The 144,179-nt window shown below is 43.7% G+C and overlaps 2 protein-coding genes and 1 long non-coding RNA gene across 8 annotated transcripts; 2 read left to right on the top strand and 1 right to left on the bottom strand.

Annotated features, from left to right (window-relative positions):
• The first annotated feature begins 18,814 nt into the window (after nt 1–18,814).
• On the top strand, nt 18,815–35,354 carry TNFRSF14 (TNF receptor superfamily member 14). Of its 2 annotated transcripts, XM_029578171.1 has the most exons (10): nt 18,815–19,747; nt 23,699–23,788; nt 27,565–27,664; nt 28,429–28,554; nt 29,260–29,415; nt 30,780–30,870; nt 31,687–31,877; nt 33,450–33,463; nt 34,225–34,423; nt 35,193–35,354. In XM_029578171.1, exons 3-10 carry the CDS (start codon nt 27,583–27,585, stop codon nt 35,327–35,329), a joined length of 996 nt encoding a protein of 331 aa, XP_029434031.1. In that variant the 5' UTR covers nt 18,815–19,747; nt 23,699–23,788; nt 27,565–27,582; the 3' UTR covers nt 35,330–35,354. The 2 variants fall into 2 exon arrangements, with proteins under 2 accessions (XP_029434031.1, XP_029434030.1); XM_029578170.1 differs by lacking the exon at nt 23,699–23,788 and having other exon boundaries at nt 18,817–19,747.
• A 26,772-nt stretch (nt 35,355–62,126) lies between these two features.
• LOC115076545 (membrane metallo-endopeptidase-like 1) lies at nt 62,127–143,759 on the bottom strand. Of its 5 annotated transcripts, none has more exons than XM_029578111.1 (23): nt 143,596–143,759; nt 120,541–120,704; nt 100,168–100,227; nt 97,483–97,644; nt 96,524–96,604; nt 95,833–95,928; nt 94,901–95,019; nt 90,642–90,707; nt 89,240–89,374; nt 88,266–88,355; nt 87,023–87,159; nt 85,476–85,569; nt 82,076–82,204; nt 79,000–79,098; nt 78,628–78,711; nt 71,813–71,916; nt 70,788–70,846; nt 67,750–67,869; nt 67,157–67,290; nt 66,906–66,971; nt 65,624–65,719; nt 63,536–63,612; nt 62,127–63,226 (listed from the first exon to the last, which is right to left on the bottom strand). In XM_029578111.1, exons 2-23 carry the CDS (start codon nt 120,692–120,694, stop codon nt 63,127–63,129), a joined length of 2,262 nt encoding a protein of 753 aa, XP_029433971.1. In that variant the 5' UTR covers nt 120,695–120,704; nt 143,596–143,759; the 3' UTR covers nt 62,127–63,126. The 5 variants fall into 5 exon arrangements, with proteins under 5 accessions (XP_029433971.1, XP_029433972.1, XP_029433970.1 ...); XM_029578112.1 differs by lacking the exon at nt 143,596–143,759 and adding an exon at nt 122,464–122,627; XM_029578110.1 differs by lacking the exon at nt 143,596–143,759 and adding an exon at nt 120,905–121,445.
• Nucleotides 98,952–116,625, top strand: LOC115076546. The gene is made up of 4 exons (XR_003852792.1): nt 98,952–99,097; nt 99,541–99,636; nt 113,051–113,113; nt 114,659–116,625. It is a non-coding gene; the product is annotated as an uncharacterized LOC115076546 (long non-coding RNA).
• Nucleotides 143,760–144,179: the final 420 nt, after the last annotated feature.

Below are 144,179 nucleotides of genomic sequence, written 5' to 3'. Positions count from 1 at the left end.
CAGAGGCCTTTTGAAAACTTTTTATTTAAATTAGCTTATTTGTAATTTTATTTACCTTTATTGCATTTTATTTATTTCTGTTTTAATGTATGTCATGTTGTCATATTTTATGCACATATTATTCTACATCACCTAGACCTGTTCCAGTGTTAGGTGATTAACAAACTTTAATAAATGTAAATGTAAAGTTGCTTTGTTTTGGTTGTAAACATTATTACCCTAAACATAAGGCTTGGGGGTAACCACGGAGCGGCAATTACTACCAAAAGAAACTTGCTGGGCAGAGTGGCTGGACCACTTGGTCTTTTTCTGCCGTCATTACTATGTTACATTAGGAATGCATTAATTACACTCTGCTGATTATATACTGCTTGTATATAAAACGTTTTACCACCAGGTGGCTCCCGTGGCTCTCAGAACAATGGCCCTATTTCGAAAACTCACAGGAAAAATTCGTTTTCAGGCCATCACAAATCTTTACCACTCCTCAGAGGGGTGAGGTACAATCTCACTAAGATTTTAATTTGCATGGACATTGAATTTGAAGAAACAGAACACACAACATCATTTTTACAGACTTTATGGCTGTAAAAATGCTTTTTGCTCTTTTTTTTTTTTTTTTACTGTCAGTACTGTCAGTACATTTTTTTTTTTTACTGTCAGTACATTTACTGACGGTTGGCACTTGGATGCGTAGAAATAAAGGTCAGCAAACAAGGTGATACCCTTTGTCTAGACTAACTTAATACTCTGGCGACTGACTTTCCGAAGTTCTGCTCCTGAGGAACATTTTGAAAAAGATGCATTGCCAATATAATGGGAAACATTCCAGACGCCTGATGCTGTAAGAGAAGGTGGGCTGGATCACATTTTTTTTCCCCTTATTCACGGTATTTATCATCAGACTTATGCATTGCAATTCTGAAACCCCCCTCTAGTGGTAAAACTAAAAGCCGGCCTATAGATAAGTGAAGATCCGGTCACAAGCTTAGGTAGCCAGAGAAAAGAGCAACTCCTCTCACACAAGGCGTTGTACCTGGACGCCTGGTTACAGGAGGTAGCGCAACGTGGCAGTTCCACTGAAAACCACAAAGCTTCTAACCAGAAGAGAGAAAGGGGCAAGAATCATGTTTAATAAGAAGAAAAGCCATCAGGCTATGCTGTGTGCCAAGTGCTTTCCTGCGCTGTGCAGAGCATCTACAGCTTGTAGTGCTGCTTTTTTTTTTTTTTTTTTTTAACGGTCGTGGCAGTTTCGAGGCCCTTAGTAATGGTGCTATTAACTTACTGTGATTTAGCTTCTGAGTTTTAACGTGCAGATTGAAATAGCAATGTTATTATTAGGCTTCTCTATAAAGCTGGCAGTTACAGGGTGAAGAGCTGAGTGCATCTAGCGGCCTGGTCTTGGGTCATTCAGACTTAGGATGAAACTTCAAAGTGAAAAGGTAGCAGAGGATGGAAACCACTTTTCAGTTTACTCTCCTGATGCACTTCCTCTCTTTGAGGCCGATAGGCTAGTAAAGGCCTGCTCTTCTAAGAAATGGGAAGGAAAAACTTCAGAAGGAAAAGCTGTTGCAAAAGAAGACTGCTGCGGTAAGGAGCGCTGTGCTCCTGAGAGAGAGTGAGTCGCTAACAGGAGGTTTATTACCTTGCAAGCTCTGCTGGAAATGCTACTGCCTAAGGATGCAAGCTGAGGGAAATGGCAAAGAAAATCACCCCTATAGACCTCTCAACGTGGCCGCCGCTCCTCCTGCTCTCTCTGCGAGGCCACTCCTGTTGTTGGCCTCTTCCTATGTCTCACACACACGCCTCCCCTTGTCCTTCAAGATGGTGGGGTGTCCCTAGGTAAATATTGGGGGCAACAACAGTAACTCCGTCCCCTTCTCCTGGTGAGCGTGGAGACCGTGAGCCAGCACTCGTTCATAGTCCCGTGGCGACCCCAACTCACACTCTTTCCATGATTCATGTTCACTGACTAGGTTAGATTTGTTTCAGGCAAAATGGCACAAGGAACCCAAGATTTAGTCTGCTGATGGAGTTTAGATGCCCAAAGATTTAATTTCCTGAAATACTGGGAAAGGGAAAAAAAATATCCACAAAAAAAAAAAAAAGTGTGCATGCAACAACTTTTGCAAGAAAAGCACCTGTAAAACTTTCACCCGAGTTCTTAAATGTCACGTTTGACCAAAACGTCCCCAGCGGGTTTTGCAGAACTGCAAGCATTGGGAGCTCTCTGACTTGCAGACGCTGTAGTAATGATAAACAGCGCAGCTGAGAGTGGTAACTTTGTATGAGCCTGAAACTGTAGGTGTGTTTTTCCGCTCCCTTGGTGCCTGCACACCCTGCAAAGGAAAGTTTACTTTTCTTTGTACGCCTTCACGGTAACCCAAACCTTTGCAGCGCTGCGTCTGATGTGGCTTCCTGAAGCAGTCTCCTGGCTGAGAAAGGTTGAGGAGGCTGCACAGGCAGCAGGGAGAGAGCAAAAGAGAAGAAAAACAAGCCCATGACTTCTTAGAGGCTGCAAGAAACATCACTTACTGGCTTCTCGGTGGTGTTGCTGCTTTTTTGAGAGGAGGGGGCCAGGAAAGAGTCATTCGCTTATCTCATTTTTTTTTCTTCTAGTGTATTTGATTTCCTGTAGTTATCGATGTGGTTTCATTTTTGGAAAGAATGCATGGGAACCCAAACTAACCCTGCTTCCCCCTCCTGCCCTCACATGTTTTAGGGCTCGGTGCATCTTCCTCACTGGTGGTCGGACAAATACAAAATCACCAAGCACAGTAATCCATGCATGTTCCAAAGGACCTACGCTGAGTTGGTTACGGTGGGATTTGAATTGTCTTAGCAATTAGGTTCTGTGCCATCCACTCACGTCACTTACAAAGATGCTTTTGTGTCATAAGTCGCCCAATTAAGTTTCTTTCGCTCAGTGGCAATTGCTATGTGCTACCACGTGGAAGAGCTGCGGGAAGCTTGTAGTGCGTTATTACTGACCCCTACAGCACAGGTTCCTGGTTTTGACCTCCCTCAAATACGGTGAGCAGCCCTCTTCAGAGACTGCATGGCATGGAGCGTGCAGGCACCTGCTCTACCGAGAGGAAGATGAGAGAGGACTCAGGGTGTGATTGCGGCCATGAGTCAAGACCGAGAGACTGTCAGCAACTGTGCCATAGGTGAGATCCTCGCCATTCACTTGGGCAGGAAGAGCACTATTTAACTGGCTACTTGCCAGGTTCTTGTGGCCTGGATTGGCCACTGTTGGAAACAGGATGCTGGGCTTGATGGACCTTTGGTCTGACCCAGCATGGCATGTTCTTATGCTCTTATCTAGTAATTAACAGCAATAACATGGAGCCTGCCAGAACAAAGACTAACATGCTGAATGGGACTACACTAATAACAGAAACAAAGAAACAAAAGAAAAGAGAGAAAAATTACAAGAATACATTTAAAAAAAGCTTGCTAGAGAAACAATGTTGATCGGGGCGGTTTACAATATAACATTCACAATGTTAGATAATAAAACTACTTAGGACAATTAAAACAATAATAAAATCATCAAACAATATAACAACTTAAAATATACAATGAAAAATTCACAGAAAAAAACCCCCCAACATTTACTTCCAGACATGACTCAGTGTATTAATCTATATTGACAGAAACCTTTTCATCCTGTGTCACCAAAAGCTTTTGTTTAAAGAGGTGTGTTTTAAACTTTTTAAAACTCTTTAATACTAGACATTAAGAGGAGAAAATCAGGCAAGCATTCCAGGCAGTGGGCCCAGCACTAGAAAAAGCACGGTTTCTAGTGAGATCAAGTCTAGCTATCTTACAGGCCGATACAGTAAGGACGCGGTAGAAAAAGTGCGGCAGTGCCGGGTGCCCGCTCGTTTGCCGCGCGCACAGTTCGGATCACATACCGCTCGATACAGTATTTAAATGGCATGCAAATGCAAGCCGCGTCCAAAGCGCGTCCAAGAAGCGCAATCCATTTTACTGTATAGAGCACTCTGCAGCGCCTATACAGTATCCTGGGTGCGCTGCTACCTGTCATTTCAAATGTCATTTCAATGGACGTTCGAGGTCACGGCATGGACGTCCGAGGTCACGGCGTGCGCTCATGCGCCTTCGCTGCTTGAGCGCCCAAATTGGACGTGCGTTCATGCACCTTCGCTGGCAGGGCTGCTGGAAGCTTGCAGTAAGTTTACTTTTGTTACAATTTCGATTTGCTTTAATAACATGTTGAGTTGATTTTCGCCCTGTGCCTTGTTTCGGGAGGGGGGGAGAGAGGACTGGCAATCCCCGATGCCCGAGCGTAGGAGAACCAGGCCACACCATGTTACTCGCTTGCTCCAACCCACCCACTTATTTGACCGGAGCCTGCCTATTGCTGTCACATCCCTCTAATGCCAGGGTCAGGGTAGGCAGTAAATTAGCGGATTAAAGACGCGGCAAAACAGTTGGTTAAAAAGGCAATAATTGGGCCGCACATTACTGTATGGTAGGGAATAGCTAATCCGATCGTTTACATCTCATATACATGCCGCGGGCGGAAAGGGTTACCCGTTGATTTCAAGAAGCGGTAAGGATGGGTTAAAAGGGATAGTGAATCGCGGGTTGCACTTACGCGGCCAAATTGCGGGTACAAAGCGGGTTAGAAGCAGGGTAACCGCGGCCGCGCTTTACTGTATCGGCCTGTGCGTATAGGAATGTCTGGAAGGTCCACCAGGTTTGTAGACATGTAAGGTTGTACATAGCCAGATAGAAGAGTTATTGTATATTAAACTGTGAATGATTGTGAGAATTTTGAACTGTATACGAAAGGATATAGGTAACCAATGCAAGGATCGAAGGATGGGTGTGATATATTCATGGCCGGTAGAAATTGCTAATATGCAAGCAGCTGCTTTCCGAGTTACTTGAAGTGGTTGGATGGAATTAGCTGGAAGACCTATGCAGAGGGTAAGAACAAGATTGTGAGGATGGGTAAAAGATATTGGTAGGGAGAGGGTTTGGTTTAAGAATGTTTAACCAGGGTGGCAAAGAACCGATGAGAAGGTAACAAAAATGACCTAGACAAGGAGCAGTGTCCTGGACGCAGTGAAGCTGGCAAGGTGGACAGCTGGGAGATATTCTTGGCACAATGGGCAGGGGTAAGGACAAGGAAGGGTGATGGCCACAGCTAGAGCAGGGTAGGCTGGGGAACCACCGTGCGGTCTCAGTAAAGCAATGTGTCCTCATCTTAGAGTAAATCACTAGCTCGGCTATGGAAACATCTGCAGGTCTAAGGGGTTCTTCAGTTGCAGGCACACAGAGTAAAGCAGGTAACTCCTCAAACTGAATGTTCTGCTATGACGCTGGCTCCATGCTGCTTTCTCTTCCTCGAGGCACAGACAGAACAGATCAGGAAAGGCTGAATTTGATCTGGATTTACGGACTTTAAATGAAAACCATCCACTAAGCAGGGACTAACCCCACAGTACCACAACAATCTGGGCATATTTTGTCTGAAACATTTCCAGTCCTTTACTTCCCATGCATCTGGTTTTGCCTGGTTTAAGTCATTTAAAACGGGAGATAATTAAATTCAAGTCCATTTAGGCAAGACAGTAATGAAACATGAGACCAGGCATGTGCAGGGGATCAAAGTGGAAAAGGGGGTTAGCAGCTCAGTCATCGCCATCTGCAAATTAGTTAGAGCTTATAGTCGTCACCGAGCTGAGCAAATACCACTTATGAAATATAACGGAAACCACGGGAGTGGACACTCGGAGTATGGCAGGAAAACAGCAGCAAAACACGTTTCTCTACAGTTCAGTTTCTTGCCAAAACAAAACCTTTCAGATCCCCTCTCTCTTTACGATTTCTATCTATTTTCTGCCGTGGTGGTGGTGGCTGAGAAATTTAAAGAAGCAGATAAAGTTATGGGGGTCAGCTACCTTGCATGTGACACTGAGTGTGCTCTTCAGCTCTGAACATGTGACAGTGCACTGGGGCAGGAGTGAGAGCTGTGATTGTGAATCACACTCAGCAAGCACGTGCTCCCTACTGAGTCTCAGCTGAGTGACCCCTGCCTACTGTCAGATGTTTCTCAGTACTCAAAGGGGCATTCCCCCATCCTAATTCCTTCAGCCCAGAGGGTTAAGAGCGTATTTTTTCATTGCTATGCACTGAATACTCTGATTGTGGGCCTTGTGGCTTCAGGATTTTATAAGTCAGCATAGGCTAAAATTCCATACAAATGCATAGGAACTGAAAAACAATTGGGGAAATTGGTATGATAATGCTAAATCATCAGTTTGGGAGTATTTCTGAGGCAAGTCAATAAGAAGGTTTCGATCTGCTTGCCTTCTGTCTACAAACCTCTTGGCATTCAAAGTGACTCCAATGTCAGCTTATTATATTTTATTTATTTATTAACTTTTTTTATACTGACATTCGTGGGAACATCACGCCGGTTTACAATATAACTGAAAAGGATGCTTCAGCTAAATTATTCAAAGCTGCAGCAAGAATCTGCCTCTGATCTCTGCTGGCCTTATGACTCTCATGGGTCATGGGATATCTGACCATGTATCGTTTCTATGTATCGCCTCTCAGTCTGGAAATCATTTAGGGCCATTTTTGTACATGGATACGGGCATTTCACTCAGAATGGCAAGGAGATTTCCCAGAGTACAGGAGAAGCTTTTAGTTAGACGTCCTTCTAGCTTGGGCTCTGAAATACATTCCAAGTCACTGGAGAGCTCAAGAAGCCTGCATGGTCTTCAAGGCATACCCTGGGTTAGGAGGACTTAGCTGGCAAACTTCAGCACACACGAGACAGGCCAAACGTTGACTGCCTAGATGTAAGCCAGCCACGGCAGGAGCTCAGCCCAGGCTGAAATACAGCCTTTTCCTTGGATGTGACCAAGCAGACATGAGATTATGACCACACATGCTTTCTCTCCTCCAACCCAGATCTCTTCCGTGCTGTCCACATGATGGGGCAGTAGGGCAGGAGCGAGGGCTGTGATTTTGAATCACACTGAGCAAGATCTCACCCTGTGGTCTACACTAAATCTCATCTATGTATCCCCTAGGCATTATCAGGAAATGCTGCACGAGCGGGGCTTGACAAAGAAAGGGCAAATGTAATGGGCAGATGACGGCCCATCCAGGCTGCCCATTCCTGATGCAGAAACACAGAGCCTACAGTTCGTGTCTTTACCCTCTTACAAGCCGTTGCAATACCTTGCGCTTAGGCTAGTACACAGGTTAACTTGCGGTTGGACGCGCATCCATCACCCCAGATACAATACGGGGATCAGTGCGTCCAAACCAGCAGGTAGCTAATACGGTAGCGCTCATCAAGTGTAAATACCAGGTTGTTGAGGCTATTAATAGTATCCCCGATGTAAAAAGAAAAATAACCGTGCACCCGATGCGCACATTTTAACCCTCAAAAATTAATGCCAGCCCCAGATGAGGCGCCCCAAAACCTGAACAGAAAAGCAGAAAATACTGCTTTTCTGTAATTCCTCCAATATTAAGTCAGAGAAACCACAGAAAGGAGTAACAAAAAAATAAAAAAAAGATCTCGACAGCAGTCAAGTTAGGAAACGAACGCTCGATTTACAAGCATCCGTCTTCCTAACCCGCGCATAGCCACTTCTCCCGGGCGCCCGCTGTCGAGGCTGCACCAGGGACGAGCAATTTCCCCCTAGCACCTCCTTTTTGACGCCACAGCTCATTAGCCTACTGCACTGAGCGCCCGGGTAAGGTGGATGGGCGTGCATTAGGAAAGCAGGCGCTCAACAATCATACGCTGATATTGCATCTGTGGATCCTCTGTGCTTATCCCAATTCTTTTGAAGTTTTGGCCTCCAGCAGCTCTACTGGTCAGCCATTCCATGCATCCAGCACTTCTTCTGTAAAGAAATATCTCCTCTTACTTCCGTCGACCCTCGTTAAGCCTCAAACAGATCTCCTGTTCCACAGCTTCCTTTCCACTGAAAAGTATTTGCTTCTTGTGCATTATCGTTGCCAGCATTCTTGTGCATTATCGTTGCCTTCTTGTAAATTATCGTTGCCAGCATCTTTGTCTCATGTCGGTGCAAACTTTAACAAACATCAATGTTTGTCCTCGGTTAAGGGAAAGAAAAGTTATGCAATGTTTCTCAGTATCTCTCCGTTCAGGTTCCCCATTGCCAGAAATAAAGGAAGCAGTAGAACATGAGGAAAATCCGTGATGTACCGGAATGTGATCTGAGACCACTCCCTTCAGGAAGAAGTGAGCAAGAGATACCTCAAAATAGGTCTCAGTCAGGGCGCCGAGAGAATCAGAGCATTGAAACCATGCGGCTTGCCCTAAGGGATGGCATCCGGATGGTAGCGGATAGTGGGGAAGACGACCTGCTGATGCGGATGGATCTTTCAGCAGCATCCAGTGCTCGCGCTCATCAGTGGGCAGGACTGGGAATGTGGGGGCAGCCGTGGACGTGGTTTACTTCTTTTCTGGATGTAAGAGTTCAAACCATATACGCCGGGGAGGGGTGTGTGACGAGGAGTATCCAATGTGTGCCGCGGGGGTCAGTTTTGTCAATCTTGCTATTTCACGTGCACTTTGCTCCCTTGACAGATTGTCATGGTTTCCTCTTCCATGATATGTTTTGGGGAATTTATTTCCTTCCAAGAAGTTGCAGGAAGTTAAAATCCTTGACCCTAAGGAATGCCGTACGGAGGTCAGGCCAAAGGTCCATCAAGCCCAGCACCCTGCCTCCGACAGCGGGCAATCCAGGTCACAGGTTCCTGGCAGGATCCCGAAGAACAGATCCAGCCCTCCTTGCTTATTTCAAAACTGCGCAAGCAAACTGACTTGCAGGCTTCTTGTGCTGCTTTTGCCACAGAGTTAAGTGTGGGCCTACATGTTTTACCCGACAGAGGAAGAAGTGGGATTTATCCATTTAAAAATGTACATCCTGCCTATCTACAATACTAGACAGGTTCCCACCTGCATGCGTAATATGCAAATCCTAAAAAATGGTAAACACACATAACAGCTGACTAATAATAAAACACAATGTTAAGGAAGTGCAAAATGGAATATAAAAGCAATGGGTTAGATAAAACATAGCATAACCAGACTAGGTCTGTAAAATAATAAATACAGAAGCATAAACCGTTATACAGAACTAGATGGAAACATGGCAGGAGGACAGATGGCCAATAACCCAAGCTCAGCTATTACATGTCCTTCGGTTTCTTAGCATCGGAGCCCTACATTTCATGAAGAATAGTTGACAGTGCACAGGAGAAGGATGGAAGCCGGAGGCTTAGCCTGGTGCTTAGAGCAGTGGAACCAGGGAAACCAAGGTTCGAATCCTGCTTTCCCCACCCAAGCCTCTTAACCCTCTGCCTCAGATACTAAATGTTTTCCCCATAGACACAAATGGGAGAAAAGCCTTAGTAAATCAGGCTCTCGGACTACACCCCCTCTGAGACAGGGAAGTGCCAACTGCCTCTGTAATGCAACTCGCCTTGAACGCGGCTTTAGAAAGGCGAGTAACCAAGCCAATCCATAGCCGTAGGTCGCAAGCTAAGCATATTGTGGGCTAATAAGCATTTTTATTAGGCGAGGGTGGGGGAATAATGAGAGGTGTTGGGTCTGATTCTGGAAGCCTTACCTCCAAAAAGATATAGACCAGGAGGAGCTGGTCCAGAGCAAAACTACCGAAATGGGGTCTTATACCGAAAGCCCTCCGAGATCTAGATCTGTGCCCACAGGGAACACGGCAGACACTTTCAAATACCTCAAAAGTACAAATAATTTATTTATTATTTATTTATTTTAAGTTTTTCTATACCGGCATTCGCGATAAATATCGCATCATGCCGGTTTACATTTAACAAGTGGATAGGGAACAAAAAGGTAAAAAATAACATTGATCCTAATAATAGTAATAAATAATGATAATAGTAATGATAAAACATTAACACATTAAACAAGAGAAAGGCTAAGGAATGCAGTTACAATAAAACAAGGGAGTAATACAACTTGGAGCATAGAAAAAGAAGCAGGGGATTAAATAGAGAGAGTATATATGTCAGACAATGTGCTTGAAGCATTAATGAATTGCCCTTATGAGGTAGGGATGTTAATTACCATGATTAAGGCAAAGTCTGAGCGACTATTTAATAATGGGATTGCGCTACTATTTAATAATGGGAAAACGCTACTAAATGGGTCGGTGTAGCATCTGTAACCGGCGTTTTTGGCAAAGCTCTGGAAGCTGTATAATGTTAACAAAACAGTCCACAACTGTGTCCATGGAGTCAATCTCCGTTAACTCCTAAAACAAGTAGAGATCTGTGTTTCATCTTTTGTGAAACCTGCAAAGATGGTGAATATGTAAATACAGCTGGTGGTGGTGGATTTTTTTTTACATAATATCCCGCATGTGTTGCGGTCTCGGTCGCCACGCTGGCACCCGAGGCCTTACCTTCCTCCCGAGTCCCGGGGAGCTGCCGCGTTCCGCGGCCTCAGGACCCCGGCCGCTGCTTTCCGGGGAGCTGCCGCGTTCCGCGGGCCTGCAGGGCCTTCGGGCGCCATGCGCCGGCTCTCACGCTGCCGCTGGCGTGCCCTCACGGCCAGTCCCGCCCCCAGGCGCGCGCGACTGTCCTCCACTTTTAAAGGGACCAGCGCGGGAAAACCCGGCTCCTCCCTTCTATGACGTCAGACACGGCAGGGCTATTTAAGCCCTGCAGTCCCTTCCCTTCTTTGCCTTGCAACGAGGTTCACTACTTCCTGTAGTTCTCAGTTGCGTTCCTGGATTGCCTGTTACCTGCCTGACTCCGCTTTGCCTGACTCCGCTTTGCCTGTTACCTGCCTTGACATCGGATTGCCTGACTTCGCCTGCCTGCTGCCTGCCTTGACCACGGATTGCCTGACTCTGCCTGCCTGCTACCTGCCTTGACTCCGGTTCGTTAGGTTCGACCTGCTTGTCTTCAGCCTGCCTTGACCTCGGTCCGTGTTCCCGTCCTCTGCTTGCTCGCTGCCTGCCCAGACTCCAGACCGGACTCCACTCCTGGGTTTCTTCGTTCTCACCTAAGTCCCAGCGGTCCGGGTCCCTACGGGCTTCTCCTGGGGGGATCTCGGACTTCCAGGGCGAAGTCTCCTAAGTCCTAGCAACCCGGGCTCCCACAGCTCCTCTGGAGGAGTCTCGGGTTTCCAGGTGAAGATCCTCTTGCCCAGTGGGAGTTCTGCCTACCGACTGTTCCCTCGGTCCGGTCGGCCCAAGGATCCACATCCGGGTTTTCGCCAGCACAACAGTATGTTCATTTCAGCGTACCAGATGTGCAAAGGATGACGTCACGAATCTACAAAGCAACCCCTCTGCCTGACAGCGGCATTGTCCTATAAAATGAGATGTCTTCTTCTTGGTATTGCTGTTGTCCTGATTGTCACATACAAGGTAACTGCCCAAGAGTGAGAACTGTTTTTATTTAGGGGACACGTTGCTTGGGAGATTGTCAGGGAGTTTTTTCTGAACAGCAAGTCCTCAGTGGCATACAGTAAATACAAAGGGGAAGGCTGCTTTCTGGATAGCAGCGGAGTGTGTACACAGCGGCAAGAACCTTAATGGGATCCTGTCGACAGTGGCAGGAAACAGAATGCTCAGCGGGTTTTTGTTGAATCTTGGCACAAATATATATATATTTTTTTTCCTCTTTAGTATTTTGTATCTCAGTACGTTTGATGGCGCAATCGTAAGAATATCCCCCTTAACAAAATTCCCCTGGAAAATCTGAGCTTAAAACAAGTTGTAAGCAAGCATGCACGGACAACTAAAAATGCCACACCGGGCAAAACTCAGACGTTCACTTCATGAATGGTGAAGCAAAAATTGCTCATAAATTCAGGACCTGGAGCTCCTTCTACTCTTGGGTACCACGGACCCCCAGTGTGACTGCTGATGGCGCTCAGAGCCTGTCCATTCTCCCGGGAAGAGGGGGAGGATTCGCTGCTGACCAGCTTACCAACACACAAAGGGAAGCTGGCGATGGCTTCTCTTACAAAGCTGGGCAGTTTCCTTGTTCTTTTTCTCCATTTGGCGAGAGAGGGACGTGGCTCTCCCGTAATACCTGAAAAGGTGGAGAACTTCGTCCTTCCTCATTGTGTGAGCCTTACTCTTTGTTAGCAAAGTCCAGGATTGCATTATGGACAAAGGAAACACAGAGACTACAAACAAAACTAAAATGAGTCACTTCTAACAACTGAATATTTTATTTTATTTATACACTTCCAGAGAGGAATACATATAAAACATATATAAAGACACAAAGTGAACAGGAAACCCTCACAAAATAAATTGCAGTGTCTGTAATAAGAGCATGACGATACCTAAACAGAGAAACATAGAAATGACAGCAGAAAAAGACCAAACGGTCCATCCAGTCTGCCCAATGTTCTTATGGTCTCATCTGCCATGACGTGCAGGTTACCCCCATGCTTATCAGTAAAAGTCAATGCCCTCGTTGTTTGCTGTCTGCCAGATTACTTAATATGCACTTGCAATAAGGGGCTCAGCATGTCCAAAACGCGCGTCCTAATAGTGCGTAGCTCATAGCGCTCATCACATGTAAATTCATGTTGATGAGGCTGTTAGCTATTACCCCTATGCAAAAAAAAAATGTGCACCCACTGCGCACAGTTTTACTCGGCAAATTAAGGCCTTCCCTGTGCTCTGAGGAATGTTTCAAGCTCAGAGATAACCTTAATAATCCTATCTTTGTTTGTATAAAAGGAGCAAAGAATCATGAATTCCTGAAATTGAAGGGAGGTCAGGTTTTCATTGGCCCATTCATTCTCTCTCTCTCTCCAGGAATTCATGATTATTTGCTCCTATTATACAAACAAAGATAGGGTTATTAAGGTTATCTCATTCCTCAGAGCACAGCTGCCTCCCCAAATCTGCCCGGGCTCTGACTGAGGACAGGAAATCTCTGGGTCAGTTGTACCCAAACCTGTCCCTAGGATCTCCACAATGAATATGCATTCAATGTATTGCCATGTGCTGCCTCCATTATATGCAACTCTCTGTCTCATAAAGACAGGATTGGGAACCTGTGCCTTCTAGTGACTGCTGCAGAGCCAAATTTCTCCTTAATGGGAGGTTACTCCTGAGAGAGGACATTCAACACTACTTCACAGAGTTGTATATTATTTATTCTGTTTATTTTGAGATAACCTGACCAAAAGGTCTTGCTATATATTCCTGTATCATGAATGTCATATTTTGCATACTGTGTGCTTGCAAATCACAGTTGTTGGAGGTGGGGAGGGGGAATTGCGAATCTGCCATCCTCTTTACAGAAATTGCATTATAACTTGAGCGGCAGAGACTCTGCTGGACCTCTTCCACGCTCTGTGGCACGAAGGTCCAGGTATAGAGAGAGAGGGTGTTTAAATCTACACTCAGAACATAAGAAATTGCCATGCTGGGTCAGACCAAGAGTTCATCAAGCCCAGCATCCTGTTTCCAACAGTGGCCAATCCAGGCCATAAGAACCTGGCAAGTACCCAAAAACTAAGAAGATCCCAAGCTACTGATGCAATTGAGAGCTGTGGCTATTCCCTAAGTAAACTTGATTAATAGCTGTAAATGGACTTCTCCTCCAAGAACTTATCCAAACCTTTTTTAAACACAGCTACACTAACTGCACTAACCACATCCTCTGGCAACAAATTCCAGAGTTTAATTGTGCGTTGAGTGAAAAAGAATTTTCTCCGATTAGTCTTAAATGTGCTACTTGCTAACTTCATGGAATGCCCCCTAGTCCTTCTATTATTCGAAAGTGTAAATAACCGATTCACATCTACTCGTTCAAGACCTCTCATGATCTTAAACACCTCTATCATATCCCCCTCAGCCGTCTCTTCTCCAAGCTGAACAGCCCTAACCTCTTCAGCCTTTCCTCATAGGGGAGCTGTTCCACCCTCTTTATCATTTTGTTTGCCCTTCTCTGTACCTTCTCCATCGCAACTATATCTTTTTTGAGATGCGGCGACCAGAATTGTACACAGAATTCAAGGTGTGGTCTCACCATGGAGTGATACAGAGGCATTATGACATTTTCCATTTTATTAACCATTCTCTTCCTAATAATTCCTAACATTCTGTTTGCTTTTTTGACTGCCGCAGCACACTGAGCAGTCGATTTTAAAGTATTATCCACTATGATGCCTAGATCTCTTTCCTGGGTGGAAGCTCCTAATATGGAACCTAACATCGTGTAACTACAGCAAGGGTTATTTTTCCCTATATGCATCACCTTGCACTTATCCACATTAAATTTGATCTGCCATTTGGATGCCCAATCTTCCACAGTCTTGCAAGGTCCTCCTGTAATGTATCACAGTCTGCTTGTGATTTAACTACTCAGAGCACAATCAAGCTATAGAAACTGTTGCTGGAGGCCGGGGTCAAGGCTACTAACACAGGGTTCAAAAGAGGATTGGACAAGTCTGTACAGTTATTAGCCAGGCAGACTTGGAAAAGCCGGCGCTTATCCCTGGGAGTGAGAGATAAGAAACAGATAAACTATCGGGGATCTGATGGTACGTGTGACCCAGACTCTCCACATTTTGAAGATAGGATGCTGGAGTCCATGGGCCTTGCTCAGACCCAGTATGGCTCTTATTACATTCCTAAGTCAGCAAGCAAACTTGGGTTCTGATGTCTTTCACCCCCTTAAGATCTGCGTTACCAAGCGATCTACAAATTGATCTGAACCTTGTGCGAGAGGGGTAGGAACCTGGGAGTGAATGGGTAAGAGAGAGCAAGGGTGAGAGCCGTTTGGAGGGGGGCTGGATGAGGAAGTGTGTGTGTGTGTGTACAGGAGTGCAGGGGAACAGACTGGAGAGAGGTGCAAAAGAGCTGGTGGAAACCGTAAAGAAAAGGCGCCGTGCCGAGCAGACTGGATGGGCTGATTTGCTTTTTCTGCTCTGGTTTACTTTGTTATTTTGTTAAAAAGATTTTCTGCTCGCGGAGGCAAAAGGTCAAAGAGAACCAGCTGTGTCTGGTTTTACTGCTGCCTCCTGTAATTCACAAGGTTTCTGAGAAATCACGTGACTGAGCATTGACCCACCTACAAGCTCCCTCTACCGTTCAGTCCTGCGATTAGTGCCAGAAGCTTTTATCACAAGCGTTTCCCAACCCTCTCCTGGAGGCTCACCCATATCCATAATGAATATGCAGGAGACATTTGCATACCCTGGGTCTCCAATGTATGCAATCTCTCTCTCGTGCATTCACTGCGGCAACCCTGAAACCCTGACTGGTTAGGCGAGCTTCTAGGACAGGGCTGGGAAACAATGCAATAAAGAACAGTTTTCATTCTTTTAATTTTTTTTTTTATCTCCCATTCTGCATTTCATATTGACTTTGCTGGGCTGGAGTCAGAGATTCCCTTTTTCACACTGCCCTAGTTCTACACTCTGGTCCTCCTCTGCACCTGTACGTCCATCCCTAACCTGTTACCTCATCCTTGCTGCCTCGGCCGTTCCCCGCCCTGTCTGGTTATGACATTTGCCGAGGCTTTGCCGCAGTGCCCATCGCCAACTCAAAACAGCAGGGACCGGGTGTCCTCAGCCCTCATCCAGTGCCTTTCTCTGAATGGCCAGCAGGTGTCGCTGAAAGTTGCACTTTGCTCTCCCTTCCAGGGCAGACCATGGGGCACTGCACTGGCCCTTACTGCTCCTGATTTCCCTTAAACTAAAACATTAAAATGCACATTGAGGGAGCTATTTAATAAAGGGTGACAAGCTTCACCTTTCCATCATATTAAAGAAACCGATTGTGCCTTAAACCTGCTGGGACTTTTGTGGTATTCAGTAAAGGCCTAATTTTAAACCACCGGCGTGCGTAAAAACCGGGAGATACGCGCCCCGAGGGGATTATTAGAAGCCCGCAGCCTCGCGCGTATCTCCCGGTACATGCCCCCAAAAAAGGGGGCGGGGCGTCAGGCACTGTCCCGGTGAGGCGCGCGCCGGCAGCTGGCCAGCCAGCACAACTTACTGCTGCTCTGGAGAGCGGGGACGCTGCAAAATAAAAAAAAAATCAGGTTAGGGGGGTTTTAGGGGTCAGGGCGGAGAGGGGGAAAGGGAGGAAGATTAGTTAGGGGGGGTTAGGAGGTTCCCACCCAGTCCGCTCCTTTACTGGAACGGACTGGGAGAGAGCTGGGGAAAGGCCTTGTCAAATCAGCGCCCATTTCTTAAAAAATCCCCTCCCCCCCACGCGTGCGAGTTGGTACCCGCGTGCACACGCCGGGAACAGAGCGCGGCTTTTAAAATTTACCCGTAAGTGTAACACAAGATTATCCCCAAACATCCATGCGGTGGAACAGAACTGGGGAGACCCAGGGACACAAATGCCGGCAGTGGTCCTGCTGCTTTGTGATCGATTCCAACATAACCTCAAGCACAATTATTCAGATTCTTCCGTCCCCTATGTTGTGTCTTCCTGGCCTGTGGTAGGAAGACTGTACTGCTCATGCCTGCTGCCAGATTACCTACTCCAGTATTTTGGATAAAGATACCCCAAAACCAAAGCCTGGAAACATGAGACTGTGACTACAAAGAGCTTTACTTTTGTGCTAAAGGCCAATGAGATCAGTGTGACGGTATTTGGGATCCCTGTCGTCCTGCTATGATGGCATTTAATATACCTGCTATGCTTACTTTTCCTTTCTGATTGATTATACTGCATACATATTGATTACACTGTATACATTACATTATAATTATATCATGCTTTTTACCCAATGATGTAACTCCCTATATTGCTGTAAACTGATTTTTGGGGGTTTTTTGTGTGTATGAAAAATAAAAACTAAATTAAAATAACAGACAGAAGCCCATGGGTACAAGTGGGGACTGCTCAGTGCACCCCCACTCTCTGACACAACCCAAGCTAGGAACTGTAGCATTCATCAGAAGTTGTATAACCACTAAACAATGAGTTTGCTTTTTCTGTGCTATTTAATTACTTAAGCATTAGAAGGGAGTTTCCCATGTCAGCATCACTTGACCATTGGTAATGGAGGACGCTGCAGACTGGAAGCTAGGAAAACCCCTAGGATTATGGAAACTTGGGACGAGCCCCCAGAGCCAAGGCAGGAAGCTACAATTCCCAGATGGCACAGGACTCTGAAGGCCTTTAATATCCCATGTGGGCCATTAGCCAGAGAGGGAGCCCAGGTGGATTTAAATAGGAGAGGTATGATGGAAGAGCAGGGTCGGTGGAAAGGTATCAGGCACCCTAGACGAAACTTACAGCCTGCCGACCCCTCCAGGGCACACCCTCCCCATACACAATTAAAGATTATGCATTCATGATAATTTTACATGAAAAACAACATTTAAAGTACAGTCTTCTGAGGTAAAAATATTTGCAGTGATGCTTGTTTATAGCTAGGGGTGTTACTGTTTGAGTAATGGTAATTAGTTCTGTTTTTGTGTGGGAGGTACCCTCTATTCAAATTGTACTTCTGTTTATTCATGGCTTGCTGAGGGCCAAGCCCACACCCAAAAAAAATATTACAATTCTAAATCTCCTTTTTACCTTTTTTTCTGCAGGATTTTCTGGTTGGCGCCATAGCAGTTCATGTACATATAGTATACATGTTATAAGTGATTATACCAGGCCCTAAAACACCAATATGCTTCCTATAGGAAAATAGAACAAGTCAGGCTGCTATAGACCCCTACATAGAAACTACATACCAGCAGAATACCTCACCTCAATCACACAAGCAGAACACACACCGACCCTCACCAAATACAGAATAAAGACACCGTAAACTATAAATAGAAACGTGCAGACAAAAATTGAACTGTAAACCACAAGAAGCCACACTTTACATGCAGTGCAACCATGGAAAAACAGAAACATCACCATTCCTCATAAAACAAACAAAATCAAGAAATATATATCATCTAGAGAGTAAAACCATACTATTAAAAATATTTCGAAACAGCTGACAAATAGAACATCTGATAAGTTAAAAGTCATACAAATGTTCAAAATTTCTATCACACACACATATGCACCCTGCCTTCTCATACATATACACACAGACATGCCATATGTCATACATACACACATGCTCTTTCATACATACCCACACACATAGTCATGCTCTCTCTCATACCCACACACAGACATGCTCTCTCATACATACATGCACACATAAAGACGTTCTCTCTCATATACACACGCATGCTCTTTCATACATACCCACACACAGTCATGCTCTCTCACACACACAGACATGCTCTCTCATACATACACGCTCTTTCATACATACCCACATAGTCATGCTCTCTCTCATACACACACGCATGCTCTTTCATACATACCCAAACACAGTCATGCTCTCTCTCATACCCACACACAGACATGCTCTCTCATCCATACACGCACACAGAGACGTTCTCTCTCATACACACACACATGCTTTCATACATACCCACATACATAGTCATGCTCTCTCTCATACCCACACACAGACATGCTCTCTCATACATACATGCACACATAGAGACGTTCTCTCACACACACACGCATGCTCTTTCATACATACCCACACTCAGTCATGCTCTCTCCCTCACTGCCCCTCCCCTAGAAGCACAAGACCAACAGCAACAGCCTTCTCCTCTAGGCTCTGCAGCATGTGGTGCTCTTCCTTTTTCTTCAGGCCTGTGTGGTTTTAGCCTTCTGTTCCTAACCCCCGCGGCTTATGCTCTCCTGCTACAGCTGAGCAGAGCCTGGGCCAATGTTACTTCTTCCAGATTGGGCAGGGGCTGCGCTCCTCAGCTGCTGCTGGTTCCGGCTCTTCATTGCTCTTGATTGCTGCAAAGTCCCAGGGTCAGGACTGCTGATCTTCTGCCTCTGCTAGCAAGGGCAGAGCCTCTCCTCCTTCTCACCCGCACGGCCCAGAAGAGAAAGCACCACGGCGCAGTCCTGCACTGGCAAGAAGGAGATGCCATGCCGCTGCCACCCCGACTGGTGGCGCTCCAGGTGACTGCCCAGTTCACCTTAGTGTATCCACCAGCCCCGTGGAAGAGAGAGAAGAAAACTTGCCAGTTTGAGAAGGAAGCCCAGACTGACAGCAGGTAAAGAAAAGGGTAAAAAGTAAAGGTATTAAGTTTCTGCTACAGGTTCCAGAGGGTGGAGCCTGCCCATTTATTCATCTCCGCCCACAAAGCCCCTCCCAGCCTGGATGATGATCGTCTGAGAGGGAAAGCGAAGGAGAGAGGACGCTCACATATGGCCACCAAAATATTCCGATCAGAGGCGAGCCAAAGAGCAAGCTAGGAGGACTCCTTTCTGTGCTGGGGTTGGGTTTCTTCCAGCTTGGAAATTTGTGCACCAGGAACTGATCCTGGGACACCGGAAACCTTTGTAACTTGCCCCAGGGCTCGCTCCTCTCTAGGACACCTCCTCGATCCTGTGCCTTACAGCAAAAACTGCCGCACCCAGAGAATTCTTCAAGAAGGCGCCCGGCTGCAAGGTCTCTAAACATGCACAGAAGCCCCAGGACACTTCCCGGGACAACGATTCTCGGGGTCTAATCTTTCATGTCCTCTGGAAGGAGTCGCCACTTTCTGGCTGGAGTCCAATGCTTGCAGGAGTGAGTAACATGGTTCCCTGCCACTGGGACTATGCACCTCAGTAAGGGGCCTTTCGTCCTCTGGAGTTCGGTGGTAAGTTTCTGTTTCACTAAATGTGAGATACAGGAGCCGTCGTGTTGGAAAGAGAATTTTATATTATAGGAACTATCCTTGCACCATGCAGGTTCAGAGCTACTCATGTTTTATATGTACAGTATATGCATTCATATAGCTACTATATATATATATATATATATATATATATATATATATATATATATATATATATAAATCTCTCTCCTATATTTTAACCAGGTTACATTGTCTGGTTTACAGTCCTCGTTGTTTAAAAGGGAAACAACATCTCTCTTTCCCTTTCACTATGTTGTTATTTTGCAGTCACTACAGCCATCCTGTGGACAAAGACAGAATTTCATTCATAAAATGTCTTAATGATTTTTGTGTAAAGCCCTTTTAACCGAGGGGTCTGTGAAGGCCGCAATCCTGCCTGGTTTTCAGGAGGAGATCCTGTTTGCCTACAAAGGAGGCCGGGTATCCAGATCTCCTGCATCTTCATCGTGGCAATCCTGAAAACCAGACTGGGTCGAGGAGAAAGTTTGGGAGCTCCCTGCACTAAAAACTTCCTTAACTGAAGACGTCAGCCCACAGTAGTTTAGCTTGTGTGGGGTAAAGGACCTTCGTGTGGTTTGAAGATGGCTCTGCACTGCTGGGGAGGGCCTCTCTACATCAGGGATTACTTAAACTCAGGAGCTAAATTCCAGCATTACAAGTGCAGTTTATTTGAGCCGCATCTACCAGAGGTCCCCAAACATCAAACATACATAAAATACATGAAAAACAACATAAAATAACACAAACTGAAGAGCCCTAGCCTGTGCAGCCTCTCATCATAGGGGAATTGTTCCATCCCCTTTGTCGGCCCCTAGTTCCGCTATGACATTTTTGAGATGGAGCAACCTGAGCCGCACACCATACTCAAGGAGCAGTCGTATATAGGGGCAATTCGATATTTTCCTTTTCGGATAATTTCTAACATCCTGTTTACTTTCAGAAGAATTCTTGTTTATTTTCAAATAGCAGAGGAACAGACATTAATGGTTCAGAATGAGAAGTACTTCCATATCCAAGCATTAATGACCTCACTTGTCTGAGAGCGTAGCTTTATAGGCTCAATATTGGGAATTATAAGCTTTGTGCAAAGGTTTGAACTGAATTTCCCTATAAAAGGACAAACTCAGTGAGCTCTTCCAATCGAGACTCCAGGGTTATGGCTTTGTCTAGCTCGGTATTCCATTTACCCAACAATAGTTGATACTGGGCGGGGGATGACAGGTGTCCAGTTTTGTATCGATTTACGAGGCATTGAAATAAAACTTCTCCCTCTTTTTTCTAACTACCAGAAATTTCATTGCTTAATCACAGGAGCCAGAATTGTTTAACATTCCTTCAAACTTGGTCATGCGAGATAGAAGGAAGAAAGGAGAAACAAAAATAGAGTTTACAAAGAGACAGATCTTTCCCTGCTTCTACTAAATCTTTTTGCTAAACCTATAGCTGCACAATTAGAATATTGCAAACTTTAGATTAGGTTTATCAGCTGAGGCCAGACACCCCACCGTTTAGATAAGTACTGGGTGCGCCACATAGAGAGTAGAAGGAATGGGGTCAGCCGCCCCCAGCTTAATCTGCAGGCCTGCCGGGAGGGGGAGGTAAATACTGAATGTGAAATCCAGGGTCTGTAACTATTTTTTTTGCTGTATGTCCTTTTCTGCTACATCGATAACAAATGCCACGAAACTTCTACGTGCAGGCCTTCCGGTTAACGTCCTGTCACGGATGGACGCAGTGACGACATTCTCATTCCCTCTTCTCTTCCGCATCATTTGCTCACCTGTCCGCAGTGGTCTTTATATCACCTTCTTTCTCATTCTCATAATTAGAGGGAGATTTGGGTTGAGGTTGACAGTGTTCCCAAAGAATTTCTAATTCTTCATCTCTATCAAGTAACTGTTTATTTAGACAGGTAATTTCAGACTTTCAAGGATCATTCAGTTTTTAGCTTTTCAATTAAATGAGCCTCATGCTGCTCATAGCATTGTCTATCTTCTGCCAGCCGGGTAGAAGATAACTTCTCCTGCATTAATCTATTACAGTTTTCTTTTTTTAATTTATCTGTCAACTAAAAAATGACATTTCAGAACTATTAGTAAAAATGTGTAACCTATCATTAAATCATCCGATGTACCTGAAGATTGGAAGATGGCCAATGATTCCCAAATATTTAAAAAGGGATCCAGGAGTGATCTGGGAAACTATAGACTGGTGAGCCTGACTTCAGTGCCGGGAAAAATCATGTAAACTTTATCAAATGCCTTCTGAAAACCCAAGTACACTACATCTACCGGTTCACCTTTATCCACATGTTTATTAACTCCTTCAAAAAAGTGAAGCAGATTTGTGAGGCAAGACTTGCCTTGGGTAAAGCCATGCTGACTTTGTTCCATTAAACCATGTCTTTCTATATGTTCTGTGATTCTGATGTTTAGAACACTTTCTAGTATTTTTCCTGGCACTGAAGTCAGGCTAACCGGTCTGTAGTTTCCCGGATCGCCTCTGGAGCCGTTTTTAAATATTGGGGTTACATTAGCTATCCTCCAGTCTTTGGGTATAATGAATTATGTTAATGATAGGTTACAAATTTTTACTAATAGGTTTGAAATTTCATTTTTTAGTTCCTTCAGGACTCTGGGGTGTATACCATCCGGTCCAAGTGATTTACTACTCTTCAGTTTGTCAGTCAGGCCTACCACAACTTCTAGGTTCACCGTGATTTGGTTCAGTCCATCTGAATCATTACCCATGAAAACCTTCTCCAGTATGGGTACCTCCCCAACATCCTCCTCAGTAAACATGGAAGCAAAGAAATCATTTAATCTTTCCGCGATTGCCTTATCTTTTCTAAGTGCCCCTTTAACCCCTTGATCTTCTAATGGTCCAACTGACTCCCTCACAGGCTTTCTACTTCGGATAGAGTGTGCTGCGGCAGTGTGCGGTTCAGTGTGCTGCGGCAGTCAAAAAAGCAAATAGAATGTTGGGAATTATTAGAAAAGGAATGATGAATAAAACGGAAAATGTCATAATGCTTCTGTATCGCTCCATGGTGAGACCGCACCTTGAATACTGTGTACAATTCTGGTCGCCGCATCTCAAAAAAGATATAATTGCGATGGAGAAGGTACAGAGAAGGGCTACCAAAATGATAAGGGGAATGGAACAACTCCCCTATGAGGAAAGACTAAAGAGGTTAGGACTTTTCAGCTTGGAGAAGAGACGACTGAGGGGGGATATGATAGAGGTGTTTAAAATCATGAGAGGTCTAGAACGGGTAGATGTGAATCGGTTATTTACTCTTTCGGATAGTAGAAAGACTAGGGGGCACTCCATGAAGTTAGCATGGGGCACATTTAAAACTAATCGGAGAAAGTTCTTTTTTACTCAACGCACAATTAAACTCTGGAATTTGTTGCCAGAGAATGTGGTTCGTGCAGTTAGTATAGCTGTGTTTAAAAAAGGATTGGATAAGTTCTTGGAGGAGAAGTCCATTACCTGCTATTAAGTTCACTTAGAGAATAGCCACTGCCATTAGCAATGGTTACATGGTATAGACTTAGTTTTTGGGTACTTGCCAGGTTCTTATGGCCTGGATTGGCCACTGTTGGAAACAGGATGCTGGGCTTGATGGACCCTTGGTCTGACCCAGTATGGCATTTTCTTATGTTCTTATGTTCTTATATATTTTAGAAAGTTTTTACTGTGAGTTTTTGCCTCTACGGCCAACTTCTTTTCAAATTCTCTTAGCCTGTCTTATAAATGTCTTACATTCAACTTGCCAACGCTTATGCATTATCCTATTTTCTTCTGTTGGATCCTTCTTCCAGTTTTTGAATGAAGATCTTTTGGCTAAAATAGCTTCATTCTCCTCCCCTTTTAACCATGCCGGTAATCATTTTGCCTTCTTTCCAGTTAGTCAGCCAGAGTGACTCACTGCTCTCTTGATTAACAAAGGTTGGTACCTAATCAAACCAAATCACACTACCTCAACACCTTTCCAAGGTGAGTAACTGAACTTAACTTTTCAATCTTTTTACTTAGGTATATGCTGCTCCTAGCTTATTTCTGGCTACTTTTTTCTTTTTTTTGTTTTTAATATACAAACACTAACTTCTGCTTACTAGCTTCCTTACAGACTATTAAAAATAAACACACTAACTACTGCTTACTAGCTGCCTTACTAACTGACTATTTAAAAATACAAACATTCTAACTTCTGTTTATTCGCTGTCTTACTGACTATTAAAAGCACAAACACACTAAATAATATTCCCAAATAGTTAACTTTGCCCCAATACTTTTAAAAAAGTCAATGTCCCAAGCAAAAACTTACTGATTCCTTTCAGCCACCAGCAAGGTGATCCTCTCCTCTCAGTGCTCCCACTGGATTGTAGTGTACATCATACACTACAAATGCTGGTGGAAGCAGCAATGTTCCCTTTGAGTTCTTATCAAATTTCAGACACAGCTGTGTGGCCTTCATTTTCTCTCTCAGGCTTTAGTATAAGTTAATTGCCAGTTTTCTCATCATAGACTTAGTGGAATAACTAAATAAACAGACTCTTGCCTGTTCGTAAACATTTCACAGTGCAAGACAGTAAATAGTTCACTGAGAGTTTGGCCTGTGGCCTTCAAACTAGTCTGTGTCTGGGTGAAAACTCTGAATCCCTACAACCTATCCTCTATGTACATCCTCAGCAAAAGTAACAAAAAATGACTCCAACACCTTGGAAGCTACAGCAGGAGAAGATTAGTAGTCAGATGTCATAGCAAATATACATCATGTACAAATGAAATCTTAACCTGCACCCATAGCCATATTCCCAGCTGATCAAACCAACCAGGAATTTAATAAAAGATCAATAAGACTGTGCAGCTGCAACAACCAAAAAAAGTCCTGTTCAGTACAAGGTCCAGGGTAACTTTCAAACAGGCACACGGGTGCACATTTGCACACATACATAGGCCTGCACCCAGGGATGCGGCTATCTTATAACCTGCGTCATATGTGCATACATGTTATAAAATAGTCTGGCCATGTGCACATGTACGCCAAATTTTAAGTGGAAGCTCAAATTCCACTTCTACCGCGCAAGTCAGGTGATTTTTAAAACGGAGCGTGCCCACGCCTCCACTGATGAATTAAGCCATGTGACCGTACCTTGGTGAATTACCTGCAGTTTGGAGGGGCATAGCAATGTGCATTGGACATTTAGTTATATAGCTTAGTGCAAACTGGGGCAAATTCTCGACACAGGGCAGCGACCTTGATGGACTAAACCTGATAAACCAGGATTCTCTTGTTATCATAAGCGAGCTGTTGGCCCCAACAAAAGGCTTGTAAGATGTCTGTTTTGTATTTTTTACCTGAACTTTACAAACCACCTAATGTTATTTATTGTTGTGGCTTGTTTCTCTTCTGACTCAGCCTCCCTCATCAGTGTGAGAAAAGTAGTTCAGGAGTCTAAAGATGAAAGGATATGTAAGGTGTCATGTTTTGCAATGGATGTGGAGAGTGAGCCATGTGGTCCCCAATACAATGGAAAATGCAGGACGTATATCAGGCCAAATCATAGAACAACTGAGTGTTCTCAAAGTAACTTCGCTTAGTGAAAGTGTTTCCAAAACTAGGAATTTGAAAGAGAACGCCACTTCAGTCAAACTCTCACATGGTTAGATGCAGAACCTGCATGGTCAGGAACATTCAAGTATTGATGAGATCTTGAGTGTGCTGCTGTATCACTACTACTACTTAACATTTCTGTAACGCTTCACAATATATGAAATGCTGTACAAACATACAAAAAAAAGACAGTCCCTGCTCAATAGAGCTTACAATCTAATAAGACAAACATACAGGTCCACGAGACTTGGTTAAAAGAAAGTTAGTCAAGACTAAAAGCAGACAATCAGGCATAAGATTTAAAAGCAGTTTCAAAAAGATGGGTCTTTAGATAGGATTTAAACATGGCAAGAGAGGAAGCATGATGCACCAATTCAGGAAGACTATTCCAAGCACACAGTGCAGCCAGGTGGAAAGCAAAGAGTCTGGAATTGGCAGTAGTGGAGAAGAGCACAGATCGGAGTGACTTATCCAAGAGCGGAGTGCATGAGCAAGGAGGTAGAGAGAGATAAGGTGAGAGATAGTGAGGTGCTGCAGAGTGAAGGCATTTGTAGGTGAGAAAGAGGAGTTTGAACTGTATGCAGGAGCGGAAAGGGAGCCAATGCAGCGACTTCAGAAGAGGAGTTATATGAGCATAGCAACTTTGGCAAAAGATAAGTTGCACACTGAATTTAGGAAAGATTGCAGTGGAGAGAGATGACTTGCTGGGAAACCTGTGAGGAGCAGGCTGCAATAGTCTACGTGGGAAGAGATAAGAGAGTAGATAAGGGTTCTGGTAGTGTGTTCAGAAAGGAAGGGACAGATTTCGACAAGGTTATAAAGAAAGAAACAACGTATTTTAGCAGTGTTTTGGATATGCGTAGAAAAAGAGAGAGACGAGTTGAAGAGAACTCCAAGGTTATGAGCTGATGGGACAGAGATGACGACCGTGCTATCCTCAGAAACAGAAAAAGGAAGATGAGGGGAGGTGGGGGGGGGGGGGGGGGGAAAGATAAGGAGCTTCATCTTGGCCATGTTGTGTTTAAGGTGGTGGTGGGACATCCAGGCAGCAATGTCAGACAGGCAGGCAGAGATTCGGGATTGGATTTCAGGTGAAATGGATTTCAGCATAAAAATGGTATTAAAAGCCATGAAAGGAAATCAGAGCACCAAGGGAATTAGTATATAGTGAGAAGAGAAGAGGGCCTAGGACAAAGCCCTGAGGCATACCAATTGATAGTGGAATGGCAGTAAAGAAGGAACCACCAGATGAAACGCTAAAAGTGCGATGGGAGAGGTAAGACGAGAACCAAGACAGGACAGAGTCCCGAAATCCAAGCAAGGACAGAGTATCAAGGAGTAGGTAGTGATCAACAGTGTCAAACGCAGCAGACAGGTCAAAGAGGATAAGGACAGAGTAAAGACCTTTGGCTTTAGCCATGAATAGGTCATTGGAAACTTTGGCAAGGGCGGTTACAGTTGAATGTAGAGGGCGAAAACCAGATTGGAATGGATCAAGAATGGCTTGAGATGTAAGAAAGTCAAGACAATGGCGGTGAACAATAGTTGGAGGCAAAAGGGAGAAGGGATATGGAATGATAGTTGCAGGACAGGTAGGATCCAGTGAGGGTTTTTTAAGAAGCACATTTGAAGGCAACGGGAACAGTAGCAGTGAAGAGTGAGATATTGAGGATGTGACAGATGGAAGGGATGACTGCAGTGGAGATGAAGCTGAGGAATTCGGTGGGGACAAGGTCAGAGGAACAAGTAGTGAATTTGATGGAAGAGAGAAGACAGGCAGTTTCCTCCACTGTGACTTCAGGAAAGGAGGAGAGAGTGGCGGAGGCCAGGGGAAGGATAGAGGAAAGAAGTGGGGGAGAGGCAGGTAAAGGTGAAATAGTTGAGAACTGAAGACTAATTTTGTACCAAGATTTGGACCCCAGCCTGAACCCCGCCACTGGGCTTGAGGTCGCTTGTTCTGGTGCTGGATGAAGTAAGTAGTCAACATGTAGTTGAAAGGATCCCCTGCATCAGTTTCTCTCTGAAGTCCAGGTCCAGAGATGCCGGGAACAATCCTGGAAGATGGTTTCTGAATTTGGAGATTCCAGGTTATTGCAATTATTTGCTTTCCTGCTAAAGTTAAATAAATTGTATTCAATTTTTCTCTTTTATAAAGATCTTGCTAAGCCAGAAAATGGTAATTTTGATGGGAGCTGAGATATGCTTTCAAGGAGAATATTCAACAGGCACTGGGTGCTGTCCTATGTGCCAGGCAGGTATGTGAAAATAAATAACAGTAGCACTAATTTCAAAGGCGTCCTGTTATGCTAAATAAAGAACCATGAGAACGTGACCTGCGTGTGGCTGTTCAGCACACTATGATTTGCACATGACTGCATGGCCTACAGCTCAGAGCTCCAAAACCCACTTGTACATCCTCTTGTTGGACGTGTGATGCCCTCGGAGTGGGGAGGTGGCATAGCTTAGTGGCTGGAGCAATGACTGTGATTCTGGAGAAGTCCTGAGATAAATTCAACACTCACTGCTGCCACTGCCTTTCCTTGTGTACCCTTCCACTGGTCAAGACACTTTACCTAACGTTTTGTGAGGCACCCTGTATGGATCCTGTGTGAGCCTTTAGTGGTACCTCACTTAATAGTTATCATTAATTTTTATCCTACCCAATGAACATTTAAGTAGAATTATGTAAAGATTTGATACTTAAGTCCTCTATCCACACCTGGAGTCATAAAATCTGGCCACATGGTTCCATGATAAACTCCAACACCACTGGCTCCCAGGACAATGATCACCATACTATTGTTTTCGTTTTTACAGGATGGTGTTTTCTGACCTACAGTTGTCTTAAAAGCAAGGCACAAAATGAACACACTCAGCTTTCACTTTGTAAAACAGACGTGCAGTTCAATAAATTATCAAAATGTAACTGGAGAGAGCCAGGATGCAGTAACCACAGACAATTGGTGAAAATCTTTGGTGGTTCTTGACATAAACCCAATTTTTCTTGTGCATATTTCAGGTACCAGGGTACGTAACCACTGCAAGGAGACTTCAGGAACAAACTGCATTCCCTGCATGGCAGGGACATATATGGATCATCCTAGTGGCCTTACAGATTGCTTCAAATGCAAAATTTGTGATACAGGTAAGACTAGCAATTCCAGTGATGCGTTAAATTCTAATTAAGGGGGCGACTTTCAGTTGTAAAGCATGAAGCTTGTCTTTAGCACACATGCAGGGAGTCAGAGCTTGAAAATGTATAAAGTGTGCGCATTATAAGTGCCACATGCTTTGCACCCACTGTTGAGCACGATGCAGAGAGAGAGTACATGCACTCATGAAAATGTGATATATGCACACCCATCTCTGCTCCATTTTTTGGCTTCCAATTCCAACAGAAACTGCCCCTACTGGGGACGGTACCACGAACCCCTTATGTGCGGCCAGCTGTGGGTTTTCCTTCCCCTCCCCTCCTGCCAGCCAGCCGTAGCAGTCCCAGTCTTCTGGCGGCATGGATTCAGGTTCCTTCTGAAACCCAGCGCAGAGTCCGCGCTTATCAATGGCTGGGACCAGAAGCACTGCCTTGCGCAGCATCCCCTGGCGAGGCTGAGGAGAAGACTTCAAATTGGCAGTGAAAGCCAGGTAATCCCGCATGGCAGTGTGTGGTACTGCCATCAAGCTGACCCCAGCTGGCTCCGATTGTTCATGGAGAGCCTGCTCCAGCCATCGCTATGTACCGTTGCGTGCGTGGCCATCTAGCGCTGCTTTTCTTAGGAGAAAATGTAACTGTAGAGTAAAAATAGGACTGGATCAGTAGGTTGAGCCATGAACATCTGGGTAATCCTTGCAGGAATGGGACTGACTGAGAAACAGAAGTGCACTTACGTGAAGAACACCGTATGTGACTGTGAAAGTGGGTTTTACTGCGCAGAACCACAAGAGGAGGACTGTGAACTGTGCCAGAGGTGGACGAGTTGTGAGCCTGGTTATTACGTGGGGAAGCCTGGTAAGGGCAATGCACTATTTCATAACTTCGCAATCTGCACGAAATATTATGCATTTATAAAGTAAGCAGGAGTGCAGTCTGCAGTTTAGTAATGCATTACTGTGTCCCAGCTTTAAACATGAAACTCTGACGTCTCAAGTCAAAGCCCTGGTGCAGCACAGGCTTGGCCAGATTTAAATTCAGAGTAAAAAGTTGCAACAGATCTAGGAGTCAAATTACCTGCACATTTCAGAAAAGCACATCTTTTACTAAAGGACTGAATTTCCTGCAGCTTCCTGAAGGGCAACTCTTTTCACTCAATCTGGAAAGACATGTGTACAAAATGCTGTGAGATTTTTATCCGATTCTTAAATTTTCTTCTGGGTTGGCCTGGTGGCTCCGCGACAGTGCTGTGTGTTGCCACGTGGAAGGTCTCCAGTTCGATCCCTAGGTAAGCCAAGCCTGTGGATACTGCAAAGGCAACGTTCACAGCACCTGTGGGGTGGAGAGAGAGACATGGTCATCACCCAAGGGTGACACCTGGTGGCAAGATTCATTCTAAGGTTCTGGAGGGAGCTCTGGTGACCCTGGCTGGGGACACCAGAGGAGGTTGTGAATGAAGGCTCATGGCACTGGATCCCAGCCCCGATTCCAACTGAGATACAAAGGAGCAGATGGAAAAAAAAAAAGTGTTACTTTTGGACAAAAGATGTGCTCTTTCAGATGTGTGTGGCCAAAGTGACTTGCGGACATTTTTGTATTTTGTTTCCACCCTGTTTTTGCTGAAATGCAAATCTGGACCCAATGGACCAAACCCTCATAGCCCAAGAACCCTGCAAGCCCTGGGGACGACGCGGCGCGCACAGATCAAGCTGTAGGAGCAATGATTACTCCACAGTGAAGATCGGTTCCTGTTTTAACAACAAACCTGCCAGTTTCGCTCGGGTTTCTCATGTATACTGACTCTGAATTTAGTCCAATGTCAATGGCTGAGTTTGTCATGACTTCTACATTGTAGGTGGAATTGAAATTACAGTTGCTTGGCTGTGTCTTCCATTACACTACACACACATTTCTCTATATCTGGAATTGAGCATATTCTGTTAGTGCAGAGTGGAAGTCCAAGAGCTTGTTTCATGAATCATAAAATGTCACATCACACAATGTTCTCCCTAAAATGAGATGACATTTATCTTAAAAAAAAAAAAATCATGCAAATTCCCAGGAAAATTCCCTAATACGGCAAACATACAAAAAGTTGCTCTTGATTTCTCGGTGAAATCTCACTGTATTTCCAGTGGGAAAGTGTTCAGGTGAAATAGAAGCAGTTTTGGCATTTTGATGTGTCTAGCCCAGTGAGTCAAGAACGTGTTTCTTTATTGCAGGCACAGAAACAAAGGACACGGTTTGTGAAAGATGTCCTGATGGCACATTCTCAATGAAATATATGTCAGAAAAATGTGAGCCATGGACCAGGTGTGTGAATCGTGTCTGTTGTTCTTAGGAGAAACGGGACTCTGCTGGGGAATACAAGGAAAATATAGCTAGTGATACGGCAGCACTATAGCTTTTGGGTAAATTTTCTACTTTATCTTAAACCCTACTTCTAAATGAAGAGAGTGCTTCCTTCCAGACCCATCATAGGGAAGTAATCATAAGAACATAAGAAAATGCCATACTGGGTCAGACCAAGGGTCGATCAAGCCCAGCATCCTGTTTCCAACAGTGGCCAATCCAGGCCATAAGAATCTGGCAAGTACCCAAAAACTAAGTCTATCCCATGTAACCATTGCTAATGGCAGTGGCTATTCTCTAAGTGAACTTAATAGCAGGTAATGGACTTCTCCTCCAAGAACTTATCCAGCATACAGTTCCTATAACATGCTGCTTATTTAGGGATCAGATGTTGCTATTTGCAGGATTAAAATACTGGGCAGGCATCTGAGCCGTACTGACAAGAAATGAACCAATACGATTGACCTAGTATGGTGTTTGTTACAAATGCCTCCAGTCTGAATAAATGGTGAGAATCAGCCCATTCATAGTTTGAATAAAGTGTACATTAGGACACCTTACCCAAGTCTACATCAGGTCCGTGCAGAAGAGAGCAGAGCCGTTCAGGACTAGTCACAAACGTATTAGCGTAGTCCACTGAGAAAGTCTCACCTACAGCTTGTCCATCAGCGTTAGCCAAGCGGAGTAAAACAAGGGCACCAGTGTCTTAAATCACAGTTATGTGAGCACAGAGCTTGTTTCCTTCTTGCCAAGTCAATCCTCTCTCTTCCACCCTAGGTGCAGTGATCAAAACAAGATCAAAGAAAAAGCTGGGACACTCACCTCAGATTCTGTCTGCAAAGACAAAGATATGACTGGCGTGATCATCTCAGCTGTAACAGTCTTCATTGTTTTGATTGCCGTCATTTGTACGATTCTTCTAATTCGTTTTAGGGCACAGAAAGGACACTTTGATTTACATTTTTCCGGTAAGCAGGAACCTAGATATCTGGCCCCCTTTAAAAAGAGAGAAAATGGGAGAACCCTTTAGCTAGCACCTCCATCAGGCCCTAAGGGTGGGTTTAACATAAGAGTACTCTCAAGACTGTCCGTTTGGTATCTTGTTAAGTCTCCTTACCTGTCAGTGTTACAGTGATAAACCAAACCCTGGGATGGTGCCTGTGTGTGGCTGCTCCAGGTCTCCCAACTCAGATCTGCTTTTCTAAGTAGGTTTTCAAAATATTCTACAGCTGATACCGGGCAATGGAAAAGCATGAGAGAATCTGAGGCAGTGGGCGATAGTTCAGGCTAACAACATTCAGAGGAAAAACAAAACAAAACCCAAGCCTCCCTAGCTTCTCCTTTAGTTAAAGAGAAGCACAGCTAAAGAAGCCATGGCTAGGACAGGCCTGACTCTGGTAAAGGTTTTCTAAGATGTTCCCATGCAAGAAAGCTCTGGTTCTCAGGAGCTGAACAGAGAGCAGGTGAGCCCTCTGGCTTGTCCCTTTCTCCTGCCTGTCACGTCCCCAGTCATCAGCTGGGTGCAACTGGTGGAGAGGAGTGTGGCAAGAAGAGAGGTGGATGAGGGCCAGCTCCCAGGAAATTTCACTACAACTGTGTACTTTCTAAACTGGGAACAGGACATCATAAGAATATAAGAACATGCCATACTGGGTCAAACCAAGGGTCCGTCAGGCCCACTATCCTGTGTCCATCACTGACCGGTCCAAGTCACAAGTACCCAAACATTAAATAGATCCCATGCTACTAATGCTAGTAACAAACAGTGGTTATTCCTTAGTGATTAATAGCAGTTTATGGACTTCTTCTCCAGGAACTTAACCAAACCACATCCTCTGGCAATGAATTCCAGAGCTTAATTGTACATTGAGTGAAAAAGAATTTTCTCCAATTTGTTTTCAATGTGCTACTTTCTAACTTCAAGGAACGACCCTTAGTCCTTCTATTAACAGAGAGACTAAGTAACCGATTCACATTTATCCATTCAAATCCTTTCATGATTTTAAACACCTCTATCATATCCCCCCTCAGCCGTCTCTTCTCCAAGCTGAACAGCCCTAACCTCTTCAGCCTTTCCTCATAGGGGAGCTGTTCCATCCCCTTTATCATTTTGGTGTGTCCCCCCCCCCCCCCCCCCCCGTTCATGTGACATTATTTGATTTTGCATGCGCTCCTATGACTAAACCAAAGTGCTCTAGATAATTGAATCAAAAGAACTATTTTACCATTATAAAAGTAAAGAAAATTGGCAGCCGTATTAATTCATAATTTTAATGTGACTTAATGTAAATGAGCCAAACATGGAAAGAATAATCCCAAAAGCAACTGAGCCTAATTAAAAGAAGAGTTGTGAGAAAAATTAAGAAACTATTTGTGCTTTTCTTATAAAAATGTATTTTTTAGAATCCGGTCCAAGTATGTGCAGCCTGCAACTTCCACATTCAGCAAAGAACTGATTCCTTGCACGCTGTCTTGATTTTACACAACAGAAGGGAAATGAAATTATTAATGCGTTTCTTTGTTTTCTTCTTTCTTCACAGACTTGTGTAAAAAGGTAGGCACCTTAATTCTTTTCCTTGGGGCTCCTGGAAGAGGCCTTGTTGGGAGGTGCAGCATAGCCCTGGCGTGGCACTCTGCGAAATACAGACTGCGACACTGCTGGGCCTCAGCTGTGCATGTCCAGAGGCTCTCCCTGTCCCTGCTTCTCTAGCAGACATTTTGTCAAACCAATCCAATGGCTTTGCCTCCTCACGCCACAAATCTTCATGGTTAATCGGCTGTCATATAGAAATGTGATATAGTGGGCAGATTATTTTTGTGTTTTTTTCTTATTGTTTCTATCTTGGCGGTTTGAAATTCGGTTTTTATACATTTTAATTATCTTGTACATCCATATATATATATATATATATATATATATATATATAGCGAGTGACCAGAAAATACTAAAGACAATTATATGTACAAAAATTTAAAACATACATAATTATCTAAGCTGCTCTGCGACTACGGTAGATTTGACATGTTTCAATCACTTAGGGCCTGATTTAGCACTTTTCCCCCCATAAGCACCAAATAAGGATTAAAAAACCCCCTTAGTAAATCAAGCCCCTAGAGATAATGATGGGGGTCGCATGCTCTCCAGTTTCCATCGCGCGCCTCACTCCTCACCCATGACTTCTGTTTCGTTGCTTTTATTGCAGTAACATAGCAAACGATAGCAGATAAAGGCCTGGAAGTGCTTTTCCGTGGTGTTGGTGGATCTGGACCTCGCAGTGATCTTGGCTGAGCTGGTTAATGTGTTTCCCTTTACAGAAAGCTCCAGGAAAAGTTGAAGAGGTTTCACTCTGTGCAGACAACACGGATGGTCGGGGGCCCAGCGCTGGCTCCAGGACACCTTGCCACAATTCTCACGTTTCCTCCAGGGAAGCAGAAACGGACAACAGAAAACGCTTTCCATCCAAGGGCAAAGAAACCCAAAGTCAGGAGGCAGCGTTATTACAGCCCCCAAAGAGTGAGTGTTTTAATCAAATAATCTGTACCGTACTCGTGCAAGTCCCTTCTGCTTTACAATTCACTGCCTCCCAGTAAAGGCCTGGCCATAATTTGTCTTCCACTTACATTCAAGGCAGCTCATGCTACATCTCTTCCCTGTGTATTAGCCTATACGCCTTCCAATATCTCGCAATCCCCGGCTTGTACAACTCTCACCGCCCCTCCTTCGCTTGTCTTCAGATTGTTGTGCCTTCTCCTCTCTTGGATTCTCTCTGCTGGAAGAGTCTTTCCCCTCAAATTCACAACCTTGGCCCTCTCGCACACCCTCCTAAAATCCCAATTATTTATGCTGTCATTTCCAAGTTAGTAACTATCGGTCTTGCTTTGTGCCACGTCTCCTTTACTCCATTTTTCATCGCCTTGCCCCTTTTGAGACTGAAAATGAGAGAGTCTAAGAGCTCCGCTGAAAATGGGCCCGTTACTGTCTGCCAGAGACAGATACAGCCCACACCTCCTGTGGGGAGACATCAAGCCAGTGAGCATCGGAGGGAACACTAGATAAATCTGCAGTCATTCTTCTTTCTTTACCTAAAAGCTTTTTATATTCCACCCAACCTGGACATGCAAGTCAGAGCGGATCACACTATTTTAATATTCAGCAATAATGCACATATTATTACTGCTAATGACTGCAAGCCTTATGCGGAGACAAATTTAACTGAAAGAAACACAGCTTACTGTCACTTATTTACAGCGATGTTTTAAACTGCTTTGTCTCCATATGACAGGTGGAAATGCGACTGTTATTGTGCATCAGACAGTGAATATTTCATTACCTGCAGAGGACACAGACATGGACTCAGGCGTTCACTGTTCTGAGGAGCTTTCTGATTTGACCAAACCCATTGAAGAAACTGGCAGATGAGCAGAGAAAATGGCCTTTGATCAATAAAAAGCCCTTTCTTTTGCCTCCTGGAAGAAGGAACAATCTCCATAGAATACACTTCCTCTGGGATGTCAGGGGGGCACTTTAGTGTACCTTGAGGTCAAGAAGCACGGTGAATTGGACTCTTAGTGCAGACAACTGTCATGTGAAAGACTGAGAAACTACTCCTTACCTGATAATTTCCTTTTCTTTAGGACAGTCAAAAGAATCCAAAACAGGGGGGGGCGTGGCCTGACCACCAATGTGAGCGGACGTGCGGCGGCTCGGCTCCTCTCCCCACGGACTCCTCAACCCCTAATTCCAGCTACTTTTCGCTCGTTTTTGGATGAAAATTGCCTCCTCACCTTCTGCTCCTGCAGCGGTGACTCCAGCTATGGCTAACAAACGTAAACCCACCGATCTTCGTCAGTTTTCGTATGGCAAACCGGCTATGGAGGGAGAACAAGATGGCGCCGTCGGCGGGGGCCCGGAGCGGACCGACCTAGACGACTCAGGCGAGCCTACCCCCGGGCCGGACAACCCGGAGTTGCCAGCCGCAGCCCTCCTCCTAACGAGAGAGGAGGCTCGACGCTGGTTCACTGAAATTCGCAGCGATTTAAAACAATACAAGGCGGCCATTATGGCCTCCGTGGCAGACCTCAGAGAAGACGTGGCAGCCATGGGCAATCGCGTCGACGACGTGGAAAACAGGATTGACGGCCACGGGGACGCGATAAATACGCTGTCGACTCGACAGGACGCAACAAATACAGATATAAAAGCTTTGCAGGACAAAATTGAGGACCTGGAAAATAGAAGCAGGAGGAATAATCTTAGAATCAGAGGGGTCCCTGAATCACCTGAATTTGCTGATGCTAAACAGGTAGCTCTGCAAGTGTGCAGTTTTCTCCTACAAAATGGCAGCGAAGACCTCTCTACAGGGGCGGAGGCCCCACCGTCAGTGAGTCTGGAGCGAGCTCATCGTGCCCTTGGTCCACGCAGGGATCATGCCCCTAGGGACATAGTGCTGTGCCTCACTAGTTTCCCAGTGAAAGAAAGCATATATGCTAGGGCTCGCCAGATGAAATCCGTAACCTGGCAGAATCATCAGATCTCTATTTTCCAAGATCTGGCGCCCTCCACGTTAAAAAAACGCTACGACCTGCGAGAGGTCACTGCGGCCCTGAGGGCCAAAGACATTCGGTAACGGTGGACATATCCCTTTGGTCTTGTGTTTCAACACCAGGGGGCCTCTCATAGGATCACGTCTGTGGCCGAGGCTGGGGAGGTTCTCACCAAGGCACAAATCCCGGTTTCTTTCTCCAGTACACAGGAGGCGGCCACAGCACCAATCAGAGATCAGGCACCACGTTGGCAAAGAGCCGGCAAAGGAGGGAAACGGCTCCGAGGTCAGCATGAAGAAAGCAGGCTACAAGAGCAGGGCCAGGGCTGATGGCCAGACGGCGCTCAGATACCTTTACTTTTGCTGGGATGGGCCGGTCTACTCCTGGCTCGCAAGGATGGTCTGATGGCTTTCCAGGGAAATTTACCTGGTTTTCAGGATTCATCCTTTGACTGGCTGGTTACAGTTATGATGTTTCTTATTGTTTATTGGATTACATGCAATTCTTCTGTTATCTAGCATGTTGCATTAGGGGTTTTACACTCATGTTCTCTCTTTCTCATGTTCATGGAGTCCATGGGGGGGAGGGGGGTCGAAGTCGGATGTGCCTGTCTCGGATTGGGCAGCCACGTGCTCCCTGGCGAGCATTATCCCGCAGCGAGTCTGGGGTTACAGTAGGACTTCAGGGGTTGGGGACTGACCAATTGGGGGTAAATGGGGAAGAGGTAATATGGAAGTCTTATACCACCTTACATTATGGGGACTCTGGCCAGCAGGGGTCCAAGTGCACCAGGTTCCCTCGTCTATGGGGGGGGGGAGGAGGATGTATGGCCTCTTTTTAGGATTCACCATGGCGACTAAATTGCTGTCCCTAAATGTTAAGGGCCTTAACACCCCCAGAAAGCGTCTCTTGCTCAAGAGGGAGCTTCAGCGGCAATCCGCAGGGATAGTCTTTGTTCAAGAAACGCATGTCCGAAAGCACCATGAGCGCCTTCTCCAATTTCAACAGTATCCCACTACTGGCAGCCAGCACAGCCGCACATAAATATGCTGGGGTTGGCATTTTGCTCTCCTCCTCCTGCATTCATGAGCTGCTCTCAGTTGTGAGTGACCCTAATGGCAGGTACCTATTGCTTAAAATCAAACAAGACAAGCGTATCTGTACATTATTAAATGTTTATTTTCCCGATAGTAATCAGGTGCCATTTATAGCTCAACTGCATACCCTCTTGCAGACACACACGGAGGGAGAGTTGATAGTAGGAGGCGATTTCAATTTTGTTATGGATCCTGTTAAGGACTCTAGTTCCGGCAAGACGACCCAATCAGCCACACGACAAGCCTGGCGGAGCCTTATGGACGCCTGGTGTCTAGTTGATATCTGGAGGGAGAGACATATACACTCGAGATCTTACACGTTTTACTCGTGTCCACATCATACATATACACGCATTGATTATGTTTTCACCTCAGCCACTATGCAACCCAGGGTTCAGAAGGTTGATATAGACCACATTACTTGGTCTGACCATGCCCCAGTTTGGTTATTGTACGGCATGGGAGGTGCTGGTGAGGGTCATCGGCCATGGCGGCTTAATGACAATCTCCTTAAAGATCCCTCTTTTATCACTACTGTCGATAAGCATTTAAGGGATTTTTTTCTTGAAAATCAGACGGAGGGTATGTCACCATTGACAGTATGGGAATGCTCCAAGGCAGTCATATGGGGCATTTGTATTTCCAGGGCGGCCTACTGTAATAAGGAGCGAAAGGCCCGCAGAACTCAATTACTTTTAGATCTTAGTTCTCTAACCCAGCGGCATAGCAGATCCCACTCGGAGAAGTTGTACCAGAAGATATTAGCCGTGCGCGGCCAATTACGGTCCCTCGAGGACGCTGCTATTAGCCATCACTTAACCATTTTGAAACAAAACCATTTCGAGGGCGGTAACAAGGCGGGCAAATACTTAGCTCGCCAATTACGGGTTGCCCACGCCCAAACGGTGGTCGCCAAAGTTAGTAATGTCAGTGGTACGCTGGTTACCTCTTCTGAAGAGATCCGTCAAGCCTTCACTGATTTCTATGCGCATTTATATGCACAGGGTGTTAGTGCTCCCACAGAAAACATACAGGCTTATTTGGAGAATATCGATTTGCCCCACCTGTCCCCCCTCCAGCAACAGTTCTTGGACAAGCCCATCACTCCACTGGAAGTTGTGGCGGCCATCAAAAAAATGAAACCTGGGAAGGCCCCGGGGATGGATGGCTTTACGGGGTTATATTATAAGAAATTTGCTTCTACATTAGCCAGTCCCCTTACCCAAGCTTTTAATTCTCTATTGGAAGGCTCTAAATTCACCCTTGACGCTAATACAGCGGGGATAACAGTGCTGGCCAAGCCGGGTCGTGACCCTACCCACTGCAGTTCTTATAGGCCAATATCTTTGATTAATTTAGATTTGAAGATCTTGGCTAGGGTTTTAGCCGCACGTTTGAATGGGGTGCTTCCAGAGCTCATTCATAATGATCAAGTGGGCTTCGTACCCGGCCGCTTAGCCGCAGATAATGTCCGCCGTATCGTGGATATTATCGATCTAGTGCATCATGAAGGCGTACCGGCGATACTTTTAGCGTTGGACGCCGAAAAGGCGTTCGACCTGGTGCGGTGGGAGTTCTTATTTCAGGTGCTTCATAAAATTGGATTTGGAGACTCTTTTATCTCCTGGGTTCGCCAAATGTACGACCGTCCACGCGCTAGGGTTAAGGTTAATGGTGGGTATGGTCCCCCGTTTGCGATCCAGAGGGGAACTAGACAAGGGTGTCCTTTGTCCCCACTCTTATTTGCCTTATTTTTGGAGCCCCTGGCACATAGTATTAGACACTCCGCTGCTGTACGAGGGGTGGTGAAGGGACATACTCAGTTTAAAATATCTCTGTTTGTGGACGATATCCTTTTTACTCTTACTGACCCAGGCCGGTCACTTAGGGGAGTGATGGATGAGCTGGGACACTTTACGGGGCATATCATGGAGCCAGTTGATGCTTTCTCTGTTCTGATGTCAATTAAGGTTTGACTCACATTATGTTCTTCATTTTGCTCAACGTGTATTATGCTTTATACCTTGTACTGCTTTCTTTATGGTTCCTAATAAAAACCGTTTAAATATAAAAAAAAAAAGAATCCAAAACAAATGGGTTACTCAGCAGATGGAGACAGAGACGAGGAAATGACATCATCAAGACTGATGGTTGTCTAAAATGTGGGCTCCTTGACTCAGCGAGCTAAATCTCCGTTAATTTCAGGCACCCAGTGTTTTTTCCTCTCTTCTACCAATGTTGCTTGGACTTTTGCTGCTGATGTCGGTAAAGCAAAACTCAGTAGATTTTCGTAAATTCTCTTACCAGAAACTTGATCTCACTCGAGAGGTCAACTCCAATAAAATGGCGCAGGATGATGGCACAGCCTCTGAACTCACTACAGTTTGTGACCTGTCTCTGCCTGATACAGACTTACCCACCAGAGCAGAGTTTCACAGTTGGTTCTGTGATTTAAGAAATGATCTGCAGAGCTGCAAAAAAAGAAATAATGGACTCAATAGGGGAGATGAAAGAAGAAATGGCAGACTTGGAGGTAGATTTTAAAAACATAAGCGCGCGCGAACAAAAGTACGCTGGATTTTATAAGATTTGTGCGTAGTTGCTCGTATCTTATAAAATCCGGGGTTGGCGCGTGCAAGGGGGTGCACATTTGTGCAACTTGCGTGCGCCGAGCCCTGCGCGCACTGCCCATTCCCTCCGAGGTCGCTCCAAAATCGAAGCGGCCTCGGAGGGAACTTTTTTCCTACCCCCCCCCCCTACCTAAACCCCCCCTTACCTTTATCGGAGAAGTTACTACTGCCTCCGGGCAGTAGTAACTTACACACGCCAACGCGGCAGGCCCCGACACAAGCCGCTGTGTCGGGGCACTCGGCCACACCCCCGGACCGCCCACATGCCCCCGGACACACCCCTGATCCCTAACCACGCCCTCTGGCCACGCCCCCGACCACCCCTTTTTGCAAGCCCCGGGACTTACACCCGTCCCGGGGCTCGGCATGCGTAGGGGGGTTTGTGTAGGTTTTCGGGGGGTACGCGCGTATCATCTACCCCTTGGGGCGCAGACTCTACAATATTGAAAATAGATCTGACTCACTTGCGAAAGAGCTTTGCCATATATGGGGAGACCATAACTCTTTGCAACAAGAATTCGCATTGCTATCTGACAAGCTTGAAGATCTTGAATAAGATTTTGGGGATTCCTGAAACCTCGGATTTTCAAGACTACTCGGCTATGGTGATACAAGTTTGCCAGTCTTTTCTAGCCACTTCAACTCAACAGGAAGCCTTACCCCCAATTAGTGTAAAGGTAGAGCGGGCTCACAGGGCTCTTGGCTAGAAACTGGTGAATTGGCCAAGAGATATAATAGGTTCACTCACTGTAGAAAAGTATTTTTCTATGTGTAAATGCGATGTATTCTCTCCTGTTTTACAAGTGTTTATGCAAATTTTTATAACCTACACGTCAAGTGGGATTAAAGTATCTCGATGCTCAGAAAAAAAAACTTTTTTAGGGAGTTGGTTGGGGTTTCTTATAATCATGTAGACAACCCTGCCTCTTTCGAGCATGTTATAATCCTAAACCTGCCAACCTCCTCCTATTTTTTGTATATATATATATATATATATATATATGTTCATGCAAACACAAAATTTTAGTGAATGTTTTTAACAACAATTTTTTCATTCAAAATACATGGGACATCCAGCATAATATGTAGACCTGAAAAAGTCTTTGCCGCTACTCCAAAATGATTCCCGAGCTGTTTAGAAATGTCGCTTCACCACCGCTCCCACACTATTGGGTATGATGTAAATCTCTTATATATACACTTGAAGTCACACTCTTTCGACACGATGAAGACTCTATGTCTGTTCTATCACACCTCAAAGTATATTATAATCCCAACATGTACATGTTTCAGACGACCAGCGTCCTTCCTCAGGGGGTGTACCGGCAAGTGGTGTCTTGCGTTGAGTGAAAAAGAACGTTCTCCGATTAGTTTTAAATGTGCCCCATGCTAACTTCATGGAGTGCACCCTAGTCTTTCTATTATCCGAAACAGTAAATAACCGATTCACATCTACCCTGCCGGACGCGGGCGCAGTGTTAGGCAGCGCTGAGCGGCAGGAGGGCGGCGGTTCCTCGTCTGTGGAAATGGCAACAAGGCAGAAGGGGGTGGAGCTGGGTCAAAACAGGTAAAAAAAAAAAAAAAAAAAACCCGCCTCCGGACACAGTCTGCCTCCTGCCCCGACGGGGAAGGGAGCTCAGCGGGCTCCCGGGGGAGAGCAGCTCGCCTGAGGTGAACCAGGAAGCCCCTCCCCATCTTTCTTTTTGTGTTCTGGGTGAGTGGCCTTGCCTTGTCCCGGGGTCTCTAGGCTTAACTCCCGTACAGGGCGAGCTGGGGCCGGATCTGGGCAGGCCTTAGGCGCGGGGCTGGGAGTCGGCGTCCGGTCATTTTTGGTGACTGCCGCCGGTGCAGGCTTCGCTGCGGTGTCTAGGCCCGAGGCGTAGGAGGGCCGCGGCTGGGAGTGACTGGCGGGGGCATGTTATCCCGCGCAGTCTGTCACGGCTGAGCTTGGGGTTTAGGTTTATTTGGCCGCTGGTGGCAGAGCCTGGCCGCGCCCATTCTCGGCAGGGTCCTGTCAGTCCACCCCGGCCACTCTGCGGGAAATTTGCCTCCTGTTGGGGGGAGAGTGTAGCAGCGCCAGTGCCAGGTTTCAGATACATTAGGTTTCATTAGCGTGCCTTGCTGTAAACCGTTGTGATGGTTATCTAACTTAACGACGGTATAGAAAAGTTTTAAATAAATAAATAAATAAATAAATACAGTTCACTTTAAGTAAACAAGTAGGTCTAGTAAAGTATATGGGGATATAGAATTAAATGTAAGGATTCCTAGGCATGGAGTAAGATTGCTTACTCCTGTGTGAGTGCCTGTGCTTGCTTGATGGTGGTTGTGTGTGTGTGTGACTATCTGTGCTTGCTTGATGGTGGTTGTGTGTGTGTGTGACTGTCTGTGCTTGCTTGATGGTGGTTGTGTGTGTGTGTGTGTGTGACTGTCTGTGCTTGCTTGATGGTGGTTGTGTGTGTGTGTGTGTGACTGTCTGTGCTTGCTTGATGGTGGTTGTGTGTGTGTGTGTGACTGTCTGTGCTTGCTTGATGGTGGTTGTGTGTGTGACTGTCTGTGCTTGCTTGATGGTGGTTGTGTGTGTGACTGTCTGTGCTTGCTTGATGGTGGTTGCGTGTGTGTGTCTGTGCTTGCTTGATGGTGGTTGTGTGTGTGTGACTGCCTGTGCTTGCTTGTTGGTGGTTATGTGTGTGTGACTGTCTGTGCTTGCTTGATGGTGGTTGTGTGTGTGTGAGTGTCTGTGCTTGCTTGATGGTGGTTGCGTGTGTGACTGTCTGTGCTTGCTTGATGGTGGTTGTGTGTGACTGCCTGTGCTTGCTTGTTGGTGGTTATGTGTGTGTGTGTGTGTGAGTGTCTGTGCTTGCTTGATGGTGGTTGTGTGTGTGTGAGTGTCTGTGCTTGCTTGATGGTGGTTGTGTGTGTGTGTGTGAGTGTCTGTGCTTGCTTGATGGTGGTTGTGTGTGTGTGAGTGTCTGTGCTTGCTTGATGGTGGTTGTGTGTGTGTGTGTGTCTGTGCTTGCTTGATGGTGGTTGTGTGTGTGTGAGTGTCTGTGCTTGCTTGATGGTGGTTGTGTGTGTGTGTGAGTGTCTGTGCTTGCTTGATGGTGGTTGTGTGTGTGTGAGTGTCTGTGCTTGCTTGATGGTGGTTGTGTGTATGAGTGTCTGTGCTTGCTTGATGGTGGTTGTGTGTGAGTGTGCTTGCTTGATGGTGGTTGTGTGTGTGTGTGTGTGAGTGTCTGTGCTTGCTTGATGGTGATTGTGTGTGTGTGAGTGTCTGTGCTTGCTTGATGGTGGTTGTGTGTGTGAGTGTCTGTGCTTGCTTGATGGTGGTTGTGTGTGAGTGTCTGTGCTTGCTTGATGGTGGTTGTGTGTGTGTGAGTGTCTGTGCTTGCTTGATGGTGGTTGTGTGTGTGTGTGTGTCTGTGCTTGCTTGATGGTGGTTGTGTGTGTGTGTGTGAGTGTCTGTGCTTGCTTGATGGTGGTTGTGTGTGTGTGAGTGTCTGTGCTTGCTTGATGGTGGTTGTGTGTGTGTGAGTGTCTGTGCTTGCTTGATGGTGGTTGTGTGTGTGTGTGTGAGTGTCTGTGCTTGCTTGATGGTGGTTGTGTGTGTGTGAGTGTCTGTGCTTGCTTGATGGTGGTTGTGTGTGTGAGTGTCTGTGCTTGCTTGATGGTGGTTGTGTGTGAGTGTGCTTGCTTGATGGTGGTTGTGTGTGTGAGTGTCTGTGCTTGCTTGATGGTGGTTGTGTGTGAGTGTCTGTGCTTGCTTGATGGTGGTTGTGTGTGTGTGAGTGTCTGTGCTTGCTTGATGGTGGTTGTGTGTGTGTGTGTGAGTGTCTGTGCTTGCTTGATGGTGGTTGTGTGTGGTCAAGATGGTGAGATGGACAGTGAAATGCTAAGAGAAATTAGGGAAGCCAACCAAATTGGTAGTGCAGTAATAATGGGAGACTTCAATTACCCCAATATAGACTGGGTAAATGTATCATCGGGTCACGCTAGAGAGATAACGTTCCTGGATGGAATAAATGATAGCTTTATGGAGCAAATGGTTCAGGAACCGACGAGAGAGGGAGCAATTTTAGATCTAATTCTCAGTGGAGCACAGGACTTGGTGAGAGAGGTAACGGTGGTGGGGCCGCTTGGCAATAGTGATCATAATATGATCAGATTTGATTTAATGACTGGAAAAGGAACAGTGTGCAAATCCAAAGCTCTCGTGCTAAACTTTCAAAAGGGAAACTTTGATAAAATGAGAAAAATTGTTAGAAAAAAACTGAAAGGAGCAGCTACAAAAGTAAAAAATGTCCAAGAGGCGTGGTCATTGTTAAAAAATACCATTCTAGAAGCACAGTCCAGATGTATTCCACACATTAAGAAAGGTGGAAAGAAGGCAAAACGATTACCGGCATGGTTAAAAGGGGAGGTGAAAGAAGCTATTTTAGCCAAAAGATCTTCATTCAAAAATTGGAAGAAGGATCCAACAGAAGAAAATAGGATAAAGCATAAACATTGGCAAGTTAAATGTAAGACATTGATAAGACAGGCTAAGAGAGAATTTGAAAAGAAGTTGGCTGTAGAGGCAAAAACTCACAGTAAAAACTTTTTTAAATATATCCGAAGCAGAAAGCCTGTGAGGGAGTCAGTTGGACCTTTAGATGATCGAGGGGTTAAAGGGGCACTTAGAGAAGATAAGGCCATCGCGGAAAGATTAAATGATTTCTTTGCTTCGGTGTTTACTGAAGAGGATGTTGGGGAGGTACCCGTAATGGAGAAGGTTTTCATGGGTAATGATTCAGATGGACTGAATCAAATCACGGTGAACCTAGAAGATGTGGTAGGCCTGATTGACAAACTGAAGAGTAGTAAATCACCTGGACCGGATGGTATACACCCCAGAGTTCTGAAGGAACTAAAAAATGAAATTTCAGACCTATTAGTAAAAATTTGTAACTTATCATTAAAATCATCCATTGTACCTGAAGACTGGAGGATAGCAAATGTAACCCCAATATTTAAAAAGGGCTCCAGGGGCGATCCGGGAAACTACAGACCGGTTAGCCTGACTTCAGTGCCAGGAAAAATAGTGGAAAGTGTTCTAAACATCAAAATCACAGAACATATAGAAAGACATGGTTTAATGGAACAAAGTCAGCATGGCTTTACCCAGGGCAAGTCTTGCCTCACAAATCTGCTTCACTTTTTTGAAGGAGTTAATAAACATGTGGATAAAGGTGAACCGGTAGATATAGTATACTTGGATTTTCAGAAGGCGTTTGACAAAGTTCCTCATGAGAGGCTTCTAGGAAAAGTAAAAAGTCATGGGATAGGTGGCGATGTCCTTTCGTGGATTGCAAACTGGCTAAAAGACAGGAAACAGAGAGTAGGATTAAATGGGCAATTTTCTCAGTGGAAGGGAGTGGACAGTGGAGTGCCTCAGGGATCTGTATTGGGACCCTTACTGTTCAATATATTTATAAATGATCTGGAAAGAAATACGACGAGTGAGATAATCAAATTTGCAGATGACACAAAATTGTGCAGAGTAGTTAAATCACAAGCAGATTGTGATAAATTGCAGGAAGACCTTGTGAGACTGGAAAATTGGGCATCCAAATGGCAGATGAAATTTAATGTGGAAAAGTGCAAGGTGATGCATATAGGGAAAAATAACCCATGCTATAATTACACGATGTTGGGTTCCATATTAGGTGCTACAACCCAAGAAAGAGATCTAGGTGTCATAGTGGATAACACATTGAAATCGTCGGTTCAGTGTGCTGCGGCAGTCAAAAAAGCAAACAGAATGTTGGGAATTATTAGAAAAGGAATGATGAATAAAACGGAAAATGTCATAATGCCTCTGTATCGCTCCATGGTGAGACCGCACCTTGAATACTGTGTACAATTCTGGTCGCCGCATCTCAAAAAAGATATAATTGCGATGGAGAAGGTACAGAGAAGGGCTACCAAAATGATAAGGGGAATGGAACAACTCCCCTATGAGGAAAGACTAAAGAGATTAGGACTTTTCAGCTTGGAGAAGAGACGACTGAGGGGGGATATGATAGAGGTGTTTAAAATCATGAGAGGTCTAGAACGGGTAGATGTGAATCGGTTATTTACTCTTTCAGATAGTAGAAGGACTAGGGGACACTCCATGAAGTTAGCATGGGGCACATTTAAAACTAATCGGAGAAAGTTCTTTTTTACTCAACGCACAATTAAACTCTGGAATTTGTTGCCAGAGAATGTGGTTCGTGCAGGTAGTATAGCTGTGTTTAAAAAAGGATTGGATAAGTTCTTGGAGGAGAAGTCCATTACCTGCTATTAGGTTCACTTAGAGAATAGCCACTGCCATTAGCAATGGTTACATGGAATAGACTTAGTTTTTGGGTACTTGCCAGGTTCTTATGGCCTGGATTGGCCACTGTTGGAAACAGGATGCTGGGCTTGATGGACCCTTGGTCTGACCCAGTATGGCATTTTCTTATGTTCTTATGTTCTTATGTGTGTGAGTGTCTGTGCTTGCTTGATGGTGGTTGTGTGTGTGTGAGTGTCTGTGCTTGCTTGATGGTGGTTGTGTGTGTGTGAGTGTCTGTGCTTGCTTGATGGTGGTTGTGTGTGTGTGTGTGAGTGTCTGTGCTTGCTTGATGGTGGTTGTGTGTGTGTGAGTGTCTGTGCTTGCTTGATGGTGGTTGTGTGTGTGAGTGTCTGTGCTTGCTTGATGGTGGTTGTGTGTGAGTGTGCTTGCTTGATGGTGGTTGTGTGTGTGTGTGTGTGAGTGTCTGTGCTTGCTTGATGGTGGTTGTGTGTGTGTGAGTGTCTGTGCTTGCTTGATGGTGGTTGTGTGTGTGAGTGTCTGTGCTTGCTTGATGGTGGTTGTGTGTGTGTGAGTGTGTGAGTGTCTGTGCTTGCTTGATGGTGTGTGGTGTGGTGTGTGTGGTGTGTGTGTGTGTACTGCAGAGGGCTTGTGCTGTGATAGTTTTAAATCTCTAGTCTCCTTCAGGTAATGCATGAAAGGGTTCTCACTGTAGGGGTCTGATTACGTTGGCTGGAGTCTCGGGTTCTCCCCCCCCCCCCGATAACTGAAGGAGACTTTGGTCTGTGGTCCTAAGCCAAACTCTCTTTTCAAAGGTAATCCTTGCTGGACAGTTTTTATGCTTCCCCGGTCTTTAGGTTTAATGACAGCTTGGGAAATCTGGTATCTCTCTACACTCCTGTCCCTTTCCCACGTAGAAGGGGGGGATGTGAGAACCACACTGTGTAATCGCACTTGCCTGATGCTTGTGGGAAAATAAATCAGACAAACAGTGGCCATGTTTGTGTACACTACCCTGTAATGTCTGACTAACTGCAGTGCTTCTTAATATGAACGTACATGTGGGTGAAAGATTGTCAGGATTTAAGAATGCCCCATCAGTGTGATTGAATGAGCTAGTTTTTGAAAATGTAAACAATTTTCATAGATGTAAGTTTCATGTCCCGTTTTGTGTGAAAACTTCTCTCCCCCATGTGCCTTAATGCTTAGTAGAAAATTAGAAAAGTTCTATATTGTTTGCCATTTCTTTTCTTGATTAGTAAATCTGTTATGGCCAGCTAGGGTTAACATAAGACTTGCCATACTGGGTCATACCAAGGGTCCATCAAGCCCAGCATCCTGTCTCCAAGAGTGGCCAATCCAAGTCACAAGTACTCAAACATTAAATAGATCCCATGCTACGAATGCTGGCAACAAGCAGTGGCTGTATCCTATTGATTGATAGCAGTTTATGGACTTTTCCTCCAGGAACTTATCCAAACCATTTTTTAAACCCAGCTACAGTAACTTCCTTAACCACATCCTCTGGCAATGAATTCCAGAGCTTAATTGGGAGTGTGAATCTTATTTGTTTTAAATGTACTACTTGCTAACTTCATGGAGTGCCTCCTAGTCCTTGTATTATCCAAAAGAGTAAATAACCATTTTACATTTACCCGTTCCAAGTCCTTTCATGCTTTTGTAGACCTCTATCATATCCCCCCTCAGCCGTCTTTTCTCCAAGCTGAAAAGTCCTAACCTCTTCAGCCTTTGCTCATAGGGGAGCTGTTCCATTCCCTTTATCATTTTGGCCACCTTAAACATTCTCCTTATAAGTTCTGCCTTGAAGGGTAGTGCTGTCGGCTAGAACTGTAAAACTATTCAATTCTTTCATATTTTATAGTAGCTCAGTTTCTCATTTGTGGCTTAAACAGTGGGAACTAAAATGCTGATATGCCTTCAAAGTAAATGTCTTGCTTTCAGATAATGTCTTCATGAACTTTGAAACACTGCCTTTATGAACTTAATGAGAATAATCCTATTCTATCTTTCATTCATTTCTAAAGTATATAGTTAATGTGTCAAGATGGCGTATGAGAAGAATTGGATCTCTCCAACCCTAGGAATGTACTCATTATGTCTCCTCTCTGCTGACGGCAATTCTGCATTATCAATTATACAGCATCATAAAATTCATTCAGTTTAAACTGTCCTGTTAATATTAACTTTTAAGATAATGAAAATGAATGCTTTATTGTAGTAAAAGAAGGAACTAGTTAAAAGGGTCGTGTTCTTGTACACTGAGTGCCGTATAGGAATTTGGGTTAAGTTTATCAGCTGAGAATCTTATTCTGGTGGAAACTTGAGGTAAAAATGCATCTGATTCATGAGCCAGGAAACAGCTCTTAGCCTATAAGAAGGAGGTTATTGTTTAAGGCGGATATAAGTAAATCCCAAGAACAGGGTGAAAGGTAACTGTGCTCCACTTCAGGCTAAGGGATGAGACTTCTAGTTATGTGTATCGGGACTTTTTTTTAAAGCATGAATGTCTTAAGCGGTGACTTTCTGGATAGTGTGAATAATTATTTTTCAAGAAGCAACAGCATTAATACTGCAAGGAACTAATGTTTTAATTGTTTTCATGTTCTGTATCTTTGTCTTTTTGGTCAAAACACGAAGTGCTTGTGATCCTGTTGTAAATACGGCCCTTTGAGTATTTAGGATTAGGGAGATTCCTTACAGAAAAGCACTGTTCACATTAGGGGACCAAGGGCTGCAATTTAGTAAGCTAGATGTTTTGTTTTTTTAATTTAATCTTTATTGGCTTTTAAACAAAAACGCACAAACCAAATTTGGAAAAGAAAAATTGAGCTAGGAAATACCAAGAAGAAAACAGTGTAGGAACAATACTCAGTTTCTCAAGCCCTCATTATGGAGAAAACTTTACAAGAAAACTGCACTTAAATAAAATATTAAATGCAATTTTGTGAAATCACATGGCTGTAGCCCTAGAGAGTGTTTTATCCAGGTATGAAGGTTAAAACTGGATGGATGTCATAGAACGTGAATCCAGTTTATTTCATAGACTTGGCAAGTTTAAAGGGGCCTAGGAACAGAGTAAGATAGCTGGCTTGACTGAACAGAGATGGGGGGGTTTGTGGGCTGCAGAGGCTTTGGGTAACCAATGGTTGAAGCTGCTTCTCAGTGTGAACGAAGGGGCTTTCACAGTAGGAGAACGATTACATGTTTAAATTGTCTTGAAAAAGTCACAGCATCTTTGCATGGCTGGGGATGACCCCCATTACTCTTGCTACCTGCTTGCATAACGAGAGCGTGAGAAGGGATCCCCAGCTGTGCAGCAAGAACTTCTATTTTGCTTCAAGGCAATCCTTACAGGATGGCCTTTATCCTTCTCAGAAATGAGTTAACATCTGGTTTGGAGAACCTCTGTTCTCTCTCTCTGCCTGTTGGTTTCACGGGTTAGTGGGGAGGAAGGGTGTGGTGAGCGGCTGTGCTTGCTGACTTTTGCAAATAGTAAAGAGGAGACATTGGAATGCAGGTTGCAACTGGCTGAATGTTGGATTCTAAGATGCCTGGCAGTGTTTGGAGCAGCTGGTGTTGCAGTATGAGTAGAGAGCTTGGTGACTGTCAGGGGATATCAAACGAGCTTGTCTGAAGTGTTTTCTCTCATGCAATATTACATATAAAAATTTGGAAGCACTGTACTGCTACAGATTCATCTTTGTCTATTGTAAAATTGTGAAAAGAATACCAGAGCCTAGATTAAGAAAAAAAAAATAAAATCCCACAATGGTGCAAAACCCTAAGGAATTATGATACTAGAAAAACTCAGCCCAATATAGTATTTAAGGTCCGTCTCAATTTTTGTGACCATGTTGTGCTTGCTTGGAGCTGTGATTTTTTTCCTCAGCTTCAGGTAAAAGGGAGGGAACTCTTGTCCGTGTGTATGTTCTGTTTGTCTTGTGTCTTTTTTTTCTTAAAGTGGAATCAGGAATGGAACTGGGGGTTTTTTTTTTTCTTTTTTTTGGAAAACTTACTAAAACTGATGCAACTTTACGGTCCTCAAAGAATGTTTTAACTTAGAAAAGAATAAACATTGGAAGGAGGAAATAAAGCAGCCAGAAAACGCTTCAGATGAATTGAAGTAAAACGGTGGTAGAACGTTTGTCCCAACTAATACACACTCTGGGGCAGATTTTCAAAGGGTTACGCGCGCAACCCCGAAAACCGGTCCCTGCGCCTGCCGAGCCCATTTTGCATAGGCGCATATGATCCAGGGCTTTGAAAAAGGGGCGGGAAGGGGACGGGGCACCGGTCCGGAGATGGGACCGAGGCCTCTGGCACAGCGGCAGTGCTGGGGGTTCGGGCGCCACAAGTTGGGCAGGCGTAAATCACAAAATAAAGGTGGTGGTGGTGGGGGGATTTGGGTAGGGCTGGGGGGGCGGGTTAGATAGAGGAAGCGGAGGGAACGGGGAAAGCCATCGGGGCTCCCCTAGGGCTCGGCACGCGCAAGGTGCACAAGTGTGCACCCCCCTTGCGCGCGCTGACCCCGCAGTTTATAACGCGCGCGGCTGCAGGGGGATGTTATAAAATCGGGCGTAGATTTGTGCGCACAAACCTACGCCCGCGTGCATGTCATAAAATCTGGCCCTATTTGTATCTTTATGATTGTCATTTGAAATCCTTTGGATTTTTTTTGCTATCCCAAGGATTTTTCTTGTACTTTTTTCCTTTCTGTTAGAGTGCTGCTTGTGTATGAACGTGAATAATATAAATAACGTGGCTTAATGGATTCTTATGTTTAGCTGTCTGAAAAAGTAATAGTTTAAGTGTTTAAAATTGCATCCGTTTTTTCCCTTCCTCGTCATGGTTATGGTCTGAAGCTGTGACAGCATTTTCCCTTTTGAACACGGAGTATAAAGAAGCTGTATCTGGTTTTGTGATACGGACGGACCACACGAGGACACAGACCCTGGGTTTCTACTGCGGCAAGGAGAGGCTTCTCTGCTTCTCAGAATCTCTAGCACAAGAGAAGCTAGAAGAGTGCTCTAGCTTTCAGTCAACATGTGTAAGCTTTTATTCCTACCCTACGAGGCTTTTCTTTAGCTAAAAAACAGGTAAGTAAACGTGATGAGGATCAGCTACCTATTGAAGAGAAAATGAGGTTCGACCAGGGTAGATGTTGCAAGCTTATTCTGCTCGGGGATGGTATTGTATGTTCTTGCATGGAGTCACTTTGTATCCTGCTATAAGGTGGGTACAGAAAGCACCCTTTCCAGGTGTCAATTCTGTATTATCTATCTTCCTCTGGTGATGGAGGATTTCTGCCCCATCTTTCAATCCAAAGCCTTGGTTTCCAGCTTTATTTTTTACTTTTCTGTTTGTTTTCCTGACTTCCCTAATCTCCCTGCCCAGTCAGCTTCACGTAATGACCTATAGCACATTAGCCAGTGTCTGTCTATCACAGCGAGTTGGACTAAGTTTCATCATTGCCGGGCTGTTAAAATTTGCTTTTTTGGTGCTGCCACCAAACTTTAGCATTTGGCTAGTTAGAGCAGCCCTTCGGCCATGCGATAGCAACAGGTTACTTGCCATAACTCAGCAAGGAAAACTCGTCCCTGTTGGCTTCAGTTGTTCCATAGCATTTTGCCATTACAGAACTGATTGAACAGGAATAATGGGACCTGTAAAATAGCAGAACTAATGAGGTAATAAGGGGACGTAGGCTTAAATATCTTTAACCCAGCACAGGTACCAGTTAAATTAATAGCAACAGTTTGACACTGAGTTTGCTATAAAGGTTTTTAAATGAAACTAAAGTGGAGTGGTGCTCTTCTTTATGCCTGAAGAATATCTTATCAAATTATATAATACATCAGTATCTTAAGGCAGAAGGCTCCTCGTATATAACATTTATTCATTGTGACATTCTTTCCATGATTATTCAGTTAGTAATTTCACATTTATAAAGAGATTTTTCTAAGTTTCCTTACATTTTACTCAGTGATGCAGTTAGATTGGCTTACATTTTTAGATAATATATAATAAACTATTGAAACATGGACTAATTAAAGTTTGAAAAGTCATGATCTATCCATAAACTATAATGAATCGATATCAAACCCACTCCATACTTCTATTTCTGTGTTTACTCTGCACAAGTGTAAAGGGGTGCTATAATAAAGAAATGCAGTGCATAGAAACACAACCGCAGAAAAAGACCAAGTAGCCCATCTGCTCTGCCCACCTGTCCAGTTTCTTTAGCATTGTAATGCCCAGCACTTCCTTAGAGATCCCATGCTTTACTGAATTCAGATAATGTTGTCTCCATCCACTGGGAGGCTGTTCCATACATTCACCAGCCTCTCTATAAAGAAATATTTCCTAAGATTACTGCCCAGTCTCTACCCCCTTTCAACCTCATCCCATGACCCCTCATTGTAAAGCCCCCTTTCCATTCAAAGAGACTAATCACCTGTGCATGGAAACATTTTGACACATTTAAATGTCTCTATCATATCTCGCCTTTCTTCTAGGGTACACATGTTTAGAAAGTATCCCCATATGATTTTTAGACTGAAGACCACTGCCCATTTTAGCAGCCTCCCCCTCTGGACCAGCTCCATCCTGTTTCTATCCTTGTGAAGGTGCAGGCTCCAGAATTGTACTCAGTAATCCCAGTGAGGTCTCACCAGGGACCTGTACAGGGGCAATATCTCCTCCCTTTCTCTGCTGACCAGTCCTCTCCCTATGCAGCCAAGCAGCTTTCTGGTTATTACCATTGCTTTATCCACCTGTTTGGCCATCTTTAGATCAACAGATACAGTCACCCCCAGATCCTGCTCTTGTGAACAATTTCACCTTCAATCCTATCCCTTTCCCTTGGATTTTGCATCCTAAATGCATTACTCTGCTTTTTTTTAGCATTGAATCTTAACTGGCAGACCTTAGACCATTCCTCAACCTTCGCTAGATCCTGCCTCATGTTTTCCACTCCTGCCTGGCTGTCCACCCTGTTACAGAGTTTGGTATTGGCAAAAAGATAAACCTTTCCCAGCAAACCCCTCTGTTATGTTGCTCACAAAAAAGTTGAAAAGAACTGGTCTAAGGACCGATCCCTAAGGCACACAGCTAGTCACATCCTCCTCCTCAGAGAAAACTCCATTTACCATTATTTGGATTAATGTAGTTTAATAGAAAGGAATCACCTAACTTTTAACATTTTTTCTGTGCATGTTCTAAATAAAAAAAAAAATTTTTTTAAAGAAATGTTCCTTTTCATTAGGTACAACACCTCATTAAGGTAAAGATTTATTTTTTTTTAACATTTCAACATCTGTGGAAAATATAGTATTTTACAATGCTTTTAGGAATGTGAAGTTTGGAAACAAATGCGCTAAACCTGTTACATTGCACAGTCCAATACTTATATTATGGCAGGGCAGATGTTAGGTAAAATATGACCAAGTCATAAAAGGCCATGATTTACAAATTTGTCACCACTGTTTTTCTATGATAAGGAGGGAGGTGGTGGATTTGTCTCCACTGGAGCTATCTGAGATAGATTGACGCACAGGAGATCCTCCTTGGAGCTGCAGCCAGACCAGATCTCGTGAGGTCTGTCCTAGTCTTGTATTGCTATAAAAAGAACCAGGAAGTCTGATTTTTCACATTCTTGAGGCAAGCAAAGGTTTATTTATGGACAGTTCTTCTTGAATTCTGTTCCCAAGCCTATACAAACAAAGATATTGGAATAGGATTGAGTGGTGGTAGATGGGAAGAGTCTATCAAGACCCCAGTCATAATGGTGCAAATGGCAAATGAAATTTAATGTGGACAAGTGCAAAGTGCTACAATTAGGGAAGAGGAAACCAAACGATAGCTACACAATGAAAGGTTCCACACTAGGAGCTACCATTCAGGAAAAGGATCTAGGTGTTTTCGTTGATAGTACGTTGAAATCTGCTATGCAGCAGCAGTCATGAAAGCAAATAGAATGCTAGGGATTAAAACAGAGTATGATAATGCCTCTATCCCTTCATGGTGCGACCTCATCTTCAGTGCTGTGTGCAGTTCTGATCACCACATCTCATAAAAAGATATAGCAGAATTAGAAAAGGCACAGAGAAGAGCGATGAAAATGAGATGAGGATGGAATGATTCCCCTATGAGGAAAGCTAAAGAGATTAGGATTCTTCAGATTAAAGAAGAGATGGCTGAGGGCAGATATGATAGAGGTCTATAAAAGGAGTGGAGGGGAATAAGTAAATCTGTTTATTCTTTCAAAACGTAGACTAAAGGACATCATAAAGTTACTGGGTAATGTGTTTAAAGCTTATAAGAGAAAATATTGTTTTTACTCAACACATAATTAAGCTCTGGAATTTGTTGCCAGGGGATGTGGTGAAAGCTGTTAATGTAGCTACATTTTAAAAAGATTTGGAGAAGTTCCTAGAAGAAAAGTTCATAAACTATTATTAAGGTGGAGTTGCAGAAATCTGCTGTCTATCCCTGGATAAGCTGCATGGAATCTCTCTACCCCTTGGGAGCTGGCCTGCTATTTGTGACCTGTTAAACAGGAGGGACCTATGGCCAGTCTTATGTTTTTATTAACCAGCTTAGCACTTTTCCATCACAGCCAGAGCAAGGCAGCTTTCTTCCATGGTACTTTGGGAAAATTCTCCAGGCCACTGTACAGCAAATCTCCACAAATAAACAGGTTGATGGGGAAAATGAGGCGCTTTCCCTGTTTTGTGCATGTTTCACTTATTTGATTTTTGGCTAAGAGTAACATACGTTCTCTTGTACTCTTCAGTGATTATTATCACATCTCAGAGGTGCAAACAAATGGCATCCAGGGCCACGTTTGTAGAGGAATGTTAATAGTAAAGGTAAAAATGTGTTCATTAACTTTCATATTTAATCACATTTATGGTTTTTAGCATGCATAGCACTGGGCTAAAATATCTGTCTTTTTAAGGACATCTAAATCAGTGTGACTGGAATAGCTTCAGCATTTGGATATGGGGTCCTTTCACTTACTACCCTGGATTCTGTTCATCTTGGAGAAGTAATTTCTGTGCCTATGGAAGGGCTTCTTTAATGTCATGTGAGAGTGATTCTTTACATTTATTCAGTCAGAGGGAACCACATGAATGTTAAGTATCAGCATGACATCATCTTTCGATTGCTCTTAATGTAGAAAGGGATAAAAATACAACTTTACTATTTTTAAAATATCAAGCAAATTATGATTTTATGTTGATCTTCCCCGGGGGTCTCTGTTGGATTGGAGTATTTATTTTGTGCTTGGACTAAACCAAAGTCTGGTTACTGTCTGTTTGCAGGGCTTGGATTAACCCACAGGACAGCACCTTCTGACTTTATCAAGACTGGCAGGGGAGGGCCAAATGCATGCAGTTCAAACTTGCCTCTTCCAAATACCAAAACAGTAAATCTTACATAGATTGATGTGTCCTATTCCATTTCCCCCATTTGTTTGCTGCATATCCTATTGGAAATGCAAAGGAGTGATAAAACGTAGAACTGGAGAACCCATACGCACCACGAGGTGGCAGCCCCGTAAAGGGAACCAGAAGGCAGTGCCCAGCACAATTAAATCAGTTTGGGTACCTGCCAGGTACCTGGGACTTGGATTGGCCACTGCTGGAAACAGGACGCTGGGCTTGATGGACCCTCGGTCTGACCCAGTACGGCAGTTTCTTACTTTCTTATGATATAAACAGGGCCGTTTACTATTCACCCTTGAAAAGTGTAAGCACTTTGTAAAGCTGGGTAAGTGGGAATTCCTGTTTGCAGTTTAGTGTTTAGGAAATGCAGATGTCAAAGTTGTGATCCCCTCCCCCCTCTCCCAATTTTGATATTTCTGTCTGCCAAAACTGGAGCCAGAGATGAAGCGGGTGGCTCCGTCGGTGGAGCTGAAGACTTGCAGTGTTCCTTTCTTCTTTTTCTTGAGCTCAATCTCTCTCTCGTTTCTCACTCCTTGGAACACTGCTTTGATCCTGCTTTAGTAAGTAACTTGTTTCTAACCCTATAAAGCCTGCAGGATCATTCTGGTGGGAAAGGGAGATGTGCCCGAGAGTTACATTTTTTTAAAGCTTCGTTTCTGTGCGATTTTTGTCTGTGGAAGGTGTAGAACCAGCCATGCAGAGGGATGTTAGCAGGCAACCTCCTCCCCAAATGTACTTCAGGCCGCGTGACCTCTCTCTCTGCGCTAGAGCAAGTTGCGTGCGTGAGACGTTACTCACACGCAGAGCTTCAGCTGCATGTAGATTGGGCAGGTTTTTGTGGAAGCTTTTTCAGACCTTTGATCTGGGCTTTATGCATCCTTTGCTTGTGATAAGGGGTTTTATTTAAAAGCACAAAGGTTCCTGGAAATACCCCAGCATTACGATTTTCTTCACTGTGCAGAAGGTGAAGCTGAGCTAAGGAAGACATTCTTTTCCTGCTCTGCCCTGATGACCTCCAGTGATTTTTTTTTCCCCTTTAATGCACTTGAAGACATTTTGATTAAACAAATGCTGAGTGCACTTGCAAAAAAATTAAAATAGCAAAGTTTGTCATAACTGGCTTGCATATGACTGCTTTTGGGATCTGGTACTTCAGCAAGAAAGTTGCCTTTTATGTATGTAATTTGCTATAATTGGGTTAAGATTGCTGCTAACGTTTTCATGTTCTCAATGTAACGTCGTAAGGCTGGTACAGGTTTGTCTTAGGTGCAGGTGCATCACTGGGTTTCTCAGTGCCCCCTTACAGTTCATGTGGTTTACTATACTGTGTGCAGGATGGTGGTTTACCCGTCTAAAGAATTTGACAGTTTTCTAGTTTCAGGATGGATAGACTTTGGATCATTGTAGCTTGTAGGGGTCCAGTATCTGGTTTTGTCCTGGTAATAACACCATTTTTTTTGTTCGCAGGTTGCGCCCAAGACCTGGAAAACACCCAGGCACCAGGTCAACCGGGCACCTAAAATTTGCTTTCTCCCCTCCGCTCCCCGCTTTGGAAGTAGGTTTTGCAGTTTGTGGTTCATACTCACCTGTTTGTCTTTATATTTGCAACAGCAAGAATTCAGCCACTGAATACTGTTCAGAAACTGGGGGCTGCTCTGGGGAAGTGCTGTGCATGTTGCTAAGCAACGCAAGCCTCATGGTTGCAGTGCGATTGCATGGATGTAGTTTAATGGCATAGAGCGACCGTGCAGTTAGATTGTTATAGTGTCTCAGCTGAGTTATACTGAAACGTGTTACATGGTTGCAGTGCGATTGCATGGATGTAGTTTAATGGCATAGAGCGACCGTGCAGTTAGATTGTTATAGTGTCTCAGCTGAGTTATACTGAAACGTGTTACATGGTTGCAGTGCGATTGCATGGATGTAGTTTAATGGCATAGAGCGACCGTGCAGTTAGATTGTTATAGTGTCTCAGTTGAGTTATACTGAAACGTGTTACATGGTTGCAGTGCGATTGCATGGATGTAGTTTAATGGCATAGAGCGACCGTGCAGTTAGATTGTTATAGTGTCTCAGTTGAGTTATACCGTAACTGTAGGACTGAAACGTGTTACATGGTTGCAGTGCGATTGCATGGATGTAGTTTAATGGCATAGAGCGACCGTGCAGTTAGATTGTTATAGTGTCTCAGTTGAGTTATACCGTAACTGTAGGACTGAAACGTGTTACATGGTTGCAGTGCGATTGCATGGATGTAGTTTAATGGCAGAGAGCGACCGTGCAGTTAGATTGTTATAGTGTCTCAGTTGAGTTATACTGAAACGTGTTACATGGTTGCAGTGCGATTGCATGGATGTAGTTTAATGGCATAGAGCGACCGTGCAGTTAGATTGTTAGAGTGTCTCAGCTGAGTTATACCGTAACTGTAGGACTGAAACGTGTTACATGGTTGCAGTGCGATTGCATGGATGTAGTTTAATGGCAGAGAGCGACCGTGCAGTTAGATTGTTATAGTGTCTCAGCTGAGTTATACCGTAACTGTAGGACTGAAACGTGTTACATGGTTGCAGTGCGATTGCATGGATGTAGTTTAATGGCATAGAGCGACCGTGCAGTTAGATTGTTATAGTGTCTCAGTTGAGTTATACTGAAACGTGTTACATGGTTGCAGTGCGATTGCATGGATGTAGTTTAATGGCATAGAGCGACCGTGCAGTTAGATTGTTATAGTGTCTCAGTTGAGTTATACCGTAACTGTAGGACTGAAACGTGTTACATGGTTGCAGTGCGATTGCATGGATGTAGTTTAATGGCATAGAGCGACCGTGCAGTTAGATTGTTATAGTGTCTCAGCTGAGTTATACCGTAACTGTAGGACTGACACGTGTTACATGGTTGCAGTGCGATTGCATGGATGTAGTTTAATGGCATAGAGCGACCGTGCAGTTAGATTGTTATAGTGTCTCAGCTGAGTTATACTGAAACGTGTTACATGGTTGCAGTGCGATTGCATGGATGTAGTTTAATGGCATAGAGCGACCGTGCAGTTAGATTGTTATAGTGTCTCAGCTGAGTTATACTGAAACGTGTTACATGGTTGCAGTGCGATTGCATGGATGTAGTTTAATGGCATAGAGCGACCGTGCAGTTAGATTGTTATAGTGTCTCAGTTGAGTTATACTGAAACGTGTTACATGGTTGCAGTGCGATTGCATGGATGTAGTTTAATGGCATAGAGCGACCGTGCAGTTAGATTGTTATAGTGTCTCAGTTGAGTTATACCGTAACTGTAGGACTGAAACGTGTTACATGGTTGCAGTGCGATTGCATGGATGTAGTTTAATGGCATAGAGCGACCGTGCAGTTAGATTGTTATAGTGTCTCAGTTGAGTTATACCGTAACTGTAGGACTGAAATGTGTTACATGGTTGCAGTGCGATTGCATGGATGTAGTTTAATGGCATAGAGCGACCGTGCAGTTAGATTGTTATAGTGTCTCAGCTGAGTTATACCGTAACTGTAGGACTGAAACGTGTTACATGGTTGCAGTGCGATTGCATGGATGTAGTTTAATGGCAGAGAGCGACCGTGCAGTTAGATTGTTATAGTGTCTCAGTTGAGTTATACCGTAACTGTAGGACTGAAACGTGTTACATGGTTGCAGTGTGATTGCATGGATGTAGTTTAATGGCAGAGAGCGACCGTGCAGTTAGATTGTTATAGTGTCTCAGTTGAGTTATACCGTAACTGTAGGACTGAAACGTGTTACATGGTTGCAGTGCGATTGCATGGATGTAGTTTAATGGCAGAGAGCGACCGTGCAGTTAGATTGTTATAGTGTCTCAGTTGAGTTATACTGAAACGTGTTACATGGTTGCAGTGCGATTGCATGGATGTAGTTTAATGGCATAGAGCGACCGTGCAGTTAGATTGTTAGAGTGTCTCAGCTGAGTTATACCGTAACTGTAGGACTGAAACGTGTTACATGGTTGCAGTGCGATTGCATGGATATAGTTTAATGGCAGAGAGCGACCGTGCAGTTAGATTGTTATAGTGTCTCAGCTGAGTTATACCGTAACTGTAGGACTGAAACGTGTTACATGGTTGCAGTGCGATTGCATGGATGTAGTTTAATGGCATAGAGCGACCGTGCAGTTAGATTGTTATAGTGTCTCAGTTGAGTTATACTGAAACGTGTTACATGGTTGCAGTGCGATTGCATGGATGTAGTTTAATGGCATAGAGCGACCGTGCAGTTAGATTGTTATAGTGTCTCAGTTGAGTTATACCGTAACTGTAGGACTGAAACGTGTTACATGGTTGCAGTGCGATTGCATGGATGTAGTTTAATGGCATAGAGCGACCGTGCAGTTAGATTGTTATAGTGTCTCAGCTGAGTTATACCGTAACTGTAGGACTGACACGTGTTACATGGTTGCAGTGCGATTGCATGGATGTAGTTTAATGGCATAGAGCGACCGTGCAGTTAGATTGTTATAGTGTCTCAGTTGAGTTATACTGAAACGTGTTACATGGTTGCAGTGCAATTGCATGGATGTAGTTTAATGGCATAGAGCGACCGTGCAGTTAGATTGTTATAGTGTCTCAGTTGAGTTATACTGAAACGTGTTACATGGTTGCAGTGCGATTGCATGGATGTAGTTTAATGGCATAGAGCGACCGTGCAGTTAGATTGTTATAGTGTCTCAGTTGAGTTATACTGAAACGTGTTACATGGTTGCAGTGCGATTGCATGGATGTAGTTTAATTGCATAGAGCGACCGTGCAGTTAGATTGTTATAGTGTCTCAGCTGAGTTATACCGTAACTGTAGGACTGAAACGTGTTACATGGTTGCAGTGCGATTGCATGGATGTAGTTTAATGGCATAGAGCGACCGTGCAGTTAGATTGTTATAGTGTCTCAGTTGAGTTATACTGAAACGTGTTACATGGTTGCAGTGCAATTGCATGGATGTAGTTTAATGGCATAGAGCGACCGTGCAGTTAGATTGTTATAGTGTCTCAGTTGAGTTATACTGAAACGTGTTACATGGTTGCAGTGCGATTGCATGGATGTAGTTTAATGGCATAGAGCGACCGTGCAGTTAGATTGTTATAGTGTCTCAGTTGAGTTATACTGAAACGTGTTACATGGTTGCAGTGCGATTGCATGGATGTAGTTTAATGGCATAGAGCGACCGTGCAGTTAGATTGTTATAGTGTCTCAGTTGAGTTATACCGTAACTGTAGGACTGAAACGTGTTACATGGTTGCAGTGCGATTGCATGGATGTAGTTTAATGGCATAGAGCGACCGTGCAGTTAGATTGTTATAGTGTCTCAGTTGAGTTATACCGTAACTGTAGGACTGAAACGTGTTACATGGTTGCAGTGTGATTGCATGGATGTAGTTTAATGGCATAGAGTGACCGTGCAGTTAGATTGCTATAGTGTCTCAGTTGAGTTATATCGTAACTGTAGGACTGAAACGATGGAGTGAATTTAGTTGTCCTGATTCAAACCCTCTTAATCCCGTTGCTGACTGGCTTTACACACTACAGAGGCTCAAACTGGCCAATGGGATTTTTTGATGCATTAAGCTTTGCTGTAGCCCCAGTTTAAGCTGGGCAGATCAGTTACCCTGTAGCTAATTACTAAAGAATTTGTAAGCAGTGCCATAGAATGTCCATTATGATTAAAACAAATGATGTTAATATAATTCCAGGAGTTTATACTTCATAAGACTGTATCCTTTGCTATTGTTGCATGGACTTCTCTGCATACTGAATCAAACAAAAGGCACAAACATTTGCTAAATGGTCATAGCTTTAACTAAAGTTCATTTTTATTTAACTGTGCAATAGAGGTCTTTAACAAGTGCATGGACTCTCGGTGCTATTTTATATAACCAACCCCCTACTCCAGATCAATGATTTGGGATTAAGCCGTTCTTTTCAGCCATTGAAAAAGATGTCCATCGTGGCTTAGTTTTACAGTAAGGTTGATAGGTGCCCTGGATTTGGGTCATGTTTCATTATCATCCTATCTTTTAGTGGAATTCCAACATGCTGGTTCCAGTCCATGATCATTTGATCATTCCCAAGTTTTAAGAGTGCTACAGCTTATCAACAGCAGTGCTTTAAAAAAGTGTAGGCACATACCAGTGAAAAATGGGTTTTAATTCCAGCTGAAGGATGGCTGACACACCACTTAGGACACAAGTTACGATCAAAACAGACAGATTCATTTAAAGAAAACTAAAGAGTGTACATTAAAATCATTAAATTTGTTTCATACAGAGAACCCAAGCCAGCAGTTTGAAAACAAGTATCTTATAGCAATGGAATACTTTACTTTCCCTAAAAAACAGAGAGTTTGTAGTAGAAACGCATTGTTAAAGCAGCCTAAGGGGGCAACAACCATACAGATTGAGGGTCTAAACTACTATAGCTCAGGGAAGACTATCTTTTCTTCTGTCCTGAGGGTTCTGCCTTAGGTGCTAGGGAAATCTGAAAAAAGCTTCTTGAACTCTCTGAATCTTTGCTCCATTGTCTCCATGCGAGAAGAGGTGCAAATTATTTTCTGATTAATGCAAATTGCAATCTCCTACCACAAAACCATCTCAATTTTGGAAGGGAGATGAGAGAGGGAGTGTGCAAACTATTTGAGAAAGCACGGAGACCTAGCCCAAAGAAAAATAAAGTAGATACAATCAATTTCTTTCAAATGACCATAAGTTAATTTACAAAAAAGGCGGTCAACAAGGTTTATTAAACTTAGCTACAAGGACATAAGAGGTTAGGCTAAACTGCACTACTCTTGCTCAAAAATAAATCTAAATTTTATATAACTAGTCTTTGAACCCCTGCCAGTAGAATTTTAATAACAGTCGTGTCATTGAAACAGTCATTTTCCCATGAAGCCTTCTTTCAGCAACTAGCCACCAAGCTGACACTCAAAATCCTTGCGTGTGTTCTAAGAGGATTTTCCAACCTTAAATCGGTATCTAACATATCTGACTAGCAGCACCAGTCACTGTGGCTGTGACTGAACTGAATAAGCCACAGGCACAGCATTAGCAGTAACTGTTCAATAGTAGGAGCCAGTCAAGTCTGGCAGCTTTAGTCTGGAGTTGAAGGGCATTGTTCTTCTGTCTTTGGCTACCAGACCCGGCATTTCTCCACAGGATCCATGGCCATTCCCTTTTTACAGTGGAAGGCTTCAGAGAAAGCTTCAAAGTTTTGCAAAGATCCCATCACCCTGTATGCGAAAAATAAAACGGGCCAACAAACATGCATTGTTTAGATGAGTGAATTAATTCAGGAATACAAAGCCTGCTTCCTGTAGACCATTATCAGACCTGAAAATCATGCCATAGGGTACAATCAACCCAAGATGGATTTTAACTGGCAATCTAGAGGTGAAGGGCTCAACATTTTTAATCCAAACCCCCTTCATGTTAATTTTGCATCAAGAGTTGGAATTTTAGATTGTGGGTATGTGTCCTAATGTGCACTATGTGTGTCAACTGCATCGACCAACCACACTCATTAACTTCCCAGTACTTGCCTGTATTTCAAGGGACTGTGAACATCTGTTTTTATAATCTGACTGGCATATTCTGGCCTGTATGATCCACACCATACCTACAGAGGCAAAGGTAAGTTGTCATTCCAAACGCTGTGTACTTTTCACCTTTAACTACAAAGTAACCTCGCCAGATGGCCTGTAGCGGGTTTTCTGAACAGGGGCTGGAGGGGAAGTAGAGACTTGTACTGATGGCCATACATTGGATGAATAGAGTGCATGGGTTTTCAGGACCATTGAATACACTTAGAGCAAGTCCTTATTTTTATTATTATTATTTATTTAATTTTATATACCGGCAACCGTTTGCACATCGTGCCGGTTTACAGATAACTTATAACAAGGATATATATAGGCAAAGCCTTTATAAGGAACATAGTGTAACCTAAAACATAGTAACAGATCAATAACTAGATAAATAGGGGAGGGAGGGGAGGGGGTGATCGAGACAAAGGAGGGGCAGGGGGGGGGGGGTGAAGACAGAAACGTGAGGAGAAAATATGTACAAGGAAACAATGAACAAGTGGTATGTACATAGGTTGTGTGCAATATTTGAAAAAGCACAAGGGCAACAGTGAAAGGGGTAAGAAGATATGTACGGTGCTAATAAGTGATAATTTATTGTGTGCATGATGTTAAGTGAGGGGTTTGTGGTTGTCTTGAGGGGATGGGTGTGGGTCCTGTGGTGGGGGTGTTAGTACTAGATGGAGGTTGGGTTAAGGTGTTTATTGGTGGTGAAGGTGATTGGGGGTATGCTTGGAGGAAGAGCCAGGTTTTGAGTTTCTTTTTAAAGGTGGGTGTGGAGGTTTCGGTGCGAAGGTCAAGAGGCATGGAGTTCCACAGGGAAGGGCCTGCGAGGGAAAGGGCCCTATTGGTGGTGGAGAAAGAGAGAGGGTCTGTGAGTTAGCCATTTGCCACTTATGATCTTTCACACATGCTGCAAGTGGGAGAACTGTTACTCTTCTTTCGCTCTGAGGTCTGAAATTTAGGCGTCATATTTGATACTAAGCTCTCAAGGAGATCTCACGTTAGAGCAGTAGCGTGTACAACCTTTTTTAAACTAAAAGTGGTTAGGCACTTAAAACATTCATCACTGAGTGATTAGCACGCTGTAGTTCAAGCCTTGGTTATGGTAATAGTGGATTATTGTAAATCTGTTTTTTTAGGCCTCCTAATTTCTTCAGCTTTCTTCAGCTTATACAAAATGCATCTGCTCGTGTTGTCACTGGTGGGTTACACCGTGAGTACATTACTCCCACATTGGTTGATCTTCATTAATTTCCTCTCTTACGGAAAGTTAATCTTAAATTTATCATGGTTTTCAGGGCCCTGGATGGTGGTTCTTGCCTTGTTCCCGGGGAGCTTGCTTGCTTGGATTTCCTGTATGGACCGGCCTTGCCTACAGGAGCTATGGTGCTTCTTCATTTGGACTCTTCTTGCTCTGTTGCTATAGGTGTCTCCTTCTCCTTGACCAGTCTGTTACTTGCTGTGCTCGGCCTTCAGACCCCCCAACCAGACCCCCCCCCCCCCCCCCCCAATTCTCATTTGTCTACGGCCCAGGGCGTCTTGACTATCTGTTAGGATATACTTCTCTATGGGATGGAAGGGGAGCATGCTGATAGCTGTTCTTTGATGTAGTCAATACTTCTATGATTGCCCTAATCTCCTTGCTCAGAAATAAGGTAGCTAATGAAACAAACAATCATACAACCTCTATCTTTTGAGTACCCTGAGTCATGCTTTCTCCCCTATTTACTGTTTAGCTCTTTCAGTTCAGTGCCTGATAAAGTACTTTAGCTTTTTTTGGTTTTATGTATTTAATTGGGTTGATATATACATTGCACCTTTCAGGTGCTTCAGAGTAGGCCCTGTAGGTAGGTCCCTGTCCCCAGAGGGGGGGTCACAATTGAAGTTGTGTAGCTGAGGCAATGGAGGGGGAAGTGACTTGCCCAAGGTCACAAGGAGCAGCCGCGGGATTTGAACCCTGGCTTGCAGCCCGCTGCTCTGACCACTAGGCTACTCCTCTGCCCCAGCAAAATCTTTCATCTTATTACTCAGGATTTTCCATACCTGTGCGAAATTGAGAAAGAACAGCTGCTTATGTGTCAAATTCAGGCCAGGGAGCTGTGGCTCTTTCCCATTTCGGTCCACCCATTTCATGTAGGCCTGTAAAAGATAGAGCACCAAATGGGAACCCACACTATGCTTCAGTTAGTCAACAGCCATGAGCTTGGGCCTGACACAAACCCCTGCCCCTTCCATGCCAACTCATCGCTCAGTGGTGGGTGGGTGGGTGGGGGAATCCATTCCGTTAAGGGGAGTATTGGCAGGGCAAAGCAGAAACAGTGAACATGTGATGGCAGAGACTGCATGCTTTCTCTAATCAAGCCAAGCCAAGTGCAGGAAGGGCAGGAGAAAAGAAGAACAGTATTCAGCTCCCGTAGGATACTACGGTGAAGAGCAGAGGAGCACACTCAACTCATTGAGGGTTGTACGTACAGGCGGTAAAGAAAAGTCATAAAAAAAAAAAGAAATATTGCATCTCTTAGGTAAAGATAACTCAAGAAGCTCTGCAGCCCTAAAAATGCACAAGCAACAGAGGGCGCTATCAAATGGTTTTGCCCTATCTCAGTTATAGACTGGAAGTTTAAAGTTTTATCAGGAAAAATGGGACAAAATCAGGCTTGGTTTGGCTTGTCCACTAGGGGTTTGTGGTTTTGTTTCATTTTTCCTTGCATATAATTTTTACATGTGGTTCTATGACTAGTGCACTAAAATGCTATTGTACACACATTTGTTTAAAAAAAAAGTGTGCACACAAAAGAAAACAGTATGTGCAGAGGTTCTCTTTTTTTGTTTGTTTTTCCTGCCCTATTTGTGCCGTTTCCAGTCAGCAATAACAAAGATACAACAAATATTGTTGATGCTTTTGTGTCATTTTAAAACGACAGAACATCCCTGTCCAAATGATAAGGAGTTAGTTGGGCATCCTGGCTGTAGGACATTAAGACAGGGCTCTAAAAGTGCAAGCGTGGCAGAGAGACTATTAATCTTTCTTTAGAGGGAGGGAAAAAAACGGTTTCACAATCGGAATAAAAAGTTAGCCCTGTTTTGAAAAGAGTTTCTCTCCCCTACTGTCCAAGGTGAAACAGTTTAGATTTACAGGACTCTCACAATGCTGAGGGACAGTGGTGCTTTTGCCGTGATGTATCCTCATGGGAATCGTGTGCTCGTGCTTTTCGCCGCGTACGCCAGCCCTGGCCTGCCCTCTAGCTCCTGCTGGCAATTTCTCACTTTTACAAATGTTGAAATCCACCCGCCCTGCTCCAGTAACAACGAAAACCAAGTTTACCTTGTAAGCCTGCCTGACTCCTCCATTGTCAGCAATATTTTCTCCTAAGGTGCTAATCCCACTAACCTGGAATATAAATGGGCAGGTAAGACCACTCGTGCTTAAAAATGGTGCTCTTGCTATATAACATTTATCCCTAATACCATAGTCTTAAACCCACCCAAGACCCAACTGCACTGAGGAAGCTAAAGTTGAAAACCTATGCGTTCCTGTTTTTTTTTTTTTTCCCAAACTTGAGCAGAGCAACTTACATTCTCTCCTCCGGCCAGGTCCCAGGTGTAGTTCCCATACTGATAGACCATGCATCGGGATTGGTCCTTGAAGTATGTGGCTGAGAAATTACTCCACCAATCAAACATATTACCATCTTTATCAAAATTTCTGCCTGTTTATTAAAAAAAAAAAAAATTGATTATTCCAGGGAAGTTGTCTCTGAGCAGACAGACTGAATCACCCCCACTCCCCCAAAGTGCAGTGGTTGTAAAGAACCAAAAAGTGGATGCGTTTGGGTAGTGCTGCTGCTGTTGGCAATGAAAAATTCCAAACTGAAAATAAGTTCATTCGTGTTTTATCCTATTTAATACATCACAGACAGAGACAAAAGAAAAAAAATAAATCCTTCCTCTCATAGTCTACCAGACTCTTAAAAAACCTCCTGGCCAAGCAAGTAACCTCAATCATTGATGAGAATTATTTTTTGAGAAGAACAAAATCGCAAGGACTAGCAGTCAAAATGTTTGTGAAAGCAGCTGACCTCTTACTCTGTGGCTGTCGCCATTTTGGTTGCCCCTCTGAAGTGCAGTGGAAGGGAATTTGTGCATGCAACAAATGATTCTTTCCTCACCATTGTCGTCAAATCCATGCGTAATCTCGTGGCCAATGACCATCCCAATCCCTCCGAAGTTCAACGCCTGGAGCTGGTGTTTACTGAAGAAAGGCGGCTGAAGAATGCCAGCAGGAAATACTGGGAACAAAGAAGGCCCAACATCCTTAAACATCCCCATCAATGAATGGACATCTTAAATAGAGCTTGAGCTGCGGAGCCCTCCAGCCTATCCTAGAAAGAAGCCCTCCCGCCATCTGCAAGACTCGGGCTGCTGTTCGGCATCTGATGTAGAGGTTTGCTGGGAGCTATAGTTTCTAATGCACGTCTATTTTATATTAATATTTCTGCAATACATGGAGGCTTTTCTAGAAAAATGGTGTGTATATGAAAATAGTAAAGTACCAACAGATTTGGTTTATCGAGAGTTACTCTTACATGCCCTATTTTAATCTCTGCCCCCTCTCCCAAATCATCATAAAATGGAGGAGGGGTCTTTCCATGGGAAAGTTGTATTTTTACATGTCAACCCAGACAACCAGGGCAAAGCTAGATGTTTCTACACCCAGGACATTTCATGAATCCCCCCCCCCCCCCCCCCCCAATGACTTGTGCCCCATTCTACGCCTTCTTCTGGGCTCTACCTGGGACAGCTGCCACCCCTCCTCCCCCCGCCTGTTCTATGCCAGCAGCTCCCCCCGCTGCAGACATTTCCTGGCTGGTCTCCATGGTACAAATCCTTTCCAAAGAGAGCTACACAAATCTAAACTTCTTTTGCTAAAATATAGTACTTGTTTGAATTTCAGAACAGCACGAGTGGTATTTCAGACATGGTGTTAATTATATTTATATTTGTTTATGTTGAGTAACATTTTTCTCTAACAGTATGGATGAACTAAGCCTGTCTAGTTTCTGAGCACCATTTTATGAGAAGCTAATGGATGTTTTATTGCTTTGTTTTCCCTCACAAAAACGAGTAGGGACCATCCACAGACTAAATATAGCCCTGACTAAAGATTTGTATCTATTCTATAGGAGTTACTACAATTAATCTTTTTTTTTTTTTTTTACAGCATTGCTTACTAAAACAGATTTTTTCCCCTAAGCCAAACTACTGATGAAAGCATTCCTAACATGTTTTGTATAGAATAAATCAAAGAAATTCTGTGTTAAGATATTACAGAGTAAGAGAAAATGATGCTACGGTACTGTTGTAATGATAGGGCAGCACAACGCAATTTGCAGTGCATTGCAAAATCCTCTGCATATGCATTACTCAAGCTCATCAAAAGCAAGTTGGCAACCAGGATGCAATGCGCTTGTGCAGTGTTGAAAATTTCTATGCCTTGTGTCAAAAGCACTAGCGACAAGTTTACATTCTAGTAACCAAGAATCCAGTGCCTTGACTGTGCCAGATTGCATAGGGTTCTGGTGAAATCAAAATACAAATTTGGAGAACAATTTTAGAATCATTTTAAGAAAAGGTAAAGTTTCTTGAATAAGGGGGTCATTTCTTCTGAAGTTGGCTTTATTTAATGAAGTCATCAAAATATATTTATGTTACATGCACCCTGATGGTGGATGAAGACCTCAAGGCCCATCTAGGCTGCCACTTTCTCCTGTAGATGCTACTTGATCTCTGGCCTTTCCCTTGCATCTCTGCTGCTAAGCATGCTCTGTGCTTATCCCGTGCCTTTTCTGAATTCCAATTCACATAAAACATGCAATATCAATTTACAATGTTGTCATATATGAACGTGAACATGCTACTTCGTCTAATAGTGAAAACAGGTTGGCACTCCCAAGTCTTGTAGATATTGAGCCACCATACCTTGTATGTATGTTTTAATCCTGTTTCCATGTTATGTTTCAATATTGTATTGTTATGTTTCTTTTAATACTGAATTTGTTTGTTGTAACCCGCTGAGATCTAGGGATTGGCGGGCTACACATTTAAATAAATAAATATTAAACAATGTAGTAGGATGTCTCTAAGTTGCTTCCAGTCTTTTCACACAACTAATTATTAAATTGATTTATTTTTGCATGTAGTGAGCATATACAGTATTACAAAAAACAAAAAGATAGCTCATCCCACCTAAAGATCCGTTCTTTTTAGATGACATTAATTTTGCTCATCCTTGGACTGAGCTCTCATCGACATGTTGACTTATGATCAATCTCTTATTTGCTCAAGGTGTGAAGCTTTTAAAAATCTGCTCGGAAACATTTTTTTTTTAAACCAATAAAAGGAAGAAGTGACATCCATTGACAAACAATTTGACAATCTCAAGAAGAGAAGAGGCAGAATTACAAACCCAGTAATAGCCCCATGAAAGATCTGTGAAAGCAGCCAAAATTTACAAAGAGCCAATCGGCCACTGGCCAAATTAAACAAGCCACAACTGAAGCCAAGAAAATCCCATCTTTCCCTAGGGCTTTTGAGTAGGGGTTTAAAATAACTCTTTGAGTTAATTTACCCTAAACTGCATTTTAATGTGGACATTTCACCTTCTAACGCTTTGCTAACTTGGCTCCATTGATGCACATTATGCTTTAAATACCACCGATGTTATATATGTGGATTATGTTTTGTTTATCAAGCAATTTTGATGAGTTTGCATCTGTATTAATGATATTATTGCACCTGATCTAACATCTGGTGAGGGGCAAAATGGGTCAAGCAAAGATCATAAAATAAACCAGCAAAGGCAAATTATTATTTTTCTAAAACTAATACCAGGAACCAATTAAATGTCCAAGAAATAACATCAAAATAGAAGTTGATTAAAGCAGCCTGCAGTTCTGCTGTATGGATGGAAACATTCTATACATGAAAGCACAGTGGTATTCAATTTCCATATTTTGCAATACCATTGTGGACTAGAGTGACAGCAGCAGGACACAGGCCAAGTTCTCTGTTGCCATTCATTTTTGGGTTATGGAAGGTGGGGAGAAGTGCCAGTGCATTCTCTTAACATTTTCAACATGGAGTATAATCAAACCAAAAAAAGAAAGCAAGAGTAAATCAAAATTAACTTTTGTCATCTTCAACCTACCTATTTGGTTTCGATTAGGTGAATAGAAGGCATTGACCACGGCTGCACCAATTATCCATCTAGACAAAACAAAAACCATAAATGCACAGCTTTAGTTGTCCTTGGCGTTTTCTGCCTTCCAGTGGAATATAAATGATCCTAAAGACATGGGTTATGGGCCAGCCTTAGGGCAGGGGTGCTCAAACCGGTCCTATAGGCCCCCTCAGCCAGTCGGGTTTTAAGGATATCTCTACTGAATATGCATGTGTGGGCAAAATATTTCTCATGCATATTCATTAGGGACATCCTGATAACCCAACTGGCTAGGGGGGCCTATAGGCCAGTTTGAGCATCCCTGCTTTAGGGGATTACTAGATGGGTAGTCCCAGTCCTGGATTTTAGGGTTTTGGGGACAGTGTGTACGTTTTCCATCCTGCCCTGTGTCTCAGCTTGTCTAAGGTGGGAGAGGGGTCTTTCTATTAGTGCTGGAAACCAAGACACCAGCTACAGCAACCAAGACGCCAACTGTGGCAACCCTCCTGAAGAGTCTTGTTGCTGGTCTACTATCCACTGGAGAGCAGCTAGGAGCAAGCATTTCACAACACTTTTAATTCGGTGCCATTCCTATTCCTTGCAGGGACTACAAATACCAGAATGCAAAGGGCCAGAAAATCCCCACTTGTCTCGGGCTACATTTTTCTGAAAGTGCATGGAGGATATTCAAGCCTTTCATAGAAATTTACTCCTGCTTGCACACCTCCAAAGTTAGCAGAATTGAGGCAGAAAAAAAGAAAAGAAAAGGGACTTAGGATAAGAGCGAAAGATGAAGCATTTGAGTGAAAAAAAACCAAAACAAACAAGAAAATCGATATTCTGGTGTGTTAAACCAGCTTCACTACTGCAAAAGAAATTGTCACTGTTCTGTCTGCGTACTGTCCAACCCCGTGCAGCATTTAAAGTTCCAGAACCAAAACCTGCACAGCAACGCAGCGCAAACTTGGGAATTTGGGTCCTGCACAAAGAGCCATGAGATCAGAGAAACGTACGCGTCATGATCGACTTGCTCCCGGAGTTTTCTCAGGCTTTTTTCAGCTCCGGCCCTCAGGTTTTTCAGAGTGTTTTCAAAGTACTGGTACTCACTGAAAGTTAACTAAAAACGACGACAGGACAACATGTTGTTAAATTCAGCACAGTCTCGTTGAGCCTCTTCCATGTACAGCTTGCAGACCCCTCAGGAAAGCCTTTGTGAACGTGAGCTGCTGAGCCCACTAAAAGCCTTGACACAGACCAGCAGAGACCTTCACCAGCCTTATAAGAACTTCAGATGCCCTCCACCAAAAAAAAAACAAACAAAAAAAAAAACAATGGCCCATGGTATCTTTAAAAGGTTCCGAAAGAATCAATTGTAATGTTCCCTAAAATCTGTCTCCCAGTCCTTGTTTTTAGTTTCTTCTAGAATATTTATATTTATTCTTGTGCGTTTCATGAGTTCATTCTAAGTGAAACACATGTTTATTATATTGACCCTACAACTATTGTAATTCACAGCACCCCGGCTTCTTGCATAGCTCCTCCAAGCACTTGCTATTTGCGGGGCTAGACAGACTTTTGGTCTGACCCAGTGGGATAGGTCTTAGGTGACTAGAATTCATCCATTTTAAGATAAGCGCTATTACTTGGTAGACCTCCTGCTGCTTTACCTGTCTCTATGTGAAACATTAATTATCTACTGTGGGTGCTTGATGTAGCACTACATGGATACCTGCACTAGCATAGTTTACAAAATCACTCCCACTCTCAAAAAAATAAAACAAATGTTGCTTTCCAAGGCCTTCTAGCCATTTCGTCTCCACCTGGTGAGATACAGTCAGGTGCATTCCCTTTGTTTCCCTAAATGATTTAACAAGGGATTCCTCCCATGACTGCATCCAGCACATCACTGCTGCTTTAACGAGGCTTTACATACACATGGGAACCCAGTCAGAGCTTACAAATCATGCAATAGGTAAAATCCCAATTGGATCATTGGTTTCACCAGCCTGCCTATGTTTTCCTTTCTCAATCAGGTTCTCCATGCAGAATGGAGAAATTACTTACCTGATAATTTCGTTTTCCTTAGCGAAGACAGATGGACTCAGGACCAATATGTTTATGCTCTCCTGCCAACAGATGGAGACAGAGTCAGGTTTCAAAGCTGAAATCATCCTAGATAAATCCCTGCAGTGACCTCAGTCCTTCAGTATTCTCTTAAAAAGCCACTGTGGACATATTATTGAAAAAACTTGATTAAAAACAGATAACTGTAACAGTACTCAACCAAACAAACACTGAACCCCAGTAAGATTATAGATGCCCTGATCTAGGAACTGAATAATGGCTTACCTGTATTCTCTTGGAATCGATATCCACTCCATGGGTGAATCCTTGGCACTGTTCTTGGGCAGCCATGGGCAAGGATGCTGAGTCCATCTGTCTACACTAAGGAAAACGAAATTATCAGGCAAGTAATTTCTCCATTTCCTAGTGTGTAGCCAAATGGACTCAGGACCAATGGGATGTACAAAAGCTACTCCCGATTGGGACGGGAGGCTGCCCACAGTCTGGTTAACACCGCCCTTGCAAAGGTTGAATTCTCTCAGGCCTGTACGTCCAGGCAATAGAACCTGTAGAAGGTGTGCATGGAGGAGCACGTCGCCACGCGGCAGATGTCAATGGGAGAAAGCAGTTCAGGTTACACCCATGAGGCTGCCTCTGCCCTAGTGGAATGAGCTTTAACCTGAATGGGTAATGGCTTTCCTGCCTCCACATAGGCTCCTGTGTCCACCTCCTTAATCCAGCGAGCTATGGTAGCTCGCGAAGCTGGTTCACCCTGCTTCCTTCCCCCATGAAGGACAAACAGGCGGTCCATCTTTTGGACCAGTTCTGAAACTTCCAGATAATGCACTAAAAGTCTACAACATTCAAATGGCGTAGAAGGCGGTATTTTTCGTGTCCTTGTGCTTATCTAGGGATGGCAATGAAATGGACTGATTCAAATGAAACTTCGAGATTACCTTGGGCAAGAAAGATGGAACGGTACAAAGCTGTAATGCTCCTGGAGTCATCTGGAGGAATGGTTCCTGAAACGACAATGCCTATAGCTCAGAAATGCAATGGGCTGAGCAAATAGCCACTAGGAACACCATTTTTAGGGTTAGTAAATGCAAAGAAGGACTGTGCAGCGGCCAAAATGAGGGCCTTGCCAAAAATTCCAATACTAGATTAAGATTCCACAAGGGAATCGGCCACCGTAGGGTTGGCCGGAGATGCTTCACCCCTTTCAGAAAACAGACCAGGTCCAGATGAGCCAATAGGCGGGTTCCGTTCACCTTGCCCCTGAAATAGGAGAGAACTGCTGCCTGGACCTTCAAGGAGTTAAGGGTCATCCTTTATTCAACCTGTCCTGCAAAACATCCAGAATTAGTGGGATTTTGACCATCCGAGGGGAAACACCATGTTCCTCGCACCAGACCCGCAAATACGCCAGGGACGTAGAGAACTTCCACGTGCGGAGTAAGGTCACAATTACTGCTGCCAAATATCCTAGCTTTATCAGTCGAGCCCTCTCAAGGGTAAAATCGTAAGACAGAACTGAGTCGGATCCTCGTGAAGGACCGATCTCTGGCACAGGGGGGTCTCCACCAGGATTCTCCGCATGTCCGCATTCCATGGATGCTTGGGCCAACCTGGAGCTACTAGTAGGACTAATCCCCTGTTGCACTCAATTCTGCAAATGACCCTGCCCAGGAGGGGCCACAGAGGGAAAGCATATAGCAGCTCCTTTTCTGGCCAGGTCTGAACGAGAGCGTCAATCCCCAGGGACCACTGATCTCTTCTGCTACTGAAGAATCGGGGATCCTTCACATTGTTAGATGTGGCCAGCAGGTCGATGGATGGGAGACCTCAGTGATCAATTACTAGCTGAAAGGCTTTAGCCAACAAAGCCCACTCTCCTGGATCCAGACTCTCCCACTTAGAAAGTCTGCTCTGATGTTGTCTTTTCCTGCAATGTGGGAGACTGAGATCATCTGTAGATGTATTTCTGCCCATTCCATAAGGAGATCTATCTCCTGTGACACTTGTTGACTTTTGGTTCCACCCTGACAGTTGATGTAGGCTACTGTTGTTGTGTTGTCTGACATTAAGTGGATCGCTTGATCCTGACATATTTGGCTAAATTGTAGACACGCCCATCTGACTACCCGGCTTCAAGGCGGTTTATATTCCAGAGGGCCTCTTCCTTGGTCCAGTGCTCCTGGGCCGTCAGTTCCTGACAGTGAGTTTCCCAGCCCAGGAGGCTCGCGTCTGTCATGGGGACCAGCCAGTTCGGAGGGGACAGGGGTACATCCCTGCCCAGCTTCCTGCAGCCACCACTGGAGCCGAAAGCATACTTCAGTCAGTAAGTGGAGGCGAATTGAATAGTCTTGAGACAGTGGGTTCCAATGTGACAGCAGGGAGCATTGAAGTGATCACATATGTGCCCTCACCCATGGCACTACTTCCAGGGTTCCCTTCATCAAACCGAGGACTTGAAGATAGATCCACACCATCAAGGTGTATCATGTTCATCAACAGACACACTTGGGACATCAACTTCCTTATCCATGTGGTCGGGAAGAAGATCTTGTCCTGCCTGGTGTCAAACCAGACTCCCAGATATTCCAAGGACTTGGAGGGTTTCAGACTGCTTTTGTCCAGGTTTACAACCCAAACAAGTTCCTGAAGCAAGGAGGTCACCCAGAGATTCTCTTCCATGGACTTTGTCCAGATGAACCAGTTGTCCAAGTATGGATGCACCAGGATTCCCTCTTTTCTCAACGCTGCTGCTATAACCACTATAATCTTGAAAAATGTTCTGGGGGAGGTGCCAGGCCAAAGGGTAGTGCACGGAAATGATAATGGTGATCCAGAACCACAAAGCACAGGAAACTGTGTTCTTGATGGATTGAATATGTAGGTAGGCCTCGGATAGGTCCAGGGAGGTTAAGAACTCTCCTGATTGTATGGCCATTATCACAGAGCATAGGGTTTTGATGTGGAAATGAATCACTCGTAGATGTTGGTTGATGCCCTTGAGGTCCAGGATGGGGCAAAAGGAACCTTCCTTCTTGGGTACAATGAAATAGTACCCCGTATTTTCCTGGGACGCATGTACTGCGATTATAGTCCTCATCCTGAGGATCCTTAGTAGTCTCCACTGCCTGCTTCTTGTGCTGAGAGAAGCAAGGAAATATCATGAATATGTCCTGAGGAGTGCTGCGAAATTCCAGCGCATATCCTTCTCCTATGTCCTCCAGTACCCATTTGTCCGAAGTGATTTCGACCCACCATTGGTAGAAGAGGGACAGTCAACCCCTATCTCCTCATTCCAAGGTGGGTGGGCAAAACTTCATTGGGGGGTTCGGGAAAAACCTGAACCAGAGCCTGATTATCTCTTGGGTTGTTGACTCCAAAAAGACTGAGACTTCCCAAAGAACCAAAACCTCTGAAATGTTGAGTTTCTGGAAGGGCAAAAGCATTGGGAGCCCTTGGATCAAACCCTCATGGGTGAGGGGCACTGTAACTGCTTTCTCTTATCTTCTAGTAGCCGGGGTACAGGAAATTCTCCCCATTACTGGCCAGGTTTTCCAATTCGTTTATGAAGAGGTGTGATCGTTTAAAGGGCATCTTTGTGAGATTTGCCTTGGAGTTGCTTCTGCTGACCGATTCTGCAGCCATAGCTGTCTTCTGGCTACCACCACTGAGGCCACTCCTCTGGCCGAGGTATGGACTAGGTCCAAGCTTGTATCAGCTAAAAAGGTGGCAGTGGGTTCCATAATTGCTCTGGAATTCGCCCTGAGTCATCCACCTCCCGAGAGAGGAGCAGGCATGAATGAGCTACTAGGGCACAACAAGAAACAATCTGTAAGGTCATTGCTATTGCATCAAAGGCCAGTTTAAAGATGGACTCCATCTGCCTATCATGCACATCCTTTAAGGCCGCTCCTCCTTCCACTGGGATAGTTGTTCACTTACAGACGGCACAGACCAGTGCATCCACTTTAGGGAAATGCAAATGTTCTCTTGCTGCTGGATCCAGTGGGTATAGAGCCTCTAGCGCTCGGCCCCCTTTAAAACTTGCTTCTGGGGCATCCCATTCCAGGTCAATCAACTCCTGGATGGCTTCCAGTACTGGAAAGTAGCTAGAGCCTTTCCGTAGGGAAATCAGAATGGGATTCTTCTTTGCTTCCATCATGGAGTCTGCCCCAGGAACTCCCAGCATCTTAAGGGTCTGGTAAACCAGGGCTGGTAATTCATCTCTATGGAAAAACCATAACATGGTCTGATACGGTTCTAAACCAGGGGGGATTTCCCCATCTTCCAAGGAATATGGATCCTCTTCTTCATCCGTGCCATCTGGATCCCTGCCAGGATACCCTCAGTGAGTCGAGGCATGTCGATAGGACTGGGAGAGGGAGGGCTTACCGGCTGAGGTTCCATCCAGACAGGGGCAAGTGAGGTAGCAGACTGCGCCTGTACGAAGGCTTGAAAGCCTTGAAAAAATTCCACCCAAGAGAAAGCAGCCGGGTCCTACCTAGCCCAGGAGGTACTGGGGTAGATGCCACTAAATTTCCCTCTCCCATGAATGACCCAGTCCCGGGGTTACTCAGATCTAGGGTACTTCCAGTGAAGGCTGTGGCTGACCCATCTTGTGAAGGGGTGGAGCCGGACTTAGCAAAGTCTGGGGAGGCAACCGTCCCTGGGCTTCCTCACAGTGCTGACATAAGCAAGCATCCAGGTCAGACTGTGCAACCCAATACAAGCAGCGCAGAGAGAAAGGCGCTTATGTTTCTTTGTTGTCGGAGCCATTGGCGATGGTAACTGCATGCTCAGATGGCTCACGCTTAAAATTTTATGTACACAGATTTCTGCTGCGAGGCGCACACACAGTCCGGACACCCAGCTTTATTTGTATTCTGAGCCTAGTAAGTTGTGCGCATATGTACACGCACAACATTATGCGCACAAGCCTGTGTGCGGTGTTGCGTGTGCAGAGCCAACATGTATTGCTCATACCAAAGCTCAATGGTGGGCAATACAGGCACAAAAGCGTGCGCAAGATGGTGTCACCACGACCTACTACATGGTGTACCAACCAAGCCTAAAGTGGGCCTAGCCCACCGGGGGGGGGGGGAGGGGGGGCTGCTCAACCTGATTGGAAGCTCACTTTCCCTTACCCCAACAGGATCGGGAATGATGTCAGTATGGCACGCCAAGTAAGGAGACCGGAGGAAGACCGGAGGAAGTCTTACTGAAACCCCTCCAACGCATCTGAATCGAGAGGAAATCCTCTTTTTTTTTTTTAGATTTACCTGGGCTCAGCGCTTACTGGCTGAGTACAGAGATGGTCTCTGGCTATAGGGGGAGAGGGCTTTAGCCATCACCACCGCGCTTGGCTTCCTGCACCCACTGCTTTTCAGCTGCTTCAGCAGCAAAGTCCACGCTGGGAATCGGCTACCGGACCAAGGCGCACCTCTGAGGGATCTCGGAAACTTCCTCATGAATTCTCAACTGAGGGAGAACTTTTAGGAATCACCACAGAAGAGTGGGGCTCAATCTTTCTCCAATTTAAAAGTAGAATTTCTTCTTCCAAAAGGTACAGCGATCCCCATAGTGAAAGCACGTCCACATCTCCTGGAGACCGAGAGATACTGAAGGGCTTAGGTCACTGCAGGGGTGATGTCTGCTTTGAAACCTGACTCCATCTTCAACTGCTGGCAGGGGAGCATAAACCCATTGGTCCTGAGTCCATCTGGCTACACACTAGGAAATGCATGCTTACATTTATCAGTTCCTGGTCCATTTTGTCATTGTGTTCTTCCAGGACGTAGTCAGGGTAGCCAATTTGCTCTTTAATAGCCATTGCCTACAATGAAAGGACAGAAGCCCATGGATCCCATTAGCCAATTATATGCTCACAAAAATCAAAAAGCCTGGAAAGTGTGCCTACCAGGGGATCCTCTCCAAGGGCCCAAGTCACTAAGTTTTATACTCCAACAAACCTTAGGAAAGTTTGGGCCTCATTCACTAACAACTTGAAACAGAAGATGTTTTCAGTTTCCAATTTTTGAGCAAACAAATGCAATAAAAGAAACTATAAAAAGCCTGTGATAAGATCTTATCTCATTTTTGTTTTCAACTAGTTAAATCTTACCTTTTCTCGAGCTTGCTGTTTGGAAGTGTCATCCATCCATTTTAATTCATCCAATGTCTCAATAAACACCTCACGGATTTTCTCAATGAGATCCCTGACCTAAATTCCAGAAAATAAGATGGGGAAGCATGGAATGTAAAGAGTTCATGAATGGAAATAATGATGCAGACTCAACCTTGGTGTACACATACTGCACTGATTGTAATGTTTATGCATCTTCAGATATTGACTACTACAGTTGGCTGTCTCCATGGTCTTACCACAATGAAGACGATTCAGTTAACGACATGTATGATGCTGAGTTGCATTGAAGCATGATGGAGTGCTACTCGTCATGCTACCATATCTCAGTGTACATCTGTATATTACTAAAGAGATTTATTAACTAACCTAGTAGACCATTTTGACAGCAGGAATTCCTGAATATATTTGTATGAGATGACAGTTGGTTGTGTTGGAAGAAGAGTGGGGGGTCCAGCAAATTGAGCCCCAGGGATAGGGGAGGGGTGGGAGGGAGCAGTGACAGTGACCGGTTTGAGGGCGAACACGTACCAAGTTCCAGAGGTAGGTACGGACTGGGGCACCTCTGCTCCCCCCCCCCCCTCCGTGAAGGCCTTGTACTGCAATGCCCGGGCTAGGTGCAGGGATTATAACGGGGGAGGAAACCTCAGATAGTTATGAATGAAGGATCCTGGCACGATATTCCACTAAGGGTGAATTCTGGAAGCACAAAGGAGAAAACTACCAGACCCCCTCCCTCCTCCCCCCCCCCCAAAAAAAAGGTTCAGCTTTCTTCTAATGCCTCGTCTGTATATGATAACCTAGATTCCCTTTCGAATAACAATCAAGGAGAAAGGGCCTGTGTTTTCAGAGGCTTATCCTAGCTGTGCCCTGTATAACCTCCCACCCCCCACTCCCTGCTCCCTTTCTTACATGGGAGAGGTGCAGACCTCCAAGACCCTCCGGTGAATCGTAAACTCCTCTCAAATCACTTCAGTTCACTTGCACTGTCAAGATCACACAGGATATAAGAGTTTTACTTGGAGAAAAGTGTCCAGAAAAAGTACTGAGCTTCTTTACATTTCCTTCCATGAGGGAAGTGAATCGATGCAGTAATTTGTACAGTCACTTAGTCACACTCCTCCCTCCCTCACTTCCTTGCAGACTCCATTTACAAGGCTATTAGCCCAGGGTAAAGGCTTAATAAGTGCACACAGGGACACTCCCAGTCTGAAGTCCCAGATGCCTATTGGCAACTTAGGCAGTTCTCTACAGCTATCATCACTTTCCCCAGTTAAAATGTCGTTTTGAGAATTTCTCTACCTACATGGTCCTGCTCACACCGATGCACCCAAGAATGTTTGCAGTGCATGATGGGAATTCCAGACTAGAGTGTTTGCTTCTTCAGCAAGGGTGAAGGGCATCACACACTTCCTCCTGATTCTTCTGGCACAGTGGTGAGACCGGGGAACTGCCCTTCTCCCAGCTTTTCTCTACTAGGGAGCTAGAACTCGCTTCTGCTCTCTTCCAGGGCAAGGTCAAGACTCCTACACAAGTCTCTGCACTCCCAGCCACTGACACAAACTGATTACTGCACCCCCAAAGGGGAATGGGCAAAACGAGAACATTATCTACACCAAGGAATATATTTACTCTTTAGTAGGGCCAAAGGCTCCCTGCACCGGTGTTAAGAGTTTTTAGATATATTTCTTGGCTGAGAGAGTAATTCTCACAAGGCAGCTGCATAGCTTCTGTGGTCTCCAGCCTGGAAGCATCTGTGGTTCCAGAGTTGGAAAGGAAGTCCTAGTTTATCAAGAGACAGAAAAGTCCCAGGAGGTCCTCATTACACAAGAGAAGACTTTTGTTTGCATGGGGCATTGTTACTCCTCTCCCTGTTACATATTAAAAATTTGTCGGCAGGCTGCTGGGCTTTTAAATGAAAGGTCAAAACAGGGGCTTCTCCAGTTACGACTACGGCTGACACTGATCTTTTGATTGCTTAGAACGGGTTAGATTGTAATTAAAATATAGCAAATATAGACCACATTAGGGAGAGAATTATGATTATGGTCAGAAATCGAGAGGAACCATATATCAATCCCATCACGCTGACAAGGGATTGCTTTTAAAATCAAAGGTTTTGGGAAATACTGATTCTAGACCACCCAAGTTCTTCCCAGAGATAGGGGTCACAATGGTTGGAAGAGGGTCCTGTATTTTCACAGTTCATTTTTGATGAGAGCGTTCTGAAAATGCAAGAAAAACAGAAGATTGGCGCCGTCGTCAAAATGACGATGAGGGCCTCCATCATCAAGGGTGATACAGCGAATACCAGTGAAGAGCTGTGCTCTTTGATGGAGTCACCCACACATTTTCACAAACATCTGTGACTTCAGTAGTTTGTGTTACTTAAACCTGCCTCATCTCGCTCCATAATCCATAACGAGGATAACTCTGTAACAGCCAGCATTAGTTACACCAGTTTGTTGGAAATTCCCCCAGCATAACTATCTGCACGCAGTTACACTCGCTTTTTGGCACGATCATTTTGCTGTGAAACTTTCCACGCACGCCTTTTAAAATCAAAAAGCATGCACAGAAACGGAAAACTGGCCCAGACTCAAGCGTCTGAACAAGGGTAAAATTGCACGTGTACAGGTCTCATGCACGAAAATTTGACTGCATATTGGGTGGGACGTTTTATTTCCGAGGATAAAACCTTAAGAAATGCCTTTTAAAACTACTCTCAATAACATGCGTGGTTCACAGCTGCAGGTCAGTATGTGGAGGCTGTGGTTAGGTTTATCGCCTTCTCCCAGCCTTCTTTGCTGATTATAAAGGCCGGTGCCGCCATCAATCCGCGACAGAGCTTTATATGTGGTGATCCTGAGATAGCACAGGGCCGTCGCTTCACTCAGGTCACCCCCAGAGAGCCTGTTCCACTCCTGGATTCACCCCATTGCATGCACAGAGTTTCATAAGGGAAATTTGGAACTTTCAGCTCCATGCATGCAGTGGGACAAAAGCTGGGCTGACCTGGCAATTTTACAATAGCATTCAAAGCAACACTGCTTACCATCCTTTTGCTGTCACCAGCAAATGTTTCATTGACATAGAGAGCTCCAACTGCGTTCTCCATGTTGCTGTTCACGTAGCTCACGCACTCCCGCCACTGGGCTTCCTCCAGTGTGGTTCCATAGAGTGCCTGATAAGAAACGAGACCCAATTCATTGTGAATCAGGGCAGTCCCCTTTCATTTCCACCCAACTGGTCTAAGGCCTGCCATCTCACCCAAGTCAGCCTGGACAGACTGATGCAGTGCTCGTTTTGCCCCATTGCACGCCTACATTTATTTTTTATTTGTAGGAAAAGCAGATCCAGGTATACAGTGGGGAAAAGCTAGGACTAGATCTGCTTGTTTGGGTTAACCTGGGGTGAATGGGCAACCCTGGGGCTGAGAGGGTATTCTGGGTTGCCAACATAGGTTTGCATCTATGGGCTTGTCATCTCAATTTCCCTGAACGAGGAAAGGAACTAAATGCCTGTGGATGCCATGGGGCACAAGCAGGCCCGGCTCAGTCTGTCCCATGGGAGAATGGAGCTGCTTGACAAGCTTAAGAGGAGCCAACAAGAAACATGGGCATGTGCTCATTGGCTCTACTGTCACGTGTAACCACAGGCATGCTGGCTCACAAGCTGCCAGCCCCCACATCAAGCTGGGGGACTCAGTAAGCCACGCCCTGGAGCCCACAGAGTGGCCGAGGCTGCCCGTGACAGCTTTATATGCTTAACTCTCTGTGAACAGCGGAGTACTCTGATTAAATCTGAGGACTGCTGCATCCATAGGATACATTTTAGCCATAAGATGCATTTTCTTGAAATGTACAGATTTTTTCCTCTCTACCTCAGCTTACACCTTCTGATGTCCTGTGGGTGTCAGTGAGTCTGGAAAAGTAAATCTGCATTTTGAAGGGTATCCGAGAGGCGCCCTCATGGAGAGCCTTGCGTGCCCGATATGTATACAGAGTTGGCAAGTAATCTCGCAATTAATGTTTTGTAAAATTGAATTTGCAGCAACATTAAGACATAGAAACATAGAAACATAGAAATGACGGCAGAAGAAGACCAAACGGCCCATCCAGTCTGCCCAGCAAGTTACGCACTTTATCCATTTTTTTTTTAATCTTCCCCCCCCCCCCTTTTCTCCCTCCCACCCGTCACTATTGGCTTCCAGCACCCTCCGGCCCCAATTCCCTTCCACCCCTCCACCAATGCAGAGAGCAGTGCCGTATCCGCATCCCAGTGAACATCCAGCTCAATCAGGGGTAGCAACTGCTGCAACAAGCGGCCACACCCCTGCCCCATTCTCTTACCCACCTCTGTTTTGTTTGGTTTTTTTTTTGTTTTGTTTTTTTGGTTTTTTTGGAGATAGCAGCCCTCCATCCTTCCGCTCCGTGAAGGTAGAACACAAACCACTGGCCACTGGCATCCCGCTCCGTGAATGCCTCTGTGGCTACTGCCAGGCTTCTGGCCAGATAAATAAAGACACAAGGTCCCCAGACGACCTCCAAAGAAGGCCTGAGAACTATAATTCCCTCACAAAGTCTCTTTCCAACCTGCACTGAAGTCTGTGCCCTGGGGATGGCATTACTTTAACTACCAGAACAGCTGGAGCAGCTCTCTCTGTGATTAATAAGCTCAAGCACAGCCCTTTTATTATTGACTGAAGGAACATTCAGGAAGAGAGAGGGAATTTCACTCCCTGATAAAGGTGATGTCGGAAACACGTAGGGACGATACAGAAAGGCTAGCCGGCTAGTTAACTTATCCAGCTAACATAGCCAGGATATTCAGTGACACGGCCGGATAACTTTGAAGTTAGGTGGATAAGTAGCTCTCTCCCTCCCCCCCTGTTATGCCCCCATCTCGCCATTATCTGGCTAAGTGGTGATTGCTGAACGAGGCCAGGCATTCAAACATCACCTCTTAGCCGGATAAGTCATAACTTATCCGGGTAAGTGTTGCTGAATATTGACCTCATAAAGGAAAAAGCATTCTGTTTTGGGGAGTTTTACCCTCTTTTGTTTGCCCATCTGCTTATGCCAACTTCTGCATCCATACTGTTTACATCTCAGCTACACTCATTGCAGGATTAAAAGACAAATTATAGCGCTACAATAATTTTTTTAGATAATTTGAATGGAAGATGAAATAAAATCTCGAGGAGACATTAGCATTCGTGACAGCTTCTGCAACTTAGCTTCTCCCTACTCCCTCCATGATGACTAAAAATCAGTAATGGTGCTACTGGGCTGATCATCATCATGGCCCCCATGCAGGCATCACACACATACACGTGAACTGCAGCACGAGTACAATATCCTTAAAATGAATGGGTTCCACTAAAAAAGGAAAGTGGAAAAAGATGACAATTTTTAAATATTGTATTTGATGGGCATGAAAGTTCATTTTTTTCTAGACTTATCTAAAATTTGGTCATACTGTGTTAAATCCCTCCTGGTAAAGTGCTTATTAGCTTTAGCATTGTAAAAATGTATAACTTTTAAGCATTAAGAAATATCTATTAATGATACACTAGGAAGCATACTAAGTTTTTTAAAAGCTTAGCTAGCAATATTTGCCAATATTTGGTAGATGGTCTGGGAAAATACACCAACCTTAATCACATGTCTATACAATATCAATTTTGATTGGCCCATCTTTCTGTTATTTGATTGGGTGCCTCTAATCACATAACACCCCACTCACTGGTTAGAGTTTTTGGCATGTCTTTTTCAAGTTTTTACACATATCTCTGGTATATTCAGTGGTTGTCTTCTTTCAGCGTTATCTTTCTGTAGTTGACCCCGGGCATCTTTGAAACGCCTGCTCAGGATATTTATCCCACTGAATATATAGGACAAGTTATCTGGCTAACTTTAACCAGAGAACTTGTTCACTAATCGCCTACTGAATATACACCTCCTCATAAATACTTTATAGCATGAACATTAGTATACAAGGTAACCCTGAATTTAACCCTTCTGATATTATAATTTAAAGGCTCATCTCTCTCAGTCTCAGTGTCATAACTATTCTAGAGATAAGAAGATTCAATACTTAACTACGCTCTTGTTACACTGCAGATAAACTGCTCATTAATTAGTTGTACCACAATCACATCACTGGCCAATATTTTGCTATCTGGTTGGTTGTGGAGGCGTTGTACATTGAAGCACTGTGATGCTACAAAATCTGATTGCCTTCTAAGTTTACTTTTCTAGATGCATGAATATCTCCTGAAGACTTGCCAAAGTTAAAAAAAAAAAAAGTACTTTTTTCCATTATTTGAAAATAATGGAAAAAAAGTACTGCAAGCACTCTGAAGTGGTTTACATTCAAGCTCATCTAGCAGGAAGTCGCAGCGGGATCACTGAGAACACATCAGGAGGATGGTTGTCTTCTTTCAGCGTTACCTTTCTGTAGTTGGCCCGGGCATCTTTGAAGCGTCTGCTCAGGCTGCTGATCCTGTCAAGCACCAGTCGCCAGACCAGGTAGTTCTGGAGAGTGCTGTGTGCATGTGCAAAGCAGAGGTCAGAATCTGGTAAGATGAATATGTAGAAAACACAATCCTAAACCCCTTAGGGATGGGAAAGGCCATAAAAGTCCTGCTGGATCAAGAAGTCCCTCTACTGACTGAAATATTGTAAATCTTCATCTCCTCCCACCCCATACCTGTTCCACTCCATGTTTTCCTGCAGCACCTTGGGGCAACCTGATTATTTTGTGAAGATGACAACTGAATGACATAAATTGCCATATGAGGTTGATCTCTAATAACTGGGCAAGTGCCCAGGTTCTGCTGGTTAGGTTAAGGTCACCACCTTTTAGCACAACCAGCTGAACTGTGCTTGGTTCTAGAGACTTTCAGAGCATTGGTTGAAGGCAGGGACAATCCAGTATAACTTTGGGCCTTTCGTGGTACCTCGGCCATGGGGGCCCTGCTCCCATTCATACCCCACAGTAATAGAGCTTTACCCTTAATCCAACCCTATAACGTCCCCCTCTAGTCTTGGGTCCCAGGTGACAGCCCCCATCCATCCTCTCACCCTTTTAATCCATCACAGTGAGCAATAAAACTAATTTTGTCTGCCATAAATCTCAAAGGATAAATAATCATGAAGACAAACTTATGGTTTAATATCTCGGAAAGAGGAAAGATATTTTGATCATATGAACAAATTTAAGCTGCAACCTATAGTAAGAAGTCTTAAACTTCTAGGGCTTGGATTAGATAGAGCTCCAGCGGTTGGACCATTTCTCTTAGACCACCCACGTTTATGTCCTGGCCTTGGCTGCACTGTCGGTTAGCAAACCATAAAATGGATAGAGGAGGGCTCAAGTAATTTGCTAAGATGTTTTTTCAATGTAGCTTTGGATCCAAAGGCTATAAAATTTTAAACTGATCAAGATGTCAGGCATTGGAGTGCTCTGGGAAATTATTCACAGGATCACATTAACTTTTCTTTTTTGCAAATCCTAAATCCCAAACATTATATTTTTTGAATTGAAAATAAGTTGAAACACAATTGATGAGCAAGAGAGATACCCCAATGTGATAGTTAGCACTGGCAGAGCACGGCAGTCCCTGGGGAAAGGCCGGGCAAGTGCACTTGGATTATTTATTGGGTTGCTTACAAGACTGAGGTTAATATCCACATTCAGTATTTAAGTTACTTATGTCAGGCCAGCGGGGTAAAATCATTCCTTACCAGTCCTTCTCAGAGGAGGAGTAGCCTAGTGGTTAGGCCAGCAGGGAAGCCTGGGTTCAAACTCTTCATGACCTGTGGTAAGTCATTTCACCCTCTACAAATTTAAAGCTTTTCTCCCATTCTGTGTCTACGGCGCATAAAGCTTATTAAATCAGGCCTTTAGGCTATACACCCCCTCTGGGGAGAAGGAAGTATTTACAGTGCCTGACCAGTCAGGAAAGGTGGACTACTTAAAAACCGGATTGCTTTACCTGGCTGAATAGTTGGAGAGGATAGCTTTTAGCTGTTGTAGGTATGGCATCCCATAAACCACCACTTCCTCTTCCTTCTGAATCTCAATATTTACCGAGGACATAACTCCTTGGATGAAGAAGGTCCAGTTGAAATCCTAGGACAGGGAGAATTGGCCACATGCATTTGATTATTTTATTATTTTTGTACAGTATCAATCAACTTAATGCCAAGTAAACCAAAAGAGCTCTAAACAGCTACTGTCAGAGGCAGGATGCTGGGCTAGACGGCCTTTTGGCCTGCACGGTTCAGCGATTCTTATGTTCTTACAAATATGGAAATATTAATGACTTTACATTGCCAAATCTTGCCACCATCTGAATCCGTTCTTTTCCACTGAAAAAGACTCCCTGCTCACGTACCATTGTTTTATATTTTTTTGCCCCAAATACTGATTCTTCTTGCTGCTCTCTTCCTTCAGAAGACTTTATAGTTTACCGATATCACACACACATTGTGAGGATCTGAAGCTGGCACAAGGCCTGAATACTGCCTTGTGTGACGCTTTGATCTGCTTGTGAAGTTCTTTTCACATGAAGCCAAGAATTAAACATTTACAATTTGACAAAAAAAGAACTCCTTCCAAAAAAAACACCTCTCCCCCACCCAATACAACTCTATTTCTTTTACAATTTGTTGCAATGAACTGGCTCCAGTCCCAGAGCATGACATATCCTCAGTATACTTTAAGGCCATGGGCTAGATGTGCTGAAAAGGTTTTTTTTCCCCCATTTTATGTCTATTGGAAAAATGCTTAATAGATCTGGACGATAACAAGACGATTTTACAATGTGTCTGGAGCACTGTACATGGCGCCTTCTGAACTCTGCCTTAGGCTCAAATTGTAAAATAAGAACTCTGTAATTCAATTACAAGCAACCTCAGAACTATTATTTTCATAATGGGTAATTATTTTTTTTATTTTAACAGTGATTCAAAATAAAAAGTGACACTGGCATGGACCATGTTTTCCCTGAGCTCTGATGTTCATGCTTCGGTCATGGAACATGCAAGGCAGTCAAGCAAGTCCGATCTACAACACGATCCACTACCCACTCTAATTCATTTGAAACTAGTTTTAGATCAATGTTTTCTGAAGTCCAGAATACTTTTTTTCATGCTTCTTCTTCAGATGGAGAAAATTCAAGGGTGACTGTATTACACAGGCAGCCAGTAAGAAGCAATGGATGGCTCCAGACTTACATTTAATGGAAACCTGTCCTGTAACTCTGGCAGAGTCATTTTGTTGTAGAGCAGAGTGACATCCTGTCTTTCTTCTTGGGGAACAGTAGCCTGCAAAAAAATAAATAAATGGTTTTCTCTGACAGCAGTTGCATATATTAAATCTAGAAACAATTGGAAACATTTTTAAAGGCACGTGCAACATGGATGCACCAATTTTATAACATGCATGCCACGCGCATATCTCCCAGGATTTGCATGTGCTGGCCTTTTAAAATCCCCCCAAATATCTCTTAATAATGCTGGATGTTCTGAGAAATGAAATGGGCTAGGTCCAGTATTCTGGCTTGTAACCTCTGGAGTTTTATTTGTACAATAACAAAAGGTACACGATAATTCTACAGTGGACCTGGACGAGTGTGGCGTGCTTAGGTCTCAGAACCTAACCAGGCTTGCTTAGTACCAGAGAAGATGGGGCACTGTGGGCTGCAGAAGGTAATGGAAACCTCTGCGATATTGTGCCAGGGAAAAGGTCACAAGCATCATGATGGAGCCATGATCATCTAACCTTCAACACCCAGGACTGGTCAGAAGGAGAATAAGAAAAACAAACTTCAAGGTGGTTCCTGGAAAAGACAGACATTAATAGCCTTCTTTGGCTGTAACCTATCCATCCAATAATAAAAAAAAAAAATCAGTTTAGGGTTTGTGCCCACATTTTTTATATGTATTTTTTATTTATACTCCACCTTTCAGTTACTTCAGAGTGGATTACTTTCAAGTAGTGTCCCCAGAGGGCTCACAATCTAAGTTTCTCCCTGAGGCAATGAAAGGTGAAATGACTTGAACACCAGCTTCCTTGGGTCACAGCCTTCTTCTCTAACCACTAGCTGTACGATAATCCTGTTTGCCTGTGCAGATCCATCAGACAGTCTACAGATCTATGGCAACATCACGGCCTTCCATCAACCCACTGTCATCTATGCCGTACTCACATTTGCAATTTCTGTTTCAAACTCCATGACTCGGGTCATTTCCTCTAGAACAAAGTAGTCATCCTTGGTCAAGTTCTTGTCTTCTCGGATCATCTTGACTATTGCAATCATGAACTGTAGGTAAGCTTCCCTCACCTGAGAGCAGTTGTAATGTTAACCATGTAGACGTCCATTCAAGAAATAAATAAATCCTCCTCCCTGCCCCAATTCCTGAACTCTCTGAGTAAACATGAAACAGAACGAGTTTCTGTACCTAATAAAAGAATACGGCACGCAGCACTTCAACTGCACCTCTGGGTTACTGCATCCTCAAAAACAATGCTATACACCCCTGGAAATGGGATAGGAGTGGTATGGAACGATGGCGAGAGCATCTTGCATTCTGACTGCAGGGTGCACGTATTGTTTGCTTTCTTGGTCCCTTATCTACCAGTAAAGACCTCTGAATATTTATTAGCATGGCGCTAGAGCAAGTGCTATACTAAAATAATAGTTTGGTCTTACTTTAAGTAAGAATCCCCAGAGTGAGATTTAGAATAGTAATGATGACCTACATGACTGGGTACGTCCTATTATTCATTTACTTATAGATTAATGGTCATCAGCTTTCCTTGGGCCCTTACCTCCTCCTCCAAATTATTGTAGGGCCTTTATTAAATATAGGGTGAGTAACGTGGAAGTCTAGAAAGATATCTACTACTGAGCTAAATATTGAACCATACTCCCTCAGTTACAGTACATTGTGTATTAAATGTGGATAGAATTTAAGAAGTCTGTTGGACCCTGTTTATTCAATTTGCTATTACATAAGCCAAGTATGTCTAAGTCATATTACATCAACCATTGAGCACTACCGGTCTTAGACCTTTGCTGTATTGAACTTGGCACCAAATGAACATAGCGAAAGACCTATGGTTTGCCAGAAAACCTGAAGTGATACCCCTGACGCAGATGTCAAATTCAAAACATGGTCAGTGTTGGGACTTCTGAAATTACAACTTTTGAACTGATCTGGGACTATTATATTTATTCAGCATTCAGAGGAACATTGGAAGATATATAATATACAATTTCAAACTGGGGACTATATTATCACTGAAGTTTACACTGGAAATTATGGCTCAGTTCTTAAGATAAGTACACATTTATAAATGTTATTTGCAAAATAACTTTAAAAATACTGTGATTATATAGAAAGCAATGAAGGTCTGTGACAGGTAGTGCTTAGTATGATGGTCCTCCTCAAACACATATTTACTAGGTTAATTTATTCAGCTGAATTGTAAACATTTTTGGCACCCTTTTCATTCTTAGTACATCAACCTTTGAACCATTTAACTATGCTATTTAGTGATTTTAATGTCATTATTTTCAGTAGATTTTGTATATTAAACATACTTACTCTTTGGTAATTGCCACCATTGAAGTAATATTCTCTGGAAGGCATGCCCAGGCTGGACTGGTCAATCTGCAATAAAAACAAAGGACATTTCTTTGATGAATAGGAAGAACAGGAAAATTCAAAATATTCTCGTTCATGCAAATACAGAAGCTTACCCATTCCTAAGCAGAAAGGTTAACAAGACACCTTGTTAACTAATATCTCAGAAGTATGAATGGAGGGAAAGGCAACTGCAGTGTTCTGTCTTCCAGTTCTTGGGCCTTGGTTTTAGGACCCAGATTAGTTTGCATGTGCTCATGAGCTGCAAACCAGACTTGCTAGGGAGACCCGAGGATTGGTGTTGAGAAGCACCTGAGATTGCTAAGGACCGGGAGCAGGCAGGAGAAAAGCGATGGGTCAAAAGCTGATCCTGAAGGAAGACAGGGGTCACATTCGAAGGCGAGATGCAGAAAAACACGAAGGCATTTATCAAGAGGGGGTTTTTCTTTTCACAATCACATCTAAGGACTACTTTCGAACTAGCAGTATAAATGGTGAAAAATTATATCGGAGTAATTTTTGGCTTTCTTCTCCTCCCCCCTCCCCCCGTCAAAAAATAAAACAAAGAAAGGTTAAAAAATGACTTAGAAATTGGATGAAATCATTTTCCTTGTTGGAAGGGCGCACTGATTATAACCCTGCCAGCCGTTATGAGCAGCTCTGCACAGCTTTTTTCCCCTAGGCACAGAACTACTACGCACTGTCACTCGGACCCTCGCTGGTTTAAATACAGAGGAAGACTGTGAAAAAATCAGAAACATAGTGAGCACAAATATACTTCTGGGTCTTTGCAGGAAGCAAAGCCACATTCAAGGGACATAAGAAAAAGCTACCTGCAAGTGTCCACTTATCTTGCAGAGCGCTGCCCATAGGGGCTCAGCTTGTAGCACAAACTGTCTGTGCTGTGATTTTTTTTTGCTGTTAATTAAAAGGGGCCACAGGGATGGCACGGGGGAGTCTGAACAAAAAGTTCTCGCAAATGTTGCGAACGTCAGTAAGCTAAAACATTATTAAAAAAAAAACGTAACACGTGTACCTTGATAAGCTCAGCCCCCATGCCCATCAAATTAAATTGTAGCAAACTTCAGAATTCAAACTGTGTTTTCTCAAGGCCTTTGGGCTGCTGGCCTTTAAAATCACAGAGCTAGGAAACTCGGGGATCCAGGTTCGAATTGCACTTCCATGTCAGCGTGAACAGGAGCAAACCACTTCAGCTTCCTGTAGCCAAAAACTATCCTATAAGTTCCTTAGGGAAAACACCTTACCTGTAGCCAAAGTGAAATCGTTCACAGTACTTCACAATATTCAGCTGTCTCCCTAATCATGGACATTTTTTTCCCTTCTATTCGCTTCTGTTATTGAGTAAGAACAAATAATTAGGCTCCCCTCCACAGGCGCCCCCCCCCCAAGGAGTGGATTATGTTACATATTGACGACCGAGGGAGGTAATAATCCGAGATTTTTATGTGGGTAAATACATTTACCTATGTAAACATGAATTTTGAAATATTTCACTCTTCCCGCCCCATTTGGTTAAAACTACGAATGCCATTTCACAGCGCGTGCATTTTTACCCTCTTAAAAAGGGGCAGAGTTAGATTGGGTGAGGCAAAGTATGCACTTAGATGTGATTTTTGAAGCGCCGCGTGTATTTCCAGGTGCAAACGTAGCCGCGTGGTGCTTGCTGGCTGTGAGGGCTTCCTCATTGGAAATGACTCTGCAGTCCCGTGGGTTTTAACAAAATGTCCTTTGGGATTTTTGAGCATGCTTATTTTTACATTTTATGCCAGATTTGTCTTTTTCTGAATAAAAAGAATTAAGAATTCATGACCTTTTTTTTTGCTCACAAGATTTCCCACAACGCGTTGTGATACTGCTCTTTTCTGATGTGTTAAACATGGGATGAAAGACACATATTAGCAGTTTTATTCTGAGAATTAAGAATCTGAGATAAGATAACCGGACTGAAAATGATATATCAAGGGTCTGGTGTTAAACTGAAGTCCCGGCTGCAGTAACACACTTGGAATCCCATTTTCTGAGCATCTGAAATTCCTCTATGAACAGAGCAGAAAAGCTGATGATTTTATGGTATTCGTAATGGCTTCTGACTGCTTGATGCTTGTTGGGCAGGGGCTTCCACAGGACTGTTACCAGGTAGGCCTCTCCCAGTCCTAATGGCATGCACTCAGTCTCTGAGACTTCCTAGATGACCGTACATGCTCCCAGTAAAGTGCCTCTCACGCTGTGTTTTTCTCCAAAATAATACGGTACTCAGGACTGAGTACACTATCTGATGGGAATGCTGCTGAATGACCAGGATGGAAAGTTTAGCACCATCTTAGCTTTGATTCCACCCCTATACATTTATTTATTTATTTATTTAGGCATTTCATATACTGTTGTTCCAAAAGAAGATCACATTGGGATGGAACCTCAAAGAGCAGACTAAAGTCTCCCTTCACCGTCTGACAGTGGCTGTTCCAGAAAGTTTTCTATATGGGGGTATAGAGGGGGCACAGTGAACCTCAGGGTGGGCAAGAGCCAAGTGACTGTCCCTCCAACCAATGAAAGTGGCCCAATCAGACTGAGGAGGCAGCTGTAGGGGCAGGATCCTTGTCTGGGGAGACCCTTGCCTCCCCCCTTCTGGATCATTTGGCAGCACCAAAACGCTGACCCTATCACGTCAAACTGAGAAGCAGTTTCCTGACCTTCCCGATCTTGCTGCTTTCATTTCTCCGTAAAGTGCCAACTCCTGCTAAGCATGCTTGCCCTTTTCAACCTGCCAAAAGCAGCAAGGAGTTTTGTGCACAAAAATTGCACATACTGGTTAGTGCTCATGCAATTAAGATTAAAGGCTAATGAAGGAATTAGCCATGCATTCATAACGCTCAAAATTTAACTCCTGCTCAGAGGTGCCGTAAAGCTCCTGGGCCAGTGTTAGCCTCTAGAGGTGAACTGTGGTGCAGGGCTCCTCTGCTTGGAATTCACACGCAGAAAACTTGATTTGTGCACAAATCTTATTTTCTGCACATGAGGGTCATTTTCTATAGTGTGCATATGTGGGCAGTGGCATATACAGACATAAGTGAGTGCACACAAAGTTAATTTCTGCCTGTATTATATAATAATTGACGGGAGCAGCAGAGTTTATAAAATAACATATCTCTGCCCTGAAAGTATTCACCTATATACATTTTTTTTAATGCAGGGAGCCACATTTCCTATATCTACTTTATAAAAGTACATGCACATATTTTACACATGAAATAATCGCAACGTGAGTGCTTATCTACCACAGAGTATGGGCATACTCCACTTAGGAAAATATGTGTTCATGCACTTTTATTCTCCAGCTCGCCGACACCTCCACCAGTTCACCCAGATCTCCCACCCAAAAACTGCAGTCAAAAGACGAACGTGATTTCATTTCCATGATGCAATTAGGAGGCATAAAAGTGTGCGTAGACGTTTGGTAAGATATGTGCATATACCACCTACAAAATACTAACTTGTGTGCACATTTCTGAAACCCGCCCCTGAACACCCCTAAATCACCCCTTTTTTTGTTGATATTTGTTTGCAGCACTGCATGTACCTTTCACAAAATACTACTTGGGCACATATATGCTACCTTACACACTTAATTCTCAATTTTACATACTGAAACCTTTCAAAAATTACTTCTAAAGTACTCCTAAACACAAAAAGTGTTTTCTGCACAGAAACCAATGGTTTGTGTGAATAAATCATGTTTTCATGCACACGAAGCAGTTTTTTACGCACACAGTTTCAGGTTAGCAAGCTTTTTCCTTTTTTTTTTTATATCTCCCAAGCATACCATTAGCTTACTGCATTGGGAGCTAAATCTTTTTTTTAGTGCATTAGTAAAAAAGAAAATGCACGCTGAAGTTTATAGCACATTTTTCACTCATGTTTTATTATACCAGATGTCAAGTGCAGCATATACTGTGTCAGACATTTTCATGCCAGAATCCTAGCTCTGGCTTCTAGTGTTCAGTCCTATAGGCGTATACATCCAGGGTTCCTATGGACTTTCAGTGACACTACAGATTCATCTGTCCATCCTTCTACCCATCATCCATTTGGATACTTCTAGCAGAGTTTCTTTTTTCTATGATATTGCCCCACTAACATGGACACAATTTTATCTCCAGGATATCCTGTATAATTAGCCAACTGCTCTTTGATTTTCTTACGTAAATGATATGTCTGCTGGAGTCCCGGTCGTCTGTCCACACAAACATATCAATGAGCACTCGCTTGTTGAACCGGGAGTTCAGGAGAGCCAGCTTTTCTTCCAAGGCCCAGTTGGGTTCTGTTAGATAACAAAGCAGATTAGTATTCAGGGATGTATATCAAAAACATATTAACTTTAAACTAAATTTAAAAAGTACAAAATCTTAAAGAAAAGAACTACTGAAATGAACGTATGAAATAGAAGCTGAACGGGCATGTCAGCCATATCATATGCAAATGAAATTTAGGATTACTATGCCAGCCTACAGATGTTTTGATTTTCTACAAGGGACCTTCACCAAGGCTTGCATTACAGCTGGTCTGCCTGCTTCTAGTCTAAAGAAAATGTATGTAAATGAGCATAAAACTGTGCTGATTTTGTCAGGATAAACACTAAACGAGTTCTGTGCTTTACATATTACTGCCTGTTTGTTTCATGCATGGATCTTGGGACCTGACCTTACCACCTTCTGGCTCCAGAGCAAGAGGTCATTCTCCTGAGCTTGAACTGCCCCAGCAGGAGGGCCCCTGTTATACTGTTGTTTTTGCTCTTTCCTTGCCCCATCACTTGTCTTGGTATGTTGGCTAGGAACTTTCTTTGCCAACCCCATTAAACTGCAGCACATTTCCATGCATGCAGCACAGTGATAAATAGAATTATGATTGATGCACTCATAAAGTCTTTGATTGCACAAATGTAAAACAGGCCTGCCCTGTTTATGCCAAGGGATGCTTTTTAATGAGGTGTGAATTTCCGACTGCAACTTCTGTTTATCATGGCCATCTGAATAGAGCTACAAATAGATGACAACCTCCTAAGGGTGCAAAATAGCCGCTGTGTGATTTTGTTGGGCATCGTGATTTGGAACATAGTGTACGGACATAGTGTTACCTTTGGTGAGATTGCAGTCTGCAGACGTCACTGGCCAACCTCCAACCACGTCTAAGAGCTCTAACAGGGGCACTGAATCCATCAGCTCTATGTAGCCTAGGCAAGAAGTAGGAAAGCATTCATTCCTTAATCTTCTGCAAGGCATGAGAAGACCTCTTTTGGATTCCAGTTCAGACTTTTGTCCAGATTGCAACTGGAATCAGACTTTTAATGAGCTGTAGTGGATGGAAGGCCACCTTCCTCCTCCCTGGAAAATATCTGCCTCCCAGAAGGAAAGGTCAAACACATTTTAATAAATTTCACCCACAGTCACAGAAGGTGGGTAAAGTGGAACAAAGTTGATGGCATCACAGCACTAGCCCAAGCACTGACCAACAGTATAGAAAATGCCCCGGGGAGTATCAGAAGTAAAACACACAGGATGTCGCATTTCTAGTGATCAGTGCAGCAGCCTACGTTTCGACTCGCACTGCTTAGGTCCATTCAACAGAGCCTACAACAAGTCACAGAAATCTGCATTAGAAGCCATGGAGGAAATTATTCTCCTCATGCTGAATTACCTCCGGCAGGAAATCAGAGGTGTGTGCTTCAACTGTCAAGTGGAAAGGGGCCTAGTCATTGGTTAATTCTACGGCACACAGGACAGAGGTGCATTACTTGTACATTAGGAGAATTAAACTGCTCCACTTACTCTCATTCATACAGGATTTATAAAGTATCTTAGCTTTTTTGACGGCATCACGATCCTCATGGTCTGGAGTCTCCAGTAAACCTAAGCATGGGGCAGAAAGGTTGGTAAGGGATCATTCCAGATACTATGCACAAAATTTGGTTTAGGAAACCAGCCCTATCCACGTGATCATCATGTGGACGGGCACGATACATGTAATATTAATGCTAAACATATGTGCATGTCAATATAAAGTACTTTGCAGAGAGACAGAATAATAATTTCCTCTGCCCAGGTATAACTAGTGCTGTTTTTATCTGCCTCTTGTGGGTAAAATGTCAAACCCAGATCTGAATAGGTATAGCAACTGCTACCGCTAATCATTTGTATAGCACTACAAGATGTTTGCAGCACTGCCCAGACACACACCAAAGATAGAGCCTGGGCTCCATGGAATTTACTGTCTAGTCAAGACACAGAAAAGTCAAAGACAAGGTGGAGAAAGCAGAAATTAGGAACAGCATACTTAATGTTCGGGATGGGTTTTGGTGGAGAAAAGGGAGAGGGATAGCAACGGAGAGAAGAAATGTAGTGCAATTAAATAGGAAGAAAAGAAAAAATGGTGTTGACCTATGGTGATCTTATCTTCTCAGTAATCTGCTAGAATCTTGGAAAGGATGTGCCATACCTGCTTCTCTACCCCCTGAATCCCTATGAGAGAAAACCCAGTGGCACTGAGGGGCACAAACACATCAAAATGGGTCAAAATCAAAGGTCCATCGAACTCAATATCCTGTTTCTGACAGTAGCAAGCAGTGGGTGCTTAGGGGAAGTGTTTAAAGAAATACAGAATGCACAGTTATCCATCTCTGTCTTACCCCAGCAATTTTTAGATGTTTTATGGGTTAAAAAAAAATTAACTCCTAATCCGATATGAAGAAAATCATAACATGCTGGAGGCCATTTAACGTCACTCTCACCTTTAAGAATGATCTCCAGCTCATTACTCAGTATGTCAAAGATACTGTAGCGTGAGTTGGCCTCGGGAATGACATGTCTGCTTAGCCAGCCACCGCAGGCATACTGGTAGAAGTCCTTGCACGGCTCAACAGTGGGGTCCATGTTCTGAATTATTCGTGCAGCTACCCATGCAAGACAAGGAGACACCATTACAAGAGATGCTAAGGAGGTCCCGAGATGAAATAGCTATTCAGAACAAGTGAAAGAAAAGGATTCTTGCTTGCTATGATTTTGTTCCCCCATCACTCATGACTGACACAGAACAAGACACCAAAATGCAGAATATGATGGCAGATAAAAGCCACGATTCCTCTCTTGAGGGCCCATTTTCCCCTTGTCTACTGCAATGATGTAACTCCTAAGTGATCTCCAGCTTTATCTTTGCTTCCTGTGTGCTTGTCACCTGCTTTCTTGAATTCCAGTACCATTTCCATCCCCACCACATCTGCCAAAATTAGTTCCATGCATCCACATGTCACTCCTGAGTCTAACCGCACTACGGATTATTACTACCCGCGCGTTCAGGAACTTTTCCCACTTCTGCTGGAAATGCTTCCAAAGAGAATGCAACAGAACGTTTGCTTTATTTTCCCCAAGATCCAGTTCAGAAGTGAATGACTGATACTGGATCACTGCCTGACCACCGGTCATAAGGGGAAAAAAACAGTCAGTTCTAGTTTTGAGGCTTGTGTGTGAAATTATTAAGATCAGCCAGAAGAGCCAAAATAACACCCATGATATGGTATTTGCCCCATTGGGCCGGGTTAAGCGATCACATCAGGGACTTGGGTTTATTTATATCATGGTTTTATCAGATCGTTTCTATCCAGTCTTGGATTGCGATCTACCTATCTCCTCCCGACAGGAAACATCCAGATGATGAGTGGGGTGCTGAACTAGGACTGAAATTAAATGAGTGGCTCTATTTTCTGTGGCCCTTCTCTGGCATTGAGTACCTCTGATTCCTAGTCCTGTCCCAGCTTGGGGTGCTCTTTTTCCATATTGAAAGATCCCAGAGGACTTTGGAATGTTAAAAGACAGATGTGCTCACAATCTCATAACTGAATTTAGAAAATACACCCAGGGAGGTTGATAGCAACAGAAAAATCCCTCTGTGAGAGGTTATTTTATTATCGGTGAGATACGAAGCAGGGCAAACAGAACATGTGTCAAATAGTTTTACTTCATTAGCTAGCCTCATATATTTCCATGAATTCATATTTTATTAGCACGACAGCACAAGAGGTCTCTTGGAGAGTTTGCTGTTTTCTTATCAGCCCTTGTGCATGCTTTGAATTCAACCATCTTTGGCTGACTTTATGGACAGCGGAGTTCAGTGGCACGTTTAATTGCCTGATAAGAATTGGCTGTGACACTGCTTCCCCCCCCATCCCTGGCTCCTCTCTGGAAGCAGACTGACAGCATGAAAGGTGCTTCGATGTACTGCATGTACAACACGCCAGGATTATGCGCCAGAGGAAATGAAAATCAGAACAAGACAAAAGAATGGCACAAGTCAGAAAAAAAGGATTGTGCAGTCGCATCTCTACAACAGGTCCATAGCTGTGACTAATGGTAATGTAATCCGTCTCTCATAGACTGAGTGCAAAGGTAGAAGGAACCCATCGGCAGGCCTGGATTTTGGTACAGGGGGGCCACGTTTTGAAGGTGTCACATGCACAGGTTGACGAGGAGCTTGCTCCCACAAGCTGTAGGACTGTGCTCTCCCCACACACACACTTTCCAATTCTGACTAAGAGCACCAAAAGGAAAGGATAGAGAAAGGCTAGAAGCAGTCCTGAAAAAGGCAACCAACACGGTGCACAGTCCTCAGCGAAAGACATACCAGATGAGACTTGAAGAGCTAAATATGTATACAAGAGAGACAGACGTTCAAATATTTGAAATTGTTAGTAATTCACAAGAATCAAACCTTTTTCCATTGGAAAGAAAGCTGTAGACTAGGGGTCGTGATATGAAGCTCCAAGGAAGTAGACTCAGGAAATATTTTTTCACAGAAAGAGAGATGGAAGCCTGGAAGGCCCTCTCGGAAGAGGTGGTGAAAGCAAGGACATTAATGGGATAAACGCAGAGGATGGAAATGAAGAACCGAGGTAACCTGCATGGAGCAAGCAGTAGTTACAGCTCTAGACACCTTGCTGGGCAGACGAGATGGGCCATTTATACGGCCCTGCCTATAGATGGCAGCTTTGGCACAGCATCTCCCTCTCTCACCTCGCTTAGCATCCAGCTCTCACTCCCTGCCAAGTCCTGCATTCCCCTCCTTTGCCCCTAGTGCCCAGTACCCAGCACTCCTTCTCTCTATTCTCCTGTCCAGTGCCTCTTCCTCCTCTTCACTCCCTGCTCAGCATCACTAGTTTCTTTGCCCTCTTTTACGTGCCCAGCATCCTCTTTAGCTCCATCCCCTCCCTGCCCAGAATCCTTCTTCTCTCTTCATCCCAGCCTCACCCATCCAGCTTCCTGTCTCTATACCCTACATCTACCCAGAATCCATTCCCTTATCTCTTGTGGGGCCATGCATCATCACATTGCCCCAAATGTTGGCGCCCTAGGCAACTGCCTAATGGAAGAAGTGGCCTTGCTCTCTCACCAGAAACACGCTAACATTTGAGAGACATACTTGCCTGCTGTTACACATCTTGGAGTCGTGCACACATTTGCTGAACTGGTGGGATACTGGGCCTCTGACAAGAGAATAACATTTAGGAATCATTAAATCTAATCATACCACTGCATGCTTTTCAATTCTAGTGACCATAATATGGGCAAAAGGCCATCGAGAAGGCTGAATCCCTCCAGAGCGGGCACAGCATGATCAGTACCTTAGTAGGATCATTGGGTAGGGCATGACTTCCATACCCATTGCATTACTCTGGCTTGGCTACAGTGTGTGTGTGTGTGGGAGGGGAGGGGGGGGGATGTGGATGCCTAGCCGCTGGACAAATATTGACCATACAAGAGTGGCTGGTAATGTTTGGTAATCACTGTGCCTTCTTAGTATAGGAGTGAATCAACAGCATGCCAGAGAAGTGTGTAGTGCCATGGAAATCATTTGATATTGATTCAACATACATGGATCTGTCACTGCTAACATATATTTAGTACACACTGAAATAATTAGATAGGTACAGGTCACTCTTATAACATTGACGGGATCTTGATTTACAAAAGGAAACAACTGCATTAATCAACTGAATAGATGTTAATTTACCAGTACATCCTGGGAATTCATTATGCTGTCAGTTGCCTAAATTTTTCACATTTCCCATCTTCTGGGCCAAATATCCTCTCTTTCTGCGTATTCCATTTGTGATAGCTCTTACCTGAGCGGATGTTACTTTCTGAAAGAATCAGCCATTGCCACATCCTTTCTTACTAGAGGGTCACCTTGGTTTCTTGGAGCACTTCTTAGTTATAACAATTTTACTTCGATAGGAATTGTTGATGGGTAACTCCCTCCTCCACCCTAATGTAGTGCTGTGGTTTGTGCTGCATGAGAATATTGTATATCAGTGCCACGCTAACGCTGTCAAAGTGTGAAATACATTAAGAGCTGAATTTTAAAAGCCAAAATCGAGAGAATGGGCGCACGCGCCCACCACATTTTAAAAGGCGACCAGATGCACGCATACTTCCTGTTGCACGCACATCTCACTTGATTTCAAAAAGGGGCGTGGTGTAGGCCTGCTCTGGGTGGGGCATGGCCAAGAGCTGTGTGCGTAAATACTTACACGCCCTGGCATGCGCCCAAGTCCACTGCCATGAGAGTTTACTTCTGCTATGGAGGAGATGTAACTTAAAAAATAAAAATTAATTAGCCATTTCTACCAGGTTTAAAGGGTCTGGGGTAACTGGGTGGAGAGCAGGCTATCAAATCAGGGGGTTTGCAGGACCTAGCTCTTAACTGGGTGAACTGGTGGATGAGCTGGTGCAACGGCGTGGACACGCGCCCATTATAAAATCCCTGAATCATGATTTCTGCGCCTAAGCGCATGCCCACTTAAAATTGGGCACACGTGCACGCAGCCAGGCTATTTTATAGAGATGTGCATCGTTAAGCCCTATCGTCTTGGCCTTCGTTTCGGGGCCCCCCCATGGGAAATTTTGTTTTTCCCGCGGTTCGTTTTTTTTTGGGGGGGGGGGGCCCTGATTTTTGTGTTAGTGCACGCTAACATGAAAAACGAATTTTTCCGAAATTTTGGAAAAATTTATTTCGGTTTTCGGTTCCCCCGAACCATACCGAATTAGGCAATTTCGTTGAAAATGCCTAATTCGGGAAAAACGAATGCACATCTCTACTATTTTATAACATCCACACATATAAAATGGCCACGTATCTGGGCGTGCACCAATGCACTCATGCCAAACTGCGCCCACACACCAGTTTGAAAGTTACCGTCTGTCTCCCAGGATCAGATTCCTTACTTACATTATATTTTTTATGTATTGTCATCCAACAAAGGACCCAGGGCAGCTTGTAACCTAACTACATCAAATACATCAATTACAACAGCATGTACCTCAGATACCCAAAGAACAACATCCCTTTCTCACCAGGGGTCAGGACAACTAACCTGCGGCATATCAAGCAGATATTCTGCAGCAACAGTCAGAAAACTCTGCGGCAGAGTTTCTGAAAGTCCCCAGCAATTATGTGGCACATTTATGGCCATGGGAATTATTTTGCATAGTGAATAATGTACATTTATTCTGCATATTAAAAATACATTTTTTTCCAAACGTGCTTTAAGTCTGAATACTTGATGTTATTCTTTTGGAAATGTAATGTTTAGTGGGTGGAGAATTTCAGGTACCGATATGGAAAAGGCGAGGCAAGGGAGACCTGAAGTATGGGGAGACAGAGGGAAGGTCAGGAATGGGGAGGTGGGAATAAAGGAAGGATTTGGGATAGGGAGAGGAGAGGAGAGGAGGGAATACTGGAGATGGGGTGGAGGATAAAGAGGGATGATCGGTATGGGGGAAGAGAAGGAAGTAAGATCAGGGAGGGAAAGGAAGGAGATTCTGGGATCTTGGGAGAGAAGAGAGGCAAGTGTCCCTCCCTGGCTTTCAACCCTCTCATCCCAACCTCCCTCTCTCTCTAGCACCCTTCCCACCCCATCCTCTCTCCTTCAGCTCTTTTTCTGTGTACATACACATCTTCCCTCCCCCAGCTGCTCCATCTCTTGCCCCATTTCCAAGCCCCTTTCTCTATTACCCCCTCCCTCCTCCCAATCCTCTTCCTGGTTACCCACAGATGCTGATCACCATGGCGATAAGATAAAAAGAGAGGCGGCCTGCTGGGAAGCGCTCACGCCCAGCCACGCGGGACGCGTTACAGAAAGCAGAGGTCGGGGCCCCAGGCAGCCTAACACGCTGCAGTGACCAGAGAGGGGATGGAGAATCAGGAAGGGGAGCCCCTTTTCACCATCCCAACCCCTCTCCCTTCTGCAAGGACCAGGACAGTCCATAAAGAGAGGCAGATCTTGCACAGCAGACCAGGGACCCTGCCTACATCGCTACCAACCAATCACTCCCAAACCATGCTCCCTGTCTTCCCCTTTTTAACATTAATATTGGGCAATTGGACGACTGTGAAGACTGAGAAATGACATGGGTTTTAAAAAAGCCAGAGCAGGATCTCCGGAGGGTGACATCCAAGTCCTGGGTTAAATGTCTCTGCTGAGCACAGAATGAAAGGCACTGGAACACTTCATTGTGCTGAACTCTTCCCTAACACCTTATAATAGTCTTAGCGACTTGGTAAGAATTTGTTTTCTGTAGTATAGAAGCTAATTGCAGTCAACTTTACTGGAGACAAAAACAGTATCTGAATTCAAGAAAACATGGGATAAACACAGGGTCTCTCTGAGGGAGGGATGGGAATTGTAAAGCTGAATTATTTGGGTGGACAGGCAGACTAGACTGGCCATTTGGTCATTTTATGCCACTGTGTTTCTACGGACGCCATCGTGCAGTTTTTCCATAATACAAAACTCACGAGATGATTACTGAACTGGTCCTTTGGAAGGGTAAGGGAAGAGCTGGGATGAGGTGGGGGAGGATAGTTAGGGAGTGAGTTCAATATTTTACAAAACCTCGCTGGTGACATGTTTTAATCTGCATGCCTTATGATTGATTTACGCAGTAATCCACAGTGTATGTATGTAAGTCGCTTCTTGTGTAGCTCGGTATAATTACACGATTACGTCCTCTTCTGTAAACAACTTCCCAACAGAACTTTTCAAACAACAAAAAGTCAGCAAATTCCTTTCTTTGATTTAGTAACTTGATATAGATATTTTGTTTTCGCTGGGTGCAAGGTTGGTATTTGGTTTGGCAGGCATCCGCAATGCACTGATTAAGCTAGGCATTGCTTCAAGTTGGAAGGGAAGGTGCTGTCATTTTTTTTTCCTACTTTTGAGGCTGTGAGGTTTACACTCACTCTGTAGTACCTTGAAACCCAATTCTCCAGTCAGGAGCTCAGGAATTTGGACTTCTAAGGCCACGCCTCCAATCCAAGGCTCTACCACTGAGCTAGTCACAAAGAGATCCCTACACTATAATCCTCTTCTAGCTTTTCTCAAAATACATTTCAAATGAGATCCAAAGCCACTAATGAAATGAAAGGCCTTTCAAACTCATTTCAGGGAAGGATTATATTTTGCGTTCTCTATGTAAACCTAGCTGCTTATTTTTCTTATGTTACCAAGGCTGTTGCAAGCAGGGTGACCCCAGGCATGCTGCCCTTTTCCAGATAGAGTCTGCCAGCACACGGGGGCACCTGGAGAGCAGTCCTGAGGAGCCAGCCTCACCCTAGATAATCTCTAGGACTGAAGATATGATGGCCATGTCACCATTTCTCAGACTTCCCATGCTAGAAATGGATGACTTTCATCTGCTCCTCCCAATGACTTGCTGAGGGCAATTTTCAAAGACATTTCCACAGGTTAAAAAGTGCTTTACCTAAGGAACTGGGCTTGTTGCAAACTGACCCCCACACCCTCTATGTGTGAGGGGGGTTGGGATAGGTTTGGAATTACGCGCACACTTATTTTTATTTTTTTTTTAAGTATACCACATGTTCCCTGAACAGACCCTACCTGCTCGTGTTAGTTGCTGTAAATGTGTGCAGGTATTTTGGAAGTATTAAGTAAAGTCTGTGGGAAAAGGTGCCTGCAGACTTCACACCAGCACGGACAGTTACAAAACCAGCAGGCCGGTCCTCTCTCGATGCTCCCCCTGTGCCTAATCTTCTAGGTATCCGTTTCTCAAGCAGTCTTTACTACCCAGAATACTGAAGCTAAAAATAAAAATAGTTTCTGATTTAGCTGGGTGCCCGCTGATTCTCTCTCTCATTCAGTCTCCAAATGACACCTTCCAACCTTTTCTTACTAAACTAATGAGAGAAGCTTTGGGGGCCTGATTTGCTATCTTTGTTTAGCTCAGCTTTTCTGATTCCTTTCTTACAGGCTTTGTAGTTGTGTAAGACTTTTCTGTCACTTCCCCTTCCTTTATCTGAACGACCTCCTGTTTCTTGCCTTCATGCTAGAATCTCATGGGATGTTACCCTTTTGTTCTAATCTATACCTACGTTTAGGCATCTTTGTAAAATCCTTTCTAAATACTTCCCATGTCCCATCCCCCCGTCCAGAATTCTGGTTGACCTTTACCAAGTTGTTTATACGGTTCAGCCAGTAAGTGGAAGTCTTTTTCACAATCTCATAGCCCGGGATTTTTCTGCCGTTCTCCTTGCAAAGGATAAAGTATTGGGGTGACTGTTCCCCAGTTCCTCTAGGATAAGGGAGGTAGGGTTCCTAAATCCAGTTCTCAAGATCCACCTCACCCCAAGCAGACCAGGTTTTCATAGTACCCATGATATGTATATTAGACCAAATGTATACAATTGTGCTTCATGCATATTCATGGTGGATGTGTATTTATTTATTCATTCACATTTCAGAACTGCATTCCCAGACTCTGGTCATGCTAAGAGTATTCACTCACTTTATACCACAACCGTCAGTAAAAACCACAATAGAATCAAACAATCCCAGCTAATTGCAACCAGTGGATGTTCTGAAAGCAAACCCATTAGAAACCTTTGGGCGAGACCCTGATTCAGCAGGTTCTTTTACCTTTCTAACATTAATTATGCTAAAGGACAGACAGGGATCTTATTCTTGCTTTTACGTTTTCTAATTGTCTCATCCCAGTCATTTTCAAACCTTCCTTTATTCTTACTGCATGTCTCAGCTCGCGCTATGCATCTGCTACAGTAATTTTAGCTTATCCTCCTTGGTGGCGGTGGGTTGTTTTATCTATTTAATTTATTAAATGCTTTAATCCTGCAGCTCAAGAAGATGCAGAACAAAACATAATAAAAACAAAGAAAATCTCATTAAAGAACAAAAATCTAAGCAACAGTACAGTTTGTTAGCTAATTACAGCAAGCACCAGTAAAACCAGGAGACCCTCTAAAACTGCAGTAATATGGATAAAAACTACTTCTTCCTGCAAGCAATGGGACAAAAATCTCTCTTTAAAATGTTATTTGTTCATAGCTTTTTATTTTTTTGTTTTGCTTTTGGAGGTTCACAAAAGTCTAAAACTCAAACATGTTGACTTTAGCTAAAGCCCCACCAGAAGTGATTTTGAGATAAGATTTAAGTGGGGGGAGAAGGTCCATCAATGATTATCTGACCAATGCTCCTTATGACCTTGGGCAAGTCACTCTCCATTGCCTCATGTACCAACTTAGATTGAAAGCCCTCTGGGGCAGGAAAATACCTACTGTACCTGTAATACAACTTGCCTTGGGCTACCAATGAAAAGGCATGAACTAAATATGAAATGTAAATAAATAAATAATCTTGGAGAGAAGAAAAAATTGGCAATCCCCTAGATTTCGCAAGCATCGCACGTGCACTGCATGGCCACTGCGTTTCTTTAAAGCATGTGTTGCACTACAGGCACAGAGAAACGCAGGAGGAGGAAAGGGAACCATGCTTAGAAATGGAGAGCAATGGGACTTGACTATCCACCCATGCAAAACCGAGAAGCACAAGTTTCAGACTTGATTCTGAACAGGCATAAGATGCAATAAGTTGGTCAGATGTTTGCACAGACATGGGTCTTGCCTCTTGGGATAGGTGAAGAACACGAGTAAAGATTTCCATGAAGTAATAGATGCAGAGAAACGTAGCATACAGGTACTAGAAAAGTGAGTCACAGGACACTTGTCTGAGTCAATGATGACACCAAGGTTACAAGCAGAAAAGGCAAAGGGAGAGGACAGAGTCAAGAAAGGAGAGTGAGGATAAGATATTGGAATGGAGAGGTGGTGCTTTCATCCAAAGAAATTCTTTATCAGTAGAAGAAAACGATGAACCATATTAAGCATCTGGTATCTAGCATTACTGAAACAACTGTCTCGTTAGTCTAGAGATATGGTTCTTGATTAGGGTGTAAGAGTTTCTGGGTTCGAATCCTGAATGAGTAATCTTATTTTTGATCAAGAGATGCAGCAGGCCATCGGGTAGCTAAGTTGAGAAACCAATTACGGTGGTGGCCGAGAACCGTTCAGCAAGGCGATAGGGACCTAGGAGTTCGGATGTTTGGGCAGTAGCCTAAGTTTTTTTAAAGCATTATTTATTCACATTTGTAGACTGCAAAATTGAAAACCACTCAATGTGGTGAACAACATTCTATAAAATCAAATAACTAAAAGGGTATCTGTTTAAATTATTAAAAACCTTAATGATAAGACATGGGGAACCGAGTATTGGGTAAGGTTTGGGCAGGATCGGCTCTAGGCTAACCAGCATCCCGTGGCACAATTGAAATTGGCCCCCTTCCCTCTTGGTGGAAGCTCTGGCATGACACTCCCTCTTTCAGCAGTGGCGGTGGCTCCAGCAGAGTAAACCCATCTCTCCCACCCCATACACTTTCCTCCCTTCTGCCCAGCACCAGTATTGCTCCTGCTAACAGTGCCCAGAACCTCCCTCTCTTCACCCCACTGCCGGAATCCTCTTCTCCTTCTCTCTTTTCTTTCCTTCCCACGGCATCCTCCTCTTTTTTCACCTCCTCCTTGCACAGACAGATGCTTCCTTCCTGCTGCACACTGTTCCAGCTTGCAGACATCATGCAGAAAGGTGCGGGAGGGAGGGGGCAGTGGGGACTGCTTCAGCATGGCAGCCTGGGTGGACTCACAGGCTGCAACCCCAAAAGCCAGCTCTGAGTTTAGGAACTAGTATGCTCACCTATCTAGGATGATAAAGAACCAAATAGGAAGACAACAAAACTGACTTGGTTATGGAGCGATATCCTGCAAGCCATCAAGCTTCTATGGCTGGCAGTTGGGAAAGATCCTTAGCAGTGTGGACAGGAATAACTGGGCAAATTGGACAGCTCAGTTGGACTTTATCTGTCATCATCTATCATGTTACTGAAGCTTAGGGTGACCAGATTTGTCCATGAACACTGGATATTTTCATCCTGTTATTTTTAAAATTTTCCTTCATCCAAGCCTTCTTGGAGCTTATAGACCTGCTTTATTCATAGAAACAATAAGACTTCAAATCCCAGAATACTTTGGGAATGGGACTCAAAAACAAAAGGCTAAAGAAAAAACATCCTAATGTTCTTGGAGGTCTGCATTTACTGTGATTTAAGGATTTGTAGAGCAGGGACACTAATGGAAAATAGAAACATGTGCAATTCTGCATCGCCAAAGTCAAAACCAATGGCAGAAGAGGTACTAACAGTGAGCAAGAAGGAAATCATCAGATGGTTATGTCAAAATCAGGCAAAAGAAGCATTTATAATGGGCTTAGTGTTCAGGATACAGAGTCCCCACTTACAATGAGGGATTTTAGCACGAAGCATTCCTCACGAATGGAATAAGATCAGGGTAGACAAACTTAAACTGGGAAAACTCCTAGGGAGCCATCACTCTACTGATAAAACCCTAAAGCCCTTTATGCTTTCTATCATGACATACTCACGTGATAACCTCATTACCAGGCAACAGCAGAACAAAAATGTCACATTGTTTCCTGAAAGAGAGTCCTATTTACATGTAACTTCAAAAGTCAGTAAAGAAAAATATTAGGTTACCAAAGCCCACTCTCCTTAGTGACTGGTTGTATTTCTTTGGCTGTGATGAGGAGTTCCCAGTAGTAACTCCTTGGAAAGGAGAATGTCTTTGAGATGATGCAACAGCGATTCCTGCTGGTTGGTTCCTGGTCTGTAATGCTCTGGGTGCCTCAAGTTGCAACACCAAACTCAAAAAGAGAGGTGGCCAAGTTGTGAGTGTGTGTAAGGGGCGAGGGTGGGGGTGTTTAAATGGGAAAACATTTTGGCGGTCATGGCACCGACACTCCCTGTGACCTTGGGCAAGTCATTTTGTCCTCGGGTATAAAACTTATTATGCCTCCTGGAGACACGGAAAGACTTAAGGTGCCCGAACGCAACTCGCCTTGAACCAGCAACGAATAGGCAGGAGCTAAATCGAAGGTAAAGGAATTTGTCTGCCCCAGCAATTAACAGCAGAGAGAATTGCAGCAGATAGCATGGTCTGCTCTTAGAGCGTTGTCTGACTGTAATTATGGCTCACATGGCTGACTCAGTTGCCTTTTTTGTTATGGACAAAGTGTCTTTCTAGTCTATCTAGCCTCTTGCAGATATGTGCGCCCCTCACTGGAGTTTATTGAAACACAAAAGTGCAGACAGTACCTGGAAACAGATACAATTGCAATCTTTAATTGGTCATATAACAACACTAATTGTCCTGCTGGGGTCACTCTGACGATTTCTTTTAAACACATCTTGAAATCTCTCCATCTCTAAGCAGGCTTAGAGAAGCCTGTGCCACCAGATAGCAGGGTTTCATCCAATAACCTTGCTGAAAAATTATTTACTCTATTTTTATTTTTTTTATATCTCTGTCATTGCAGCAACACATTCATGTCCAGGGGCTACAAGTTGTGGCTCCCTCTGGAATGTGGCTAATGGGCACCCAAGGTTTGGCCACAAGGTGTCCCCACCGAATGATGAGTGCGACTCCCTCCCCCTCCCTGGGGCCCAGGCATTGAATAAGATCTTCTTGCCCTGAGCCACTGACCCCGAGAAATAACTTTTGAAGCTTCTGACCTTTTGCTCCTCTTTCCAAACTGATTGGTCCTCCTGGTGGATAGGTGGCTTAAGTCAGCGAAGCACGGAGCTAAGGGCCACAGTAGGGGGACAAATGCTCCCTTCTTATCACCATATAAATATCTAATCCTCCTTGTATATTTTATATTTTATTTCTATACTTATATTTCCTATATTATTTACACAGTTCAACTCCCGTTATGTAATCAACTTGCCTGACGTTATTGTTATTTTGAAAACAGCTCATTGTAAAGCCTATACGCTGTATTTCTTGCTCCATGTAAACCGCTGTGAGGTTCCCAACGAATGTCGGTCCAGAAAAACTTTAAATAAATAAGTAAATAAATAAATAAATGTAAGCTTTCCGGAGTTACATTCTCTTCATCAGGAGGGTAACTCCCAAATGCTTATCAAGAAATATATTAAGTTAGTCCAAGAAAAAGGGATCGCCTTATACTATTTTTGTTTGCTGACCTTTGTTTCTGCGCATTCAAGTGGACTAACATGGCAGCCTCACCGCATTATCCGTAGTATTGTAAGGCATTACACACAATAAAACAATTCATTCAGCAGCATGCGTTCTGTATGAGTGCGGGTTACAGATTTATAACTAAATAAACCATCCCTTCCCTCCCCCCAACACATGTTCATTCAGGACAAGTCCACCAAAAGTGCCATTATCATCCGATTATGAAGACCTCTCTCCTCTGTGCCTGAGTAGCCCTGAGAGACATCTAAGTAGATCTTTATTCTTATTGGGTGCAAGAATGCAGGAGGCAGGCACTGTGCTCTTAGTAAAATGGCATCTGTCAAACATTTATGGGGCTCAGAAATGTGTACATTTTCAGAGAATATTTGCGACAATCAGACGTTTTCTCAGTCAAAATACAGGGGGAACTTTCACGTGTAATAGAATTGAACTGCGGTGTCCCCCAGGGTTCGCCACTTTCCCTGCATTTATATATATATATTTTTTTTTTTTTACAAACTTTAGGAAATCTTTTCCAACAGCATGGCTTGTGAGCATGACGTGCAAATTGTCATCCCATTGGGGGATAATACATTGGAATCTGTTGCTCAGCTGAATGACAATCCAATGCTAATTTATAGCTGGTTTTTGCTGAGTAAATTAATCCAGACTATTAAAAAGACAGAGTTATTAAGGATTAAAGATTCATCGATTCTTTTCCTATATCAATAAAGTATGGACAAGAAATTGTTAGCTCAACTGATGTTGTAAATGGCTTGGAAATTATTTTGGATTCAGATTTGTTAGATTACCAAATCTCTCATGTAATGTGAAATATGTTCTGGAAGCTTAAGATAGTAAAGAGGTTACATATGTTTTTCACTCTCAGGCATTTAAAATAGTGATGCAAGCTTTAGTTATAACTCACCTGGATTACTGTAACGGTGTGTGGCTCTTCCTGAGAGACTCATGCACAGGCTTCAAGTTGTCCAAAATATTGGACAACTTGATTGGTAACAGGAAGTTCTCTCAGAGCTTCTCTCTCTTCAATGTTTTCCACTAAGGGCTAGAGCCCAGTTTAAGATGCTAATAATGACGTTTCATGCTGAATTCTGGGGAGGACCCAAAATATCTGCATACTAAATTAAGCTGGTAAATGCCAAGGCGGCAATTACAGTCAAGCCAGGGTTCTTTATTGATTGTACCTTCTTTCAAAGAAATGAAACAGATTTGGTTACGGGCTAGAGTATTTTTCATAGTACCACCAACGCTATGAAATTTGCTCCCTATTGACATCAGGATGTAAACAAATTATCTTTCTTTTCAAAAAAAGGTTAAAACCTGGTTTTATGACCAAGATATCCTTAGGTTGGGATAGCAGGAGACTGTAAGTTATGACCTATGGGAAGTCTATACATAGGAAATTGTCAGCATTGATGTTATGGTGTTTTATATGTTTCTTGTTGTATATTATGTGTTTTTATTCTGCATGTTTTTATTGTACACCACTTCGGACAGTCCCAATTGGGGCACAAGAAGTGGTTAATAAATACATAATAAATCAATAAATCTGCATTGTCTTGAAAGCTCAGGTATATCCTCGTCTTTATATAATTCTAGTGTTTGTCCAATAAATGCTACCACAGCCGCCATGGAATCTAGTCTTCTCCAAGATCAACTTGTCTGCTAGAACCTTGCACGGCTGTTCCCGCCTCTTCTCCAAATTTCACGGGGTGGTATTATGCCCTGAAATACCTGAGAGAGAGACGTCTTTATCATCTAGTCCTTTATAGCTTAATATCAAGCATGCTGCATATGCTACATGTGGATAAAACCTCCCCACGTCCTGCCAATTAAATTAATTGTTGTGACAAGGACATCAGTCAAGTATCAGTCTTTCTGCAATGCCAATTTTTTTATGCGATTATACAAATGTAATGCCTGAGGACTGCCAGCAAGCATCTGACAAGAAAAGTAATTTAAGCTTGGCATTTCTGGAAGTCTTTCAAACTAATGCGATCATTTTAATGTAATGTCTTTGGAAGGCAATGAAGAGATAGCTTTGGTAGGGTTAGGACAGAATATAAATGATGCTTTAACCTCAAAATATCAAAAGATGACTGGAAAAAATAAACAGTATTTCTGCTGAGAAACACTAGATTTCAATGTGCATAGTGCAGCGCTCCAAGCAGCTGTATTGACCCTGGAGTCTTAGTAGACTGGGATGGGACCATCAAAAAAGATGTTGTAATTCTTGAGCCTTTGGGAGCATCCCCTCCTCTGCAAAAGTACAACTCATCTTGAAATAATGGGATAGACAGTCTGCAGGATAGGGGAGATACGATGGAGGCATTTAAATGTCTAAGGAATACATGCAGAGGAGGCGAGTCTTTCAATGGAAAATAGAATAAGGGTAAAAGGAGTAGACTCAGCATGGGACAAGCATAGGGGATCTCGGAGGGAGTGGCAGGGATTGTAGAGAAGGGCAGACTAGGCTGTACGGTCTTTTTCTGTTATCACAATTCTCTGTGTCGTTCCTGATGCTGCCCAAACTGGAACAGCGACTCTAAATGGGGAGTTATATACGTGAAAGCATTCGCCCGCTGTGTTGGGAAGCGAGGGTGGTGAATCTATCAACTAGAATGCGGCCTTCCTTGTGCAAATTAATTGTATTTCCTTTTCTGAGTCATTTCTTGTCCTCTAGCTTGGAACTGCTCATTGCACATTGTGGACTGAGTAGCATAATCTTTAATTAATCATACACACTGCCTGCCTGGAAAAAAAGCTAATTATTATTATTTTCTGACAACAATGCTGAGAACAATTGAAGAAAACAACCTCTCAGGCATGATTAGTAACTCTTTTTTTTGTTTGTTTTTGCTTTCCAGGCTGGTGGAAATCCCAGTTCCCTCTTGTGTGAAGATATTAACTCTAAATAGTACCATGATATGGTAATTCAGCATATTCCAATGTGCTTTTATTTTCCTATAGCAAATAAATTATAGACAGCATAGAGACTGATATTTGATCAGCTTCACCCAAGAAAGGGAAAAGTGCACAATGTTATGCCAGGTGTGTTTAGATTTTGTGATGAAGTGGGGACTACTAAGGTAATGCATGTATGTAGATATGACTCAGGCATGATGGAATTACCAGTTGGCTCCAGGCTATAGGGCCATGCAACATTCTTGGATTTCCCACTTGCATTTATATAGATTTGTTCTTCTAAAAAGGTCTAAACATGGAACATGGGCTGAAACTGGGAATATAATCATGGTAAATGTGCCTTTCAACAGAACTCAAGCACTTATCACAGATGAAGAGCCATCATCCCTCAAACTGGATGATCTGCAACACATTTTTCCAGCTCTGTTAACCCTCCCTTTCCTCTCATGCTTTATTTACTAATATTGAGCTGGAGGTCATTCTCTTCAGGAAATAGACTGACCTTGTCTGTTGTAGCACAGTAAATAATCAGATTAACGCTAACCATTGCCAAGTTTGGCATTCCTTTCACTATTTCAACACTGGGCTGGTGACAGGGTATTCAGATGCTCCCACACATACTGGGCAGACTCAGTGTAGTACTTCAATTAAAAAAAAAAAAGGTAACCTTAAAAACAAATTTCCTTATTAATTGTAAGCTTGAGAATTCAGAATATCCAGTGTCTTCAAAAGCCTCTGGAAACACCCTCAACTTAATTTTACAAATATTTATAAAAGCAGCTAGAATGATTATACAATTAGCTGCAATTTGAATTTAGAACCTTTTCAATTCAGCAAAGAACCCTTTCTAGAACCCTTTCGCATGGTTCCTGGTCTTCCTGCCACATCTTCTTCCCTGTCTTTTTTTCTGGATTGGCATCCTCAGAAGTGACCATCTGATTAATGAGCCCTGGCCAATGTATGAGACATGCTAGCTGGAATGGAAGGCAGGCAACTGTCATTGTCAACTTCCTCTGACCAGGTGGCCAACAGAATGGACAAATAAAATAATTAGTGAGCTATGATCACACATGGACTTTCTGGACTGAATCCAGAGCTAGGTTACTGCTCATTTTGGTGGTGATAACAGAGCATCAGACAGCACATATTGGAGGAGCTTCTGGACTATGTTGGGCCAAGAGGCTTCCTGAGAAATGGACTGTCCATCTCTTGGGCAGTACAGAAGAGGTGTACTCTGTTAGTTATGCTAATGCATAACCACACCACATGTCTTGTGATATGTTGGGTAAAGGGACATAGCAGATCTCTGCATCAAGCGTTATTGGCAGAGCATTTAATTATAATTACCATTGACAATGATTGTATTCCTATATCATGTCATTGAACTGAGGGCACATTTAGGAACTGCTGGATTTTGCGCAGAGTCTGCACTTGAATGTCAAATGAGAAACCATGTAATTTAATGAGATTAATTTTCTCTAATACCTTATAAAATGTGTAAATCTCTAGAGGGTTCCAGTTGTTTTTTAATTCAGTTTTTTTCTCTTCAGTGAATGTAGTACTTGGGAAGGATCCCTGCCAGGGTGGCAAAACTGGAAACCAAAGTCCTCTGTCTATCTGAAGAATGGCTACAGCATGAGTGGCATCCAAGACAGAAGAGCTACATTATAGACAGCAGTCCTGCAAGCTTTCCCCACAGTGCCATAACCAACAGGCCTAACACTGATGTTAAAGTAGCAGCCTCCAGAAAAGAGGACATCATGAATTACCTTCATCACAGTCGGGCACAACATTAATGTTGATTTACATATATTAAAATCTGATTCCCTGATTTCATCGGTTAATACCAAGGTAGCTTACAATAAAAACAAATACATAATACAAAAACTTCCAAAGGATTGGCAAACAAGCACTGAGACATCATATAGATGGCTCTATAGGGCAGCCTGACCATAAGGAACTCATGTACACAAAGGGCTCAGCAAGTCAGGCACTGCCAGAAAAACAACCCTTTACCTTTTCTTTCTGTTCCCTATTGCACAGAACCTAGTGGAGGCCATGGACAATTAATTCAGAGATTGCATCCCAAAGACATGTTTTATGGACACGCACGCATGCACTCATGGGAAGCCATCCACAACTCTTAGAGGCTACACTGCTGCAAGGAGGCCATCTTCCTACTCAATGGGAACTGCCCCATGTACTATACGGAGACAATGTCCATTCAGGCCACACATAAGATGATCCCCAGCTTGAACTATGCCATCATTGATGAACTCAAGGAGGAAGACAAGGAATGAAGACTTTTATTGGAACTGCCCCATGTACTATACGGAGACAATGTCCATTCAGGCCACACGTAAGATGATCCCCAGCTTGAACTATGTCATCATTGATGAACTCAAGGAGGAAGACAAGGAATGAAGACTTTTATTGGAACTGCCCCATGTACTATACGGAGACAATGTCCATTCAGGCCACACGTAAGATGATCCCCAGCTTAAACTATGCCATCATTGATGAACTCAAGGAGGAAGACAAGGAATGAAGACTTTTATTGGAACTGCCCCATGTGCTATACGGAGACAATGTCCATTCAGGCCACATGTAAGATGATCCCCAGCTTGAACTATGCCATCATTGATGAACTCAAGGAGGAAGACAAGGAATGAAGACTTTTATTGGAACTGCCCCATGTACTATACGGAGACAATGTCCATTCAGGCCACACGTAAGATGATCCCCAGCTTGAACTATGCCATCATTGATGAACTCAAGGAGGAAAGCAAGGAATGAAGACTTTTATTGGAACTGCCCCATGTACTATACGGAGACAATGTCCATTCAGGCCACACGTAAGATGATCCCCAGCTTGAACTATGTCATCATTGATGAACTCAAGGAGGAAGACAAGGAATGAAGACTTTTATTGGAACTGCCCCATGTACTATACGGAGACAATGTCCATTCAGGCCACACGTAAGATGATCCCCAGCTTGAACTATGCCATCATTGATGAACTCAAGGAGGAAGACAAGGAATGAAGACTTTTATAATGGGTAGCTTCAGTTAAAAGACACCACAACCACAGGGTAGCTGACCAGGTATAATCAGGCTAAAATATCCATTAAGCCAACCAGTCATCCTTGGCAGATTGGTAGAGGCCAGACACTGTCCAAACTACTATAACACTATGTTACCTTGGTAACCTAGAATACCTAAATATTTTCTGTAGTCTGCCATATAGAACAATATGTAGTACTTAGACACTGAATGCTAACAGTTGTTAAAATTTTAATTTCACTATCTGAATGTAAATTCCTTTTGTAAACGATAGCTGTCATTGAGCTATCTTGTGTGTTAGTTGTAACATGATTTGAAGGGATGTGCTTTTGCTTAAAATTTGAATGATGTAAAGCCTGTATGTAATGTACGTTTGATTTTAGCTTCTCTGTATTCATGAAATATTTGTATTTATTCACACTTGCATTGATGTTACTATCATTAATGTTTTTATTGTAACCCAGTAGCAGAAAATGTTTTGGACTGGCAAGATATAAACATTCAAAATAAATACAATACATTTCCTGTTTCATTTCAATTTGTTTTTAAAGTGAAATGAAAGAAAACGAACACAATTTTGCTTTAAAAAATGTAACGCCTTTACTGCTGTTGCCGCAAAAAACAAACAAAAAAACAAAAAACCCCAAGCCAAGGTCTCCCCACGTCGACCTTCTTACCCTGTAATTGAAGATTTCTTTTTGGGCCAGAAGCAGTCTCTCGTTGCTCCTGTCCTCCCACTGCCGCTACCGGATACGGTGCTGGCGGACTGAGGCAGGTGCCACTGTCACCTTTCATCAAACAAAATGGTGTCAACCTCAAAAGCGGCAGCTGCAGGGTAGGCACGACTGGGGATTGCTCCTGGCCAAGAAGGGGGGAGGCTGCAGATGCATATATATATATATTTTTTAGTTTAGTTTATCTTGTTTAATTTTAAAAAAAAAAAAATGTCTTTGCCTCTCCAATCCTTGCTCTGTTCACTGATGGCCAACAAGAATTCTAATTAGCAGGGGTGGCCATGCGGATGACCTGGACCTGATTCCTGGGTCCTGGGGCTGAGGATGCTGTCGAGGCAGAGGAGGAGGTCTCAGTCATTATGCAACGCTGGGGCCCATGATGGTCGGTTTCTAGAAGGAACCCTGGTGCCTGGTCCCTGGCTGAGGACTGTGACTGTAATGACTGGGAGGGGGACATACAACAGGGGATAAAAGCCGGGCAACTTGTGAATGAAGGCTCACAGAGCTGAAAGCCAGCAGAAGCCCTCTGGCACCAACCCTGATGGTGGTTTCAATGATGTAGACACAGATTCGCCAGGAACCTGAGACCTCCAGCTCACTTTAGAAAGGGTGAACTGGCTTCAGCAGTGACCAGGGTTAGATCTGAAAGGGAAGAGAAAACGCCCTATCTCCCTGTATAAGCCCTCGGCTCCATCAAGTCTAAAACTAGATTTGGGTTTCTTTTTTTTTTTTTTTTATGTAAAACCTCACTGAGCATGAAAAATAACTTGAGATTTAGGAAAAATGGCATAACATATAAAATGCATTTGTGTCCGTGCAGGCCAGATGAAACACAAAAAATACAATTAGATTTCATAAAAGCGCAATTCTATCATTTTGCCAGTAAATCCTTCACCCCAGACATAAAGCTGCAGGATCGAACACCCAGGCTAGTGCAGCCTAATGGGGGGGAGGTCATTATTACGGGACCATGATTCACATTCACCACCAACAGCAACAAACTGAGCTAAGCTTTCCACAAAGTCAATACACCACAATTATTCTGTCAGATCAATTTAGCAAATGGGTCTTTGCAAGCAGACACAAGATCAGTGAGAGAAGAGAGGCATGAAATGCAGTAACCATCCAGTGCGTAAAGCACACACCCGCTCAAAATCTATTTGCTTTTTCACAAGTTGTCTAGGTTGTTTTTTTTGCTAATGGAAAAAACACGATCTTACTCTAGCACTGCTCTCAGATCAGTATCCTAGATGGAAATTACTGCGGCTCCTTTAGTGTTAGCTCAGGAGCGAGCCCAAGAGTTTTACAGGGAGAAATAACGCCTGGGCGGGAGGCTTGTAGGATAGGGAAATTACTGCACTATTAAAGGCGAATATAAAAAGCCCTACGCATGCCAAAGCCGGGACGTAGGTGCAGAAGTTGGGCTGGCACGCGCTGCACAGATTTTAAAAAGCACGCGAGTACGTGCGCATCTCCTGGTATGCGCAGAAAAAATGTTTTGTACAACAAAGAGGCAGGGCGAGGGCGTTCCTAGATTTCTCAATGAAATCTACGCTTGAGTATTTATGCACAGAAGTGCGCTCCGGGGTCCCCTCCCGTGCAACCTTACTGTAATATGGATGGCGTGTAAGTCCTGAAACAAAAAAAAGAGACTGAAGGCGTCGGCAGGGATTTAACGGTTGGGGCTAACAGGGTAAAAGGTAGGATAGCTAACCAGGGAGGTTAGGAAGTCATACGCTTTACCTGGGGGAACTGGGATTGAACTGGGAAAACTGGTAATTGCGTGGGCACGTGCCCACGCAGTACCGGTGGCATTTGCGCGCACATGCGCACGTCTATGTAAACTTGTGAGCACATGCACGCGAGTACAGCCTGTTTTATACAATGTGTGCATATACGTGTGCATGTCCATTGGCACAAGCTGGCATGCCGCGCTGCCGTTTAAAAGTTCCCGTCCCCCAGTGTGCGAGTGGAGGACGGGGATATGGGGGATCACCTCTAGTGTTATAGCAGACGGGGTGCAGAGTCCATGAAGTTACACGGACATGGTGGAAATAATTCAGTGGTATGGTATATCGAGAGGGAGGCAGTCCAGGAGGTTACCGAGACACGGGGAACTTCCTCTAGTGTTACAGCAGAGCTGTGAGGAATCTGAATGCTTCCCCCTTCAGAGGTGCTGCTGCTTTAGATTAGTAATAAGACATTCCTCCTTTCAGACACGCATCCTAGATTTCAGGCATCTCAGTCCTAGAGGCCTGACTTAAGCGTCTAGGTCGGGAGTTCAGCTTTCTCTGAATATCGGCCTTTCAATGCTTCCCTAAATCCCAGCTTACCTCTTTTCTTGGCTCGCTTCCATCCCATTTTGATCTTATTCCTGGATCTCCTATCGTTTTGTCCTGAGAGATGATGTCACGTTTTTTCACATCTTAGAATAAAATGGGGGCACTCTCTCTTTTGAATAAGCCCCTCACCCCTAACTAATGTGTCGTGCTCCAGCAACACTGCCACACGTGTGTACCAGGGCAGTGCCTGCCGGTGGTGGGGGAGTTTCTGGTTAGTGTCAGTTAGTAGCACCTCCCCACAGATTTATTCAAGTTCATCATGGAAAGTTTATTATTTATTCTCCTCAGGACTAAAATAAAACACAGAATTCCACCCCCTCCCCTTATAAAGTAGATTTTTATGATTCCATTTCTTTCCTCTGTTCAATGGATTAGAACATTGTTTTAATATAAACAGGGCCCTGGGTTCTGAATTTAATGAAGAATTTGCTTAACAGTTCTTAGAAAGGCCTTGAAACATTCACACCCCATCAGAGATGACACATTAATTCATCAGACAGGCGTGACTGGAAAGCTTTTTGCCTAGTCTGCGTCTATGGGTTGATATTCAAAGTTTCTGTTCGAAGTTCCACCTGTCCACGGACTGGGAAAGTTTTGTCCAGGAAAAAGCCCACCCAAACATTAGGCAGGGCCGATCTCAGGGCATGGTCAAACCTTGGCTGGTCAGCGCTCACAGAAAGCCAGGTAGCTTAGTTAAGCAAAGTCATCTGCTCAGCTTCATGCACACGTGGCCGGGCTGTGGCACTTAAAGCTGGCGTGGGGGGTGGGGGCAGGGACGGCAAAACAGGGCAATTTCCCAGGGCCTGAAGCCCGCAAAAGATCCCCACAGCTTCCCGGCACTGCCGGGCCCAGTTCTTCCGCCTTCCCCCCCAAATCAGGACATTCTTCTTAGTCCTAGCCTCAGTGGAAAACAGAAATCTGTGAGCTCCCAGGTGGGTGGCAGTGCAGGGAGTTATTCAAGATCAATAAATTCAGCAGTGCCGGCTTCAAAATTCATCTATAAAACTGAACTTGCTTTCACTTAAAATATAGCCAAGGCAGGGCCTCATCGCTTGCAGATAATCTTTTCTCAGGGGGGGGCCAGCATCTCATCCAAGGCACATTATTTTCTTTTCTTAAGCTCTAATGAGGTTAAAATGTTTCACTCCTAATGTGGCTCTTATTAAACCTGAAATAACAAGGCACCAGGCAGTTTGCAGAACGGGACCGAGCAGAGACAGTCGGACGCATCCTGCACTCACATTATCCTGAGGGCTTGTTGTAATGCAGACAGGAAGAAAGGAGCAGTCTTACCTCTCTCACTCGTGTACAGGATCACCAAGGTCACAACTGCACAGGTCATCAAGAGCAGCAAGACCGACAGCCCAATCTCAGCCAAGCTCCACCTTTTCTTCCCAGATTTGGTTGATTTTTCCACTATATCCATCTGACTTTCTGATTTCCCCATTATTGTAACTCTGGTTGGAGATAAACAAAGATAACAGCCCACACAGATGACTTAATATCGGCTAAGAACTGATAAGAGGAGTAGCAAGCAACTGAAGAAAACGCAGACTAGGGAGAGAGGGAGAATAGGAAAGAGAGAACAGAGAAAAAGAGAGAGCAGAATCCAATCCAAAATAAATAGGAAATACACATGAGCACTGAAAACAATTACATATATTTTTCCATCTGGTTGTCCATAGATTTCCCAATCTCATTCTCCATTTCAGAATCCAAAGGGGAAAGTGGCTCTGCAGGAGGGGGTAGGTGCCCTTCCTGCCCCTCAGCTTAAAAGCCCCCAGCCTCAGCGCCTGCAGGGATCTCCAGGGCAGTCTGTCGCTTTTTAGCTGGTTGTTGCTTGGAGATAATTCCCAGAAGCGCCCATTCAAGGATCCTCTCCACGGGGCTTTATGTTCTGCAAATCCAGAGACCCCCCTCTCCCCAAGAAACGTCTTCGGCTCCTGATCCTTTAGCTAGGAGCGAGGACAGGCGAGGCAGCCTTGCCTGGGCTCTCGGCTCCTTGATTCCTTTGCATCGAGATCTGCCGTTGAGGAGTCACTGTAGCAAACTCAGCGCAGCCCTTGGTATTCAACCCTTCTGAACCCAGATCAAAACTTCTGAGCTTCTCAGAGCTCCAGATAAATAAATGATCCCAAGGGAAGGGAGCGGGGAGAGGGAGGGGGAGAGAGAGAGAATGCCAGTGAAGTGAAGAAGATACTTTTTCTGGTGATGCTCTGCCTTATCCAGTGCTGCTGCATTTCTAAGGATAAAACTAGCAGCAGTCCTGCAGCTCCTTCTGCTGTGTGTATTCAGACATTTTGTTGATTAGGTGGAATACGCAAATGATCAATGCATCTTTTTTTTTTTTTGCCCCAAAGCCCAATTCTATATTTAAGAGACTGTGGAATATTATATCAGTTCTTGCTTAGGTAGAAAGCATCTATCTTTTTGATTTGTTAATTCGCTCTTTGGAAGCCATAAAGTGAAAGTATGTGCAATCTTGAGAGCAGCACAAGCGGGGAGGTTATTACAAAGGTCAGCATTCAGATGCACTCATCAGAAGGGGCAGTCTATAAGAGAAAGAAATTAACATATTTTCAAGGAGAAGTCTGGTGTTATTAGCAATGCAAAATGCTGTTCAGCCTGAACAGACCTCATGGTCTGTTCTGATCTTTGTAACCAATCCTCTGCCTCTTTCAATCCCGTAGGCCCTGCCCAGTGCTAGAAATGCTGGAAAGTGAATATGATATGTTTGGGTGAGGAGGGAGAAGAAAGCGTGGGGCCACGGGTGTGCCACAAATGTTTGTTCAAACGCACTTCCTTGAAACACCAAGAAAGATTTAGACCTGAATGGACAGCTGTCAGATCTGACTTGAACTTCAGCTTGAAGGCGGAATGAGAACCGGATGTGTCATTATAGACTAGATATTATTTATTTCTATGTTAGCCATGACTCTGGCTTTTCCTCCTCCCAGTTCTAGTGCCCCTGTTTTATTGTAACTTTCATTCACTTTTTCTCTCTTCGCCTATTGTTCACGTTGATGTTAATGGTATTGCACAGATGTTTATTGTAAACCGATACGATATGATTGGTATCATGAGTGTCGGTATAAAAAAACCCTAAATAAATTATAGCCAGCTCCACTCACTCTTATCATACAATCCCCTTCCCATGTCACAGCGCACCCCCACAGGCATGTGTGTACACACAGAATGAGCTCATATTTTACTCACCACGGCCGGCATGTTGTTACTCTCCACCCACGGTCAATTTCACACATAAAACAGGTTAAACCTTGAACTCATCCTCAGGCCATCCGCTGACCAATCACAGCTGAAGAATTTTCTCCAACCAGTTCCCTAAAACTTCTCTTTTGAACGAGCACTTTTCTGAGAGAAGCTTGCTCTCTTCTCACGCGGGACAAGGAAAGGGGTGAGCTGTGCTCTGCGTGGGATACGACCAGAGATGATTCAAGGCCACGGTGTGTATGAGAGAGAGAAGGGGATATGGCTCTCTCTGTGGGTGGTTTCTGCTAAGAGTCTTTAAGGGGAGGGGGGCACCTGTGTCTGTGAGGAGAGAGAAACGCTCAGGCTGGGAGTATTTTGCAGGGAGCTGGAAACCTCTCCCCCTCCCTGGCTAGCACCAGGTCTGGATTTTTTATTTATTTATTTTTTTACAGTTTGGTTATGTTAAATGCCATGAGACTCAAGGCTGCTGTGTTTTTCCATTAAAAAGAGAAAAAAAAAAGCAATAAAGATGATATATTTTCAGCTGCTGTTTAACATGACCTTCAATAAAAATAAAATTCCTAATTGGAAGTATTTAGCAGAACATGTGAATTGTGAAGTGCCATGAAATCTGCTGGAAGTGAAAGTAACCTAATCTTCTAGTTGCTGTTATATTTTTCTTTGAATTTTAGATGCTGCTCAGCCCACCATTAAAATTATGCACATAAACAACTGGAGAGGGACCAGCTTGGGAAAGTGAATTTATAAAAAGGCCTGTTTGTGCTTTGTCCAAACCATCTTTCCTCTGGTCTTCTTGAAAGGATTTTGATCAATATTTTAAACTTAATGTGATACGTTCTGAAATGCAGGACTCATCTGGAAACTGATGCAGGACTTATCTGGAAACCGATGTGATGTCTCGTCTGGAAACCAATGTCTCATCTGGAAACTGATGCAGGACTTATCTGGAAACCGATGTGATGTCTCGTTCGAATGTCAGTATAGAAAAATGTTAAATAAATAAATAAAAATATACTTTTTGCTTTTGTCCTGTGAATTTACATTATAAGGATTTTATAGTCTCTGTGCTTGAATGTGTATGTTGACAATTTGAATAAATAGATACCATTATGCTATTTAATATATTGCTTTTTGTTGTTGTTTTGTGGTTGGATTGAATTTGCAGGTTTTTGTTTGTTTTTTTTTAAAGCAAATTGTGGTGTAATGTGCATTTCATTTTATGTAGAGTTTACATTCTTACAATTTAAACAAGACTAAACTAGGCCATTTTACAGGGTCAAACATGTTAAAATTAACAATGAGTTCATGGCTAAGAATCTTTTTTATTACTAAAAATGAAGCCTACAACTGACATAGGGAAGGAAAAGGTGCAATACAAGAGATATGTGACACATGAGTTATGTATACAACTTTTCATTTAACAACCAAATGTGGACAATTCCACCACATGTCAACAAATGAAAGATGGTCACGAATCAATATTGTTGGGTACATAGGTTTACACTTTTTTTTGAGTCTCTTTTGTGCTTTAGGAAGAAAATGCGTATAACAAGGAAGAAATGTAATGTAGGCCAGGATACTTTAGGTCTTTAGACACTTATGTTTCTCCTTCTCTGATGTCACAAGCCAGGGTCTTACCCATCTGTTACTGAACGAGTGCTGCTGTATCTCATTCACCACTGAAGAGTTTTGCAAAGAGTTCTAGCAGGAGTTACTTATTAATGCTTTTGTTTAAAGATGACGAAAAAAAGCAGGTCGAGGCCAATGGTGATTTCCACCTTCTACTTTTTTCCACTGGGGGGGGGGGGGGAAGCACATTAAAAAAGGTTCACAGTGACCTGGCAGAAAAGATCTAAAGTCTATTTATTTATTTATTTATTATTTCTGCATGCCTGTGGTGCTTTATAGCTAGAGTAACAAAATTGCAACAAAGCCTTTGGAGCCAGAGGGAAGGGGTCTAGGGGTTGCGGGAAACTATCATTTATAATCTCTTACTTGTGGCTTCTCAATCATTTCCATGACAGTAGGCTGTGATGTCACCCATGACATCATCCTCGACACAAGTGCCAGTTGGCAATTCCAATCAGGCTTTATACTGGGCATTTTTATGATGTTCTGTAGTCATCTGCAGAGAATATTCTGGAGACTTGCCACAGAGAACCTCATGATGACTAGTTAAGATCATGTCAAGAGACAATAAAAAGCTGTACCTGAGCTGCAGATAGTGTGAAAGTAGCTATTTGAGAGAATAGTGCATGCACCTTTGGCAACTTACTCGCATAATTTTACACCTGCTACTTGTCATGCGTAATTGATATGAAACTTTATTGGCCGGGTGGGGGTGGGGGGGGGGTCTGGATGAAGAAGCAGGAAGATCTCTGTGACCTGGAGAAAGAGTGGGCAAGCTGGTATAGTAATTGGGGGAAAATGGTAACTTCAGTTCCGTGCGCATGGCTTAAAATATACTGGCACATGTAAAATTGGGTTTTAAGCGAGCAAGTGTTTAATTTTGTGTGCAAAATATACTTTTATATATTTTTAATATTGCTAGGAAAGGTATGTGCATTCGATGCATTGAAAGATTCACTTTCACTGCATTGCAGATGTTTGTGCCTAAGAATGCACGTGTAGCACGGTTGACATGTTTGTTGACATGTTGAATACTGTGTACAATTCTGGTTGCTGCATCTCAAAAAAGTGATGCAGCAACCAGAATTGTACACAGTATTCAAGATGCGGTCTCATCATTGAGCGAAACATTTTCTGTTTTATTCACCATTCCCTTTCTAATGGTCGCCCTTCTCTGTACCTTCTCCATCACAACTATATCTTTTTTGATGGAGAAGGTACAGAGAAGGGCTACCAAAATGATAAGGGGATTGGAACAGCTCCCCTATGAGGAAAGACTAAAGAGGTTAGGGGGCACTCCATGAAGTTAACATGTGGCACATTTAAAACTAATCAGAGAAAGTTCTTTTTCACTCAACGCAATTTGTTGCCAGGCAATGTGGTTAGTGCAGTTAGTGTAGCTGTGTTTAAAAAAGGATTGGATAAGTTCTTGGAGAAATCCATTACCTGCTATTAAGTTCACTTAGAGAATAGCCACTGCCATTAGCAATGGTTACATGGAATAGACTTAGTGTTTGGGTACTTGCCAGGTTCTTATGGCCTGGATTGGCCACTGTTGGAGACAGGATGCTGGGCTTGATGGACCCTTGGTCTGACCCAGTATGGCATGTTCTTATGTTCATTGTTATGCAGGGCTGGTAACTGTAAGGAACACTTTAATTCTCTGGGTGTAACTGACTAAGGGGTTTCTGTCATTTTCCATCTAAGGTAGAGTTTCTCAAACCTGCCCCAATGACCCCACAGCCAAGCAGATTCTGTCGATATCTACAATGAATATGTATCCATGGGAGAATCCGTTTATTGCATTAGACCTGCTATAGATTCATTGTGGATAGCCTATACATTTGATGGGCCTTGGGGTCCCCAGGACAAATTTGGGAAGCCATGATGTAAGATGAAAGTCCCAAGCATGTTCAATAGACTCAAGCTTTTCACTTCTCAGTGGCCAGAATTATCGGCTCGTTGCATGTCTGTAGGCCTTGATCTGCCACAGAAGCAGGGAGTCAGGGCTATATGCTGGGACAAGCAGCAGATCCTATGAAGTCTTAAACCTCAAGGTTCCTGCCTTCCTCCAACTGTCCTTTGTAATTCATAAGGAGGCAGAAATAATGTGACACCCATATATGCCAAGAGCTGTATGGGATTTGATTCATTCTCCGTTTGATGTTCTTTTAAGATCTTTGGTGGTGGGGGTGTTTCCTGAAATTGCTGTAGCCCCTTGCATTGCAGGAGTGAAACAGTGATTTCTGGATAGCTTAGTGATAAAAAGCATTTGCTGAATATGAGCCTGGGCAAATTCTGACTGTTGCCATGTGATCAGCATCTCACTAGGCGCTAACCTTGGCAGCTGTTCTCAGTTCCACGAGCAGCTGGTCTACAAATGTCATTAATGGGGTCAGGTTCTGTCATTCTGTACTTTTATTTGAAAACTGAGCTTAATCGTTGCAGCATGGATGGTCTAAAAGTCTTTTTAGAGGGTTTTTTTTCCCATATTGCTTCATGACTTTTTAGTCTACTTTCCTATAAGAACTGCCATTCTGGGTTAGAGCAAAGTCCACTGAGCCCAGCAAACTGTTACTCACTCCCAGGGAGCGCAGTGGTTTTCTTTAGTCTACTTGGATAACAATGTGTTATGGACTTTTCCTCCAGGAACTTATCTTCTTTTAAACCCCACTATGCTCGTCAGCTTTACCATGTCCTCTGGCAACAGATTTTTCAGCTCAGTAGTGCATTGAGTAAAAAAAATACTTTCTATGCTCTGTTTTGAATCTGCTGGTTGTTCATTGCATGGAGCGTTCCCTTGTTTTAGTATTATTTGAAATGATAAATAGCCACCCTTCATTTAACAGTTTCACCCACTCATGACTTTATAAATTTCTATCCTGCTCCCTCTCAGCCACCTCTTTTCCCAGCTGAAGAGTCCTGGCCTGCGCAGCCTCTCATCATAGGAGAGATGCTCCGTCCCCCTTTATCATTTTTGTCACCCTCCTCTGCGCCTTTACTAGTTTTGTTATGACTTTTTAAGATGGGGCAATCAGAAATGCACACAATACTCAAGGTGCAATCGTACCACGGAGGGATTCAGAGGTAATATGACATTTTTGGTTTTACCAGCTACTCCCCACAAAGTGGGGAGTAGCTGGCTTGTTACGGCGGTTACTACCCCAAACCAAATAAGCCTGATACTTCACTTTCAATGCATATCCAGCATAGCTCTCTGCTTCAACGGTAGGGGAGAAGAAAAACTGATACTACACGCATATCCAGCATAGCTCCCTGCTTCAACGGCAGGGGAGAAGAAAAACAACCAATAAGGGCTGAATAACACAGTCTGGGTAAAACAAATAAACATGGGTGTAGCTTGCTTATTGCGGCGGTTACTACCCCTACTACCCCTAACTAATCAAGCTTGATATTTCACTTGGTTGCAGCTCCATCACTGCTCTCTACATTCATGGTGGGGGTGGAAGAGAAATAGAACCAAAGAGCTAAGAGAAACAGATAAGTATGAGAAAAAAATGTGAAGCTTGCTGGGCAGACTGGATGGGCCGTTTGGTCTTCTTCTGCCGTCATTTCTATGTTTCTATGTTACCCTCCGTTCTTTTTTGGATTATGCCTAACATTCTATTTGCTTCTTTGACCGCCACCGCGCACTGAGCCAAGGATTCCTACAGGGATACTAACCTTATAAAATCATGTCTGCCCCACCCAATAACTGTTGAATGGTTCTTCCAATTTCATTCACTTTTCTGCCATAGATGGTAGCCTCCCCGATCCCCCAGCTCCAAGTGCCCTTAAAGCCCCCACCTCCTGACACTTAGAGTCACCTTATCTTTTTCTTTCCTGGGGGAATAGGTCAGGCCAGTTCAGTTGTAACCTCAGGGAGGACAGAGCACACTGTGATGTCAACAAGCAATTATAGCATGAAGCCATAATTACATGCAAATTTCATAGTGTCATAAAATTGCTGGATATCAGGGGTGACTGCAGAACATTTTTCAGGGGTGGGGGGAACAGGGGAAGCATAAGAAGAAAAATAAGGATATATAAAACTAAAACCATAGAAACAGTTACAAAACAATCAGTAAAATCTGGTGGGGAGGGAAGTGAATACCCCCTGCCCTCTCCCCACTTTGGGCACTAATGTCAGATAATGAATCATATGCCAAGACTTCATTTAAATATTTATTGATTTATATTATTTTGCATTCCGATATTCTGATAACAATCATAATGGTTCACAGCATAAATACAAATAAAATCACATTAAACACATAACCTTCAAATCCATATAAATAATACAACAAAAATATCATAGCCCTAAAAATAAAATAAAATACAAATAATTCAATGAAAACACATGAAATATACAATCAAATTTCATAACATGAAATATCATCAAAAAGATCATATTTCCTTCCTCCAGTTAGGACTCTTGCAGCTGCATTTTGTAATAGGTGAAGAGGTCTCAATGTACTACTGGGAAGACCTAAGAGGAGAGCATTACAATAATCCATCTTTGAAAAAAAACAATGTCTGCGAGACGGTCTGAAAATCACTAAAATTTAGAAGACGTTTTAATTGTGGGAGGTTCGATACCAATCTGAAATTACTTAGAATGTTATCATCAGCATTCCTGTTCTTTAAGATCAGCTTAATTATTGCACCTTTTAAAATTTCTGGGAGTTTTCCTTCTTCCAGTGATAGGTTGACAATGTCAGCAATAGGCCTTGCAATGATATTTGACACTGTCTTTAACTGCTTAATAGGTATCACATTTAATCGCTGATTTGCTGGGTTCATCTTTTTAATTAGTTTCAATTTCCGTAGAGGAAACTGAATCGAAAGCAGACCAAACTTGATCAGTCACATCTTGAAGGGTGATTTTTTTGTTGTGAGACTTAATATTATTAAGCAATCTCTGTAATTTTTCTTTAAAAAAGGAAGTAAAATCATTACATTTTGACTCTGTAATATCATTAATCTGATTTAGTTGCATCGGTTTGATTAAATCTTGATCAAAAGAAAACAAGATCTTCGGATTGAAATTAAAATCGTGTATCTTCCTAGCATAATAATCACGTTTCGATTTAATAATCTGAATTCTATATTTAGAGAGAAGCGTTCGATATACTGCTAGGGTTTGGGTAGTAGGATTCTTTCGCCACGCCCTTCCTCTTTTTCTTAAAACCCTCTTTAATTCTCTTAAGTCATGCGAGTACCAGGGGGCATTAAACTTTCCCTTAAAATTCCCTTGCTTTCTGATAACTGGACTTAATGAATCAGCGACTGTAAGAACCATATCAAACCAAGACCCCACTGCTCTATCAATATTATCAAATTCTAACTTTTGTAAAGCTTCAGGAAGTTGATCCACCAAATCATCGGTTACTCTGAGTCAGGCAGTTTGAGCGTTACAGTGAGGTGGAGTGATGTAGAAGGATTAGAAAGCAGCCACCTGGTGAGATATTGTTTCACTATCGGTATCTTTCCAGAATAAGCTAATCATTGTTTCAATTCATATTTACACTGCGCCCTGCGAGTCCCTCACCAAGCAACATGGAATAGTCTAAATGGACAGAAGATTTGTCTATCTAATGACCATCATACCCTGGTTGTTTGCAAGATCATATCTTCAATGTGCTTTTAAAGGCAGCAATTGGGTATAATCATCAGTCAATACAGACAGCTCTTTGTGAGTTCTCATTTTCCACAATTGAGGTTTCTTTCAGGATAATAATAGTGTAAATGGATCCATTTTATCTTATAGCAGCTACATTTCTACTTCCATACGCTGGGCATAGAATGAGGTGAATTCTTACTTCTGTTAGCTATTTGTCCATCATGGGCAGGCTGATGAAAACAAGGCTATGAAATACATGTCATTCTTAAAACCAGGGACTGTATGACCAGCATGTTAGTGCTTGCAAAGGATGTTTCAGAAGATCCATTAGTTCTACAGATCCCGTGCCACTCCCATATGGGTCATCGAAATAGGATAATCTGTCATCCAGACAGTTCTCCATCGGGGGGCACTGATGTCCTCTGTTTCCATGCACTGCCTCAGTATCGTCTTCCAGCTCACCTTCCCATGCTAATGCACACCAGGGTAACAATTAACGCCCGCAGGGTGCAATCCATTACCACAACCATATTTTAAGCACTCTCTCTGTGACTGTTTGAATGTACTTTGCACAACACATATGTGGTGCTCGCTGAAGATCAACTGCGTAGGGGGCAATTTGCAAGCATTTACAGGAAAGCAAGAAATGGCAATTGAGCTGGAAGAACTTTCAGAAACAGTGCTTGCTCTAATAGCTATGTCCAAGAGATTTTAAGCCAAATTTTTTGTAAAAAAAAAAACCCAAAAAACAAATTAATAATAATAATTTTGTATTTCTAGGCCATCTTTCCAAATTTTAGCTCAAGGTAGTTAACAATATTTTTTTCACGTACAAGCCCCTTCTCCAAACAGCTTGCAACCTGTGGGTACCTAAGACAACAGGAGATAAGGAAGATGATGCACAAGCATGCAAGACTCCACAAGAGGGGCTTTAGAGGCAAAATCCCAAAATAATGCTCACTATTCTGGCTTTTAGCACTCAATGCACTTTTTGTGAAGTGTTCTGATTTTGCAAGTCGTAAAATGCCATGCGTACTTCACTCTAAGTTAAATTTTATTCAAATACACAGTTAATGAATTGCTGCGATGTAAATTCATGCAAAGCAGCTCATTAACTATGTTCATGGTGCAAATGTGTGCTCAAAAAGGTCTTTGCAAGCTGCTTTTAGTAAAAAAGATAACTACACCTCAATGAGGTGCAGTTAGGGGCAGATATTAAAATCTACGCCCGATTTTATAACATGCGCCCGCAGCAAGGGGGTGCACACTTGTCCACCTTGCGCACTGAGCCCTAGGGGAGCCCCGGCCTCGGAGGGAACTTTCCTTCCGCTCCCCCCCCACCTTCCCCTATCTAACCCACCTTTATTTTGTTTTTTACATCTGCTTCTGGCAGGCGTAAATGGCGCGTGCTGGCCGGCTGCCGGCGCGCGATCCCCCCCGACACGGCCGCTGTGCCGGAGACCTCAGTCCCGCCCCCGCCCCTTTTTCAAAGCCCCGGGACATACGCTCGTCCCAGGGCTTGAGTGCGTCGCCGGGCCTATGCACAATAGGCTCAGCGCATGCAGGGCTTTTAAAATCTGGCCCTTAGCTTTTTTGTACCAAACTTCCTTGTGCAATTTTTCAACCCAGCTGACTGGCATAGGTAGAAAGATTGCAGGTGAAACTCCACAGCCTAGGACACAGCCCTCAAAGTGACTTCCCCAGGGTCACAAGGAGCATCAGTGGGGGAAGCAGGGCTTGAATCCTGGATTCTCCTGCTTTGCTGCCTATTGCTCTAACCCAGTGGTTCTCAACCTTTTTTCGGCCGGGACACACCTGACAGATGGTTCTCACATGTGTGACACACTGAACATGTGACCGTCACGGGGCAAAATGTAAATATACATTCTGCATCCTCAGGAACCCCCTCGACCCCCAAAAATGGGTGCAAAGCAGAACTAGGGCATTACCCATACAACTCGCCATACAAAAAAGATATTCTGGTTCTGATGACATCTCAGTAAAAGCAAAACAAACTCTCTTTACTGGCAGGCACAATACACCGACCTTATGAAAAGACAATAATTTACTACTACAAATATTTAACCAGGCCTTAAACACTAACACACCTACTATTAGGAAAACGGAGCAAGCCAAGCTGCTATAGATAGAAACCCACTTAGAAACAATTGTAAAACTATACTAATAAATGTTATAAAGCTGATGAACAAAATAACATCCAACAATTAAAAACTCATAAAAATGATTACACATTGTCCAAATATCAATAAAATATTTCAAAACAGCAGACACATCCCATAATACCCAATAATTAAAATGGCAGTCAATCAAGAAAAATAAGCTTAAAAAGCCACTTTTACTTACCCTCTCCAGCAACTCTCCTACTCCTTTTCCTTGCAGGCCAAGGCCAAAGGCACTCACCAGAAGCAGCAGTGGCTGCTGAAGCTCTGTCCTCACAGTCCTCTTCCTTAGGGCCCACAACCAGTCACAACCTGTCTCACACAGACCAGTCACCTCCCTAACTAGTATCTCTTCCTCACACACACACCAGTCACCTCCCTGACCAGTCGCTGTCTCTCTCACACAGACACTAGTCACCTCCCTAACTAGTATCTCTTCCTCACACACACACACCAGTCACCTCCCTGACCAGTCTCTGTCTCTCTCACACAGACCAGTCACCTCCCTGACCAGTCTCTGTCTCTCTTTCACACACACCAATCACTTCACTGACCAATCTCTGTCTCGCTCTCACAGAAACACATCACCTCTGACAGTCTCTCTCTCAATCACACACATGCTCTGTCACTTACATAGAAGCTCTCAATCACACACAAATGCTCTTGCTCCCATTCCACCACACACACACAAAGCTGCCACTCACACACCCAGGCACCCATTCTACCACACACACACACAAAACTGCCACTCATGCACCCATTGTACCACACACACACACAAAGCTGCCACTCATGCACCCATTGTACCAAACACACACAAAGCTGCCACTCATGCACCCATTGTACCACACACACAAGCTCTCACTCATGCACTCAGGTACCATTCTACCACACACACACAAAGCTGCCACTCATGCACCCATTCTACCACACACACACACACAGCTGCCATTCATGCACCCAGGCACCCATTCTACCACACACACACTCATGCACCCATTCTACCACACACACACAAAGCTGCCACTCCTGCACCCATTCTACCACACACACAAAGCTGCCACTCCTGCACCCATTCTACCACACACACAAAGCTGCCACTCATGCACCCAATCTACCACACACACACAAAGCTGCCACTCATGCACCCATTCTACCACACACACACTCATGCACCCAGGCACCCATTCTACCACACACACACACACTCATGCACCCATTCTACCACACACACACAAAGCTGCCACTCCTGCACCCATTCTACCACACACACACTCATGCACCCATTCTACCACACACACACACATGCACCCATTCTACCACACACACACAAAGCTGCCACTCCTGCACCCATTCTACCACACACACACACAAAGCTGCCACTCCTGCACCCATTCTACCACACACACACAAAGCTGCCACTCCTGCACCCATTCTACCCACACACACACAAAGCTGCCACTCCTGCACCCATTCTACCCACACACACAAAGCTGCCACTCCTGCACCCATTCTACCCACACACACACAAAGCTGCCACTCCTGCACCCATTCTACCCACACACACACAAAGCTGCCTCTCCTGCACCCATTCTACCCACACACACAAAGCTGCCACTCCTGCACCCATTCTACCCACACACACAAAGCTGCCACTCCTGCACCCATTCTACCACACACACACACGCTGCCACTCATGCACCCAATCTACCACACACACACACACACACACACACACACTCACAAGCTCACATGGAGCCTCTTCTCATTGTTTGGCCCAATATGCCTGGCCTCCGCTTATCAGTCGCTGCTGGCCTGACCTCCAGCGGCGTGCAACGTCTCTCCAACTGCCTCCGGCGGTGTGCAGGGTCTCTCTGCTCTTCGTCCCGCCGGCCTTGCCTCTGGCGGTGGCGCACAGATCACTCTTCAGCTGCTGGTGGCGGCGCGCAGCGTCTCCATTCTTCGGCCCCGCCGGTGGTGCGCAGCGTCTCCATTCTTCGGCCCCGCCGGTGGCGCGCAGCGTCTCCATTCTTTGGCCCCGCCGGTGGCGCGCAGCATCGCTTCCTTCTTCGGCCCCGCCGGCGGTGCGCAGCATCTTTCCACTCTTCAGTCCTGCCCCTGGGGAGAAGGGAAGCACAAGCGGGGCTGTGGGGCACCGGGAGCCGCGTTGGCGACACACCGGTTGAGAACCGCTGCTCTAACCACTAGGCCACTCCTCATTAAACAAAAATGAATGAAAGCTGTAATGGTTCCTTATTCCCAGGGAGTTAAGTAATGTGAATGGCTGCTATAATCTGGGAACCTTTGAAGGAGGAGCCAATGTGCTTTCACAAGCTCAGGCTTGACATCATCTTTGGATTTTCTCAAATTGTCCCAATAAAAGCACCACAATCTGCAATGACTTTCGTTTCCTCAGGCTACTCGAATGCTGCAAAGTGCGATGGAACTGGAAACTAATATAGAAAACTGAGCAGATGATCTATGATGGAAACAACCCATAGGCAATTCATGGCCCCTTTGGCCAAGATCTGAGCTGAAGTTGGGCTCTTCTTGGCATTTTTGTGGAGCCTGAGAGCCTATACAGTATAGGGGTGTTAATGCCCTGCTGGAAACATGATAATGTAATGATGACCATTGCCAAAGCAGAAGGATTAAATCTCGTATGGAAAAAAAATATAGACACACATATGCAGACACATATCAGAGAGTGAATTTTGCTATCAAGAACAATTTATGAAGTGTATAGACTGTAACCGAATAACTAGGTCAAGAACTCCTTCCACAATCCTTCATCATGCTGCCGTAAAAAGTATAAGAAAATGTTTGTGCTAACACCACAATGCTCTCATTCTCATCTCTCCTTCTGCTTTACTGAAAGCACTGTGTTACCTGACCTAGGTCATGTTATAGACCGAGCTTGGCTGAAAACAGGAAAATAAGAGGGTCATTCTGTCTCAGCAGGCTGAGGCTGCATCGATAGGGCTAACCATTTCACTAAAAGCCGCACCATTCCAGCTTTAATGACATTAGCTCCTGTACCTCCGGGGCAGGGCTCATAGAGTACCCCAGCCTCAAAGATATGCAGCATATTTTAAATGCCTCTTAATTATTCGTGGTTTTAATTGCCTTAGGAGTTTAAAATTGCTTTACGCAATCTATGCCATCATCAGGGCCCATAAATCTGGGTCTTGGCAGATTGCATTAGCATTATACTTGAAAATGAGAAGGGTCTCTTACAACAAATACCATGCTCATCTTTTCATAACACATCTGCATAGTCCTTCCTATGGAAAGAGTTATTTAGTCGTTAAAGGTATTTTAAAACCTTTGAGTATATCCATATCGCTAATCTTTTGGCAGTGATGAGGCACTGTCAAATGATGCATAAAATCTGGAGCTGTGAAACCTATCTCCACCTCTCACTCAGTCACCTTGAGGAACTTAATTTAGCCTTCCTGCACTTAAACCTAGCTATGAGGCCTTGGGGAAGGGAGTTTGTAATATGACTTGCCTACGTACTCACGCCCCGCCCTCATCTTTCACATTCTCAAGTTCTCCTTTCTCCATGTCCCTGTCTCCTTTCTTACTCCCTTCTTCGTATCGTCCTTTGCTCTCTCTCCCTCTCTCAAGCTGCTAGCCTAGGGCACTCACTTTCTACTTTGACCCATATAAGACAAAGTTCACGTCCATTAAGGGTTGTGTTTAGGCCGGTCGATGCTTTTGTGGCCTCTGCGAATTGAGGTCCCACAAGATAAGCAACACAAAAATAAAAAAATGTTCTGTAGCTGGCATTGGAAAGAAACCCAGAAATGTCAGAAAAGTTTGCTTCACTACTAGAGGAATGATTAACTCCCCGGTGGTTTGGCTCTCTTGCAGTCTTTGATCCTTTGAGTCATGCCTTGCCTGGTAAACTTTACCAGAGTATCAGGGGAGCTCCTGGTTTTGATGCTCAATGGAAGGTAAGTGAAGGCATGAAAGAGCTTCCAACAGAGGAAGGACAAGGGCTGGGGAAGACTCATCAACAGGTAGAGTAGACAAGTGCCTATGGACAACCAACCCAGTGGGGCAAGCACACGGCCTGTGTACGTCGTTTGATTTATATCATCAGCTGAGGCACCTTCTTATCCAAACAAGTGGCTGGGAGGTCACCAGGGATGATGATCTTCCTTGTCCCATGTCACATCACATATGAATGTTGTGTGTTTGTATGTGTGTGTGTGGAAGGAGGGCTAATGGCATCTGGGGGTATAAATATGTCACTAGGAGGAGAAAGGCAAGTACAGTAGGTATGGGGCAAGCATAGAAGGTTTTAAGAGGGTGAAAGTGAGAGAAAAAATCTGTTCTGCAGTATTGCAGCAGTGTGGATGGACCTGGAAGCTTTAACAGGATGCCATATTCATTTTCAATGTCTTAAGATTCCTCTTCTTTCATTACCTCTGCTGGGGCTAGGCTGCTATTTCACGCTCTCCCTTTCTGTGCCAGTACCTGGAATCAGTGGGAGTTGGTCCATGAAGACATTAGAATGCCCTGAGGCGCATCCACAGAATTCCTTCCCAATTGCTTCTGGAATATTATTTTTTTAACCTTAATATTAAAAAAAAAAAGTACATTGCAGGAGTGTAGTTATATCCATTTTGTCCATGGTTTATTCTAGATCTTTTATATAAGACCCATGTTTACACCAGCAGGCAGGGATGGTTTATTATATTATATTTATTATTATTTATTATATTATAGTTTGAAAGGTCCCCACAGAGGTTTGCAGCTGCTTTCTCTGTGGATACTTTTTCCCTTCAAAACAACATGCGTAGTTTGGAAAATGCCAATCTACACACATCGTTGCTTTCCTCAACCTACCATGCCTCCGACTGGTCTACTTTTTCCATGGGTAAAAACCGCATGTGGTTAATCCCAGTGTGTACTTTCACCCATGTGCAAAATGGGTGGCTTTGGAACACAGTGATTGCCTCAGGGTCTGTGAGTGAGAGAGAGAGAGAGAGAGAGAGGGGGGGGCATGGGGAGATAAAGTGCCCTGCTTGGGTCATAAAGAGTGTCAGTGGCTGAGGAGCAGGAAGATAAAATGACTCCTCAGGGTCACATAGAGAGTCAGTGGCTGAGGAGCAGGGAGATAAAATGACTCCTCAGGGTCACATACAGAGTCAGTGGCTGAGGAGCAGGGAGATAAAATGACTCCTCAGTGTCACATACAGAGTCAGTGGCTGAGGAGCAGGAAGATAAAATGACTCCTCAGGGTCACATAGAGAGTCAGTGGCTGAGGAGCAGGGAGATAAAATGACTCCTCAGGGTCACATAGAGAGTCAGTGACTGAGGAGCAGGGAGATAATATGACTCCTCAGGGTCACATAGAGAGTCAGTGGCTGAGGAGCAGGGAGATAAAATGACTCCTCAGTGTCACATACAGAGTCAGTGGCTGAGGAGCAGGAAGATAAAATGACTCCTCAGTGTCACACAGAGAGTCAGTGGCTGAGGAGCAGGGAGATAAAATGACTCCTCAGGGTCACATAGTCAGTGGCTGTGGATTAGGGAGATAAAATGACTCCTCAGGGTCATTTAGAGAGTCAATGATTGAGGCACAGGTATAAAGTGACTCCCAGAGGTTCCCATAATAAGTTTGTGACCAAGGCAACAGGTATACAGGCTTCAGTGACAAAGGAGAATCTAGAGTTCTTGTCCCAGAACTTTAAAATGTAATTTTGGAGAGTGGCAAGGCTATCAAAAAAAAAGATAGACCTCTCTTGTTCCCAAAGTTAGTATAAAAATGTAACAAATTATTTATATCTTTATATATAGAGGGAGAGAGAGAGAGCATATAAAAGAAACGAGAACTAGGACATCGCAGCAGTGCCGAGAATAGGCAAGGATATAGCAATTAATATTGATAGAATTTAGTCCAGTCCACAGGTCCTCCAGGACTGCACCCAAGTCCGGTTTTCAGAATGTCCGCAATGAATATTCAGCAGACATATTTGCATGCATCTAGTGCAAAAGATATAGTTACAATGGACAAGTTACAGAGAAGGGCAACCAAAATGATAAATGGGATGGAACAGCTCCCCTATGAGGAAAGGCTGAAGAGGTTAGGGCTGTTCAGCTTGGAGAAGAGACGGCTGAGGGGGGATATGATAGAGGTCTTCAAGATCATGAGAGGTCTAGAATGGGTAGATGTGAATTGGTTATTTACTCTTTCGGATAATAGAAGGACTAGGGGGCACTCTATGAAGTTAGCATGTGGCACATTTAAGACTAATCGGAGAAAATTCTTTTTCACTCAACGCAAAATAAAGCTCTGGAATTTGTTGCCAGAGGATGTGGTTAGTGCAGTTAGTGAAGCTGGGTTCAAAAATGGTTTGGATAAGTTCTTGGAGAAGTCCATTAACTGCTATTAATCAAGTTTACTTAGGGAGTAGCCACTGCTATTAATTGCATCAGTAGCATGGGATCTTCTTGGTGTTTGGGTAATTGCCAGGTTCTTGTGGCCTGGTTTGGCCTCTGTTGGAAACAGGATGCTGGGCTTGATGGATCCTTGGTCTGACCCAGCATGGCAATTTCTTATGTTCTTATCTGCTTCTTTTGATTACCCTTAAATTTTGGTCGGTTTGTGGCTTCTCAAGCGCCAGAGTCGAGAACTTGGATCTGTTTTAAGTTTCGGCATCTGATATTAAACAGGAATTTAGAAGCTGCAAAGTAGCACGAAAATAAAACCAAAGTGACAGACCACAAAAAGTCTGAGCTAAATCAGGTTGTCAGGGAAAAGGACTGAAAGCTAAAGAATGGGAAAAAAATGGACTCAAAACAGATAGAGCTAAAGCTGACACATACAGCTTAGAAACCTTATCACAAGTATCCAAACCTATGAAAGGTCCTTGTCAGGCCCCTTTGCCTTTCTTAAGCCAAATAATTCCTTAAAACAGGGAGTGGTGCATGCCAGTGCTTCCCTCGGGATTCATTTTATGTGAGCCTTCCCAGCAGACACTAGGAGGAGATTAGAAAGCCTCCTACAGGAGAGGATCTAGGAGTCATAGTGGATAACACAATGAAATCGTCAGCTCAGTGTGCTGCGGCAGTCAAAAAAGCAAACAGAATGTTAGGAATTATTAGGAAGGGAATGGTCAATAGAACAGAAAATGTCATAATGCCTCTATATCGCTCCATGGTGAGACCGCACCTTGAATATTGTGTACAATTCTGGTCGCCGCATCTCAAAAAAGATATAATTGCGATGGAGAAGGTACAGAGAAGGGCAACCAAAATGATAAAGGGGTTGGAACAGCTCCCCTATGAGGAAAGGCTGAAGAGGTTAGGGCTGTTCAGCTTGGAGAAGAGACGGCTGAGGGGGGATATGATAGAGGTCTTTAAGATCATGAGAGGTCTTGAACGAGTAGATGTGACTCGGTTGTTTACACTTTCGAATAATAGAAGGACTAGGGGGCATTCCATGAAGTTAGCAAATAGCACATTTAAGACTAATTGGAGAAAATTATTTTTCATTCAACGCTCAATAAAGCTCTGGAATTTGTTGCCAGGGGATGTGGTTAGTGCAGTTAGTGTAGCTGGGTTCAAAAAAGGTTTGGATAAGTTCTTGGAGGAGAAGTCCATTAATGGCTATTAATCAATTATACTTAGGGAATAGCCACTGCTATTAATTGCATCAGTAGCATGGGTTCTTCTTAGTGTTTGGGTAATTGCCAGGTTCTTGTGGCCTGGTTTTGGCCTCTGTTGGAAACAGGATGCTGGGCTTGATGGACCCTTGGTCTGACCCAGCATGGCAATTTCTTATGTTCTTAGAAGGTCTTCTCTCAAGGCCAGAGGGCAGAGAGAAGCTTGAAAGGCTAATTGAGGGTAAGGAGGCTACAATAAACTACAGGGAGCTGCCTGTGAGGCAGCAGCATGGTGGATTATTACGCCACAGGATCCGGAGGATGTTCCACAAGTGAACCACTATCCCTGATCAAACACATGCTGTTATCATGTGAGAAGCCTCATTTATTTGGTTGTATGCTAGTTACTGACAAATGATTAAAGCTTACTACCTGGGCAGATCTTTGGGAACCACAAACCATTGTGCAGGAGGGACTTTTTTTTGTTGAGACATGGCTTAAAGACTATTGTTCTCCCACCAGAGGAACCTGAAGACAAATCGCCTTCCCCCCTCATACATCGGGATCCCCATACCTGTGTTTATGCTCTAACGCACCGCTTACCCTGTTATAAGTCATGCCAAAGCTTCACAGCTGAAATCTCAAGCAGGCATTTTGTGTAACATAGTAGATTACTGCAGATAAAAGAGCAATTGGCTCATCCAGCACAGTATGCCCAGTTATTCCAGTTCCCACCTGCCACTGTAGGTGCTTGGCCACCTGAATGAGCTCACATCTTACCCAAGTCAATTCCTTATCATCTTTCTCTATGGTTCTCTGCTATCCTGGGAAGATGAGTGGACAAACTCTCATACTTAATTCAACAATCCAGTACCAAGCTTAGTAATTAACTGAACAGCTAGTACATCCAAATTAGCTTGTGCCAGTGTGAGAATCTGGAGAACTGTGCTCTTTAGGAGGGAGGGAGAGACCAATATTATCAGATTTTCCTTGGCACTCTAATGCATCTCTGTCAAGAATGGTGGATGGAGATGACAGCCATTGCTTCAGAGAATGGGAGCCTGCTAGCCAATGGCATTATTGAACTCGGCAAGTTTCATCTTTGTCTATCAGCTGCGGACACACTGTTTTCTGTACTGCAAAATCCTGCAGGAAAATCCCAGATAATCTAATTAAAACACTATGGGATGCATTTCTGACTCCACTGTGGGATTTGCTGCAAATCAACCAAAAGCTAGTGGGGCTATGGTTTTGCCTTCCCAAAATATAAGCATGTCTCTGGATGTTTTACTTTCTAACATAAAAAAATTGTAGTTGAATCTGTGTCCCTATGTGCATTTATGCTTGCATCATGTTAGGACAATGTCTCAGTCACTCTTTAAAACATAGCATCAAAGGTTTCTCAATTATGCCCAACTGTACACATAAAATATTACTAAATAATTAAAACACAAGTTAAAACAAATAAATGCATTAGCCTTTCCCCTTCTCTCATTCCCAAAGCAAAATGAGAATTTTAAATTGCGTGAAGGCATCCAGCTGCTTTTTGTTCTCACCATGGCGGGAGTTAGGAGATTGGGGCAATGCATTTTTGTTATCAATCTCTGATTTTGCATTACCCTGTCTCATCCAAAAGGCAAACACATAACAAAGAGCTGAAATGTAACTTGTTTTTTTAAATAGGGGAGATGGATCCTGCTTGATAGAAACATAAAAACATGATGGCACAAAAAGACCATACAGCCATCCACACAACTAATTCAGCTTTACAATTCCCATCGCTCCCTCAGAAATCCTGTGTTTATCCCGTTCTTTTTTTTAAGTCAGATACTCCATGCTTTGTGTTGGGCCAGAATTGGGCACGACAGACCCCCGGAGAGGAAGGGAGTCCCAGTCTCTGTTTACCATTGGCACTTACTGGCTGGACTGTGCTAATTTCCCGAAGGCACAGCGGTCCATGTCTCCCTGTCAGGGAACGGTTGCTGCAATGGGCTGGACTGGACAAGAGGAGTAAGAGACATTAAAGATGGGATGGGTAATCATGAATGAAGGGTCGTGGCACCATACAACCAGTTGGATTGGAAATCCGAGGAGTAGGAAGAGGGCGGGAATGATCTTAACAGAAGATATGAGTTTTATTTTCAAATGTTTTCTACAAAAAATTGTTAACACCATGGAGGCTTTGAACAAACAAAAGAGAGATCAGTCAGAAAATCAACACAGCAAAGAAACAAGCAAGCTGAAAACAAACAAAATCGCATTTCTGCTTTAAGTAGGGTGGCAGTGTAGCAAGAAAACTCTAAGAAACAGGGACTTAATATGCCAGAAGTACATCTGCCTCCCCAAAATGGAAACCTGCGTAGAATAAATGTTGTAAAACAAAAGATCTGAGTTTTCAGCAGAATGGTTCTTTCAGAGACACCCTTTCAAATGAAATAGCAAGACGCAGCAGCACTTAATTGAAGGCGATAATTAAGAACTTAACAGTTTATTCCAAGTACTTCCTTTGTACTGTACTTTTAACAATTCCTCTCTTTCTTCCATGTGTCTTACACTAAAGCAATTAGGAAGCCACGACAGTGAGATTTTACAAAGTTGTCACCATTTGACACTGCATTGTTTTGCAAGATGAGGATAAAAAGATTTCGTACAGCACATTATGAAAAAAAGTCTTGCCAGGAGGCTAAAAATTCATTCTGAATTCCGAATGCTCACTTCTCCTTTTCTCTTGTTTTTATGACAGCTTTCCCTACTGAGCGATTTATCTTCCACATTTAATTCACTTTCACCTACAATATAATTTAGCATCAGCTGTCAGTAACAAACGATAACATGAACCTTCGGTCATCCTTTTCCCTTAATCATCTGGAGGTTAGGGGTGAGGGAAGAAGATCATTTGAGAAAGAAAATGATGTTCTAACATTCCCACTTTGGGACTCCAGTGGCTCAGACGTGAAGAGGTTTGTGTGTGTGAGTTGGGGGGGGGGGGAGGGGGTCAAGGAATGGGCTCCTGCCATATTTGGCGATAGTTAAACAGGATGTCTTTAAAATCCGAGACTCGGAGATGAATTGGGACTTAACATCCTGCTTGGCTTCCAAACCTCAACCATCAAATCAACCATATAACAATGCAATAACGGTGCAATAATCCTTCCTTAAATCCTATAGAGAGGCTCAGCATTGCCCTAGGGATGAAACGGGGCAGACTAGATGGGCCTTATAATTCTTATCTGCCCTCATATTCCTTCACTAAAAAGCACTGAAATCCAAAACGAAACCTTTCACCAATTTGCGCCAGCCAGAGCGATGGTACATGATGCACAAAGAGCTGGAAATAAAATGAAACAGTTATCAAATTTCATGCTGAAGGGACAGACTCAGCGGCAGTTTTCTAAGTTTGGCTCCTTGTTATTAACATTGAATTGTTCTATTGACTGTGTAGCACGTAATAAGTAACATCTAAACAAGGTAATCAGGTTTCATTCTGAAAGAAGAGTGCAGCTTAGCTTGGCAAGGAACTAGCACATCCTGTGTGCACTACGTTTATACTGAGAAATATGAATATTAGCAAAAGTTTGGGTCCCAGATACCACCTTCTTGCACTGTAGGAAGTAGCACGAAACAGATCTGCATCTGCTTATTAGCTGAATGATGCACCTAGAATGCTCTGCTATGGAGCTAACATTTTTCTGGTGAAAAATTGCTCACTTCTGTGAAATTCCACTGAACTCCAACTTTTCCTTTTTTATGGCTGTAACACAAACTTTCGCATTTGTTGGGTTGCTTCGGAGGTGAACCATTGTCCTACATGAAATAAAGTCACATTTCACATGAAGGCTCTTCCGTGTTCTATTCCCCCCAAGGATTCGATCAAACTCTTTGACTACTCTTGCCCTACACCGTTGTGAAAGCCTAGGAAAATCTCAGCACCCAACTCTCTGGCAACTCTTCATTCATTTACCTTTTTGGGTGGCAAAAACGAGACAGATAAGTAGGAAGCTGAAAAATAGAACAGTTTCCTCTGTATTTTGGATCCAGGACAGGTGACCTTGGAAGTTTTCCCTACCTGTCTCCTGTGAAGGATGACTCCGCTGCCGGAGGCAGGAGGCTTCTCTGATGCAGCTCCGACGTTCACATGTTCCCCACGAAATGCTGGGGGCTTTTTAAGGAGCCTTTTTCTTTCCCCAGGAAGATGGCATTCCTCCTCTTTCTCTGGCCGTCTCTCTCCCTCTGTCAGCAGCACAGACAGTGCACAGGTATCCGAGCCGTCCAATGAACACACGGGACTGGAAAGGGGCAGGGGCTTTAACTCTTCCCTTTCCACGCAGGGCTAAACTGATGAGACAAAGAGAGATGCGGCTCTTGTAACGAACGAATGCATTTCTCCCGTTACTCATCCACTGCCAAATGCTTTTTACATCCAACTTATGCAGTTCTCAACTTATTTTCGGGGTCTGAGTATAGTAAGAGAAGAGTTTATCTTATAACCAATACACATAATAAGGTGAAGGGTTATACACAGCATATTTGCCAGTCCTGGCTTCAATATATCCTTATGTTACGGTGAAGGTTTGTCCAAAGAGTTATCACATATTCCACTATGTAACATTATTAATATTTGGTGTTATGCTTTTTTTTTTTTTAAAGTCT

This window comes from Rhinatrema bivittatum, chromosome 15, assembly GCF_901001135.1.
Source record: "Rhinatrema bivittatum chromosome 15, aRhiBiv1.1, whole genome shotgun sequence".
In the NCBI taxonomy this organism is placed as follows: domain Eukaryota; kingdom Metazoa; phylum Chordata; class Amphibia; order Gymnophiona; family Rhinatrematidae; genus Rhinatrema; species Rhinatrema bivittatum.
Note: the sequence above shows the minus strand (reverse complement) of the source record. Positions and strands in the feature narration are given on the sequence as shown.

Bases quoted from the DNA above. Each gene is read 5' to 3' on its own strand.
- TNFRSF14 (XM_029578170.1), top strand. From the start codon at position 19,706: ATGCACCTCAGTAAGGGGCCTTTCGTCCTCTGGAGTTCGGTG. The intron at 27,665-28,428 runs GTATGTGAAAAT...TGCATATTTCAG, and splicing joins CTGTCCTATGTGCCAGGCAG to GTACCAGGGTACGTAACCAC. The intron at 30,871-31,686 runs GTGTGTGAATCG...CTTCCACCCTAG, and splicing joins AAATGTGAGCCATGGACCAG to GTGCAGTGATCAAAACAAGA.
- LOC115076545 (XM_029578110.1), bottom strand. From the start codon at position 120,954: ATGGAGAATGAGATTGGGAAATCTATGGACAACCAGATGGAAAAATAT. The intron at 96,605-97,482 runs GTGAGAGTGACG...CCCCATGCTTAG, and splicing joins GCTGGAGATCATTCTTAAAG to GTTTACTGGAGACTCCAGAC. The intron at 95,020-95,832 runs GTAACACTATGT...GTTATCTAACAG, and splicing joins AGACTGCAATCTCACCAAAG to AACCCAACTGGGCCTTGGAA.